This window comes from Cololabis saira, chromosome 12 (assembly GCF_033807715.1).
Source record: "Cololabis saira isolate AMF1-May2022 chromosome 12, fColSai1.1, whole genome shotgun sequence".
NCBI lineage: Eukaryota > Metazoa > Chordata > Actinopteri > Beloniformes > Belonidae > Cololabis > Cololabis saira.
This window is the reverse complement of record NC_084598.1, coordinates 5,247,741-5,391,919: the sequence shown is the minus strand read 5'-3', so window position 1 is coordinate 5,391,919 and position 144,179 is coordinate 5,247,741. Positions and strand designations below refer to the sequence as shown.

At 40.8% G+C, this 144,179-nt stretch overlaps 6 protein-coding genes across 9 annotated transcripts; 4 read left to right on the top strand and 2 right to left on the bottom strand.

The window, feature by feature from the left end:
- Nucleotides 1-42,712: 42,712 nt before the first annotated feature.
- On the top strand, nucleotides 42,713-48,498 carry LOC133456253 (zinc finger protein 48-like). The gene is made up of 4 exons (XM_061734705.1): nucleotides 42,713-42,935; nucleotides 43,462-43,555; nucleotides 45,801-45,960; nucleotides 46,487-48,498. Exons 1-4 carry the CDS (start codon nucleotides 42,737-42,739, stop codon nucleotides 47,483-47,485), a joined length of 1,452 nt encoding a protein of 483 aa, XP_061590689.1. The 5' UTR covers nucleotides 42,713-42,736; the 3' UTR covers nucleotides 47,486-48,498.
- Nucleotides 48,499-51,515: 3,017 nt separating this feature from the next.
- LOC133456695 (protein-serine O-palmitoleoyltransferase porcupine-like) lies at nucleotides 51,516-67,879 on the top strand. Of its 2 annotated transcripts, XM_061735230.1 has the most exons (15): nucleotides 51,516-51,661; nucleotides 53,276-53,418; nucleotides 54,230-54,422; nucleotides 54,935-54,978; nucleotides 55,091-55,272; nucleotides 55,387-55,517; nucleotides 55,608-55,628; nucleotides 56,830-56,844; nucleotides 56,951-57,076; nucleotides 58,176-58,276; nucleotides 58,383-58,459; nucleotides 58,553-58,616; nucleotides 58,821-58,906; nucleotides 61,799-61,909; nucleotides 65,522-67,879. In XM_061735230.1, the coding sequence occupies exons 2-15, from the start codon at nucleotides 53,283-53,285 to the stop codon at nucleotides 65,621-65,623; spliced, it is 1,389 nt and encodes a 462-aa protein (XP_061591214.1). In that variant the 5' UTR covers nucleotides 51,516-51,661; nucleotides 53,276-53,282; the 3' UTR covers nucleotides 65,624-67,879. The 2 variants fall into 2 exon arrangements, with proteins under 2 accessions (XP_061591214.1, XP_061591215.1); XM_061735231.1 differs by lacking the exon at nucleotides 56,830-56,844.
- Nucleotides 67,880-72,003: 4,124 nt separating this feature from the next.
- Nucleotides 72,004-90,254, top strand: wdr13 (WD repeat domain 13). Of its 2 annotated transcripts, none has more exons than XM_061735229.1 (10): nucleotides 72,004-72,074; nucleotides 77,823-77,908; nucleotides 78,043-78,274; nucleotides 79,536-79,645; nucleotides 80,485-80,603; nucleotides 80,685-80,992; nucleotides 85,959-86,139; nucleotides 86,995-87,136; nucleotides 88,142-88,260; nucleotides 89,405-90,254. In XM_061735229.1, exons 2-10 carry the CDS (start codon nucleotides 77,868-77,870, stop codon nucleotides 89,587-89,589), a joined length of 1,437 nt encoding a protein of 478 aa, XP_061591213.1. In that variant the 5' UTR covers nucleotides 72,004-72,074; nucleotides 77,823-77,867; the 3' UTR covers nucleotides 89,590-90,254. The 2 variants fall into 2 exon arrangements, with proteins under 2 accessions (XP_061591213.1, XP_061591212.1); XM_061735228.1 differs by having other exon boundaries at nucleotides 80,473-80,603.
- Nucleotides 90,255-94,942: 4,688 nt separating this feature from the next.
- Nucleotides 94,943-100,094, bottom strand: gpr173 (G protein-coupled receptor 173). Its single transcript, XM_061734704.1, has 2 exons — nucleotides 99,074-100,094; nucleotides 94,943-98,030 (listed from the first exon to the last, which is right to left on the bottom strand). Exon 2 carries the CDS (start codon nucleotides 97,863-97,865, stop codon nucleotides 96,654-96,656), a length of 1,212 nt encoding a protein of 403 aa, XP_061590688.1. The 5' UTR covers nucleotides 97,866-98,030; nucleotides 99,074-100,094; the 3' UTR covers nucleotides 94,943-96,653.
- Nucleotides 100,095-112,633: 12,539 nt separating this feature from the next.
- Nucleotides 112,634-124,383, bottom strand: si:ch211-167b20.8 (protein phosphatase 1 regulatory subunit 3A). Of its 2 annotated transcripts, XM_061735227.1 has the most exons (5): nucleotides 123,322-124,383; nucleotides 118,662-118,711; nucleotides 116,812-116,894; nucleotides 113,523-114,563; nucleotides 112,634-113,387 (listed from the first exon to the last, which is right to left on the bottom strand). In XM_061735227.1, the coding sequence occupies exons 1-5, from the start codon at nucleotides 124,185-124,187 to the stop codon at nucleotides 113,124-113,126; spliced, it is 2,304 nt and encodes a 767-aa protein (XP_061591211.1). In that variant the 5' UTR covers nucleotides 124,188-124,383; the 3' UTR covers nucleotides 112,634-113,123. The 2 variants fall into 2 exon arrangements, with proteins under 2 accessions (XP_061591211.1, XP_061591210.1); XM_061735226.1 differs by having other exon boundaries at nucleotides 112,634-114,563; nucleotides 123,322-124,382.
- Nucleotides 124,384-125,668: 1,285 nt separating this feature from the next.
- tspy (testis specific protein Y-linked) lies at nucleotides 125,669-135,149 on the top strand. Its single transcript, XM_061735225.1, has 8 exons — nucleotides 125,669-127,388; nucleotides 127,811-127,888; nucleotides 127,977-128,088; nucleotides 128,345-128,499; nucleotides 130,658-130,734; nucleotides 130,958-131,148; nucleotides 132,006-132,095; nucleotides 133,307-135,149. The coding sequence occupies exons 1-8, from the start codon at nucleotides 126,099-126,101 to the stop codon at nucleotides 133,351-133,353; spliced, it is 2,040 nt and encodes a 679-aa protein (XP_061591209.1). The 5' UTR covers nucleotides 125,669-126,098; the 3' UTR covers nucleotides 133,354-135,149.
- The last annotated feature ends 9,030 nt before the right edge of the window (nucleotides 135,150-144,179 follow it).

Sequence of the window (144,179 nt, the reverse complement as noted above, 5' to 3'; positions counted from 1 at the left end):
TAGGACCTAATTTTTGTTGAAATTAAATTTTTGCTTTCTATGTGTTGTTGAACTATGTCAAATCCAATGGCCTCACATGAGGACAATGGGTTTATTTTCTCTCTATTTCCCTTTCTTGGTCCTGCCCTGCATCCTTGCACATCCTGGTCAGGTTCTAATAATAAAAATATGATACATTTTATTTGCAATATACTCAGCATTTTGAATGAAATAAAGTCTTACAGAGTAAAAACATGGGTATTAGGTTATATGTCTATATCATTTATATTTATATATCATTTTCAATTGTTTTCTTTCCTATTACAAGGAAATAAAAACTTGCTCCACTGGCAGATTATTCTACTTATTTCTAGTGAAAATGTGCTTTAAACAAATGGAAATCTAAAAACAAGTATTTTAAGTGTAATGAGACTTATTTTGACTAGAAATTGGACATTTGGGCAAGAAATAAAGACAAATGTTCTTGGAAAGAATGTACGTGTTTGCAGTGAAGATAGACCTGATGTTCTCAAACGAGTACTTCATGTTTACAGACGTTGTAGCTTGCTAATATTACTCAAATATATCAAAAACGTATGCCATGTGAAGCTGCAGACGTTATTGTGCATAAATATACTAGTTTCAATCAAAAAATTAGGTTAGGATTTTTACCTTGTCCATATTTCTGTCGGGAGCTGCAATAGAAGACTTTCATTGAGATCCCAGCCATCTTGTTTTTCCCCAAATTAGTGTAATTTCATAATGAGACCACTAGATGGTGCAGGCGGGGGTCCCGGATGAGGACAATGGGTCAATGTTCGTACAAATTAAGTATCATGGTGCAGAACAGCAGAAATGTAATGTCCTCATATGAGAACGCAGGGTCTCAGGACAGTTTTATATATCATTGTTACATGAATCTGCCACAGTGTATGTAGCCTATTGTATACGTGCACAAGAGGTTAGGGGAAACATGGAAATGGAGGGATCCACGATACAACCGGACATAAGCTGGAAAAGAGTCCTGAAAGTGAGGAGGAAACTGCAGCGGCAGATGGAGAACTTGGAGGCAGACAGGAAACAACTAGAATATGAGAAGAGAGCCTTGAAAGTAGAGAAAACTATCATGGGTCAGTCCAAGGTAATCATGCAAGACGCCAAGAAAAAGATCCAAAAAGACAAGAAAAAGTTGCAGCTGGAGTTCACAAATGCAGAAGATGAAAATGGAAGATTTGAGGATCCAATTTCAGAAAGAGATGGTTGAACTGCAGAAGAAGAACGACGGAGAAGAAAAGAGTGAAGAATAACCAAAAACCCGCAGAACAACAACTATTGCTCTCCTCTTTCAACCTTTCTTCTTCTTTTCTGGGCAGCAATGTCTCTATAATAAAGTAATTCTCAACCTCCCTCACGGTATATATATTCCAGCATCTCTGTATCATTGCACTGCTATCTTCAAAGTTAATTGTTTTCTTTTTATGTGATACATTTCAATTTACTGGTTCTGATTTTGATGCTCTGTGTCTTAAGCAGCTGCAGGAGCAGCCGACGGGTCGAAAACAGAGAATCAACGGGTGGTTTGGCTTGAGGAGGACCAGGAAGGGCAGCCTCTCCCAAAAACAAGTCGAACTGGAGAGAACAGGAAACGCGGTTCAACTGGATTGAAACTGAAGCACGATTCAGCCACTGGAGGTGGTTTTTGTTTTGTTTTCATCAGTCAATCCTTTTAATTATTCTTGGAGTAGGTTAAATCATTATAGTAATTATAAAATGGATGTTCACACTCTGCATGTTACCTCCAGAAGCATAGACCCTTTTTAAATATATAAATAGTGATTGTCCTCAAATTGTTGAAACCCAGCTATTGCATTTGAATGTTACAGTTGGCTGATCTGGTGATCATGTCATCCATCATGTACCATTTCCCCCCCACCCCCTTCATGAGACTGTCAGAGCCCTGGAGAGCTCCATCAGCGACCGGCTTCGTCACCCGCGATGCGTCACTGAGAGAAATCGCAGGTCCTTCCTCCCCGCTGCATCAGACTGTAACACCAGGCTGATCACCGTAGTAATGAACTATAACAACAAGATGTGCAATATCTCCCTATACCTCATAAACATTCTACCTGCTTTTTTTGCACTGTTTTTCTTTCTTTCCCGTACTGCACTACTTTTTATTTTTCATTCCAATGTATATACTGTTTATATTTCGTAATTATATATCTTTTATTTTTTTACCTTTTCCCTGCATGTGTGTGTTGAGTGTACTGCTGCTGCACAAAGTGAATTTCCCCATTGAGGGAGAAATAAAGGACAATCTAATCTAATCTAATCTAAAATGTGACGTATGGTGGCAGCTTTAGTCACCACTTGTGCTGGTTAGTCACACACTGTGTGGACATGAGACCACTGTCATTACATCCACTCCTCTGTTGCATTTTTTAAGATATGCTGGGGGGAGAGTTAAAGCAGCACTATGTAACTTTTCCACCTTAAAGAGCAAATTGCAGGTTAGGGTTTTTTCAAAAATTATACCTGACCTTATGTGAAAACGACTATGTGAGAAGTTAATGTAGGATTTAATATGTTTTACAAGACATAAGGCCACGTATTCAGAGGAAAAAGTGGCTGATTTTAGCAAAGCTCTTAAAAACGCTTTTTTTTCTAACACCGCGTCATATGACGCAGCAGGAGGGAGACGTCTCCACAGCTCTGCCCCATCTTAGGCTACGTTCACACTGCAGTTCCCAAGTGACCCAAATCCGATTTTTTGCTCATATGTGACTCAGATCTGATTTGTTTATGACAGTGTGAACAGCACAAGTCACATGGAATCTGATCTTTTCAAATCAGATTCAGGTCGCTTCCATATGTGGTTCTAAATCGGATACAGGTCTGATGTTTTGCAATGCGACCTCAGTGTGAACAGCCAGGTCAGAATGAATGCGACTTTGACGTCACACGCAGAGCCCCGAGCCGCGGGGGAGACACGGGAGACGGCGGGGGTCGCTCCGGGCCGCCTCCGCCGCCTCTCCTCCTCCCCCGCGCTCACCTCTTTTTCGCCTACGACCTCAGATCAGACGAGACAACCCGCTGAATTTAAGCATATTACTAAATAAAGAAGCTAAGGATTCAAATCAGCGAAGCGGTCGTGGTCGCATAACCTGCCCGTTTTATAACGAGCTGGACCGTAGCTCCGTAGCTCGGTAGCTCTGCTCCCCGGAGAGCGGAGCTGACACTCCGGGGTGCGGAGATACCTTTAAGCCTGAATTATGGTTCCGCGTTAAATCGATGCAGAGCCTACGCCGTAGGATACGGCGTAGGGTACACGGCACAGTGCACGTCACCGCGTTCTCTACGCCGTAATCCTGCATTGGTGTAACGCGGAACCATAAATCAGCCTTTAGCCCAACATACGGCGTGCTGCGTGTGACGTCTTTGTTATTGTTCCTCTGCGCATGCGGGTCAGTTCAGGGCCGCGATGCGTTCACACTCGAGTCGGATATAGGACACATTTTAAAAGATAATGTGAACAGCCACACAAAAAAATCGGATATGGGAAAAAATCGGAATTGAGCATTAAGGCCTGCAGTGTGAACGTAGTCTTACTGCGCAGTCGTAGGTAGTAGTAACTAGCTCTGTCTAAAATTGTATTTAATTGTGTTGCTATTCTTTTTAAATTACATTCACAGTGATGTAAACTCAAAAACGAATACACAAAAACGTAAATAAAAAAAAATATATATATATATATAAATCATGAAAAAAGTCAGGTCAGTCTAGTGCGCATGACCAAACACAGCTTTGCTGAGACGAGCTCGTGAGCGCTGCAAAGCAAAGATGAGGAGACGGAAGCGGTTTCTACCGACAAAAACATGGCAGGAAAAAGGAAGAAAACGTATCATTTTCACAGTGAATGGGAGGGAGAGTTCTTTTTTACTAACGTGAAAGAAAACTGTGTGTCTCTCATTTGCGATGCGACTGTGGCGACGGCTAAAGGCTGATTTCAGGTTCCGCGCGACACCAACGCAGAACCTGCGTAGGGTACGCGGCGCTGCGTATCCTACGCAGTAGGCTGTGCGTCCATTTTACGCAGAACCTGAAATCAGGCTTAAGCGGCACAACGTGGAGAGACATTTCAGTAAATATCAAAAGATTTATTTTAAAAGGAGTCAAAAAAAGGAGTCAATTTTATTTTAAAAGGAGTCAAAAAGGAGTCAATTTCTCCTCCACTGTCCTCCACTGGTTCTCCTCGCACCACAACTCAATCTCTCTGCTCTAACTATTATTTCTCCTGACCCTGGTCTGTTCCTGGTCTCTTGTACGCCTAACGGGTTGGTAATTATAAGGCTGTGGCCTGTCATATTGGTGTGAATACACATTCACAACCTCTTCAGTGTCACAACTAACATTAAGATCCATTATTTTTCCTATTGTTGAAATTCACCGCACTCCCTCCCGCTACGTCACTTCCGGTTCAGCTTTTTCAGATGCGGAAGTAAAATACTCTCACAAAAACAACTCCGGAGGTCACTGTAGTATATATTTATGCGTATTTCAATGAAAATTCAGTTCCTACATTATTTTCCTACACATTGATTCACAAGGGTCTCCAACCTGCAATATGCTCTTTAATCTAATATTTCATCATCATCATTGTGATGGAACATCAACTTCCAACAGGTTTAATGAACCTCTGTCATGGTCTGAGGGGTCTGTATCGCCTTCACTGCACTATGTAACTTTGATGAGCATGGTAGGAACCCTTCCACACTAAAAAACTACACATTTTTACGGCTTTGACTGCTTTATGGCATACGTCACTTCCCCCTCCTTCCCGATTCGTAGTCAAGACGATATCGGGGCGGGACGTGGAGCACAGAAAGCGGGAGAGTAACAAGCTAAATGCCTGGACAAGAATAAACATTCGCTGGCGTGAGCTGAAAGACGAAGAGGGATGTCCGACAACAGAGACAGAATTGTTATGATACAAATGTAAATGTAGAGTTCTATGTTCAATAAGATTCAAAATTAGAATGTTTTCACATACAGGGAAACTGGGGTTCTAGTATTTTTCCTGAGAACTGTAAAATTGTGCAGGGCTGATCTGCAACATATAAGAAATGGGCATTCAGTTATTCACAGGTTATAAAGTATGTTTTTATTTTGTCAGTAAGTATGTTGGACTACTAATTTATGATGAAGTCCCTCTAAAAAACGTGACAGGAAAAAGGTGCAGTAGAACAAAACCAGAGCGTTTGTAGTTTGGGGCGCATTATCTCTCTGAAACAGGACAGCTGCTAATAAAACCAAGTTGAACTTAGTGTTTTTCAACATCGTCATATGATATTGTTTAGCCAAAAATAGATACATTACCTCTTCACTATCCATCCTGCAAACGACCTGAAAACAGAAAAGTAGTTTTGAAAGTCCGTCCGTCTTATTTCATTCACTATCAAAACAAATGCAGAGACGTGGACAGGAGTTTTCCGGCAGTACGCGCTGGTGCTCATGGGAAATGTAGTTCTTTCTGGTAAAGCACTACCACTTTTGTCCAAAGGAGCCGCCAAACTCAACAAAAGCTGAAAGTTACATTGTGCTGCTTTAAAGTAACTAGTTAAATTCACACTGCTCACACACCGTTCGCTTGAATATTTATATTACGGCAGAAAGCAGGAGTAGTAGTTGTGAAAAAGTATATACTGTGTGTATATGTTATTATTAAATATATTAACATTAACACACCAGACACTGCTCTTTGACAATTAAAAGTCAGTGCAGTTCTCTGATAGTCTGGCTTCACCAGACAACTCTACAAATGTGAATTAGTCTGGGACCGCACAGTTCATACAGAATTCTCAAGCGACGTTACCAAAGGCCTCAGTCTATTGCAGGGGTCGGCAACCTGCGGCTCTAGAGCCGCATGCGGCTCTTTAGTGCCGCCCTAGTGGCTCCTGGAGATTTTTCAAAAATGTTTGACCTTTTTTTCCTTTTTTTTTCTTCTTTTTTTCTCTTTTTTTCCTTTTTTTCTCTTTTTTTATTATTTTTTCATTTTTTTTCTTCATTTTTTCTCTTTTTTACTTCCTTTTTCCTTTCATTTTTAATCTCGACATTTCGACTTTTTTCTCGCCATTTCGACTTTTATTCGCGAAATTTTGACCTTTTTTTTTTATATATCTTTTTATTTCACAATAATTTTCACAATTCACATTTTCACATTCATGACTTCTATTCTACCCACATTCCTACCCTCCCCATAATTACCCTAGGGAAAAAAAAAAACATACATTAAGGGAGAAAAAAATTAAAAAAATAAATAAATAAATAAAAAAAATATATAATGGCAGCAACAGCGATATCAAACTATATATATATCCACACATACATACAAACATACATACATATAAGGCACAAGTTCGAAAATAGAAATACCGGTACTCATTGGTCCCCTTTGGAAAAATTCTCCAGTTTTGAAAATTATGGAAACCAAAATTCTTGAAAAATATGACCACGGTTGTATTTTTCTCGACATTTTGACTTTTTTCTCGAGATTGTACTTCAACATTAATCTCGACATTTCGATTTTTTTCTCTGCATTTTGACTTTTTTCTCGACATTTTGCCTTTCGCCATTTGCCTTCATTCTAAGGCCGATACAAGACTTTTCTTTTTTTGTGGCTCCAGACATATTTGTTTTTTGTGTTTTTGGGTCCAATATGGCTCTTTCAACATTTTGGGTTGCTGACCCCTGGTCTATTGGATACACCTACAACCAATCAGAGCAACAAATAGTGGGATGTTGCACAGTGAGACCCAAAACTTGTTGCCAAGCTGTGGTCAATATATCAAACCCACCCTACGTTACCCCAAACCTTCCTGATTGGTCCGGACAGCTCCTGACGGGGCTGCGGTTGATAGTCCTTTCTGCTTCCTAACTGAGTGAAATGACCCAGAAGTATTAAGGTGTCAGCCTTGACACTGATGAAGCCACTTGGATAAGAGGCAAAACATCTTCACGGTCAAAACTCAGTGCAGTTGACTGGATTTAATATCCTAGAGATGCCTTTGACCTGGATGAATGAGAATATACACAGACATCCTTTACGAAAGGGAAAAGAGATATTGCCGTCCCCCTTTTCTTTGCGACATTATATTCATAAAGCGATGCACCATCTGGCTGATCACGAAAATAATGATCAACACTGACAGACATCCTGTGGGTCATGTCATCTCATGCTTTGAACTTGTGATCAATAAATAAAACAACATTGGAGCGCAATCAAGTTATTTCAAAGTTTTCACTGAGCTGTGTGATGGTTCTTCAGATATACCGATCGTAATCAATACATAAAACACAAGTCCGACTATACCTTTAATAGGGAAAATAATAATATTCTCTAAAATGAGTTTATTAGATTATCCCGACACGGGACAGGATTGATCAGAATCTCTTGTTCTTCATCCAAAAGATGACAAACACACAGAGTTCAGGTTCATACAGTGAGAATGTTTGCACTGAAGCAGCCGTCCTCCTGATGAGCTTCATCAGAGCTAGTGATTAGGAAAAAACCACAGTCCTGGGCCGTCGTCCAATAGTCATTGTTTGACTATTCCACAACAGCCCAGGACTGAAAGGTTGATGTACTGACTTCAGACCAGTGTTCACAACTAGAGCCTATTAATTCATCTTCAAATATTAGCTGCTTGGGCTGTTTTTAAACCACACTCCTGCTGTAGCTTCAGCCATACATGACACGTGACAGCATAGTCATGTGGATAATAGATCATAGTTGGATAACAGCAACAGCAGACCTGCAACCAGCCTATAACAGGTCATGAATGCATAAAATAATAAATAAATAAAAGTAGCACAATGATGGAGTAAAGTAATTATGTTTCTCTAAAAATCTACTCAACTAAGTAGAAAGTATTCTGCATTAAACTACTCTGTAGTGTATTCAAAAAAGTGACTTGTGCACATGTAATAGAGTTAATGTAACTCATTACAACACACCTCTGCTTCTAAGGTGTTAAATAACTGAGGGTATCTCACCTCACAAATCTTATTACAGGTTAAAAGAGAATCACTAAATTCTGGTAGGCTGAAGTTAATGAGTGAATTAATGGATGAGTGATATTATAGTGATAATATAGAATATATTTATTTACATAAGAATTAATACTGGAAGTATAGCAGTAGCAAAATATTTACATTAATGTTAAAATACAATATTTTCTTTTCTCGTTAAAATTATTCCACATTGGGATAAGATTTTGTAAAAGTTCAGTGCTGACGATGATAATATAAATAAGGGTTAGGATTACATAATACATAATATATATATATATAAATATCAATATTTATTACATTTTTTTTAACCATATTCAAATAAAGGATTCAGAATCAATGAACGAGGAATGAATGAATGAGGAAAGGTAGCCCATATCTTTGTGTAACCATACCAAGTCTTTGCATGAAGACAAAGAGTGTCCGACCAGATAGCCTGTGTGGTGACCCGACGTTTTGAGTCTCTTCTTTACAAGAACAACCACCAGGACAAACATCCTTATTATTATTCTGTGCCTTTTTATTTTTCTTTTTTTTTTGCAGATAGTTGACATGTATAAAAATGTCTGTAAATAAAAGCAAACAAAATATGTTATTAATAATTGATGATAAAATTTTGCAACTAACTAACTAACATGTATGATGTATAACACAATCAATTTAACAAAAGTTCATTTTTATTTTTTGCTCTTTCAGAATGCAGCCCTATGGGGGGAGGAGACCAGGATTACCCAGGGAAGAGGTTAGTAAGGACCGAAAGGCAGAACGTTTGCTTAGTTACATAGAAGTCAAAAAATGTCAGGGAACAAAATGTACAAAGAAACCATTGCTACAATTACAGAAGAGTATTGGGGCCATGCAGGAGAAAAAATATTTGAGTGGGGAAGATTTTTTTTTATTATGCACTTCGAGAAAAAAGGTCGAAATGTCGAGAACTAATCAAATGTCGAGAACTAAGACTGGACCAAAGATCTCCTCCCTGGCGATGGTCAAAAAAGAAACGTCAAGTAGGCTGTTGCATCGCAGTGCATGACTTTCTGTCCAAATGACAACTAACAAAACGTATTAGTCTCACTCATTGTGAGACTAATACGTTTTGTACTGTGGACCAACGTTGCTATTTCACATTTTGATGTGAGACTGGGTTGCGGATTACTAAGACATTCGTGTACAGGCAGGAAAAACCAGCCTTCAATCTGGACTCTTGAGCTCTGGATTAAATAAAATATCTGTAAGATGAATTAATGTTAGACATTGTGTCTGTGTCTCTCCTTTCTCTGTTCTTCATTCTCTCTGTCTGTTCTCTCTTTTCCTGCTCTGTCCAGCTGGTCTTCAGCAGGAGGGTCCCCCTTATGATCCAGGTCCTGGTCCAGGTTTCTTCCCTCCTAAAGGGGAGTTTTTACCTGCCATTGTTTATGTTTATGTAATAATTGCTCGAGGGTTTATGTTCTGGGTCTCTGAAAAGCAACTAGAGACAACTTGTAATAGACACTATATAAATGAAATTGAATTGAAATGAATTGAAAGTTGGACATTATTGTTTACTGCGATGGACCTGGGACCTGTCCAGGTTGTATCCCTGCCAGTAGCCTGAAAAAAGGCGGGACAGGCTCCAGCAATGGCCCTGGACGGGATAAGGCAGGTATGGACGGATTTATCCATCCAAATTTAAATTCTTCTCAATCATCTTTATTCTCATTAATTTTGTAGACTTCGAAAAGGCTTTCGATTCCGTCCATCATGAAAGCCTGTGGATCATAATGAGGAAGTATGGAATCCCGGAGAAGATTGTGAGAATGATCCAATCGTTCTATGAAGACTTCCAGTGTGCAGTGGAAGACCAAGGAGAAATATGCGAGCGGTTCAACCTTAAAACCGGCGTGAAACAGGGATGCAACATGTCCGGTTTCTTGTTCTTAATAGTAATGTATTGGATAATGCGTCGGACAGTTAAAAAAGGAGAAAATGGGATTCGCTGGAAGCTGACATCAAAACTTGACGATCTGGACATCGCGGACGACGTAGCATTGCTCTCCTCCACAAAACGACATATGCAGAGTAAAACAACACAGATGAACGAAGAGGCCAAGCGAGTAGGACTCAGGATCAATACACAAAAAACTAAAACTATGAGGATCAACGCAAAAAATCAAGAGAAAATCCAAATCAATGGGCAAGACATGGAGGAAGTAGACCAGTTCACCTATTTAGGAGCCACAGTTTGTAAAGAGGGAGGCGGAATGAAGGACCTAAAGAATAGACTGTCGAAAGCGAGAGGAGCATTTGTCAGACTTGGGAAGACCTGGAGCTCTAACAGCATCACCAGAAGAACAAAGACACCAGGTACCAGTATTACTATACGGATGTGAGACCTGGAAAATGAACAAAGGCTGTCGACGTATTTCACAATAGATGCCTACGAAGAATACTCCAAATAAGTTGGCAGGATCACATCAGTAATATACAACTGCTGGAAAGAGCTGATATGAGACCACTCAGACATGAGGTGAAGTTGCGAAGATGGAAGATGATTGGGCACATACTGCGGCAGGACCGCAACAACGACTGCAACATAGCAATGACTTGGGCACCAGAAGGGAAGAGAAGAGAGGGAAGACCAAAGACCACCTGGAGGAGTACCGTCGAGAAGGAGAAAGGGAAGGAGGATGGAAATCATGGCTGGAAGTGAGGACTGCAGCATCCGACCGTCACAAGTGGAGGAGCTCTGTTGAGGCCTTATGTGCCACAAGGCAAGAAGTGGATAGCTAACAGGTAACAATCATCTTTATTATCGTATCTGTCATAGACGTGAGCGGAACAGCTGATGAAATAAGATCAAAAAGAGAAGAAAAGGGATAAAATGACTAAACGTGAAAATAGAAAAAAAAATAAGTGCTTAATACGCAATACAATGAAATAAAGGTATGAAATAAAGAAGCAATGTCTATGAGACACACTTCAGCACAGATATCAACACAGTCGGGTGCTTGTTAGGCTGCAACAACTCTTGCCGTGATCTTGTACAAATGTAATTTTGTAAAAAGAGGATCTCAGTGGGACTTGCTGGCAACATTGAAATTCATCTCTGAACAAATGTCTCACATTAGACAATGAAGTTGTTGTAAAACAATAATGGGAATCATGTATTTTTCTGAAGGTGTGAAGAAGTGACAAGCGGACGCACCAGCGAGCGCTGGCGAGAAATGAATCTTGTCAATCACAAGTGCCTGATAATCTTGTGGGTCACATAAGTCCTCTTAAACAAATTAATGGCTTTTCTGGGGGATCAGGGAGATGGGCCTTTATCCCCTGAAGTCAACCCATCAAATCCTCTCATCCCAACTCCATACCTCTATTCCCAGTTCTCACATGCTAGCAGCCATTCCAGACGGAGGGGGAGTGGGGGGGAGAAGGGAATAGATGCAAGTTAATGGTGAGGGAGCCAGGAAAAAGAGAGAGCTCGGCTCTAAAAAACACTTTTTCATCTGCAAAGCATACATTAATGCAAAGCTTACTGAGATTTGGGGCCATGTAATCTGCTTTTGGATCATTTTCTTCTTACTAAAGATCCAGAAGAGGGTTGTTTAGGGAATAAAAAGAGACGAACAAACGGAAACTGTGAGAGTTTGAAACTGCAGGCTATGGTACCAAAGAGAGTGTGATGTCCTCAAACAGCAGTCAGACAAACAGAACTTTGAGCGAAAGAAGTGCAGCGGGATCTTGACTGGCAGGAAACATACCAAATTAAAAAGCAAATTAAAAGGGAAAAGGAAACAAAAAACAACAATAAACCCTTCCTTATATTTCACTTATTAATATGCTCAATACAACAGTTTTTTTGCTTCTGCTCATATACACTTTTTCTGAAGCCTATGTACATTTGTGTGAGATAGTAATTAATTAACGAGACTTTTTCTTCCCAAAGAATCCAGAGCTGACCTGATCAACTCTGTTCAAGTTATTGAATGTTTGAAATAAAGTATTTTAAAATAATTAACCTCCTGACTGAGACCCTGCGTTCTCATATGAGGACATTACATTTCTGCTGTTCTGCGCCATGATACTTCATTTGTACGAACATTGACCCATTGTCCTCATCCGGGACCCCCGCCTGCGCAATCTAGTGGTCTCATAATGAAATTACACTAATTTGGGAAAAAACAAGATGGCTGGGATCTCAATGAAAGATTCTATGGCAGTTCCCGACAGAAATATGGACAAGGTAAAAATCCTAACCTTATTTTATGATTGAAACTAGTATATTTATGCACAATAACGTATGCAGCTTCACATGGCATGCTTTTTTGATATATTCGAGTAATATTAGCAAGCTACAACGTCCGTAAACATGAAGTACTCGTTTGAGGACATCAGGTCTATCTTCACTGCAAACACGTAAATTCTTTCCAAGAACATTTGTCTTTATTTCTTGCCCAAATGTCCAATTTCTAGTCAAAATAAGTCTCATTACACTTAAAATACTTGTTTTTAGATTTCCATTTGTTTAAAGCACATTTTCACTAGAAATAAGTAGAATATTCTGCCAGTGGAGCAAGTTTTTATTTCCTTGTAATAGGAAAGAAAACAATTGAAAATGATGTATAAATATAAATGATATAGAGATATAACCTAATATCCATGTTTTTACTCTGTAAGACTTTATTTCATTCAAAATGCTGAGTATATTGCAAATAAAATGTATCATATTTTTATTATTAGAACCTGACCAGGATGTGCAAGGATGCAGGGCAGGACCAAGAAAGGGAAATTGAGAAAAATAAACCCATTGTCCTCATGTGAGGCCATTGGATTTGGCTGTTGACAGTTCAACAGCACATAGAAAGCAAAAATTTTATTTCAACAAAAATTAGGTCCTACTGATCCCAAATACTAAGGAGACATAAAAAATGCACATCAAACAAAAGCCTGGGTCTCAGGAGGTTAAAAAGAATAAATAAATTTAAAAAAATTCAAAAAGAAAGAAGTGCAGCGGGCTTTGACTTGAATTTGCCAAAAGGAAAGGTGTCTAGGACAGGAGCGCGGGGGGAGGACAGTGCAGTGAGAGTACCTTCATTCATTTGACTTCAGTCTTCATCTCCTATGCCTGGCTGACTCTGTTCCGGTCCCTGCTCAGCCTGTAGCAGAGCATTACACATTATTTCACTTATAATAACATGGGCAGCAATGTGCTATCACATTAACACAACAGGAGGGATGATACTACCAATGCAGCCAAGTAAAATATTGAATAAACACAGTGTTACTATGATCTAAATGAATTTTCTTAATCAATATATTTATCGCCGATCTAAAAATGTTAAATCTTCTGGCTGTGTAACCATTCCAGCTCTGACGTCTAAAGACGTCCCAGTTCTCCAATCACGTTGCTTTACTCCCATCGACTCTCACACTCAATGAAGACGTGTAATTCACCCAGAAATGTATTTAATAATCAACATCCTTCACCTGTTGGCCCAGAGGGACGTGAGTGCACATAGACGCAGGCCGGCCACGATGCATTATGAAGAGAAAACATGCAAAATCCAATTAATTCGCCTTCATCCTTCCATCTCCACCCTTAGCGAGCCTTCTTCCCTTGAGGATCTCATCTAATGTGATCCCCAATGCCGATCCACTGTCTAAATGCTTGCTTTTATCGCCAGAAGCTTTATTATTATTCCAGCTAAGAGCTTCAACTGACAGCTGAGCTTTTGTTTTCCACGGACTAAAACCACTAAAACTCCTTTCAAATTGCTCTTTTAGATGCAAGAGCTTCAACGCGTCTAAATTGTGCTTTACGTAGATACACATGAGCCTCGCTGACATGCCACAAGATATTCATAAATTGCAGTTCTTCTCATTTTTCAGTATGAGCACATAGTAAACAAGACCTGTTCCACCCAGGTGTTTTCAGACATCTGCAAGCTGTGAATCCTCTCCTCCCACACACTCCCACTGATTTGCCCCGGGCCCAGCCAGATCAATATATCATTAGCCAGTCTCTCCACTCAGCCCCGGGTCTTCATCCCACTCCACTCTCACTCTGCTCTCCCTTCCCATTTCACGCTATTTCACACTGTTTTTCTCCCTTTACTTCACCTCTCATCTTCATTCCTTAGGCCGCTGCCTCCCCTCTCACTCTCCACCTCTGTTTCTGGCCTTTTGTGCATTTAGGTGCACCCACTGTGGGTGCTAATGGGGGAAGGGGGTGGTGGTGGTGGGGAGAGGTGTAAAAGAGGAGTAAAAATGCTGGAAGCGGGTTAAAGGTGTAAAAGGATGAGGTTCGACCATCAGGGAGAAGCTCGGAGAGGACGTGAGGGCAGAAAAATGAAAGAAAAGAGCAAGGATGGACGAGGTGGGGAGTGTGAGGGGGGAGGGGAGGCTGGCTGGCTGACGGAGAGGGTGAAATGAATGTGTAATTGCGTTGTAGTGGCTCAACCTCTGAACGAGTGAGTGATGGCAGCAGAGACAGCCCCGACACCTCCTGGTGGAGGTGGCTGAGCCTGGAGACGCCTGCGCCGTACGGCGAACAGAGGAGTCTGTGTACAGCTGTCAGCATCAGCAGGCAGCAACATGCCCTTCCCTCAGCACCGACGAGTGTCAACAACTAATGCTCTCTGCTATCTATTTGTGAACAAACAATAGTCCTGTTTTTGCTACAAAAACCCAAATCCCATTTTCGCAGCCCGCTGCTCTCTGCTTACTAGGGATGGGCGGTGTGGACTAAAAAATGTATCACGATCATTTCTGGCATTTATCCTAATAACTATAAAAATGACGATAAATAAAATACCAATTCAACTCCACCTTTGTAACTATAAATCTATCACCACATTCAGTCTTTGGAGCCAAATCACTGCTGTAAAAGATACTAAATACTACTAAACGTCATCAATGGGAATGTATCTTTCTTTCTTTCTTTCTTTCTTTCTTTCTTTCAGGCTCATTTCTTTCTTTCTTTCTTTCTTTCTTTCTTTCTTTCTTTCTTTCTTTCTTTCTTTCAGGCTCTTTCTTTCTTTCTTTCTTTCTTTCTTTCTTTCTTTCTTTCTTTCAGGCTCATTTCCTTCCTTCCTTCCTTCCTTCCTTCCATCCTTCCTTCCTTCCTTTCTTCCTTCTTTCCTTCCTTCCTTCCTTCCTTCCTTCCTTCCTTCCTTCCTTCCTTCCTTCCTTCCTTCCATCCTTCCTTCCTTCCTTTCTTCCTTCTTTCCTTCCTTCCTTCCTTCCTTCCTTCCTTCCTTCCTTCCTTCCTTCCATCCTTCTTTCCTTCCTTCCTTCCTTCCTTCCTTCCTTCCTTCCTTCCTTCCTTCCTTCCTTCCTTCCTTCTTTCCTTCCTTCCTTCCTTCCTTCCTTCCTTCCTTCCTTCTTTCCTTCCTTCCTTCCTTCCTTCTTTCCTTCCTTCTTTCCTTCCTTCCTTCCTTCCTTCCTTCCTTCCTTCCTTCCTTCCTTCCTTCCTTCCTTCCTTCCTTCCTTCCTTCCTTCCTTCCTTCCTTCCTTCCTTCTTTCCTTCCTTCCTTCCTTCCTTCCTTCCTTCCTTCCTTCTTTCCTTCCTTCCTTCCTTCCTTCTTTCCTTCCTTCTTTCCTTCCTTCCTTCCTTCCTTCCTTCCTTCCTTCCTTCCTTCCTTCCTTCCTTCCTTCCTTCTTTCCTTCCTTCCTTCCTTCCTTCTTTCCTTCCTTCTTTCCTTCCTTCCTTCCTTCCTTCCTTCCTTCCTTCCTTCCTTCCTTCCTTCCTTCCTTCCTTCCTTCCTTCCTTCCTTCCTTCCTTCCTTCCTTCCTTCCTTCCTTCCTTCCTTCCTTCATGTACGTTATCGTTTTTACCGTGAGATACAAATTCTTACCGTGGGGAATTTTTTGGACGGTTTATCGTGAACAGTAAAATATCACCCATTCCTACTGCTTACCTTTGCTTTTTAGATAAACATACACTGGGCATTTCTCCTCAGCCTCCGACTCATTTTCCTTTCTGTTTTTCTCCACGAGGCAACACACAGACGAGTATAGACGAGGATAAATAAAATATGGACACGGTTCTGTGAAACTGAACCAGTTCAAAGACACGGGACGTGAAAATGTAAACACCACGAAAGAAAGTGTAATAACGCATCAGACTACTGAACATGTGCCAACGATATTGTTGTTGTCAAACGCTTCTCAGATGGAGGATAGATCCAGCCACCTTTGATAATCCACGTTCAAACACACGCAGACATGTACACGCATGTCAGAGACGAGCCAGCAGAGCTCTGATTGATGTGCTTGTGTAGCTCCGGGACATGTAATGAAACAGGTGAGACAGCGGCAGCTCCAAACAAACAATCCAGTTACTGTAGCCGGTAGCTGCAGAGAGAGGGTTGGCAGGACCCGGGAGGTGCAGATGGAGGAGTCACCTTGAGAGAGGGAGGGAGGAGGAGGAGGGAAGGGACACGTTGGCAATGCCTTTTTTTAATTTTCAGGTCATAAGCTTGCAGATTATGACTAAACCTATCCAAACAGCAATCCGTGTCTATTTTGGAGTGGACTGTCCAAAAGCGTCCAAAAGCGTTAACAAACTGAGGAAATCTATTTCCTGAATCTTGAAAGCAGGGGTGCAGATCCGATGTCAGGATTGGGGGGGACATTTTAATTTTAATTTTTTAATTTTTTTGCCAATATGCAACTTAATGTTCTGTTAATGTTCCCACTGTTAATGTTCTTTAGCACTTCATATTCTGTGTTGCCATTTGTTCAGCATAATACTCACATTTTCATGATCATGTCTACAGTAATTTTTTTTCTTTTCTTTTTTTTCTTTTATTTTCATTCATGTTCTACATGCAATTTTTATGATATATTATTTATTTGTATTTTTATGATTTTGTATCCTCATAACTATTTTGTTAAATGTTATTAGGTGGGGGTTCCTCATAATCCTACTGGCTTGCTCGCTCCTCCCTGCACAGTTTCTTTTAATTGCACTTATTTGTGTAATGTTATTTGTGCTAAATAAAACTAAACTAAACTAAACTCATAGCATGCCATAAATTGGTAAAGGCTCGCCAAAAAATACTGCACAGGGAATCATTTATTGTGCTTACCTTTCTTGTTTATTTGTCCTAAACAGCCAACAGTGTGTGTCACTGCTTACTTAACTGTTATATTCCTAAATCATAATTTTAAGGGTTTTGGGCATGTAGTGTCTACTCATCTCAAATTCTTCTCACCATCTTCCTTTTATCCTATGGGACTACTTTATGCACAATCAATTGATATATGGATGAAATATGGAGCCCTAAACAAGTTGTTTAAACTAACTGATCTTGTTTTAACACAGTTATGGTGGTAAACAGTTCTAAAAAAAAATGCTGTGCACCTCAAAACGCACCGTGGATGTATTATTTTTTTAGAAATATATTTTTAATAAATATTCTACATATTCAACCTTTAAGTCTAAAAATACATTTGTTAAATTTTGAATAATTTAGGGTATTTTTATTGGGGGGGACAATTCATGTTTTTCAGAAATTGGGGGGTACATGTCCCCCCCGGCCCCCCCGGGATCTGCACCCCTGCTTGACAGGTGTCACGTACTGCTCGTGTTTATGTCTGTGGCACAAAAATGCCTCAAGTGAGTCGACTGGCGATAAAACTCTGGCACAAAGGCACTTGGATCTCCCTCCCTCTCATTGGAGGTGCAAGCGGAAATGAAATCATATTGATTTAACTCTCACTCGCAGTATAATAGATTGATCCCTTTGCCAGAGCGTGAGTGTACCCTGATGTGCTGCTTATGACAGCCACAGACTGAGCTCTGAGATCTGGAGTAAAACATTTTTAGGAGCTCAACAGGAGAGACAACATCAGTGGGAGACGGTAGTCATAGCTGCCCTAAAGTCAATATTAAAGAGTTCGGGCTGATTTAGTCATTCATTTTATAGGAAGATGTCAGGTCTTGCTGCTGTTTTACTGACGCATTTAAACCCTAAAAACTGAAAAGGAGACCTCTCACAGTAGCCACAGTGGCATCTGTTGGTGGCCCACTGCCACTGTCAGATATCATATTCTACGTTTTCCAAACTAATAACAAATCCCATAGAAATAACCATCGCCTACAAACAAGTACTGAGGTGACAGAAGCCACATAAGGGTTTCTCATTTGTAACACAGACATCCTTTATTGTCTAAAAACAATTAAGAATGAATGAGCCCCACTGCTGCGCCGACGTGTTCCTGCTTGGCTTATTGGTACTTCAGCCCACAAACGCTCTCCTGATGTAAATACTCGATAATGCTCCAGATCTGCAGATGAAGAGCTCTGGGTAAAACTTATTCTCATGCCTCGGAACATTTTGGTCAGATTCAGCATTTTAATTTTGTTTCTTTTTTTTGTCTTTCTTTTCTAAGACGAAAGAAGAAAGGAGATGTGCTTATAGAACAATGTTTAAATCAGGTGTGAGTGTCAGGTGTGATTGCAGAAAAATGGCCCTTTTCCACTAGTATCTACTCAGCACTTCTACCCACCACGGCCCCGTCTTGCACCTTTCCACTACGGGCTGAGGCGGGTGGAGCCGTGCCAAGCAGATACTTTTTCTGTAACCATTCTGCCGAAGTTCTAATGGCGCTTTTGCACTAGTAACTAATCGGCCCGACACGGCTCGACACGGCTCCACCCGTTTTGTCCCCGTTTGTTTTTCCACAGCCAGGTGAGAAGTGGGCGGGTTGGGTTGAAGCTGCTGTGACGTACTCGATTGCGCAACACCTTTGTTTGTGTCGGCGCTGATGAGAAATCAGCTGGAGCCGCGAGCGGCTAAGAAAAAAACAGCCCATCTACATCCCTTTTATAATTCTCTCGTCAGCCACCAGGTTTATGAACATCTGCACCTCAGAGTTGGATCGCTTTATAATAAAATCGCCGCGGGTCGCTCTCGCGCTGACTCCCGCTTCCTGATTCAAACGTCTGACAGCCCCCCGACCAATCAGAGGCGAGGAGGGTGATGACGGACCCGCCCCCTCGACCAACCAGCTGCCTGTAATGTGATGACGTCAGAAATAGTCCCGGCTCAGCCCGGTTAGAACCTCGACAGAATGGTTACAGAAAAAGTATCTGCTTGGCACGGCTCCACCCGCCTCGGCCCCTAGTGCAAAAGCGCAAGACGGGGGCGTGGCGGGTAGAACCGAGTTGAGGCTAGTGCGAAAGGGCCATAAGCGGCTGAGCCAGCACTATATCTGATGTCACCACCCTCCACGCCACTGATTGGTCGGGGGGCGGGGCCGTCAGGAATCAGGAAGCGGGATCAGGAAGTCGAGAGCGACTGGCGGCGATTTTATTATACAGCGCAAAACGTCTGTTTGGTGATCCAACTCTGAGTTGCAGATGTTCATAAACCTGGTGCTGAGGAGAGAATTAAAAAAGGGATGTAGACAGGTGATAAGGAACGATCAGATCACAGAACGCTCTGTTTCTTCTGAGCCGCTCGCGGCTCCAGCTGATTTCTCATCAGCGCCGACACAAACAAAGCAGTTGCACAATCAAGTACGTCACAGCAGCTTCACCCCAACCCGCCCACTTCTCACCTGGCCTGTAGCGAAGCCAGAGGGGGTGGAAAGGGGGCGGTCGCCACAGGGCCCACAAGCTCATAGGGCCCAATGATAGGGCCCCGTTTTGTGTGATACGTTCATACATAATCGTAAATTGTAGGCTATAATAACGATAAAATGTGCATTGTGCAGCCAGTGTAGGCTAATTCTTACTTTACAACTGTCCTGAACGCATCAGGGCTGTGAGCCAACGCTGATTGGCTGTAAAGCCTGAATTATGGTTCTGCGTTAAATCGACGCAGAGCCTACGCCGTAGGGTACGCGGCAACGCACACCGTATGTGTGCGTCGCCGCGTACCCTACGGCGTAGCCTCTGCGTTGGTGTAACGCGGAACCATAAATCAGCCTTAACAGTTACAGCCAATTTGCCGGCTCAGCAAGTTTGCTGCCATGAAGGAGACGAGCGCTAAACTTTAAAAGAGGACTAAGCATGTACAAAGTTTTGAATGTGACCCTGTTTTCCACGTTACCAGGATTATTTTGTTCGGGCCAAGGGTTATGGAAGAGTCAACTGCCATTGGTGAGTCAGTGTAACCTTCATACATAATTTCTTTATCAGAATGTTGTGTATTCTTGACCACCTGCCTATTTTAATGAGCTTTGTGTTGTTGTCAACTAGACTAGAGTCTATTCTCTGTTATAGAGCTCAGAAATGATGTTATATCATGAATAAAATCTCAAATGACAATTCACCAAACTGTCCCAGATGTAAAACCAATAAAGGTACTTTTGCACATATGTTCTGGTATTGTGAAAAATTCAATGGATTTTGGAACTCTATCCACTCATTTACAAAAGCTGCATTGACGACACAATTTGATTTATCCCCAGGTGCCTATTTATTAAATGAACTTCCAGAAATACGAATGGACTCAAAGAAATACAGACTGCTAATTACGATAACATATTACGCAAAAAAATGTATTCTTCTACTCTGGAAAGGGGAACAGCTGCCCACCTTTGAAATGTTCAAAGAACAAATTATACAATTCCTCCCATTGGAGAGGCTAACTCTCAAAGGACATGGCCGAGAACAAATGTTCCGTGAACTGTGGTCTCCACTCCTGAATCAATTAGGGGGAGAAAACATGGACTGACATGACTCACTAATTGAGTTGACCATTTGTCAAAAATGTTGCTGCTATCTCATGTATTCACTGTATAGATATTCTCTGTATTTATTAACCAGTGTCGGCGTCTATTTTTTGTCTGTGTTTGGATGTTTTTTTGTTTTTTTTTTCTTTTGTTTTGTTTTGTCAATGCTTGTCGGGGCTCCTATTATAAAATAATAAAAAGATATTTAAAAAAAAAAAAAAAAAAAGGTAGAGAGAGCCAGCCAACTGGTTCTGAGAGCCCTATGTTAAAAATAAATCCAACCTTTTTTGTGTTTTTACATTGGGCTCTGTGGGCACTAATCTCCAGGGTCTCTAATACGGCTGTTTACAGTAAGATGTGGTATATCTTCTGTTGGGGTAGCAATATCAGCAAACATAACTAAGGCTGGTTCTGGTCTGAATACCCTTTGGAGACCACTGTGAAGCATCTAAAGATTATTGTGGGCAAATAAAAGATGCTCTATAAAAAGGGAAAGCTGAGTTTCTGACTGACTTTAATATATGATTTTCTCTTCATGGATTAATAAAGTGTAATTGAATTGAAAAAAAAAAAAAAAGAAAAGAAATGATTTTATAGACCACTGTGTCTATATCTATCTAAATAGTAATTTTAGACCAGTTATGTTTTTTTTTTTTGTATTTAAGCTGTATCAAAGATGGAACTGAGTCAGTCCGTAACTGAGTTTTCAGCGCCCTGTGATTGACAGCTGTCAACTTTACTCCGTTTTCTGCAGCATAGGCCTAAAGGCTTGCTTGGCTCAATAAAAGTGAGAATAAATGTTGTTTGATGGGTAGGATGAGGTGTTGTTGAATGTTAAAATGACTATCATAAGGGCCCATGGAGAATACTCCACCCCCTCTGTACTGAGACCCACGCTCTGCCACTGCACCTGGCTGTGGAAAAACAAACGGGGACAAAGCGGGTGGAGCCGGGACGAGGCGTGACGAGCCGTACCAAGGCGAGTCGGGCTGAGTAGGTACTAGTGGAAAAGGGCCATAAGATGGACATTTAACATGGCAGTCAAAGGAGAGTGACTCACTTTTGGAGCCAGCTCCTAGTGGTCAGTCAATGAACTGCACTTTTTTAACCTCCTGGATGGATGCAACCCAACAGAATATTGGCACTTAGTAAGTAAACTAGGTTAAAAACACAGTAAAAGACCATAAAAAATAGGTTCACAAAAAAAAAACGGAAACCATAAAAATGCAAAGACGACAACAGACAGGCACAGTCCAAAATCATGAATTTACAAATCTTTACTAGAAACCTGCCTATAAAGGGGTGTGCTTTAAGATGTTTTTTAAATATCCACAGTAGCTGAGTCTCCCAGGTCCTGTGGAAGAGCCCGGGCCACTGGGAAGACTCTCTCCTACCAGAAGACCCGCTGGGTACATGGGCATGAAGAAGGTCAGACACGTAACCAGGTGCCTGACCATGGAGCTCTGAGGGTTGAAACTAAATTTTGAAATGAATCCTGTAACTGACAGGAAGGCAGTGCAGCGAGGCCAGGACCACAGTTATATGGGAGCTCCTCCTAGACCTCGTCAGCAGCCGCGCTGCAGCATTTTCTACCAACAGCAGGCGATTAATGACAGGCCCACTGGGACCTGTAAATACAGAATTGCAGTTTTCGAGCCATGATGATACAAATGTATGGATAGTTATCTCAGACCAGCCTGCAACACAATGGTTTTCACTCGGTCTGGCCATATTTGTGAGACAGAGTGTGAACGTGTTTGTGAATGCACATAGCCCGATCAAAAACAACACCCCGGTTCCTCAGGGAGGAGCAAACACTCCAGTTTAAAGAACCGGTGCAATCCTCCACCACAGCAACACCGCCGTCAGGGCAGGGCAATAGTGAGATTTATGTGTGTTCAGCCCAAGCTAGCTGCTGGCCAACCACACCTTTATGGCTCACAAACAATTGTGCAGCACATTTAGAAATTCGGTTTCACCAGGATTAAAAGAATACCGTAACTGAATGTCATCAGCGTACATGTGATAAGAAATGCCTGGGAACTGACTTATGGTTTCACTGAGAGGAAGCAATCACAAGGAAAACAAGATTGCACTTGGCTCCATCTGATAGATGCAAGCTAGTTTAACGGATTTTGTTGCTATGAAGCATAGACGGACCAAAATATACCTTGCTTATGATTATAAGCTGAAATACCAGGACATAACATTGTTATTTCCATATTAACAGTGCTTAGTATGGAGGACCAAAACGGACATAATTACAAATAATGGCAGAAATGTATATATTTTGTTTCTTTTTTCTCATTCATGCATTTCTTATTTTTACATTCCCTCGTCTCCTCTTTGTACTTTACCTTATGCATTTCTGCCTCATTATGCAAATGAGGATGGCTGCCCTTCTTGGTCCAGCTCCTCTAGTATTGGTCAATAAACCTGGAAGGACTAGTGGGAGAAAAACCTCAAGCCTAACAGTGGCAGGAAAAACTCCCCACTAGGAGGGAAGAAACCTGGACCAGGACCTGGATCATAAGGGAGGGAAGAAACCTGGACCAGGACCTGGATCATAAGGAGAAACCTGGACCAGGACCTGGATCATAAGGAGAAACCTGGACCAGGACCTGGATCATAAGGGGGTAGAAACCTGGACCAGGACCTGGATCATAAGGAGAAACCTGGACCAGGACCTGGATCATAAGGGGGTAGAAACCTGGACCAGGACCTGGATCATAAGGGGGGTGGGGGGCCCTCCTGCTGAAGACCAGCTGGGCAGAAGAGGGGAGAGAATGAAAAACAGAGAAAGGAGAGACAGACACAATGGTTAGCTGTTGGTTTCCTTAGCGATAATTATTCATTCAACTCAATTCGTTGGGTCATGTATTCATTTGCTACTACATGATTTTTAGAGTGCAATGTAGCGTGAAGACATGATTCCAAACCCTCACCTCACCTGCTGTGAGACTCGGAACACCGCAGGCGGACTCAAGTGCAGACATCAGATTAAGGAAGTTTTAATTATAGCTGTTGCTGGCTGACACTGTAAGGACCTTACAGAAAGAGTTAGCCAGTGTAATGACATGAACAGGGCAATACTACACAATGAAGTGGTGGGTGTAAGTAGGGAGGCACACAGGTGAGACCATGACGTTAACCAGCAGAGCACAGGTGCAGAGCATGATGAGATCCTGGGAACTGTAGTCTTACTGTAGTCTATACATATGCATATATATACATATATATCCAACACAGTCTCACTCCCGACTCGTCAAAAACCGATGCTTGGTCAGGAGCCTTTAGCGACACCTTCTGACGCAAAAGGTACCCAATACAATTGACTCCAATGTAATCCCGTCTGCGGCTATATGTGACACTCAGAGCAGGTGATCAAATGCATATACTTCAATTTAAAAGTGTGGTTTGATGACATTTCTAGCGAGAAATATACATTTTTTCTCCACAATCTCTCTTCAGTGAGTGTATATCATGCATGGTTTATTAATCGTTTATTAATCCATCCTACATATACTGAACTAAATGCTCTTGTTTGGAAGTCACGCCATATTAAAACAAATTATAAACCACATTAACACTTCATAGAAACAAAATAGATCGAGGGATGAGGTCTGAAAGATCTGTTTTGAAACGTTGCTTAATACGTTACGCCGTTGAACACAACCCTTCCTGTCCGCGAGATATAGCAGCAGGACAAAACGTTAAAATAGCACTAATAAATGCATATATTGATCTTTTTCATCACATACATCTACTCACAATATAAATATACATTTTATGGTCATACTTTGTCTGATATATGATTTCTGAACCCTAATGTCAACATCTTAACCCTAAACCGGTCTGTTCCAACTCCTCCCCTCTGGACGGCGCTACGGAGCACTGTACGCCAAAACCTCCAGACTCAGAGACAGTTTCTTCCCCCAAGCTGTTGCTCTGATGAACTCTCGACACTCATAGAGTCTCAGAGTAATCAATCACTGTGCAATAATAATAATAATAACCACAATCATATGCTGTAACAATGCACCTTTCAATAATCATGTCTACCTCATACTGCTGCACCTTTCACTTTTTTTAAAATTGTATATATGTTAATAAGAGCTGTCATTTGTCTGTCATTTACTGTACAGTGAGCGAAAATAAGGAGGCTCCAGGCTCTCCCTCTGAGTACAGCTGTCTGTCTCCAGAGGATCCTGCAGATCCAGAGGTGAGGCCTCATTCATCGGAGCCGGGTGATAGAAGAGAGGCTCGTCCACCGGAGTCTCAGAGATGTGCTGATGCATCCACACCGTCTGCTGTTCATCCAGGTTAAAAAAAACCTGAATGTGTGTTCGGCAGCTGTGTCAACTTGTGTTCAGGCGTCACCTTGTTTCCATCAGCTCTTACTGTGATCCGCTGAAATCTTCAGTGCCGGCTGCTGTTGCATTCCTCTATACCTTCTTTTTTCCACTTCCTCTTCTTGCCCTAAAGCCAACACATAAGACTTTTGCTATCAGCTGTGTTTTCACTTGGGTCAGCACCGGAGCAGTAATGTGATCATATGTGTAGCCTGTGCGTGTCCATAATTGTCTCTGTGGGACCAGTGGGGATGCTGCCGTCCATGGAGGTGTCGTCCTCTTTCAGGCTCATTGTAGCATTTGGCCTTCTGCTCTACTGACAATGATGTCTGCTCTGGGCAGACACCAAAAACAACACAGTATACACACATGACTATGCCAGCTCACAAACAGCACACATCCACATTCATTAGTATCTCTGCTGCACAAACTCCCTCTGGACTTTTTAGTCAGAAAATGTTCAAACTTATTGTAATTTAGCTTTAAAGGAGCCGTCTGTAAGAAATGGCCAAAACTGGTACTGCAGCCACTTTCAAAATATTGTTGAGCGGCGTGTACCCTCCCCCTCCTCCCCCCGACCAGAGGTTGCCAGGTAGGCTGCAGAATGCAGCAGGAACGTAGGCTGTGTTGTGGAATTTATCAAAAACCAGTTCAGAAGTCCGCTCGTGGTATAGAGAGGTTTTAATCAGTTCAGCCGGCGTTCGACATGACCATCACAGATCAAGTCTGTATTTGGTGTGTCGACCTCGAATGGTTTGTAACAAGCTTTTTTATACAAGAACAAACAACAGAATTAAACAAGTCAGTGTGACAGTCAGAGGCGTGGCCTTGCGGGGGGCTGGAATGACAATGCCTAGGGACATTGAATGAGACAATGCGTTGCCGGCAAGGTGTCGTACCGGCAGGGGTCCTTAGCAACTGGAATTGCATGTCAATGAGCTGAGGGGGATATGATTCAGGAGCCGTCCGCAGGGCGGCGTCGTGTCCCCGCAGGGGGTCTGCAGGGGGCCTCATCAATTCACAATTTTTTTTTTTTTTTTTTTTTTTTTTTTTTTTAAGTACAGTCAATCTCAATTTTGAACAGAAAGTCTGAATTTTCCTCCTCCACTGACGGTAGAGGTGGAATTACAGTGGAGTACATGATTTTAGTAGTAGTTTGAGCCATACATATTTTGCAAGTGAACCTTAGACATGTAATCAGAAGCCAAATAACAATTAGGAGTACAAGCCCCAATAAAGCAAATTCAAATATCAAGTAACCAACGTTTCCTAACTGTTCTTTAAACCAATGAAACAAACTACTTATGACAGGTGTATGTAACATTTTGGCAATATCTTTCAAGTGATGCGTTATTTCTTGGACTGTGGCATTGCGGGTATAAATGTACAACATTCAGTTTTAATGACAGCACAAGTTCCCCTTGAGAAGCTAGTAAGTAGTCCAATGCAGCACGATTCCGCAAGGCCATCATCCCTAGAGCAGCCATCTCCCGTGAGAGCATCGGCATGCCCCCTGTTGCGGTCCTTGCCGAATCCTCAATGGAATCGGGCAGTGGTTTTTGGCTTGTTTTAGGCTTAACAAGCGGTTCTTCAGAAGGAGAGTATGTGGAGTCACATCTCGATGCTACACCATAATTGTCTCGCTTGTGGGGGTCTGCGGGGCCTGTGCTGCTCCTCTGCTCCTCCGCTCCTCCGCTCCTCCGCTCCTCCACCAGTCGTGGAGGTCCTGGGTGTTGGAGCTGGGCCCGCGTTGCCCGCGTTGCTCCCCTCAATGGCTCCGACGGGGTACCACAGAAAGAAGAAGGAATCGGCCGGTCTCCGGTGCATGGTCGAGGAGCTGTGCTCCCGCAGTGGGACGCGTGGAACCAGGCCAGCGCCCCCCACCCTTGAGTGTCGGTGGTGCAGGACGTGCTGAGCCCTGGACCACCGAGGCCCTCTCCGACACAAACCCAGTCTCCGGGTTGTGGCATGGTTTGCCACTAGGAGGAGACTGGACAGCTTTTACTTTTCTGTGGATTGACTGAACAACAGAAGTTTAGAGTACAACAGAATGATATCATGGATTCATCCATGGCATGGAAGTCCATCTTCTTCATATATACAGAACTGAATTGCTTGGTATGGTCATAGGTCTACCCATAATCCTTTCATGAGGCGTGAGTTTTGTGCTTCCTAATGGGTGTTAACAGGTGTCAACATTGTCCATTTAAGTCCAGTTTAAAATTCTCTGCACATACAAAAACATTTTCATACATGAACATTTTCATACAAGAATAATTTCATATCCCTCACATAATGTCTATTTGCAGAGCTTCAAAAAAAATCACGGTGGGGGGAAGTGTTGATAATGTTTGCAATATTTTTATAGGATGCAAATCTTGGAGCTTATCAGTCTTTCAACACTATCTGACACATTCCCCCTTTTGCTCATCTGTGATTGCCAACTGTGATCAGCTATCACGGGTACAAGGATGTGGGTGCAACAACGCGGCCGTCGTTGCTGACCCATGATTATTTACATTTTTACAACCATGGGAATGCTACAATCCGTTTTTTTCTTCACCTCAGTAGTCTTCTTGTAGGAGAGCTACATCATTAGGAGAAACCAGGTCGTTAGCGGGTATAGAAGGGCAAAGTTTTACATAGACAGGTAAGCCAAATTTGGCAGTTTCTTTTGCTGCATGGTCAGCTGAAGCATTGCCTAGTGAAAACAGGGTTGGACTGGGTGTGGGCTTCACATTTAACAAAGCAATAGATGAAGGTAGTTGACAGGCTTGTAACAGTTCACCAATCAATTAACCACATTTATCTCCGAGGATGAGATAAATGCTCGGTTCGCCCACAATATATAAAATCTATAAAATACAATATACACAACCAAAAGCATATCTGGAATCTGTATAGATTGTAACAGTTTTACCTTTTGATCAGTATATAGTTTCATCTACTTGGGTGGAGCTGGAGGAGGAGGGCGCTTTCAACAATTAAGAATTATCACAAATTGTATAACCTGCGTATGGTATTCCATTTTTATAAGCAGAGCCGTCAGTGAGGAAAACAGGAAAGGTCAGGACGAGTGTTAAAGACAGAGGTGTCAAAAGTATTCACATTCATTACTCAGGTAGAAGTATAGATATTAGAGTTCAAAAATACTCCTGTAGAAGTTGAAGTATCAACTCAAAATTTATTTATTTATTTATTTATTTATTTCTCAAGTAAAAGTATAAAGTACTGGTTTCAAAAGTACTTAAAGTACAAAAGTAAAAGTAATATAAGCGGGGAAAAACCATTAAGGCTAAAAGCCATTGAAAATGAATGCATCTTAGTATAATGCAAATATATTAAAGAACCATATATGTGCATTATTGAGCATTAACATGTGTTTCAGAGACCAGACACGTACAAACCAAATATGTTTATACTTCTCATCCAACCACAACCAAATTCACTCTATCCGGATGGCACAATTTAACTGGATAGTTTTTTAAAGGCCGAAATGAAATAGAGTAAGGCTGTTTTTTTTAAAACGTAAGGAGTAAAAAGTAAAGATAATTGCGTGAAAATGTAAGGAGTAAAAGTAAAAACCGTCTGAAAAACAATTACTCCAGTGAAGCATACACAACCAAAAGTTCTACTTAAGTAAGGTAGTGAGGTATTTGTACTTCGTTACTTGACACCTCTAGTTAGAGATTAGTTATACATGCATTCAGAGACGTTATAGTAGGCCACAGACAGATTTCCATGCACTTACATGATGAAGTTACCATAGGCAGGATAAGATTATGTAAATTGGGATGCTCTGATTTGGCTCACCCCAATGGGAGCCGATCATTGGCTGTTTCCTCTGCGCCTCCTCTCAGCGCTCAACCTGTGTAGGAAACACTTTTGAAAAAGACATTAGTATTTTCATACATTTCAGATTCTTTTTTTTTTTTTTTTTGCGTTATCCAGCCCTACCATTTGTTGAGGGCAATTAGCAAATATATATTTTGCATGTACCCTGGAGGAAATCCATCAATCTGATCTTGTGACAGACCACAATTCTCTTTTGCTGTCAACATTACTTTAGCATAAAGCTCCCTGGGATTATCAATTTTCCCTTTGAACTGTTAAGGCAATAAATACTGTGAAAAAAGGTCTGAGCTTGCTCTGGTGTGATTTTGGCAACAGCTGTGGGATTAAAAGGAATTCTACAAGCATCAAGTACTTTGCGCATCAAGTACTTTACTTTTCAAATCGTGTGGCAAAGTTAGTTTAACAGCTGTTTCCTCTAGCCATTTTTGTTTATTCATTTAAAATCTCTTACTATTATTTGGCTCCAAATTTTGTAGGCAACAGATCTTGGATTTTTTGTAAAATCTAGTCGTCATCAGAAGTGTCATCGTCATTTGATTCTTTAATCAGTTTCACCGGATAAAGGTTTTGATTTTATCATTTAACTGGTTCTCTAATTTCATTTTCGTCTGCGTTGTGTTTTTAAATCTTTCCTTAGTAGAGCCATCAGCTTTTATTTAGATCAGTAAGCGAAGCTATTTGGGATTCTGCATTACGGCGTCTACTTTCATCCCTCCAAAAATCTGAGAGAGTTTGAAGTGCTTTTTAGTTATTTTAACAATTTAATACTAACTAAGTAACAAACAAAACTAACAAATAAAACTATCGGTACCGTGATTACTATACATGTATTTAAAAGGACCAGTCAACTCTTTCTCTGACTCTCTACTGAAAAACTTCCCAAAAACTTTAAAAAAAAAATTTCTGTAAGATCCCCCCAAAAAACTTTCAATTACACTTACTTTTACCCACAAATTACTTGCTAATTCTTCCAATCATCAGTCTACTTCAGAGCATACAAATCATTCCTGTTGATGCAAGGAGAGCGAGTCAATTCTTACTGAAATGAAATATACCTCAAGTATTTGGGAGAGCTAGTCATCCCCATTTATAAAATAAAACAGTTCTTCTACATATGTCAGTTTCCCACAAGTATCTCAGTGTTCCAAACACTTCTTTTTGGACCTCAAGTCCTGCATATGCTATAAGTCCCACTGGACTACTCAGACCAACATGGCATTCTGGCCATTATTTCCTTAATGTTACCAGAGATATTAAACCTTTTTAGAAGAGCGAGTCAATTCTAAGGCAGGAGAAGCAGAACATTCTCACAACACAATCAAATTCAAGTGTTATGAAATTGTCAGCATTCCTAAAACATCTCTACAATAACTTTTCACAATAACACAAAATAATAAAAAATAACCCTCACAACCACACAGCGGACTTACCTAAATTTCAGGATGACGTCAACCTTTTTTCTGGTACTCCAGTCCACAGACTTTCGACAACAACTCAGCGACAATAATTTGGGATTTTGGAAGTGGATCCTTTACCTTTTGAAAATTTAGATCGAAGTCACTGATTGTGTCGTTGGTCTGCAAAGAGGAGTTTCCATCAAAGGTCTATTGTCAATCCGGGTCACAGCACCAAATTGTTGTGGAATTTATCAAAAACCAGTTCAGAAGTCCGCTCGTGGTATAGAGAGGTTTTAATCAGTTCAGCCGGCGGTCGACATGACCATCACAGATCAAGTCTGTATTTGGTGTGTCGACCTCGAATGGTTTGTAACAAGCTTTTTTATACAAGAACAAACAACAGAATTAAACAAGTCAGTGTGACAGTCAGAGGCGTGGCCTTGCGGGGGGCTGGAATGACAATGCCTAGGGACATTGAATGAGACAATGCGTTGCCGGCAAGGTGTCGTACCGGCAGGGGTCCTTAGCAACTGGAATTGCATGTCAATGAGCTGAGGGGGATATGATTCAGGAGCCGTCCGCAGGGCGGCGTCGTGTCCCCGCAGGGGGTCTGCAGGGGGCCTCATCAGCTGCCATGGCTGCGATAATTAGAGCAGAGCTGGCAACCCGGATGCAGAAACAATACTGACTTTGTGATTGGGAGATAGGTGGAGGGTGGAGCTTCAGAAACAATACTGACTTGGTGATTGGGAGATAGGTGGAGGGGGGAGCTTCAGAAACAATACTGACTTGGTGATTGGGAGATAGGTGGATGGTGGAGCTTCAGAAACAATACTGACTTGGTGATTGGGAGATAGGTGGAGGGTGGAGCTTCAGAAACAATACTGACTTGGTGATTGGGAGATAGGTGGAGGGTGGAGCTTCAGAAACAATACTGACTTGGTGATTGGGAGATAGGTAGAGGGTGGAGCTTCAGAAACAATACTGACTTGGTGATTGGGAGATAGGTGGAGGGTGGAGCTTCAGGCCAAAACAAAAAATGACAACATAAACATCAGTTGAGGGCTGCAACTCCTCTTTTTAAACTGGAATATCCTGGCTTGAGTGCTGTTGTCAGTGACATAAGTATTTGAAATGAACATGATTTTTAAATGTCTGTTGACATATCGGGGTCATTTTATGATTCGTTTTATTATTGCTCTTACATACGGCTCCTTTAAGACTTACTTAATTACTTATAATGAGGCTTTTACTGATTAATAATGCCTCTATTTTGATGTTTTCCAGTGAAATTTAATGGGATTAGATGTAAAATAAGCAATGGCTGCACGTAAATTGTACAGGAGAAAATAGCTTTAATGAAGGCATAGTCATGCTAATTTGGCTGAAAATGGATGTTGAATTTACCAGTTTTGTACGTAAATTGTATAATGTTATTTTGTAAAGGATTACAGTTTAAAATTGTTACATTTACAGGTTGTTCTGTAATGTGTTTTACTATCCGCTGTATCTTTTACAGTATTATTCTGGCAACCACAGCTGCCAGTTTTTTTTCAGTAAAAACAACATTTTTTTTCTTACAGTGTAGCATCAACATAGAGGAAAAAAAACATGTACTCTCATCCCAGGATGGTGTTCATCTGTGTTAAGCTCAGCCATCATGTTTGACTTCTGCTCCATCAAGAAGAGCGTGAAGGAACCGGGGGGCTTCTTTACATACACGTCATGGTCCTGCTCGTCCCCTCGGCTTCTCTTTCTACACCTTCAGAGCTCATGTGTAGCCCCAGTGGCAAAGAGAGGAAAGGAGTATTTACTGAGTGACACTAGAATCCCCCCTTCAATAAACTGTGAATTAATAATGAATATAATTCCCACAGACACCTGATGAAGTGACACAGACAACGGGGGAAGAAAAAAAAACACATGGACTGAAATGCAGGTTCCTCCACTCCCATCAGTGCAGGAGCAGCAGGGATCATAAAACACCTCCATTCCTGCACATGTAAGTGCAGACATCAACATACACTAGACTATAATAAGACAGCATGAACATACAAACAGCAACAAGCAAATTAAAGGGGACCTATTATGTCATCTAATACCTATTTTAAACAGGCCTTGAATGTCTTAAAAACAAGCTTTTGGTTGTTTTTGCTAAATAAATTAGAAATTCAGCCTCTGAGCCATGTCTTTATCATCCCAGTCTCTAACCTCATTATCTATGCGGGATTCTGAGTGGGCGGGGCTATGATAATGAGGCTCTGTGCTGATTGGCTGCCTGAATGATGCGATACACCGCTACGAATAAATGGAGGAAGCTCCGGCGGGCGGAGTTAGTTGTGGGCGTGGTTTCACACATCGGAGGCCGACCGATTTAAATCACCCTTTGGTTCCGTAATGAAAGGAGAAGAATCTTATTGGCTCGTAGATCCACATCACACTGGACAGCTCATCCGGGCGGCTGTACAGACACTGCAGAATTTGGTTGCTTTCCTCCTTCTCTGAGTTGGCAGACTGAGGGGAGACCACTGTATATATGTTAAAGCAAGAAAAAACGTGTTTTTCATAATAGGTCCCCTTTAAATATAATCATTGTTGGTCATAAATCGCAATGTATCAAATATGATACAAAGAAATGACGAAATCTTTAAAAGTAACACTTCAGATAAAAAAAAAGACCTTTATTTCTATTCCATAGGCTACAGCTTCAGTTTAGTTTAGTTTAGTTTATTTAGCACATAACATAAAAAAATAACATTACACAAATAAGTGCAGTTAAAAGAAACTGTGCAGGGAGGAGCGAGCAAGCCAGTAGACTTATGAGGAGCCCCCACCTAATAACATTTAACAAAATAGTTATGAGGATACAAAATCATAAAATAAAAATAAGTAATACATCATAAAAATTGCATGTAGAACATGAATGGTAACACAGAATATGAAGTGCTAAAGAACATTAACAGTGGGAAAAACAAGAGTTTGCTTGACTACATTGTTGAATTAAATGCTCTCTTGAGCAACTTTTGAAAATGGATAGGGACCTACAATTGTTTGCAATATGGTACCAACTATTCCAGACTTTGACACCTCTAAACCTAAACAAAAATTGGCTTCTAGATTCCAGACATTTAGGCGGATGTAGGGCAAGGGCCTGCCGAGTTGAGTAGGAATGAAATTGAGAGTTTGTGGCAAAGTATGACCTAAAGTGCTCAGGAGCATTTCCTTCTGAGGAAAATATCTTGTAAAGAAAAATGCATATTTGGTAACTGTTGATATCATAAATAGTAAGGATCTGAAGATTTTTAAATAAAGAAGCAGCAGTAGCATCCCAGACAGATCGAGATACAAGTCTTACAAAAGACAGCTGGAATTTACCTTCAAACAAAAAAAAGTTGAACTTCTTGTTGAAAAACCTTTTTTTTAGCAAATATTTATTTTTCCATGATCCGAAAATGTTGGGGAATGGATGTTGCAGTTAACAGCGTAAAGTGATATCTTTTAACCCACAGAAAGACACTGCCAGTGTGCTGTGAGAGTTAAATGTCTCTTTCTTAATCAAAAGGTAAAATATACACACACACACACACACACACACACACACACACACACACACACACACACACACACACACACACACACACACACACACATACATACTTTTTAAAGCTCAATCAGCTGCTCGCGCTTGACCGGTATCCTGTTGTCATGGATACTCATCGTAACAGATAAAGTCCCAGAAGTAAGTGCGGAAATCCTTCAAGCAGAACAGCATCCAAACCAGCATGAGAGGAAAATACATTTTAAAAAGCTGCTTTCAAGGCATAAACTCTGAAAACAAAATCTTTAGAGGATACACAGTATGACTGAAGTTGCTGCTGGCTGCTGCCTCTGGTAGCGCTGGCCTAAAGCGTCTCCCTACTGACCTGCCCTGCTGCCTTCAGGTTCCCCTGCTCCTCTGGAGGTCTCCTGCTCTGTGAGCTGTGGTGCCCCCAAGAAACTCAGTCAAGTCTCTTGCTAAAATGAAGCACTTAAAGAACAACCCGTTATATAAAATAAAGTGTAATTATGACATGATCTCACCTAGAAATGACATGCTATGTTGTCGTAGTAATGTGTGTCCTCCCATCCATGGTCACAGGGGTGCAGATCCGATGTCAGGATTGGGGGGGACACCAACGTGATTTTAATTTTTAATTTTTACCATGCCATAAATTGGTAAAGGCTCGCCAAAAAATACTGCACAGGGAATCATTTATTGTGCTTACCTTTCTTGTTTATTTGTTCTAAACAGTGTGTGTCACTGCTTACTTAACTGTTATATTCCTAAATCATATTTTTAAGGGTTTTGGACATGTAGTGTCTACTCATCTCAAATTCTTCTCACCATCTTCCTTTTATCCTATGGGACTACTTTATGCACGATCAATTGATATATGGATGAAATATGGAGCCCTAAACAAGTTGTTTAAACTAACTGATCATGTTTTAACACAGTTATGGTGGTAAACAGTTCTAAAAAAAAAAGGACCCATTGCTAAGAGCACAATAAACACAGCACAAGTTGACCCAACATCAAATTTATTTACATAAATGTCCATGTTCGTTTTCATCTGTCATTTTCCAGGACTCCCTGGAAGAAGAGATCCTATAGGCTAACTCTTCTTGTCTGTATAAATCTTCTTATCTGTATCTAGACAACTCATGGATAATACAACTTGACAATAAATTCATATTCATTCATTGAAGAGACAACAAAATCATGAAAATTATCAACAAAATCTACCCATGTTGACCTGTTTATCATCAATCTGACCAGTATTTTTTTAGAAATATATTTTTAATAAATATTCTACATATTCAACCTTTAAGTCTGAAAATACATTTGTTCAATTTTGAATAATTTAGGGTATTTTTTTGGGGGGGACAATTCATGTTTTTCAGAAATTGGGGGGGACATGTCCCCCCCGTCCCTCCCGGGATCTGCACCTATCCATGGTCAGATAAACCTCCCCAGGGGCCAAGTTTGCTATTGGCCACAATTTCAGTCCAAAGTGTCATTATTGTTTGTTCTATTCTTTGTTATTTTTAGCCAATAAATACATTTGGTTCATAATCACAGCCCTTTTTTTTAACGCTGTCATTCCAATACGTGTACTTAGTTGAACCCACACAGCACAGTTATTTACAGCCATGTAAATGAGTTAGTTGTCTGCTTAGTGGAATATAACTTTTCGTAAGAGTCTCACCTGGAACAAATGCTTATAGTATATTTTGTCTGAGTTCCAACCTCTACATGGGCATGTTCAGCATGTTTGAGCTCAAGAAAAGCCGAGGATCATCAAGATCTTTATGAAAACTGTTAATAATTAAGGAATATACAGTATAGTATTTCATCTGGCTCTGGAGACAAAGAGTTGCATCTCTCAACCACGGATCAAATCTGCCTGGACCACTAACGTGTGCTCTTACAGCGACTCTGCTGGGACAAGAAGGCTATAAAGGTTTGACATCATTAGTTAACACTTCATCACACACTCACACACTCATCACACATATCATTTCAGCACGATTAACTCTGATGTTTGTGTTGGGATTTCTTTCAAAATGAATGAGAAACAAAGAAAAAAAGGAAGAAAAAGGAAACTTTGTTTGCTAAGATAAATTCAGGAGGAGTACTGTTTCCAGAAACACTGCAGTAAAGGGTACTAAATGTTCTGGAGGTATTTAGCAACAGATGAGCGACTGATGAACTAGTCGTCATATGAGGATGATAAAGCGTTTAACATTGGGAAGTGTTGATCATCAGTAGATTTACCACTGGAGTTGGAGGTTTTGTGCTTCCACCTGGTGGTGATTCCTGTCAACGTCAACAACACAAAACTCAAGTCAGTGATTTCAACAACAACAAAATAATGATTATAATAATTAATACATAAAATAAAATAGCTGAAAAATACGAAAATACAAAATGTCTGTGTGAATGAATATCTTAGGAAGTGATGATATCTCTTCCCCTTCACATGCAAAATAGCAGGTCTTTACAATAACAGTGAAGGAAAATAGAAAATGGTTTATAGCGATACAGATAAAGTTATTTTTCTTTTATCTCACGCTTTACAGAGATTTAATGTCAACATATGCAAATAAAGGCCTATGTAATGAAAATTCTGCCAATTCTCATGTATTTCCACTGTTGACATCTGCACAGAGGAGAATAACAGATTACAAGTTACATTATCAGTATATATATCATCATTATCATTGTTATTATTATTGATGTTGTTATATTTTATTTTATTTTTGTGAATTTTAAGCACTCTCCCCTTCCATTGCTCCTGTAAATGTAAATGACTTTATAAGACATCCTCACATGACACACGTCACTGCAGGTTGGACTTTTCTGTTCAGCACAAGATGAAATGATCACTGCCCTGTTGCCCTCACCCCCGTAATCATGAAGTGTTTGGAGAGGCTGGTTCTCAAGCACATCAAGGTCTGTCTCCCCCTCACACTTGACCCCCATCAGTTTGCTTCAGAGCGAACAGATCCACAGAGGACGCCATCGCCATAGCTCTGCACGCTGTGCTGAAACATCTGGAGCAACAACAGAGCTACGCCAGGATGCTCGTTGTGCATTACAGCTCGGCATTCAACACCATAATCCCTGACATCTTTATTACCAACCTGGGCACGCTGGGCCTCCCCCCTCTCACCTGCACCTGGATCAAAGATTTTTTTGACCATCCGACCCCAGACTGTGAGACTTGGCCTCCACATCTCCTCCACCTGCACACTGGGCACCGGGGTCACCACAGGGCTGTGTGCTGAGCCCCCTCCTGGACCGTCTCTACACACACAAATGCAGCCCAGGCCGCAAAAAGAACATCATCGTCAAATTTTCCTGACGACACCAGCGTGGTTGGACTGATGTCCAAGGCAGACGAGTCGGCCTGTAGAGACGAGGTGCAGAGGCTCCTAACCTGGTTGTGGCAGGGTGGAGGAGCAGCCACTCAGGTGATTGGGCACAGGTGGGGCCCATCAACCTCTCCACCCTGTCTGCCTTCATAAGGCGTGGTTGCACAGCAGAAAGAGGTCTCCCTGTGAAGTTGTTGGTGCACATGTGGCTGCAGTGAAGGAGTAAATAAAACCGGTTCCTGCACAAAACCCTGTGTCCTCTGTCCTGTCGGTGACCCCCATAGCACTTGCCCTGCTACACTGGCGCCCAACGTGGGGCCCGACAGGATGGAGGAGGGGGAGCAGCAGCTCGCAGCGCGGGAGGAGCTGGTGGCGCCGCAGCCGACAGGCCGTGAGGCAGAGGCTGCGGGCCGCCAAGCGACGGCTCCTGAGGCGGCCCCAGCGACGGCGGGACCCGCAGCGCGACCCACCCCAGCGCCGCGCCTGAGGTTCGTCACGGAGGCGGAGACGGAGGCCGAGACGGAGGTCACGGAGACGGAGGTCGCGGAGACGGGGGTCGCGGAGACGGAGGTCGCGGAGACGGGGGTCACCGAGGCGGAGGTCGTGGAGACAGAGGTCGCGGAGACGGGGGTCGCGGAGACGGGGGACGCGGAGACGGGGGTCGCGGAGACGGAGACGGAGGTCGCCGAGGCGGAGACAGACCAGGTGCTGGAGCAGTGCTGCGTCATGGAGGGGGCGGTCCTGGGCGCACCCGGGCCAGGGCAGCGGATGCCGTCTGGCCCGAGGCTACCCTGGGCCCAGTCCCGAGAGCAGCCCTCTCGTCGGTCGGCCCGACGCCGAGGGCGACCTCCCGACCAGTCCCGGTGGTCGGCCGAACCAGGAAGGCCCGGAGGTGCGGATGGCGGCTCCTGGCTTCCCTGACACTGAACACAGCAGAAACAGAGGAGAACATCACCACAGACTTCAGGAGGAACAGAACCGCCCCACACCTTCAGGTTCCTGGGAGTCCTGATCTCTCCTGGACACACAACACAACAGCTGTCATAAAGAAGGCTCAGCAGCGTCTACACGTCCTGAGAGTCCTCAGGAGCAATGATCTGGACTGTGAGCTTCCTTCTCCTGCTGACGTACTGAGTCTCCCCCTGGTACGGGAGCTGCACTGAGGCAGACAGAGTGAGGCTTCAGAGGACAATGGAGACAGCAGAGGACCGTTGGCTGTCCTCTCCCCTCCCTGATGGACATCTACTCCACCCGGTGCCTCAGCAGAGCTGCAACAGCACCAAGGACCGCTTACATCCCAGTTCTCAGCTGGTTGAGCTGTTGCCGTGTGGCAGGCGTTGCAGAAACTTAAAAGCAAGGAAAAACAGACTGAGGAAAAATGTATTTCCAAAAGCAATCAAGATCCTGAAGAAATACAAGATACAAGATGTAAAGTTACCATACAGGACTGTCTCAGAAAATTAGAATATTGTGATTTTCTGTAATGCAATTACAAAAACAAAAATGTCATACATTCTGGATTCATTACAAATCAACTGAAATATTGCAAGCCTTTTATTATTTTAATATTGCTGATCATGGTTTACAGCTTAAGAAAACTCAAATATCCTATCTCAAAAAAATTAGAATATTCTGGGAATCTTAATCTTAAACTGTAAGCCATAATCAGCAATATTAAAATAATAAAAGGCTTGCAATATTTCAGTTGATTTGTAATGAATCCAGAATGTATGACATTTTTGTTTTTTTAATTGCATTACAGAAAATAAAGAACTTTATCACAATATTCAAATTTTCTGAGACAGTCCTGTACATTTTAAATACTTTTTAATCTTATATTATTATTTTACATATCTGCACTTTTTATTGACTTGTTTTTACTTTAACTGTTTTGCACTGAGCAAATTGAGGAGAAGCGCTACAATTACGTTGGACAATGTATAATGACAATAAAATGCATTCAATTATATTCAAAAAAAAGAATCTCTTATAAACACTCAGGAGCAAAGATTGGATCAGCTGCAGGAGCTGAGACCCTAAATACCATAACTTATTTCTAATGTGAGCTAAAAGTAAAACTAGATCAGTTTTGCATTAAAATTCACAATATATGGCTCTTGTCAAAAGCATTGTCTTGTTTTGAGTGTGCAGGAAGTTGATCCCCTTTCACAGTCATTTTATCTTGCTATTTTATCTCACTCTAAAATAAGAACAACTAAACATTTGCTGGTCCTCATTGAAAGTGTTTATTGTAATACCTGCCTGAAGATGTCTGAGTTGAAAAAGCACATGTCTTAGCAATGGCATTAACAATTATTAAGCTCTATCCACATCATTAATTGGATTCGTCACACCGAGGCCTTATTAAAATGTCACGTACAAACGGAACCAAGAGGGAACTAGTACTATTCAATAATTGGATGTCTGAGCAGCAGAGAAGTTGCGGTTAGCACTGAAGCAAGCCTGAATATCCGTTTGGGCCTTTCTGTGCAGAGTTTGCATGGTCTCTTTGTTGCCTTGGTGCTGCAGTTTCTCTCTACAGCCCAAAGGCATGCACATTTTAAAGCAGAATTTTGAAAAATCAATGACTTGGTGCTGTATATCCCCGGGCTTACTACTGTGTGCGTGGTTAAGTGGTAATTCTAATTGACTGTAGAAATGAAAACAAAAAGTATGGCTGTCTGTTAACTTGTCCAGGAGGGATCTCGTCATTTTCCCCATGGCAGCTGGGAAAGGATCCAACCTCCGAAACATCAACCGCCTCACCTCTTCACTCACTCCCAACCAGAGGTGTCAAGTAACGAAGTACAAATACTTCGTTACCTTACTTAAGTAGAAATTTTGGTTATCTATACTTCACTGGAGTAATTATGACTTTTTACTTTTACTCCTTACATTTTCACGCAATTATCTGTACTTTTTACTCCTTACATTTTAAAAACATCCTCGTTACTCTATTTCATTTCGGCCTTTAAAAAAAAACTATCCAGTTAAATTGCTCCATCCGGATAGAGTGAATTTGGTTGTGGTTGTTTCAGATGTTCTTGTCCAGTTTTGTTCTTACATCCGTTCCCTCAGATTCCTGCAACTAAACTTGGATGTACATTCCAATAAAGGTTAGGATAAATGATAACATGCCTCTGAAGTTTGACTTTTTGCACCATTACAATACTTATAGGCAACTAGTCATCATATCTGCTGCTCTCTGAAACACATGTTAATGCTCAATAGTACACATATATGCTTCTTTAATATATTTGCATTATACTAAGATACATTCATTTTCAATGGCTTTTGTCCTTAATGGCTTTTTTCCCCCTTACATTACTTTTACTTTTATACTTGAAGTAGTTTTGAAACCAGTATTTTTATACTTTTACTTGAGTAAAAAACTTGAGTTGATACTTCAACTTCTACAGGAGTATTTTTAAACTCTAGTATCTATACTTCTACCTGAGTAATGAATGTGAATACTTTTGACACCTCTGCTCCCAAAAGCGCAGCAATCCTGGTTCACTCACTGGTCACTTCTGCGCCTGGAAACTTGCAATTCCGTTCTCTTCAGTCTCCCCCAAAAACTCCTCTATAGACACCAACTGGTCCATAACGCTGCTGCCCGGATCATCACCAGAACACCGTCCATCAGTCACATCACTCCCGTTCTACACCAACTCCACTGGTTTCCCATTAAACAACGTGTCAACTATAAAATCCTCCTTATTGGTGTTTAGGCCATCCATAACCTCGCTCCCCCATACCTCTCTCCCTCCTATGCATCAATATCCACACCCGGAGGTGTCTTCAGTATTCACATTCATTACTCAGGTAGAAGTATAGATACTAGAGTTTAAAAATTCTCCTGTAGAAGTTGAAGTATCAACTCAAGTTTTTTACTCAATCAAAAGTATAAACGTACTGGTTTCAAAACTACTTAAAGTATAAAAGTAAAAGTAATGTAAGGGGGAAAAAAACCCATTAAGGTCAAAAGCCATTGAAAATGAATGCATCTTAGTATAATGCAAATATATTAAAGAAGCATATATGTGTACTATTGAGCATTAACATGTGTTTCAGAGAGCAGCAGATATGATGACTAGTTGCCTATAATTATTGTAATGGTGCAAAAAGTCAAACTTCAGAGGCATGTTATCATTTATCCTAACCTTTATTGGAATGTACATCCAAGTTTAGTTGCAGGAATCTGAGGGAACGGATGTAAGAACAAAACTGGACAAGAACATCTGAAACAACCACAACCAAATTCACTCTATCCGGATGGAGCAATTTAACTGGATAGTTTTTTTTTTAAAAGCCAAAATTAAATAACGAGGCTGTTTTTAAAATGTAAAGAGTAAAAAGTACAGATAATTGCGTGAAAATGTAAGGAGTAAAAGTAAAAAGTCGTCTGAAAAATAATTACTCCAGTGAAGTATAGATAACCAAAATTTCTACTTAAGTAAGGTAACAAAGTATTTGTACTTCGTTAATTGACACCTCTGTCCATCAGCCTGACTGTCTCTCCAGCACGTCTGTCCACCATGGGGTCTAGAGCCTTCAGCCACTCTGACATCAGGAATATTGACTCTGTTTCAGTTTTTAAGACTGATCATCAAACCTACTTATTAAGACAAGCATTTGACCTATAATATCTGTCTTTTATGTTCGGCTGAAAACTATGCTATTTTCTGTTGTTTAAATTGTGTTTTTATATTTTGATTATTGTATGGCAGATTGAGTGCCATGAAAAGCCCCTAACAAATAAAATGCATTATTATTATTGTTTATACAATACATTTTTCAATTCAATTCAATTCAATTTTATTTATATAGCATCTATTACAACAGAAGTTGTCTCTAGGCGCTTTCCAGAGACCCAGAATGGTATATTTCATGGTATATCGTGATAATGACTTCACTGCCTTTTTTTTCTTTCATTAAGGTGGCAGCTCTATGCTTCCGTATGTATGTTATAAATTATAACATCAGGCACATATTTAGAAAAAGCAAAAACAATTAATCCTGTCAATACAGACAGATATTTCATTTTATCTGAGCCAGTAACAATTCTACTAAAGCTGTTCTTTATCTATGAAAATTCTAAAAGTCTGGAAATAATATCACTTCACCACTTGCATGACCAGTACCAGTGCTTCACCTATTTTTTCTCATATAAACTGTGATTCAAAAATAACGCACAGACATTTGCGCGACAGCGGCCAGCAGGGGTCCTCAGTGCACCGTGTGGTCATAGAGCCAGTTTTTAACAAACATTAGAGTCAAATGTAACGGATACAGTTTGAATGTCTTTACATTTTCTCAAAGGCATAAAATAAAATGTAAATATAGTAGCGAATGGTTTGCTTTTGACCGGTGATGTTGTTCGTATTCGTTTGTTTTTACTTTGGGCTGCACTCGCATCAATGTGCGCATGCGCCCCCCAGTGACGTCACCAGGGACAACGGAAGTAAAGTTTGCTGAAACTTCCTGAAGTCGTTTTTCAGGACAATGTTGGCTTGTTGCGTTGCTGGTTGTGGTAATCTCTATTCCCCGCGCGGCAGTATACCGTTTTACAGAATACCAACCGGGTTTCGTCCGCATAACCGCCGACGAAGGCGGTTGTGGGTCGAGGCCATAAAAAAGGCGAACGGCAGCAGCGGCGAGGAGCTGCAGGATGGGCGCGTGTGCGGCGCGCATTTCATCTCAGGTGCTGCACCATCTCCCAGCATGCACCATCTCTCCAGCATGCTCTCTCCTCTCCAGCATGTACTGTCCTCTCCAGCATGCACTGTCCTCTCCAGCATGCACTTTTTTCCAGCATGCACTTTTTTCCAGCATGCACTTTTTTCCAGCATGCACTTTTTTCTAGCATGCACTTTTTTCCAGCATGCACTGTCCTCTCCAGCATGCACTTTTTCCAGCATGCACTTTTTCCAGCATGCACTTTTCCAGCATGCACTTTTTCCAGCATGCACTTTTTCCAGCATGCACTTTTTCCAGCATGCACTGTCCTCTCCAGCATGCACTGTCCTCTCCAGCATGCACTGTCCTCTCCGGCATGCACTTTTTCCAGCATGCACTTTTTCCAGCATGCACTGTCTTTTCCAGCATGCACTGTCCTCTCCAGCATGCTGAAGCACCATGCTTTAAGACAGAAACACAAGAGTCGGTGCAAGATGATGTGTAACTTTACGGTTCCCTGAAAACTTTCTTTTTTCCTTGTTTTATTGCAGGACATGCGACCATGGACGCTGACAGTCGCGACTTTGTACCTTCTGTGTTTACATCCACCAAAGAAACGCAAAAACCCAAGAAAAGGGTGAAACGGTAAGAAATGTGCCAGCCTCAGCTTTTACCTTTTATTTGCTGCAGTGAAAGGGTCCAGTAGTGTCACAAGCAAATTAAAAACAAGTCTTTAATCCATCATGCTCTTACACATTTTATTTATATTAAAAGATTACATGTTAGCCAGAAAAATTATTTAAAAAACTGGGATTTGGGTCGTTTTCTTGATTCTGCCTCTTTACATGTTTGCTTGGCATAATTTATTAGTTTTTAAGGTAAAATGTTTTCTTAATGATACATATTCTTAGCAGCGGTTTGTAAGTAGGAGCTGTTTTTGATGAATAACTGAGCTCTTGACAGAAACTGTGTATTGTTGCCTAAGGCAGATCAGAGGAATAACCAGTTTTCTTTCTGTTTTTTCAAACAAACAAAAAAAATGCACAGAAGTATTTCACTGTATTGTTGTTTAAGTTTTGTAAGCAGTTCCCAGATTTTTGCACCTCTTGGCTTTATTTTCAGGTTTTAAAAGTAGCACACAATGAGAAACTTCAGCCAAACAACTCTTCCATTATTTTATTTTTTAATTTTTTGCATTAGTGAAACGTTTTCCTTTCACTAATGCAAGTTGCATGTTGTGAAAGCTGATCCTACAGGCTTTTCTAGTATTGGCAACACATGCATACTGAAAAGTAACCCAAATAAACCAAGAGAAACATGTTTTTTTTTGTGGTAAAAAAAAAAAAGAGAATGTAATCATAACAATTTTAGGGCTGCAGCTATCGAATACACCGTATTAGAGTATTCTATTGATATTCCAATTGATTAATCGGATAAAACTTACTTTTGCTTAATTAAAGCCCAATTACAGATATACAAGCGAAAGCAAGACCAATCACTTAATAAAAACAACCAATGTGTTTCCTTTTATAAAAATAATTGACATTAATTTACATATTATGCAAACTAGTAAACTGTTTTTTAAATGTTCCAATAAAAATAAATAAAATTACTTCAAACTTTCGTGAGACATAAAAATACATAAAATAGTTTTCCACTTATTTTAAGTATCTAAAATAAAAAATATTCTTAAACACTGCCTTTTAAATTGTGAAACTTCACATTCAGAACCAGTATGTTTAATCAGAACCGGGACTTGGAACAAGAGTCTGAAACAATGTGGACCCGGACCTTAATTCTCTCCGACATTGTCTGTCTCTAACGGTGCGTCCGAAATTCCATACAAAAAAGTATACTTAAGTTCGGCACACTTTTGAGAAAATATCAGTAGTGTGCATTCATTCGGACGTACTATTCAGAGCGCACACGTCCATTCCTGCCGTTGGGAGGGGGAGTTGTTACCATGGTAACAATTCCTGTCACAGCAGCAGTAGCAGCTGTTACCATGGTAACAGCAGCAGTAGCAGCACCGCTGCGCTCTTTCCTGTTTATTCTGGCCGAAACAAGATGACCATATATAATATTATTATATACGAATATTATAATATTAATATTATACTAAATATTATACTTATGACATACGTATCACTTAGCAACCAAACACAGCTGCATTGCATTGTGGGAAGTTCCTGCTTAGCTAGTGTCCATCAATCCACACTAATACATTTCTCCAGAATGAGTATGGATAGTACATACTATTGTGTACGTACTAATGTTTCGGGCGCACTAAAAAATCTCACATACTGTTTTTGCTCCTCATTAGGGTGGAAGTATGCAATTTCGGACGCAGCCTCTAACTCTTATTACTTCTGCTTTGCTGCGTTTGCTCATGGTGTCACAGTTTTCGGTCCCGGAGCAACAAAACTATTCACATGTTACGAAAAGCCCGCCGTCTCCTTCCGCTTATAGGGGCAGCACACGTGTAAGCGCCTCGTGTCACACTAAAAATAATCCGGGCGAAACTTGAGCTTTAAATGTATTTTTTAATTAAACGAGGCTTCGGGGCAGAGGAAATTCCCTCGACCATTTTTTGTAATCGAGTTACTCGAGGATGCGTTGCAACCCTAATTAATTTTACATTTAAAGAACTAGCCATTTCAGACAGAGAGCTGAAATGACTAATAAATCACTAAGGGGTCTATTTGGATGTGTCTTAAACAATAGAAAAAAGGCACAGCTCTAGATCCCACAGCTCCCCTTTTCTCTCTCTTCCTGCAGACTGATATTTGGGTCTAAAAGAAGTATTTGAATCATTCATTTTCCATTGTTGTGACTTCACTTTCTGGTATGTAAACAGATCATTTATTTTTCACTTTTTTCTCCTCTAAAGGTTTTATGGTTCTCGAAAAAGGTGGAGCCAAAGAGGCAAAGCAGAGACTTGTGATGAAACCCCTGTAGCTGATTTGCCTGCCGACCTCCCGTCCCCTGTGTTGATGGAAGTGGATGCTCTGCAGGAAATGGAGAAACCCTCAGACCCATCAGAACTAAAGGTAAAACCCACCAATTCTTATTTTTGCCAGTGTGGCAGAGGAAATGCTAAATCTCTAGTTTTCACACTTTATTTAAAGCCAACTTCTCCAACTAGTAGGGCTGGGCGATTTTGGACAAAAATAAAATCACAATTTTTTTTTTTTCTCTGAAAACCCGATTTTCGATTTCGATTTTTTTGTAAAACTACAAAAGACACTGGAATAAATTGTTTCAAATATTTTATCTTTATTTTTAAAGAAAAATAGCAAACAAATTTCCCTATTGGGAATGAAGTGCAATTGAAAGATACTGTAAATCCTCCTTGAGTTTAGTAAAGTGACAACATTTACAGTTTTCTTGACCAAACAAAGACTAGACGAGCTCTGTCTGTAATGCAGCCAGCTGCAAAAAAGGAAAATCAATTTTCCGATTTTCCTTTTTTTAACATCGTCTTGATTAATAAATCCGATTTAGATGTAAAATCGATTAATTGCACAGCCCTACCAACTAGCACATTCATTTTCTATGTTTTTTTGTTTCTTTCAGGAAAGAGAAATATTGTGTGAGGAAGCTTTGACAGAAACAGTTCAATCAGAAACATCAAGCATTCAAAATGTGACACCACCATCAGCGAAAGCACCGACAAGCATTCAAAAAATGAATCCTTTTGTGCTCCTGAAACCTTTAATAACACCTGCGGGTGGGTTTCGGTGCGACGTCTGCACCGAGACCTTGGTCGATGTACCGGCGCTCGTAAAACACAAACGGGTGCATGAAGAACCAGCACCTTTGGTCTCGGGTGAGACCGACGTAGCCGAGCCCCACACTGTCCCCGCAGACCAGCCTTCCTTCCCCTGCAACATGTGTGATCGGTCTTTCACTACAACTCAGAAACTCAAGCGTCACAAACTTCTTCATCTCAAAGACGGCAGGAAGTGCCCCAAGTGCGGAGTGTTGTTCTGTCGACTCCACAACCACATTTTATTCCAGCCACAGCCCGAGGGTACAACTGTGTTTGAGGAGGATTCCTTCACTGATGAGGAGCAAAAGCCAGATAACGATGATGAGAGCCAAGAAAAGAATGTGTCAGATAAGCTGGAACCAACCCGGATCGTGGAAACTGTTAATGAAGCTCAAACAACACAAACTCCCCCAGAAATTACTGCTGTCAAACTGCCACCTTTACCCCCGATGCCACCTTTACCCCCCATCCCAGAGTTATTACCCAGGGCCCCCCCTCTAACGTCATACACAAGAGCATCTTCCCTCGCATATGTGAACTTCTCAAAAGACCCAGGTGTCTCTGACGACGATCTCCCTCAACTGCCACCGTCACTGCAAATCTTTTCACCTCAGTACCTCACCTCTGCACTGCTGGAGGTCAGAAGAAATTATGACTATATTTTAAATAAGACGGAAAGGATTAAGATTAACAGTATTGTGAAGGTGGAACCGGAGGAGCCCGCTTTGACTTCTCCTTGTGGAGAAACCATCAAGCAAGCCAAAAGGGAGAAAATTGCCTATGACCTGGAGGTCATCCTCTGATTTTAGCAGTGGTGATGATGATGCACCTCCACTCATTCCTGTTCTCTAACTGCGAGTTAACACTAATATCAAACTGAACTGATTGCCTACTTTACTAAGACGAGTGCCTTTTATAAAGTTAATCACTTTGTCAAACACATTTGTGTTTTTAATTAATCTTACAGCTGAACTAAACTTGTTTTGGTTCACGCCTGTCTGTTGCCTGTTTGATACGAAGTTTTTGTTATTCTAGTTCATGTACATGCATCCTGAAAATCACGAGTTCACACTTCTTAAGGTTGTTTTATGACACTTGTCTCTAACTTTTCTCAGCACACTAATATGCACACTGATCTAAGTGCCTTCTTTTACCCAGTGATGACTTGGATCTGTCACTTGTGTTTGGTTGGTAATACAGTTACGTATGTCTAATGTATCAGATGTCTTAAAGCATATGTACTGTCCAACAGGCAGAAGGGAGAATGTTATCAACCTCAAATAAGATGGTGCTGAATTGCAGCGTATGTGTTACATACGCTGCAATTAGGTGGTGGTGGAGTTTTATTGTCCTGCCGTATTTCATCATTTAGGTTGTGTGAAGGATTTTTGTTTTTTAAGCTCAAAAGAAAAAGATCCCAAAGTGACAGAAAGCAGGATGACAGATTGGAAGCTCCAACTGTCATTTATAGATTTTCAGTTAACATTAAGAGATGCATCTGTATAAACTGTTGTTACACTAAGTATTTCCAGACTTTTATCTTTGCCTCATGCCACGCTTATATTATTTCACTGGGTCTTGCAGGATATCAGCCGAGTTTAAATAAACTGCCAGTCAAATTAGTAAATGGAACGTTTACTGTGTCTCGTGGTAAACTATATCTCCCAGAGCTTAGGAAAACTAACCCGACTGCAGAGTCATGGTAGAATTAACTGTTGGATTCGAGAGCGAAAGATGAAATAAATGAGTCGTGCCATGTTTTACAAATGAGATATACTTTGTACCTAACTAATCCTGAAATAAAATGATGCTGTTTTGTAAATCAGTTGACTATTTTTAGTGTGGAAACCACACAGTTGTCGTGATGCCACTTGGTTATATAAAAATGTCTATTCCTTGGATGTCTTAGTGCCAGTTTATCAGATTTAATTGAAACTTAGCATGTGTGAACTGCCATACAAGCTGAAAACAAGACCACAATGGATTAACAATAGCACATATTTATGCTCCTTGAGTCTTTGTGGCAGTGGTTTGCAAATTTGTGCTGCCTACTATTTTACAGTGCAACATAAAGCGTTGATTGCTCAGTAGCACTACACGTTTTAAGACAACCTATACTACACAAAGCATTGCAACTGCAACTTCAAATTGAATGGGTTGGTATTAGGAAGTGAGTCTGCAGATCCTCTGCTGAGAACTGGATTCATGTTTCAAGCCTTTGCTCTTCCAGTACGCACACTGATATGGTTCTTAATTTCATGCCCTGCTCTTGAATTATTAAGTGCATTTTCTTTAAACTAGAATAGTGTTCAGTCATCTTACCATTAAAAAATGCTCTTAACAGGCAAAAACTGTATGTAACGTTTAAAAGTGAAGACCTGATTACGTTTGGCTTTTGAAAGATCCTCGTGTTTGTTTGTCCGGTGCACCATAAGAAAACCAGTGAAATAGAATCAAAGTTAATACAAGCTTTTATTATATCATGCACAATGTTTTCCGGCCGGAGGTAAACTTCTCTCAAACCACAAAGGTAGGAGAGAAATGCACCTGGTGGTCATGGATCCAGTAGTATTTATACTAGAAAGGGAGGTGTTTTTTGTACGTGAACCCCATCTGCCAAACATATCAGACCTTCATTGCTTCCTACTTGGGATGTCAACCCAGCAGAGGTGTCAAAAGTATTCACATTCATTACTCAGGTAGAAGTATAGATACTAGAGTTTGAAAATACTCCTGTAGAAGTTGAAGTATCAACTCAAGTTTTTTACTCAAGTACAAGTATAAAAGTACTGGTTTCAAAACTACTTAAAGTATAAAAGTAATAGTAATGTAAGGGGGAAAAAGCCATTAAGGACAAAAGTCATTAAAAATCAATGCATCTTAGTATAATGCAAATATATTAAAGAAGCATATATGTGTACTATTGAGCATTAACATGTGTTTCAGAGAGCAGGAGATATGATGACTAGTTGCCTATAAGTATTGTAATGGTGCAAAAAGTCAAACTTCAGAGGCATGTTATCATTTATCCTAACCTTTATTGGAATGTACATCCAAGTTTAGTTGCAGGAATCTGAGGGAACGGATGTAAGAACAAAACTGGACAAGAACATCTGAAACAACCACAACCAAATTCACTCTATCCGGATGGAGCAATTTAACTGGATAGTTTTTTTTAAAGGCCGAAATGAAATAGAATAACGAGGCTGTTTTTAAAATGTAAGGAGTAAAAAGTACAGATAATTGCGTGAAAATGTAAGGAGTAAAAAGTAAAAAGTTGTCTGAAAAATAATTACTCCGGTGAAGTATAGATAACCAAAATTTCTAGTTAAGTAAGATAACGAAGTATTTGTACTTTGTTACTTGATACCTCTGCAACCCAGATAACTGATAAGACCCATCAGTGTTAAAAAATCTGTTTATCTTCATTGTTTTCACTTAACGAAGAGTAAATATCTGAACTATTTTAACAGCCTAGTCATAAAACAGGGACTGACCCTGCAACAAGAGAAAACAGATGAACTATAGCTAAACTCCTGAACAGGCAAATAGAGAAAAAACACCAATGTAGAATCTTATTGAAAAACCCTTCAAACTATTAAACAATTTCATAAAATCCTAACACTTTTTAAGTGTGCTACGTGTAAATTAGGTCTAGTATGACTTCCATCATAAAGATTACATACAAAACAAAAGGATAACCAGTACTGGAGTTGAAGGGGGATGAGGGGGGATGAGGGGGGATGGCATCCCCCCTCATCCCCCCTGAAATAAAAACGGTCCAAATCATCCCCCCTGTAAAACTGCCATCCCCCCTTTCCATCCCTTATGTCATTTCATCAATGAATGTGGTTTTACTGCTATTTCAACATTTAGAGTCATCGCCAGAAAAATAACTTATTTGACAATTTTCACCTGTTTCAAGTACATTTTCACTTGAAATAAGTAGAAAAATCTGCCAGTGGGACAAGATTTTTTTGCTTGTAATGAGAAGATAAATCTTGTCCCACGATTTATCTTCTCATTACAAGCAAAAAAAAAAAAAAAAACTGGGGAAAATTGTTGTTTTTTCCAGTGATGAGTCTTGTTTTAAGTGTAATGAGATTTTTTTTTGACTAAAATGAGACATTTTAACTAGAAATAAGACAAATATTCTTGTTAAGATTTTGAGTTTTTGCAGTGATCCATGTTACTTATCCTGTGAAGGACAGAGTCATATTGATAAGTTCAGAAAACTGTTTTTTATTGTTGTGTTTTGATGTATTTGATGTAAGCCCAGTGGATATTTAAAGCTTACAGAAGGCTGCATTTAACTGCTGCTATGTCATTCCTGCAGTATTTCTGCAGGTGTTTTGGTCACTGCTATTATTTGTAATGTATTATATTATTTGTAATCAGCACAAATTATCTGTCCCCATATGATAAAATCCACCATCCCCCCTGATTTATTTTTACAATTCGAGTACTGGGGATAACATTTCAGTAATCCACATACATTGGCGTTTTGTGCGTTACTTAATACTTACAACGTGGTTTCTGTTTCGAATTTATAATTTTTACAAACTAGTGGGGGTGGGGGGGGCAATTAAAAACCATGAATCATGTTCAGACATGGAGAGGGGATTCCTCTGCATCCATCTCAGATGTTTGTTTCTGCTCCATCTGAAGGCGCTGGACGCCTCCCATTGGTCAGCAACGGCCAGCGACGATTCTGATTGGTCGCTCCGGTCGCGGCGTCGAGGCGAAGAGAGCCGTGATTGGCTGACGCCCCCTTCCCGACGCGTCTGATTGGCTGACGTGTTTCCTGGCGTTGCCTGCGCGGCTGTGTGAGCTCGTGGTGCTGATGCTGTGACAATGGGAGTCCTCCAGGTCCGCAGCATCTGGACCGAGCTCTGCTAGGAGCTACGTGGCCGCGGACGGACTCACGACCACCGGGACACCGCCGTAGACGGAGCCGCTTGTGGCTGGAGCTCGGAGAGGTAAAGGGGGACGTGCACGGAGCGGCCGGAGGGATGTGAGTGGCGTGCATGGTGGGGGAGATGGGGGGATGCAGGACCACTAGAGCCGCTGGCTCGGTGATGCGATGCTGCAAGACCTGGTCCACTGTCACGAACATCCCAGGTCGCATCTCCGTCCCGGGAGGTCACACTGGAGCTGCAGATGCAGATGTGCAGATGGAGCTGCAGATCAGTCTCATCCCTCCGGTCGACTGCATTGCGGGGGGATGTTTGCTCCAAGAGCAGCACCTATCCCTGAGAGTGCTCTTCACAGGGGCTCCAGATGTCACGAATCCTCCACATTATTCTGCTGTAAATGTCGTGATGTCATCCTGACCAGCAGCTCCATCCATCTTGAGATCAGAGCAGTCATAAGGATAATGATGTGCTTGTGTGTTAGGGGGAAAAAATCCTCTAAGAAACTTAATGCTGACACTTTTGAAGCTACTGCAGCAATTTTCACAGATGGCACTTGAAGTTTGAAGAGTGGTATAAATGTTTATGCAGGATTAGTGTGAATCCAGAATTAGAGATGCACCGATCAGGATTTTGAGGGCTGATCACCGATAATTGATCTCCAAAATCAGTTTCTGCCGATCCTGATGTTGCCAATCCCCGATCACAGTGTGAAATCCATAAATTCTTCAATATTGTTGTCTCATGTACACAACACTGACATTGTATTATAAAAATTAGGAAATGAGAAAGTATCATGAATTGTCTGTTTTATTGCAGGCTGAGGCACAGAGCAATATTTCACCCTCTAGAGACTCTTAGAGACGACTTAGACTCAGCTTACAAAGAGTACGTGTAGCTACTAGTAGGAATGGGCGATATTTTACCGTTCACGATATACCGTCAAAAAAATTCTCCACGGTAAGAATTTGTCATCTCGCGGTAAAAACGATAAATTCCCGTTGGTGACGGAAGGAAGGAAGAAATGAGCAAGAAAGAAAGAAAGAAAGAAAGAAATGAGCCTGAAAGAAAGAAAGAAAGAAATGAGCCAGAAAGAAAGAAATGAGCAAGAAAGAAAGAAAGAAAGAAAGAAAGAAAGAAAGAAAGAAAGAAAGAAAGAAAGAAAGAAAGAAAGAAAGAAGGATAAATTCCTGTTGATACGTTTTTGTGTAACAAACATGGCGGAACGGGGATCTTTTATAAATTAAATTTAATTGGTGTAGTTTAGTATCATTTAGTATTCTTTTATAGCAGTGATTTGGCTCCAAAGACTGAATGTGGTGATAGATTTATAGTTACAAAGGTGGAGTTGAATTGGTATTTTTTTTATCGTCATTTTTATCGTTATCAGGATAAATGCCAGAAATGATCGTGATACATTTTTTAGTCCATACCGCCCATCCCTACTCACTAGCTTAAGCTTTCCTGCGGCGGTTTGTTGTTTTAAACGTCATCTGATCTGCCCGCTTTGAACTATTATTTTCCGATCTCCGATCAAAACCGATAGGGGCATTATCGGGCCGATACCGATCGTTTGCCGATCGATGGGTGCATCTCTATGCAGAACAAGTTGTTCTTATGCAGTATAAGTACAGTGTAATAGTGGTACCAGAGGTATTCAGCGTCTGTTTTCTCTCTAAGTTGAGTGATGGCGGTGTTCAGCCGGCAGAAGTTCTTCCAGGAGCTGGCTCACGGCTGCCTGCTGCCCACGGCCCAGCAGGGCCTGGAGCAGGTCTGGCAGCTGCTGCTCATCTGTCTGCTCTGTCGACTGCTCTGGATGTTGGGTGAGGGGCATTTTTATTGGTTTTTTGGCAGTATTCACTTGTCCTGGGCTTGCAACTAGGGCTGGGGATCGATTCAAATATCAAATATCGATTCGATTCCGATTCTTAAAATTCAGAATCGATTATCAAGATTTGATTCGATCCAATTCGATCCAATATTGATTTGGGTTAGTGTTAATAAAACTGTTTTTTCAGCAGTGGCTTGAATTATATGACTGTCTAGTTATGCAATATATTAATACTGGTATTATATTGAGATTCAACAGCAAGTATTGCAGCTAATGATGCTGTAAGGACCAATCAGCTCCCAGAATGCTGATAGAACTGCTTTCAGAAACATCGTGGGTCAGAATTACCAAACAGATCCAGGGAGGAAACAGAGACGGATGAAATCGCTTTAAGTTTTTCCCATTTATGAGAATTTGGTTTTTAACATTTATGCAAATGTAACCCCAAGACAGTATATAAAGCAAAGAAATATAGACAATTTATGCAATTATAACTGATAACTTTAATGTTTTCATACCTTTAAACATATTTAAAGGCAAAAACATGGCACCAGTTATTCTCGTGTCCAACATAATATTCATTTTTTGGGGATAAACAAAAAAATACCAAAAGTTGTAATGCAATGATGAAAAAAAAAATATATATATATATATATATATATATTTTTTTTTAAATCGATCTTAAGAAATATGAATCGATTTTTAGGAATTAATATGAGAATCGATTTAAAAGCAGAGAATCGATCTTTTCAACACAGGCCTACTTGCAACCTCATGATAACCCATGCTTGATATGTTTCTAGGTCTCCCTTCCTATGTGAAGCACCTCTGCACGGTGGCCGGAGGTTTCTACACCCTCTACCTGTTCTTTGAGCTGCACATGATCTGGGTGGTCCTCCTCAGCCTTCTCTGCTACCTCTTCCTCTTTCTGTGCCGCCATTCAACTATTCGGGGCACCTTCCTCTCCATCACTGTGCTCATCTATCTTCTTCTGGGGTAAGAGTTTCCTGCTCTTACAGCTGACAGCTCTGTGTTTGGAGTGAACTCTTCCAATACAGCGTTACAGAAGTGACACATTGCTGTGACTTAGGGCTGTGTGATTAATCGATTTTAAATCTAAATCGGATTTATTAATTAAGACGATGTTAAAAAAAAGGAAAATCGGAAAATGGATTTTCCTTCTTTGCAGCTGGCTGCATTACAGACAGAGCTCGTCTAGTCATCTTTGTTTGGTCAAGAAAATTGTAAATGTTGTCACTTTACTAAACTCAAGGAGGATTTACAGTATCTTTCAATTGCACTTCATTCCCAATAGGGAAATTTGTTTGCTATTTTTCTTTAAAAATAAAGGTAAAATATTTGAAACAATTTATTCCATTGTCTTTTGTAGTTTTACCAAAGAAATTGAAATCGAAAATCGGGTTTTCAGAGAAAAAAATCGGGATTTTATTTTTGTCCAAAATCGCCCAGCCCTACTGTGACTAACTATTCTTATCTGATTTGATCAGAGAGCTGCATATGATGGATACCAACAACTGGCACAAGATGAGAGGTGGGCCAAGACACTCACTCCTGATGATATCATGTGTATTATTATTCTGGATGCCATTCTGTTTTTGCCGTAGTTATTTCTTTAGTGTTAATCTGGAGTCTCCGTCCTCCAGGATCACAGATGGTGGTCGCCATGAAGGCCATCTCTTTGGCCTTTGATTTGGACCGGGGTGTCGTGGCCAGCGTCCCCTCACCCATTGAGTTCATGGGCTATATTTACTTTGTGGGCACCGTCATCTTCGGCCCCTGGATTAGCTTCAATAGTTACAAAGAAGCTTTGGAAGGGCGTAGGCTGGTAAATGTGACACAACACCTCAGAAGTATGGTAGAAAGTAGGGAGCATTACAGTGATTGATTCCAAGACATGCTGCTAACTGTGTTGTTCTTTGTTTTGTTTCCCTCTCCCCAGAGCTTAGCGTGGGTATTAAAGGTGTCTATTAGCTGGGTGAAGAGTCAGATATGCCTAGTTATTTCCAACTGTGTGGCACCGTACCTCTTCCCCTATTTCATACCTATCTATGGAGACAAGCTTTTACGAAGGTGAGCGCCACACAGGGATACCCTTCATCAGAATTTATCCTCTTCACTCGTCTTTTAAGGTAATACTTCTGGGATTTGCTTTGTTTACAGCAAAAAGAGACGGAAAATCAGGTCAGTAGTCATCCACCTTCGTGACATGACAAATGCTGTCAACATGTCTCCACATCATTTGCACTCATACTGCATGCTTATTTCCTGTTTTACCACAGCTGCTTCTAAAATCCCCCTCTACTCACTGTTCAGCGCCCTATGTAGCAGACAATGCAGTGACCTCATCACAATGAACTCTGGGATGTAACGTTGTTGGTGCTGAGTGTTGCATCTTTGCAAAGATAAAACATTCCAGATTAGTTTTGGACAATGTAATGACCATCAGGGTTCATGCATCGTGGTGTCCACTGCGTGCACTAATAATTCTCAGTATATATCAGGACAGCACTGCAGAAACGTGTGTTCAGGATGTAGTGCGCCGTACAGTGAGTAAGGGACACAGCAAACATGTGCAGAAGCTTTACCTGCATGCATGTGCCCAGTAGGGATGGGCGGTATGGACTAAAAAATGTATCACGATCATTTCTGGCATTTATCCTGATAACGATAAAAATGACGATAAAAAAAATACCAATTCAACTCCACCTTTTTAACTATAAATCTATCACCACATTCAGTCTTTGGAGCCAAAACACTGCTCTAAAAGATACTAAATGCTACTAAATGTCATCAATGGGAATTTTTCTTTCTTTTTTCTTTCTTTCTTTCTTTCTTTCTTTCTTTCTTTCTTTCTTTCTTTCTTTCTTTCTTTCTTTCTTTCTTTCTTTCTTTCAGGCTCATATCTTTCTTTCCTTCTTTCTTTCTTTCTTTCTTTCTTTCTGACTCATATCTTTCTTTCTTTCTTTCTTTCTGACTCATTTCCTTCCTTCCTTCCTTCCTTCCTTCCTTCCTTCCTTCCTTCCTTCCTTCCTTCCTTCCTTCCTTCCACATCGATTTAACACAGAACCATAAATCAGTTTTACACAAAAACGTCATCAATGGGAATTTATCATTTTTACCGCGAGATACAAATTCTTACCGTGGGGAATTTTTTGGACGGTTTATCGTGAACGGTAAAATATCACCCATTCCTAGTGCCCATGTCATTCCCACTCTCTGTGCAGCTACATGTGTACCGGGACACCATACTCACCCTCATTTACCATTTCCCCCCCATGAGAAAGCTGGTGAGACCTAAGTCATCAGAAGGCAAGTCAATAAAGCATTTGTGTGAACGTAATACATCTCTAATGCTGCTCTCTTAACCCCCGCTGCTTCCCAGAGGTACGCTGGCAAAGTATGTCCCTCGAGGTTGTGTCATAATTATCTGATATATTAGATTTCAGCTGAAACTAGATTGCAACACCCATCTGTTTCTCTCTATCCCGACGGCCTTGTATTAGGTGGTTGTTGGCGTATGAGAACACAGCGTCTTTCCACTTCAGTAATTATTTTGTCGGCTATTTGAGTGAGACGACTGCCACTCTTGCTGGGGCAGGCTTCACCGAGGAGAAGGAAAACCTCAAATGGTAAGTGCTGCGTGCTAGGGCTGGGGATCCACTCAAATGTCAAGAATCGATTCGATTCCGATTCTTAAGATTCAGAATCGATTATCAAGATTTGATTCGATCCGATTCGATTTGATTCCGATATTGATTTGGGTTAGTGTTATTAAAACTGTTTTTTGAGCTGTTTCATGAATTATATGACTGTAGTTATGCAAAATATTACTAGTAGTATTATATTGAGATTCAACAGCAAGTATTGCAGCTAATGATGCTGTAAGGACCAATCAGCTCCCAGAATGCTGATAGAACTGCTTTCAGAAACATCGTGGGTCAGAATTACCAAACAGATCCAGGGAGGAAACAGAGACGGATGAAATCACTTTTATTTTTTCCCACATTGCGTTTTTATTTGTTCCATTTTCGGTCTATTTTGGTTTTTAAATTTTGAGCATTTGGTTTTTAGCATTTTTTGCAAATGTAACCCCAAGACAGTATATAAAGTAATTTATGCAATTATAACCTAACACTTTAATGTTTTCATACCTTTAAACATATTTAAAGGCAAAAACATGGCACCAGTTATTCTCGTGTCCAACAAAACATTCCTTTTTTGGGGATAAACAAAAAAATAACCAAAAGTTGTAATGTATGATGAAAAAAAAAATACATAAATAAATAAAATTTAAAAAAAAATTTAAAAAAATCGATCTTTAGACATATGAATCGATTTTTAGGAATTAATATGAGAATCGATTTAGAATTGGGAAATCGATTTTTTTCAACACAGGCCTAGTGCGTGCACGTCGCTGACATACGCCGCCTCCTGGCTCATTCACATTTCTAATAGATGCCCATCCCCTTCGCTTTTTTTTTTTTTTTAAATATTTTATAAATATTATCCGTTTTTTTTGGTGTTTACTATTTTTTTTTCTCTTGTACATACTCTTTTTCTACTTTTTATATTGCTCTTTTTTATTATTTAACTATTTATTGGTTATTTCTATTTTACATTTTTTGTATAAAGCGTGTGTGTGTTTTGGCTGCTGCACGACTGAATTTCTCCTCTGGGAGATCAATAAAGTCTTCTATTCTCTTCTATTCTATTCTTTTTCTTTCGTAGGGACCTGAGCGTGTCCAAGCCTCTCAGCGTGGAGTTTCCCCGGTCCATGGTGGAGGTGGTGACGTCCTGGAACCTGCCCATGTCCCGCTTCCTGCACACCTGTGAGTTCTCCTGTTGAATGACGTTCCCCAGTGGCAGAAGCTGATTCATGATGAGCCGTTTGAGCAGACGCTCATTCTTATGCAAGTTGATGGTTTCGTCTCACAGATGTTTTTAAGAGTGCACTTAAGTTTGGGACGTTCTCTGCCGTCATGGTGACATACACAGCCAGCGCCCTCCTGCATGTGAGCACCACGTGGACGTCTGATACAGTTTATCCTTTGCTTTTATTGTCTTTGTGGTGTTAAGTGGCTCGTGTGAATTCTTGTGGATTGCAGGGCTTGAGTTTTCATCTGGGTGCAGTGCTGATATCTCTGGGCTTCATTACATACATTGAGCATGGTAAGTCTTCCTCATGTTTTCCTCCTTTCCACATTAGAATGTTTCCATTTAGAGAAAGTGCTTAGCTCTGCAGGAATGGTTAATTGCACCCCCTATGACGCGCTGTTTCTGTGCACTGCAGTGCTTGTAATTTTCCTCTTACAGTTGGAAAGGAGCTCTTCCACTGGTTTCGTTCTAATGCTTTGCTCTTGTTTTGTGTTTCAGTACTGCGGAAGAGGCTGGCAGTCATTTTTAATGCGTGTATACTGTCAAAGAGATGCCAGCCAAGCTGTAGTCACCAGAACAAAAAGGTAATGATTTCTAATTACTGGGCAGCAGGCGAGGCATGTTGGCATATGCTGGAAGTCTGAACTTTGTCAGACTTGGTTGCAACTCATGCATAGCTATTTATATTAGCACATTATGTTTTGTTTGTTTAATCAACAAAAGTTAAATCATTTGCAAAAATGGAAAAGTAGAAAATTGCACCTTGGTTTTAATGTGAGGTTATTTACTGCAATATTTCTCAGCTGAGTCATGACTCTGTGGCTGGAAATAGTGAATAGGGCTGGGCGATATATCGAGATTTTAATATATATATCGATATATTTTCAAACGCGATATGGTACGAGACAATATCGTTAATATCGATTTAAAAAAATAAATTAAAAAAAAAATTATGATTTTGATATAGCTTATTTTGTGACAAATTGACTTGAATGTTTTATTTGAGATTTGCACAAATGTTTTGTTATTTGCACAACTGTCAACCTCAGTGGAAAAGTCTGCCTGTTACTGTCTACATTGTATTAATTGCACAGTGTATTTTAATGTAATTGTTATGCAGGAAAGGGATATTTGTTTTATTTTATTCAAGAAGCATTTTTATTCTATATATGCAGGCAGTTTATTTTTATTTCATTTGTTTTATACATGTTGATATTGTGCAGACCTCTGTTAATAAAGGAACCTGTGTGACATTTGGCACGAGGCTTTGTATTAAAACTGACTGTTTTTTTAAGGGTTTGCCTCAGAAAAAAATGAAGCTAACAGAGATGCTATGCTATAATGCTTTGGGGGAAACCCCAATTATGGCACAGAAAAAATATCGATATATATCGAGTATCGCCATTCAGCTAGAAAATATCGAGATATGACTTTTGGTCCATATCGCCCAGCCCTAATAGTGAACGTTGTTTTCTTCTGCTTGCCTCTGATCATTGAGTAAATAATTATAGGACTGGTATCAGTCTTCTTGTCTAACTCCCAGCAAAAAATGTTATTTTTATTTTTTTTGCATTAACTAAAACAAAAGCAAAACACACGTGTGTGTGTGAAAGTTGGTTCTGCTGATGAGCTCATTGCATTGCCCCCTACACACAACTCCCCTGTACAGTGACTAAGGAGCAGTGCATCACATAGGGAGCTGGTAGGGATTTTGGACACAGCTTTAGTGAATGTTTCAGTCTGACTCAGAGAGAAAGTTACAGTTGACCTCACCATGGCAACCTCAGCTGCCACTTGGAGCTCACAGTTGGTGCACATTTGGTACTTAACAGCATTTCCCATCACTCTTCAGCTTTGTATGCACATGAGAGGGCAATCTCGGGAATCCCAGTACAACTTCTGGAGGAATTGCATTGTTCAGTTATATAATAATAAATTCAATTTATAATGCACTTTACATTCGATGAATCTCAAATTGCTAACAGAGATCATTATTAATTCATACACATTCTCACCGGTGGTGGTAGCTACGTTTGTAGCCACAGCTGCCCTGCAGACTGACGGAAGCGTGGCTGCCATATCAAGCCAAACGGCCCCTCTGACCACCACCAACATTCATACACATTCATACACATTCACACGGGGCAAGGTGGGTAAGGTGTCTTGCCCAAGGACACTACGACAGCAAACTGGGACGGATTCGAACCGCCGACCTTCCGATCATTGGACGACCCGCTCTGCCACCTGAGCTACTGCCGCCCAATATTTTTATTGATGCCATTTCAACGTCTGAATGCAAAACACCGGATCCTGCAGTGTGGGAGTGAGAGGGGCAGGGTAACGGCCCGGGCAGGCAGGGGAGAAGGTTCGTCCCTCAAGACTCCTCTCCCTGGCCCTGCCCCTTCTCAACCTTTCCCCGACCCTGCACCCCAACCTGGGACTTGATGATTGGGCCGGAGCTTCGGGAGCTGCGTGCTGGCCTGCGGCCCCCACCCCCGGTTGCCCTCCCTGACCCACCAGTCTGGCCCTTGGCAGGAGGGTCCCCCCTTATGATCCAGGTCCTGCTCAAGGTTTCTTCCCTCCTAAAGGGGAGTTTTTCCTTGCCACTGTTTGGCTTAAGGTTTTTCTCCCACTAGGGGAGTTTTTACCTGCCATTGTTTATGTAATAACTGCTCAGGGGTTTATGTTCATGTTCTGGATCTCTGGAAAGCGTCTAGAGACAACTTTTGTTGTATTAGATGCTATATGAATAAAATTGAATTGAATTGAACTGAATTGAAAATTCAACAAAATCCTGAACAAAAGATTGCTTTTGTTCATGTTTGAGCTACATTTTGGTTTGTTTCCAGCCATTTTATTTGTGAAAATGATGTTTCTCCTCTCATTAGAGGAGTCTGTTAAATAGGTTCTATTTTTGTCATATATAGGACCTAGTTAACTATTGTTACCACCACATGAGCAAAAACATGAGAATCGAATCCCTCATCATTTAGATCTGGCCTTTAACAGGACTAACAATAACACGTCGAGTAGCTCTCACATTGGAAAACAAAAGACCACATAATTAAAATATTTCTAAATACTTGTGGACGTCATGTTTTTATGTGAACTTATCTGCTGCAGTTAAAATACCACAGCCGTCTGCCTTTACACCGTCAGCTGATGTATTTCAGGAGTTTACTGGAACAGGGGCCAGCGAAAATGGTTCCTGTAATAATGGTTACACACACCAGAGCAGCTGGGAGGAGAAGTAATGATTCATTCCAAGAAAGAGCAGCCTGCATGACGCATAATACATTATTGTTCTTATCACAGCTTTTGATAAACTGACACGGCTGAAATATCTTGTTTCTCTTATATATAAGTAGGCTTTGTTGCACAAGGTTAGGATTTATTAGAAGAAGGGCAGCATGTTTCATGAAGACTGGATAAGAAACAGACGCGTCTAACGTTCTGCTCTCTCTCTCTGTGTGCAGGCGCTGTGGGTGTATGTGATAAACATAGCATTCAGCGCTCTGGCAGTACTTCACTTGACATACCTGGGTTCTGTTTTCAACTCCAGCGTGGACTACATGGAGGAGGATGAAGTAAGATAATGAGATCCCTCATCTTCTCGGAGGATATTTACATGTTGCATAAGTAAAATCAAACTCAAAAAGGAGAAAGCAGAGTAAAAGATTTGAAATTGACAAAAGGAGCCAATTCAAGAATCACAAATGACCTTCAAAGACTAGAACCATCATTTAGCTGCGACACTGAGGACATGTACAAAGCCTGTGAATTCTTGAAGGAACCGGAAAAGTATTCATATATTTATAACAGAAATAAAGATTTAAGTGGTGTTTTTTGGAGTAAAATTGTGACTCATTTTATCATTTGAATAAATGAGCTCACAACATGTTAAGTGCTGTTTTTATACTTTAGTGTGTAGCTGGTTTTGCTTCTATTAGTGCACTCTTTACTCCAATAATTATAGTTTAGTGATTTATAGTTTTGTATGATGTAAGAGCATTTCCACTCACACAAACTACAGGCATAAAAAAGCTACGTGGGATTAAAGGAGCAATGTGTAATGTGAAGTCCAAAATTAAATTCATACTCCACACTGCAGTCAAAATGGGGGCAGTATGGCTGCACAAAGCTGCTCCAGCCGAGTAAGAAACGTGAAAACGCAGTCCCTCTTTTTCAGTTCAACAGCATTCATTTAACACCAAATGTACTGAACATCAAAACCCTTAATCTAAGACTCAAAACTCATTGCAGTCAAGAAATGACTGCAATGAGTTTAATTAATTTTCTGTTACACTTTTCTTTGTTCGCCATCATTCGCCGTCACGCTTTTTCTTTTAGCTGTTGCAGTTCTGAAACCAGTCAAATCAGCGCCGCGTCGATCTGCTGCGGTTAGGTGGGACATAGTCCAGATCAATATATTTGGCTTTGAAATGTAACTTAAAGGAGCTTGAGGCAGGATTTATGAAAAAAATTTGTATACGTTTTAAGTTTTCTAGTAATAATGTCAGATGAAGCGTTCCAAACCAAAAAGAATGTTTCCTCTAGTGTATCTCTCCGTTGCCTTGAACAGGCTGTGTGCTGCAAAATGTGCTGCAATTCGGTCCCGAATTTCCCGCGCTGTCCTGAGGATGTGACGTCACATGACGCTGCATGCACGTTCTCCCCGTTCTCCCGTGCCGGCTTCACTGTTGGCTGCAGTACCCCCGACGTCCGTCGTGGCGAAGGGTGGCGCTAGAGAGTCTCATTTCTTAAAAGGAGCCTCATGCTCCTTTAACCTCTTCTACTATCAAAAATGTTTATCGAAACAAAAATTGGCAGCAGTTTTTTTACCATTCTAAAAGAAATGTTGCAAGTTTTGCATTAAAAACTTCATTTCTTTGCGGTCCATGAGCTGTCTCCAGGGGGGGAGGGCACTCCCGACATTACTCTGGTTTCAGTCCTGTTTTTATCTGCTCTTTTTTTCACTTCTGAATGAGGCTTTTTCTTTGTTACGGATCGTTCTCTTCCCGGGAACTTCAGCCATCCTTGCCGTTTCTGTTTACCTATCCTAGAATGATAACTTGGGGGCAGTGCCTGCATGACTGCCAACAAGTTCAAGTACAACCACAAACTTCTTTGTTTCATCATGTTTTACTATGTCGCTCTCTACCGCCACACATGGCAGAAACTGGTATTACGAGACTGGAAGGACCAAAGCTAGTTATTGATTGGTGGATTTCACAGCAGCAAATACATCGTCATCATTTTTGTGACATGACGGCACTTATTTCCTCTAATTTTCTTGCTGTTTTTAGTCTATTTTGGGATATTTTAACAAGGGCTGGGTATGGATTCAAATGTCAAGAATCGATTCGATTCCGATTCTTAAGATTCAGAATCGATTATCAAGATTTGATTCGATCCAATTCGATTCCGATATTGATTTGGGTTAGTGTTAATAAAAATGTTTTTTGAGCTGTTGCATGAATTATATGACTGTAGTTCTGCAACATATTAATACTAGTATTATATTGAGATTCAACAGCAAGTATTGCAGCTAATGATGCTGTAAGGACCAATCAGCTCCCAGAATGCTGATAGAACTGCTTTCAGAAACATCATGTGGGTCAGAATTACCAAACAGATCCAGGGAGGAAACAGAGACGGATGAAATCGCTTTTATTTTTTCCCATTTATGAGAATTTGGTTTTTAGCATTTTATGCAAATGTAACCTCAAGACAGTATAAAAAGTAATGAGATATACACAATTTATACAATTATAACATATGTAAAGGCAAAAACATGGCACGAGTTATTCTTGTGTCCAACAAAACATTACTTTTTTGGGCATAAACAAAAAAAATACCAAAAGTTGTAATATAATGATGAAAAAAGAAAAAGAAAATAAAAAATCGATCTTTAGACATAGGAATCGATTTTCAGAAATTAATATGAGAATCAATTCAGAATCGGAAAATCGATCTTTTCAACACAGGCCTAATTTTAACCTACAATCTTAAACATTGCTCCTTTTAAGAAAACCACTTCTGCTAGTTGAAAACAAAAGGTGGGACTTTGCTAAGGAGTGTAAAAAAATGGACACTGGTCCAGTGGGAAAGGATCTGGTGGTCTGATGAGTCCAGGTTTAATCTGTCCTAGGGTAGGAAAAGAAAAGGAGTAGATGAAGTGATGCAGCCATCATACCCATCATCTCGAGTTGCTTCATATGGTAAGACCCAGAGGTGTCTTCAGTATTCACATTCATTACTCAGGTAGAAGTATAGATACTAGAGTTTAAAAATACTCCTGTAGAAGTTGAAGTATCAACTCAAGTTTTTTACTCAAGTAAAAGTATAAAAGTACTGCTTTCAAAACTATTTAAAGTATAAAAGTTAAAGTAATGTAAGGGGGAAAAAAGCCATTAAGGACAAAAGCCATTGAAAATGAATGTATCTTAGTATAATGTAAATATATTAAAGAAGCATATATGTGTACTATTGAGCATTAACATGTGTTTCAGAGAGCAGCAGATATGATGACTAGTTGCCTATAAGTATTGTAATGGTGCAAAAGTCAAACTTCAGAGGCATGTTATCATTTATCCTAACCTTTATTGGAATGTACATCCAAGTTTAGTTGCAGGAATCTGAGGGAACGGATGTAAGAACAAAACTGGACAAGAACATCTAAAACAACCACAACCAAATTCACTCTATCCGGATGGAGCAATTTAACTGGATAGTTTTTATTAAAGGCCGAAATGAAATAGAGTAACGAGACTGTTTTTAAAATGTAAGGAGTAAAAAGTACAGATAATTGCGTGAAAATGTAAGGAGTAAAAGTAAAAAGTCGTCTGAAAAATAATTACTCCAGTGAAGTATAGATAACCAAAATTTCTACTTAAATAAAGTAAGGAAGTATTTGTACTTTGTTACTTGACACCTCTGGTCAGGCCTTGGTTCAGCAACAACCGTAGTGCTAAAATAACGTCACCTGATGCTGAATGATCAGGTTTTCCATCAGTAATTTAGTTTTTTTCCCATGCTGGTATAGGCTTATTGCAAGAGGACAATGCCAGGATTCATCAGGCTCAGATTAGGAAGCATGACATATTGTTTTCACACATCCAGCACACTGGCCACCGGAGACTAGACTTCTACTCCACTGGGAATCTCTGGACTTACATATTACATTCTGTCCCCTGCAGGACGACATCACCAATCACACCATTCAGAAGTGGTCAGAGCTGAGCTGGACGAGCCACTGGGTCACGTTCGGATGCTGGATATTGTACCGCCTCATTCTCTAACAATAAAGGACAACGAAAGCAATACTGAGAGGTGTAAAGCAGGTTTCCCACTTCTGCACTGTGACTTTATTCTGCGACGGACTGAAGCGTACAGAGTCGACCTGTAGACGACAGCGACCCGACATGCAGCGCTCATGTTGGAGGGGTAATCTCCTGAAAAGTTAGCCCGTGCTGCTCTCCTTTTCTCCGTATCACATCCTTGTTACCCGAGTTGTCGAGCTCCAGTCGTGACAGCAGCTCCAGATATCACACCGTGAGCCACGATCAATAGCTATCAGCACAGAAAAGAACAACTGCTCCTTTCTGCAGACTCACGTGCGCGATGTCCTTCAAATCGTATATCCCCCCTCTTCAGCTGTTTTCCAGTCATACTTTAAGGTTTGAAGGATGAAGCTGGCGACATTCAGTAACCTTCTTACAGCCAGCAAATCCAATTAAATGACCAAAATCAATAATGCAATTGTCTCTCTCAGTGCTTTCTGATTTTCCTGGCCTGTTTGTTGGTGGTACTCAGACCTTAATCTGAGTAACTGAATAGGATCGTTTGTCAATTTTGACAGACAGTTTATGCAAAGCAAAAAAAACGAAACAAAAGTGAAGTTTCATCAACCCTGGTGGACAGATGAAGCACGGGGAAATAAATAACCCTCTGAATTATATTATGAATCTGGATCACTTTCTTTACAATTACAAAAATGTGATACTGGCCTTGGAAGTCGACGCACTTCTTGTTTATTATGCTTTAATTTTTAGAAAAGGCCAAAAAAAATCTACTGTATTTTCTGGACTATAAGCTGCAGCTGCATACAAGCCGCATCCGATCTATTTAAAAAAAAAGATATGCAAGCTGCAGATATTTATGTTGTTAGATTAGATATTTACTACATGCACAGAACAATTTTGAACTGTAAATGATGTACATGTTTGTACCTAAATAGATCCTTTCCTAACAGTGTCTTTTAACACGGCAGCAACTTTGCTGATTAAAACGGGACAGAACCAAGAGAAAATAACCGGTATTTATTTATCTATTTATCTGTTTGAAATCTGTTTCTACCTACTTCTATCTGCTAAAGAAGAAGTAGCGTATTTTTCTTTGCATTTATTTTGTCTTAGTTTTGATTCTAATTCCGGTTAGAGCTCCCCGAGCGGTGGAAGAAAAATCCACAGAATAGAATAACCTTTGTATAAGCTGCATGGTTGAAAACCTATGAAAAAAGTAGCGGCTTATAGTCCAGAAAATACGGTAAACAACCAGAGTCCTCAGAGTATTTCATTCTTGCTAAGTCACAATCCCACCGATTCTGCTGCTAATATACTCGTTTGTACACTCTTTGTAGAGATTGTTAGTTTTGGTCTTTTCATCGGATCTGCTGCGTATTATAACTATATGAAAATCCCAAGACTTGGATCCTACAACGGACCACGAGGAAGACAACAAAGACTTTACTTTTTAATGAAAAGAGCACAGATTATGCTTGTGAGGCAGCATTTCTCATCGTCACCATTATTCATTTTCCATTTAGTGATTTTTAGATTAAGAAAACGAATCAGTAAGTCTATGGATAAGTTTTGTAGTGAAGTATCCTGATGATATTTGAATTTAGTTTTGTGGTTTGTTGATAATTTCCTATGAATAGAATGATTTGCTTCAGGATGTTATTCTTTGTATTTATTACACTTTTACTCTCCAACCCTGAAAAGTAAATTTCAGAATCAGGGCGTTTTGAGACGTATTACTGAACAGCAGAAGTGTTAAAACTGCTTTTTCCATGTTGTATACACCTCCAAACTGAAATCGCACTGTAAACTGTGTCAACTATTTCTCAGAAGTACAGATTTTTACTATGACAGATGCTTTTAATGAATAAATTGTGTGATTATTGATAACCTGATTAAGAAAGAAAAGGCATTTGCATTGGATTGTCATCACTGTCTTCCCATATTTTAAATCTAGATCATCAAAGATTTTGCTTCCTGAGAGACGTGGTGTTAAATGAGAACTAGAATCTTTGCTCAAGTGTGAAAAAAAAGTGCTTAGTCTCTGTAAACATGTGCTAACACCATCCAATCCAACACGTTTCAAAAGTATATTTCTCTGATGTTTGGTTAAAGCCAATGTTTTGTCCCGGTAAATGTTAAAGCACTGATACCCCTGTGATATTTTTATAAAAATTTTACATGAACCCCAGAAATTTCTGTTTTAATTCATTGTGATTAATTGTGAGATGGTAAATAAGAAGGTCACATAGTCATAGGATGCTACAATAAATAGTTTTTTTTATTTGATTTTGTATTTACAAAAAGAGTGAATGATCCACCAGGAATGATGTGTGGTTGGATCATGGATTTATTGACAAAGGTTGACTGTTTGACTGTTCCTCAAAGCAGATGTCTGATCTTCCGGTAAGCGAGAGTGGAGGATGTGAGCTGGATTAAAAAAAGGTGTAGAGGAACAGAGCGTGACAGCAGATGGTGATGGATGGAGATGAGCTTCCCTTTCTGCCTGTGTGGAGGTGAGCAGATGTTGTATTGCAGAACACGAGGCAGCGCGGCCGGCAGGTTCAGGGGGAAGGTGCAAGAGGGGAGGGATGTTCAGCCCTGTCTTCCCCGAGGACCCCCGTGTTTACGGCGGCAGGACCCCAGCAGTGTCTCCAACGCCATCTTTACAAATGCCTGGAAGTTATTGCTTCTCTCCCTTCGGCTGTCCTGCTGGGGAATGACACACAGACAGATACCTTTACTGGGGACACGGCAATCTGAGCACTTTCATTCTCATGCCGAGTTGCACATGCATTTTGTCAAAGTACATGTGGCCAACACAGTTTTAATGCACTTAGTCAAACTGAGACATTTTAGTCGATATATAGATGCTTACCTCCTTGTTTCTTGTTGTCATCTCCTTTCTGATCACCTTTCTTCGGCTGCTCTTTAGGACTCTGAGGTTGCTGTGAAGTTGAATCAAGATTAAATAAGAAAAAACAGGAAAGAATACAACTAACTGGAAAATAAAAATCCGTATTACAACAGTAATATTGTTTCTACCTTGGTGCTTGACTTCTTGTCCGATTTATTACCTAAAAACAATGGAATAGTCAGATGTCGGTCAAACTTTTGGGAGCACGCTCAACTTTATTATTATTATCTTATTAAATGAATATCTAACTTAGGTATTCAGACGAATAAAACAATTTTATTTTTAGAAATTATTTTCCCTGAACATTACTTACCTTTCGTTCCCGGCATTTTGGCTTTGCTCCAGAGTCTGTTACCCTTTTTTTTCTGAGAATGCAGTGTTTAACGTGCTGTTCAACGGTCATTTATGGCCGGTGCTTGTGAATGGTTCTGGCACTGGGGCCCCTTCGAGAAAGAGCGCCATGAACAAGCAAAGAGCCCTGTCAGCTGAGCAACATGCCCCACAGCTCTGCAGGTCTTTGCTGAGCCAGGCGAAACCTCCAAGCTGACCTTGTAATACTGCCATTGTGAACTCACTGGAACTGTGTGCTCACCAATTGTGCGTGACAAGGGAGCAATTTCATCACGGTAGAGGCGAGGTGGTTGTGTGTTTTACTCTTTCTTTAATCTCAACTAGTTCATGAATCACACTTTCCCACACAGATCTGGGTAAAGGAGAACACGTTGTCCTTGAAAATGTGAATTAGAAGTTGTAATAGGAAATATTTAAATGTTTAAAGGGTTGTCTGTACTTTATGAGTAGAGGAGTTTGGCAGTCATCTTTGAGGGGTGATCACATTTGCACTCAAAGGGGTGCTAATTTGCCATCCTTTGCTGTTTTGTCTGACCTATTAAAATATTTCCAATAACCAGCTGATTATGACTCTCCTGGAAGGACCCCTGTGGTCGGGTAGCACATAGCTGAAGGAAGTTGGAACAGCTCACCACAGCAGGCCCAGGTGCAAGTCCCCTGGCACGGTGCCGCACATATCCTCCCTCCTCTCAGTGCCAGCTCTCCTGTATCTGCACACTAAACTCAGCCAAAACACCCTGCTTCTTAAAGACATCTAATGTGCAAATATAAGGAATATTGTTATTTATTTACAGGGTTGGACATTTGCAAATAATAAGGAATTTATAGTCAGATGATAAAGCAAGTAACAATGAAGCTCTACATCTTTGAACTGCATCAATAAAAACTTCAATGAATGAAATAATGGTAGCCGACAGGTTACACCTGTTCATGCTGACATGATGCAGACTTTTTTTTTTATACGTGCTCATTGTTTTGACCAGTAATAAAATTTAATATTGAGGAATTCATTTATATATAATTACAAACAAAATTGTATAATTGAATTCAGAAACAGTCTACATCTCAAAATAATGTGACATAATAGCAGCAGTATCTGAATTTGTACATTTGACAAAAGAGAGTGTATACAGTATGTGTACATATGTGTGTTTGTGTGTAGAAATAAAAAAAAAATAATAATAAAAAAGAATAAATGGATCATTATGATGATTTTGATATTGTTAACAATTAAGATATGGGGATGCTAACACCACGGTAATGATGGTGATAATAGTAGTGGTAATAATAATAATAAAATAGTAATAATAATAATAATAATAATAATACTGATCATACTTTACCATCATTTTGCTATAGTGGATTATGAATAAACTACTTATCTGAGTACTGAGTACTACTCAGACTCCTACTACTTATAATAAACTACTTGTTAATAATCATTAATAGCAATAATATCAGTGATATCAAAACCAATATTACCACTATCAGAAGATTAAGGATAGATAATCATTTAAAAACAGTCATGTAATTCTTAACATTTTCTATACTAGTTTGGTTTGTGGGAATGTGCGTGGTTTCAGATCCAGTAAAAGGTAAAAGGACTGTTCTGTACAGGGCCATGTATGAGTGGAATTCATTTCCCAAACACATCACACAAACAAACAGCATAAGAACATTCAAATTATTAGTTAAGCAACATCTTCTGCATCAGTATAAGTAAAATTATAGAACATTTAAATAGAGATCACTTAAACAATCAGCTGCTGAGACTGATTGTCTGACATGCTGGAAATGGAAACATAGTTGGTTATGACTGTTGTTGAATGTTTTTTTTTTTTTTTTCTGTATTAGATCAGTTGTGAAGTTCTAGACTGCAAATTAAATGAAATTGTGGACTGCTTTTCACACTTTTTGACGACCTCAGATGAACTCTTAACTGAGTTTTTGTTTTGTTTTGTGTTATACTCTCATTTCGATGTCTTCATTTTGTGGAATGTCTCTGCTTTTTTTTGCAGATTATTTTTAATTTGATATTCTTTTTATCTAGTGGAAATGTATTTGGTTTGCTTTTATTATGTTATGTTTGTTATGTTTCAGTACTGTATTATTTTAAAATGTTGGCGGACCCCAGGAAGAATAGCTGCAGTCATACTGTAGCTAATGGGGATCCTAATTAAACAATTAAACAATTAAACCTAGTAAACAGTGACGGTGACTGAGGGATCCTACAGCTCAGAATAGAGGACGGTTCCTGAATGACTGTCCAAACAGAGTGAAGGGGTGAGCAGGTCCACGTGGTGTGAAAGTTGTCGTCAGTGCTGCAATCTCAAAACAGATGTGTTAAAAATAACACATCATGGGTTCATTTTTAACACACCAGCGTGTCTAGTTAAGGACAACACATTTTGTGTTGCTTTCAACACAATCAGTGTGTTAGCACATTTAACACATATTGTGTGTTAAATATATCAACACAAAGTTGTGGTAAAAAACAACACAGATATGTGTTGTTTATACTTTTTTTCTAAAATCATCCTAAAATGGAATTTGTATGCTTACAATCCATAAAAAAATGCTCACAAAATAAACAAATCCCCAAACTGAATTAATTTTTTAACATCTTTTTTTAATTAATTTTAGTAGGAAATGTAAGTACATTCAATGAAATATATATTTTAAATTTTAAATTAAAATAAAAAAATGGAAACATGTAACCCCCCCCCCCCCCCAAAAAAAAAAAAAAAAAAAAAAACATTCCCAGGGTTCATTGTGAGCTTGTGTCTGTGAATCCCATTTCCCCACATTTTCCTTTGGGTGATATGAGACCTGTGAATGATTTTATACTGTATGAGTTGTACATTAGTGTTTCTGGTCATGGAAAAAACATTACTGTCAATTTTAATCCAGAAATCAGGGTTGGGGAAGAAGTTGAGGTCCCTTTCTCATTTTGGTGGGAGGGTTGTTATAGTGTCTGAAATGAGGAAATGAGATTATAAAGTTTGGATATTCGTTTTTTTTTTTAGTGTTTGCCATCTTTATGATTTATTCCATGGATTATAGCTGATATTTACATTTCTGACTGACTTCATATCGGGATTAAAAACTTCATCTGACAGGTTGCCGGTCACGCGGGTCACGTGACTCGACAGGAAGCGCAGCGATGGAGAAAAGCTAAGGAAGGTACGGCGTTTTCAAATACATTTCTACACTTCTCTCCGACGTATCGCCTCGTTGCACGTGTCATACAGTATATGAAATTGTTAAATGAATCAATTTGGGTTGGCAAATGAGTAGAAAACACGTTTTTACCCGAGGGGAATCGCCCAAAAACGTCGTGCTACCGGGTTTATTGTTAGCAGATGCTAGTTAGCTGTGCGACTGTCTGCTGTGGGTGCTGTGGGAGGAAAAACATCAGCCTGGCAACACATTCCTCACTTTAGCTTGCTTTTTTGGGTTCACGTGCAGGATTGATTTGTGACATCAAAACAGAGCCTGCAAAGCGGTAATATTTGAGCACGTCTTTCCCTGCGGGGCGTTAGTGCATCATCACGTGACTCCACACTGACATGAGGAGTCTGATCTCATTCATGTGAACGAGATCCAGCACGACTGGAACCGCAGGGATGGTCAAAGGTGTTCCTTCGTTTTTGTTCGTTCCGAACATGTATAAAAGATAAGAAAAAAAAATCCAGGTGGGCATTCCACCACATAAAAAAAAACAACATCAAAACACATATTTCAAGTTACAATGAATGAATGAATTGTTATTTATTAATGTGTCATACACCTGTAAGGTTCCAGCCTATAAGGGCTTACAAGATACAGATACACTATGCCAGCAAACAAACATCAGCTGCGTACAAACAAAAACACAAAATTATAAATTCCACTTATACATTACAGATCAAATTACTAGGGAAGAGTATTAGGACCAGGCAAGAGAAAAAACAAATTGAGAGTGGAAGATTTTTTTTTTACTGTGCACTTCGAGAAAAAAGTTGAAATTTTGTGAATAAAGTCGAAATTTCGCTTTTTTTCTCAATATTTAGGCTTTTTTCTCGACATTTTGACTTTTTTCTCGAAATTGTACTTCAAAATTAATTTCGACTTTTTTCTCAACATTTCGACTTTTTTTTTCGACATTTCGACTTTTTTCTCAACATTTTGGCTTTTTTCTCGACATTTCAACTTTTCTCTCTACATTTCGACTTTTTTCTCAACATTTCGACTTTATTCACGAAACGTCAACATTAATCTCGACTTTTTGACTTTTTTCTCGACATTTCGACTTTTTTCTCGAAGTGCATAATGAAAAAAAAATCTTCCTCCTCTAAAATATTATTTTTATTTTTCTCCTGCCTGGCCCTAATACTCTTACGTAAATTACAGATCCTTTCTCAGTTTCCATATAATTTGTCCTTTCTCTGTTTCCAGGATCTCTTTATAAAGGTAGCTATAGAGAAAAAAAACATGTAAAACCATTTCAACTTAGCATCATCCTCAGTCCAAAACAACTCAGGTTTCAAATCTTGCATTTTCTGAAATAAAAGCTGCCTGGCTTCATCAGATAATGGACAATAAAACAAAAAATGAAGTTCATCCTCAACAACATTTAAATCACAAACACTACGTCTAGATGGAAAGGGGGGTCCACGCGCACCCCCCGGATTTTTTTATGCCACCTGATTTTTTTTAATCCTTTAAATGTCTAGTTTCAGAATTTGGTCAGTGCCAAGATCAACTAATGTCTGAAAGGCTTCGTTTTCACACTTAATTGCATCTAACTCCAGACCAGAAAATTGAAATTTGAGATTGGCAAAGTAGCATCCTATCATACATACAAGCCACAGAGACTAATAAACACATTTATTTTTGCTGCAACCACCTAGCAATGACCAAAACAACCTAGCAACCACCTATCAACAACTTTTAAGACCCTAACTACCCTAGCAACCACCCTAGCAACCACCCTAGCAACCACACCTAAAAGAACTTAAAACCTCCTTGGTCTAGAAGGAAAATGGGTTTCAAGGGTAACCCCTTTTATTTATGTCATCTACTTTTTGTTATCATCAAAGTGTCTTCTTTCAGAATTTGTCAGGTGCCAACCTGAAATCATCTCCCAAAGGCTTTATTTTTTATCCTTGTACTGCGAACCCCGACCAGAAAACTCTAAACACTGACATAGTATGTGGTGCAACTTTTGTCCTAAACAACTTACAGAGACAAATTAATACATTTTCCAAGCCAACTCTGATAGGCCATCACGTAGCAACCACCTTTAAGACCCTAGCAACCCCCCTAGCAACCCCCCTAGCAACCACCCTAGCAACCGCCTCTGTAAGTTGTTTAGGACAAAAGTTACACCACATTGTAGAGACAAATGAATATATTTACCCAGGCAACTCTGTTAAAATGAACACAATAAAATAATTGTTTATTACATTTGACTACACACTGACTGTTTAAAACAAAAATCGTAAATAAAAAGGCAAAAAATGTGTGTAGGATGCAGTTAACTTGTGACTAATCGTCAAATTCGCCATCACTGAGGAGATCTTCTATCTCTAATTCTTCCATTTCTAAGTCTTCATCATTCTTATACTCGTTGTCCTCTTCATCACCAGATATATACATATGTGTGTGTATATATATATATATATATATATATATATACACACACCAGACAGCAATAGCTCCAAGCTTGATGTAATCAAGAGCACCAGGATGGGTGAGTTGAATATTTGTGAGAAAGGCCTCAAACCAGTTCAGGTACCTATGAAAAATGAATCGTTTAAAGATCAACTTAGTAAGCAATTACAAGTTTGTCACTTATTTTTACATTAAGTAATAAAAGAATAAGTTAAAATAGATTATTAATAGATTACCTGGAGTAATTGTGGCCATCATACGTGAAGAAGAGATCCGCCATGGCGCCATTACAGTGATGGAAGAGCTCGAAGTTGTTGGTTTTCACAGCAACATCCATCATGAAGACCAGCCTCGCATGATCCATCACGGAGAGCCAGAACATTCCTGTTTTACCCAGATGTCCTCTGCGTACCTTGTCTTGGTATTGTTGGCACTGACCGATCAGGTTTAGGAGTGAGGGATCCTTCAGAGTGGTGTCAAGGTTCTCCGAAGAGCAGCAGTGGATGAGGTTGATTAGGGTCTCATGTGGGATGTCTGGCTTCTCGTCATCTAGGAAGACATCGAAGAGCAGCCGTTCAAGTGCTTCTGTGACTGCCTTCAGACTAAAGAGAGCCTTGGCATATGATTTCCCACTTAGGATGTGTTTCAGGCAACCACTGGTTGGTAAATGGAAATCTACTATCGACTTCTACACGCCCATCGACCAGCCCATAACAGACAACGCAGTGGTGTATGAGATCCTCAAGAGGTCTGAGGCAGCAACCGAGGAGGTTGGACAGCCATACACGATCAACACATTTGACCTAGGAGTGGTGATGAAGGCCTGTCCTATAGTATGGAAATATGAGGAGGAATTCAGTAGGCATGTCGTCCTTATTGGCAAGTTCCATACAGCCATGAATTACAAGGGCAGGCTCACTGGCCATAAGTGTCTTGGAGCTGGCTATGCAGAGATCCTCATTGAGGCAGGCCTCGCAACCAGTGGTTGCCTGAAACACATCCTAAGTGGGAAATCATATGCCAAGGCTCTCTTTAGTCTGAAGGCAGTCACAGAAGCACTTGAACGGCTGCTCTTCGATGTCTTCCTAGATGACGAGAAGCCAGACATCCCACATGAGACCCTAATCAACCTCATCCACTGCTGCTCTTCGGAGAACCTTGACACCGCTCTGAAGGATCCCTCACTCCTAAACCTGATCGGTCAGTGCCAACAATACCAAGACAAGGTACGCAGAGGACATCTGGGTAAAACAAGAATGTTTTGGCTCTCCGTGATGGATCATGCAAGGCTGGTCTTCATGATGGATGTTGCTGTGAAAACCAACAACTTCGAGCTCTTCCATCACTGTAATGGCGCCATGGCGGATCTCTTCTTCACGTATGATGGCCACAATTACTCCAGGTAATCTATTAATAATCTATTTTAACTTATTCTTTTATTACTTAATGTAAAAATAATTGACAAACTTGTAATTGCTTACTAAGTTGATCTTTAAACGATTCATTTTTCATAGGTACCTGAACTGGTTTGAGGCCTTTCTCACAAATATTCAACTCACCCATCCTGGTGCTCTTGATTACATCAAGCTTGGAGCTATTGCTGTCTGGTGTGTGTGTATATATATATATATATATATATATATATATACACACACATATGTATATATCTGGTGATGAAGAGGACAACGAGTATAAGAATGATGAAGACTTAGAAATGGAAGAATTAGAGATAGAAGATCTCCTCAGTGATGGCGAATTTGACGATTAGTCACAAGTTAACTGCATCCTACACACATTTTTTGCCTTTTTATTTACGATTTTTGTTTTAAACAGTCAGTGTGTAGTCAAATGTAATAAACAATTATTTTATTGTGTTCATTTTAACAGAGTTGCCTGGGTAAATATATTCATTTGTCTCTACAATGTGGTGTAACTTTTGTCCTAAACAACTTACAGAGGCGGTTGCTAGGGTGGTTGCTAGGGGGGTTGCTAGGGTCTTAAAGGTGATTGCTACGTGATGGCCTATCAGAGTTGGCTTGGAAAATGTATTAATTTGTCTCTGTAAGTTGTTTAGGACAAAAGTTGCACCACATACTATGTCGGTGTTTAGAGTTTTCTGGTCGGGGTTCGCAGTACAAGTATAAAAAAATAAAGCCTTTGGGAGATGATTTCAGGTTGGCACCTGACAAATTCTGAAAGAAGACACTTTGATGATAACAAAAAGTAGATGACATAAATAAAAGGGGTTACCCTTGAAACCCATTTTCCTTCTAGACCAAGGAGGTTTTAAGTTCTTTTAGGTGTGGTTGCTAGGGTGGTTGCTAGGGTGGTTGCTAGGGTAGTTAGGGTCTTAAAAGTTGTTGATAGGTGGTTGCTAGGTTGTTTTGGTCATTGCTAGGTGGTTGCAGCAAAAATAAATGTGTTTATTAGTCTCTGTGGCTTGTATGTATGATAGGATGCTACTTTGCCAATCTCAAATTTCAATTTTCTGGTCTGGAGTTAGATGCAATTAAGTGTAAAAACGAAGCCTTTCAGACATTAGTTGATCTTGGCACTGACCAAATTCTGAAACTAGACATTTAAAGGATTAAAAAAAATCAGGTGGCATAAAAAAATCCGGGGGTGCGCGTGGACCCCCCTTTCCATCTAGACTAATAATCTTTCCTCTTCAGGAACAGAGTTATACCTACCTGTTTCTATAGAGAATCCCAGTTCACAATTGAGCACATAATGATCTTACATGTTCGAAAAGGAGTGGGAGGAAGTATAAACGTATTTAATCCCACCCCCTTTCCACAACTAAACATAAATTATATGTCTGGTTTTACTTTTTATACTATACACTAATTTTTATAAATATATATCATTTTTACAAAAATAACCTGTTTAATACAGGTTATTTTTGTTTTTTTTTGTTATTTTGTAATTTATTATTTTAATATTGCTGATCATGGCTTACAGCTTAAGAAAACTCAAATATCCTATCTCAAAAAATTAGAATATTCTGGGAATCTTAATCTTAAACTGTAAACCATAATCAGCAATATTAAAATAATAAAAGGCTTTCAATATTTCTGTTGATTTGTAATGAATCCAGAATGTATGACATTTTTTTTTTAATTGCATTACAGAAAATAAAGAACTTTATCACAATAATCTAATTTTCTGAGACAGTCCTGTAGGTTTCCCCCCCTAAATTATAACCCCCTTCCCTCCCAATGAATAATTTCTGAATGTGTAGTTTACGTGTTCTAATATGAGCTGTGTGTGTTGCAGGGCCTGCCTGGCACTGGGTTCCTCTTCACTTACAGTGCTTGAGGAATGGCAGCAGTTTGGCAGCAGGTGTTGGCCGTGGACGCAAGGTGAGACTCAACCCTGCAGCCGGCTTTAATAGAGGAAAAAGAATCCTCGAGAAGCTATTCAGACGTGTAATTGTGTATGGATTATTTGTGTGAGTTATATTGTGTGCTTGTGTCCCGTTTATCTCCCTTTCCAGGTACAATGCTTACCGCACGCCTACCTTCCCACAGTTCCGAACTCAGTACATCCGCCGACGCAGCCAGCTGCTCAGGGAGAACGCCAAGTGTGGCTTTGAGCCGGGGCTGCGCAGGCAGTACCTGAGGCTGCGCAGCCAGCTGCTGGCCCTGCGCTACGGGCCCCTGTCTGAGCAGAGCAGCTTCAGGGCCAGCAGTGTGCGCAGCTCCCGCACCACACTGGACCGCATGGAGGTCAGACTCTAAGAAACAGAAAGGCCAGGGAAGGTAGAAGACAAGAGAATAGGCACAGGTGTCTGTACTGGTTTGGAGATGGGAGATTTAAAAATATCCTCACGTTGAAAAGAAAATGTAGGTTACAGCAAGTAAGAGCCAAGCAACACTTTGGTTGCCATTCATATTTACTGAGCAGCTTGGTTGAAATGGCTGGCTTTGCCCTCAGATACGGGCGGTATATAGAGGGTCTGCATTGACGTCACTTCCCCACTGGACCAGCCCCCTTACTCGCACTGAGTGGCAACAATGGCTGCAACTAGTGGAGAAGACGGGATAACAGCCGATTATCGGCTTAAATTAAAGTCAGTTGGACTTGACAGTGACCCGTACAGTTACCTCAAGAACCAGTGGTCCATGGACATTAATATTTGATACAGTTACCAAGAACCAGTGGTCCATGGACATTAATATTTGGTACAGTTACCAAGAACCAGTGGTCCATGGACATTAATATTTGGTACAGTTACCAAGAACCAGTGGTCCATGGACATTAATATTTGGTACAGTTACCAAGAACCAGTGGTCCATGGACATTAATATTTGGCCACGAATTGAGTTTCCTGATATTTATATGTACTTAATTTCTACGCCGGGGAAATACTCGAAGCAAAGCTTGAAGGCTTACAAAAGTCTTGACGCTTGGTCCGACTTCAAGGCAGGATTTGTTGTAGAAATTAAAGTGATGAGGACACTGAACTTTATGATTTGACCGTTTAACGTTAGCTACCCAAAAATCCAACATTACCTGATACAAAATGGGAACCGCAAATCCACGTTTCGGTGTCTGGAATCCAGTTGTTTCTGTGAATTGCAGCGATACATTTGTCTCTCTTAAGCTTATTTTTCGGCAATCTGTAAAACGATAACTCAGATTTCTTGCTAAATCTATGAGTACAGCTCTTTCCCATTTTAGATGTTTTCCAGATGCTCAAACTGAAAGTTTACGCTGACACTCAGTCTTTCTGCCACTCAGTCTTTCTGCCACTCAGTCTTTCCGACACTCAGTCTTTCTGCCACTCAGTGGGCGTAACCCGCTGTGAAGTTGCATCTGTGACGTCATGCGCATTCCCTCTATTAACGTAAACGTTCATGCTAATATTATAACGTTTGAAATGTGTAATAATGACTATATAGTGATTGTTGAGTTCATTTCAGTCCTCACTTGTACTCACTCGTTTGAGGTTCTCTCTCTGGTGTTGATCTTGTCCCCGTGTGGCAGGACTTTGAGGAGGACCCCCGCGCCCAGGGTGCTCGTGGTCATCGCCGTTCTGTCAGCAGAGGCTCCTACCAGCTACAGGCCCAGATGAACAGGGCCGTCTACGATGAGAGGTACTGGGAACACTGCTAAAAAGAGCACCTCAACCCATTTCATTTTCTTTTGTTACTGTTCACAAGTCTGGTATGTAGGGCTGGGCGATATATCGAGATTTTAATATATATCGATATATTTTCAAATGCGATATGGTACGAGACAATATCGTTCATATCGATTATTAAAGAAAAAAAAAGATGTTTTAAATTTTTTTTATGATTTTGATATAGCTTATTTTGTGACAAATTGACTTGAATGTTTTATTTGAGATTTTCACAAATGTTTTGTTATTTGCTATTTGTTATTACTGTCAACCTCAGTGGAAAAGTCTGCCTGTTACTGTCTACATTGTATTAATTGCACGGTGTATTTCAATTTAATTGTTATGCAGGAAAGGGATATTTGTTTTATTTTATTCAAGAAGCATTTTTATTCTATATATGCAGGCAGTTTATTTTTATTTCATTTGTTTTATACATTTTGATATTGTGCAGACCTCTGTTAATAAAAGGTACCTGTGTGACATTTGGCACGAGGCTTTGTATTAAAACTGACTGTTTTTTTAAGGGTTTGCCTCAGAAAAAAATGAAGCTAACAGAGATGCTATGCTATAATGCTTTGGGGGAAACCCCAATTATGGCACAGAAAAAATATCGATATATATCGAGTATGGCCATTCAGCTAAAAAATATCGAGATATAACTTTTGGTCCATATCGCCCAGCCCTACTGGTATGGATGCACTTTGTAATGATCAGGCTTCTTATATTGAGTTGTCATCTATAGAAGAGGGTTGTAAGGTGTAAGTTACTTGTTTGTGTGGTGCACTTAATCTCTGACTACAGGCCTCCGGGCAGTCTGGTTCCCACTTCAGTGGCAGAAGCCAGTCGTGCCATGGCAGGGGACACAACACTTAGTGAAAATTATGCCTTTGCTGGCATGCATCACATATTTGACCAGCATGTTGACTCTGCTGGTATGTATATTTGTCTGTATTTAAAACAGTCACTTGGTGAACTTTCAACATGGTCGTAACTGTCTCCGACTTCCTTTTAAGTTCCACGCTTACAGTTTGCCAATGATGACAAGCACCTCCTCGCCTGCTGCTCATTGGACGGCACCCTCTCCATTATGACGCTGTCCCCACCTCCTCCCAGCGTGAAGGTGACCCTGAAAGGACACGGAGGTCCCGTCACAGACTTTGCATGGTCTTTAAGCAATGACATCATTGTGTCAACATCACTCGATGGCACTCTGCGTATTTGGAACACAGAGGACGGTCGATGCATCCGAGAGGTCAGAGACCCAGAATCCAGCGAGCTGCTCTGCTGCACCTTCCAGCCCATGAATAATAATCTCACTGTGGTGAGTTCCTCTCACACATGCTTGCAGATCTGTGTCTCCTGTAGTGTCATAAAAACGAGGTGAGGTATACTCACTTGGAAAAATATACATTTGCTGGATGACTTTTATTTATTTAATGAAATAATTCCCATAATAATCTTTTAGTTCTTTACTGTGATTCTTGAGTGAGGTTACCAGCTTCCAGTCTGCCTCAAATGACCTCAAACACTATATACAAAAGTTGCATTTGAGTTCAATGTTGGGCTGCCACTAACGATTATTTTCTTGTCGATTAATCTATCGATTTTTTTTTTTTAGATTAATCTTACGATTTCTTTTTTCACTTTTTGATACAACTTTCTGTTAAATGCCAAAAAATAATACATTTTACCACTCTCACAATGTTTTACTTTTAAATTTGAAAAAAATACAATACATTTCATACATAAACCAAAGCAAAAGCGTCTTGGGGCATCATTTGGTTTATTCAGATCAATCTCCATAAATCTAAAATAACTTACCGGTATTCAAAGCCCCAAAAGTGCAAAGATTGTTTAAGACATCACTTTGTTTAAACGTCCATAATTTTAACATAAATTCTGCCTAATGTTGTAAGTCTGAATGGTTTCCATCACAAGCGTTAGCAGCATTCATGTTGATAAAGTTGTTGGTAAAATTAATTGAACAAAAAGAATTGGGGTTGATGATATGCAACAACCTTGAACGTGTCGTCTAGCTGCATGCAGTACTGTCACCATGTCTGTTCACGTTGCTCAAATTTTCTCGATTACAAAACAAAAACTTCTAAATATTCCACAAATGTGTAGTAAGTTCGCCTAAAATTATTTTCCACTTTTTTGTCCATTGATTTAATGTGCAGCGCACCATATTCATGTTTGTTCTGTATGTGTTTGTTTGCTCGAGTGAATTGGGATGTAGGACTTTAGTCAAATGAATGGAAAACACTTTGCTGCCTCCCTGACACACTGGCCACCTGTCCAGGAAGTCCCTCGTGTCTTGCTCAGTGAGAACAGACTCCAGTCCCCATTGTCTCCATGTAAATAAAGGAGTGTAGATCATGTATGGTTGAGTGTATTTCTGTCGTTTCTGATCATGCTTTTCCTGGTGTTGCAGGAGTAATGCAAATAGGCCATTATGCATTTGAAAAGATGGACGCCTGTGGCATCTGAACATTCGGCAGTAATTATCTTGTGTTTTTTGGATTCAGAAATGACCACATTTGGATTTTATTTTGGGGGGGGGGGGTGACACTTGAACCTGATTGGACAAAAATACTTCTCTGAGAACAGTAATGTTTAATTGATCATTGTTTTAATTCAAATTGACCACTATTATACTGTTCCTAGATTGAGTGTAGCTAAGAAAGAAACATAACTTGTGTATAAATTTATTCACTTGTCATGGTGAAAGTTGGAAGCTTCATTGGATGAAGGTTTATTGCAGTAATATTTTCTTATGGCATCCACTGATTAGTCTTTTAAATGTTTTTTATGCATTGTGTTTGCTCTTAGATCCAGTATCTACATGAACTGACACAAATAGTATTTGAGGGTGATTGTGTCAAATAGGGCGAGGATTTTATTAAGGCTGATTTGAGTAGCATGTGAGACAAGGTGCTGGTACAACCTTGATGATTACCTATCCTGTCATGTACCTGGAGACAGCAGGTTGTTTTGCAGTAGCAGCGGCTGCCCATCCATCCATGATCCACCCATGTTTCCTCCTGTTCAGGGTGGTGGTGGGCCTGCTGGAGCCGGCCCCGGCTCTCTGCAGGGGAAAGGCAGGGGAACATCCTGGACAGGTTGCCAGTTCATCGGCAGCACCTTTGTTTTATTTCCTGGCTAAACATCCCCATTCAATTCATGAACATTTTGTCATGAAATGGGTCTGGTACCGCTCCCAGTCACAGCCATTTCCAATCACAAACATAAAAATCAACAAACAAGATAACACAGGTTTTTCCCTGGTCAACATTGTGATTATTTTGAAGGTCTGGGCTTGAAGCATAAAGCTTATCTTGCCCACCTTTTAACAGAATAGAATATACAAAAAGAACAAATGAAGTATCATAAGTCTACACAAAATAATAATAATAGTAATAATAACAATAATGACGATGATGATGATAATAATAATAGTAATATGAATAATAATAGCTGTAAGAGACATACAGAGGATCACAGTGTTTATTTGTGTGTGCGTGTGAGGGGGGCGTTTCCCACGGGAGTAGGCGTGTGTGCGTGCGTAAAGGTGCGCTCTCACCAGGTGGTCTAGATGAGATGAGAGAGAGTCAGGGTTGGCAGCCGTAATTTTTGTTGACCGCTTTTGTCATTTTTATTCACTCATTCATCACCCTTTTTTGTTATCAGTTAAATCCATTGGTTTCTATTCCTATCCTATACCATTTTGTTGCGCTGTAATAGCCTGATGTTTTAAAACAATAAATGCACGCAAAAGGCATCCTGGATCTCAGCTCATGTGTCACCATAACTAGCGCGTCATACAAATCTGAATAAGGATCCAACCTCACACTCTCCGGCGGCTAAGGAAAATGTTTATAGCCGCAACAATAGCAATAATAATGATAATAATAATAATGATAGCTCTGAAAACAGAAAGTGAAAAGATGCTAACGAAACCGACAAAACCAATTTAAGTTGTCATTTTATCTCATGCATGTGTACATTCTTCTTTGTTTGCTTATTGTGCTTCTATATATGTGTCAATTACCTTTGCTTTGAATAATATCTTGTATGCTTTTATTGAGTTTGCTAGTTTAAGGTCGTTATCTAATGAGTTCCACAATTTTACTCCTAAAACAGATATGCATCTGGCCTTTGTGTTTGTTCTTATTGCTGTTGTGTCAAACATTGCTGTTCCCCTGATTACGTACTGAATCAATCGCAAAAGATATTCGAAAGTATCAAGAGCGTTGCAGAATTGTAAATAACATGTTGGATCAGTTTTTACTGCAAAATGGATACCAGTCATTCACCGGTGCTCCTACTCCAGTGTCCAACACTCTGGACGTCCTTTATTGATACTAGTTTGGTTGTCACTGCCGATGTCCCATGCTTTCTTTCTCTGACTGGTTGTATGCCTGACATGTGGCATGTAGATGCAATTTCTGCATCTATTGATACTTACCCCTGGAAATCAGTCAAATCCAGAGGAACCAGACACTGGTGTAGGCTCTCTGTCAGAGGCTCAGAAACAAGAGAAATGGACTTCCTTTTTCTTTGTTCTTGAAGACGTTTTACTTTCGTCCTCAACCACAAAGAAAAAAGAAGCCCAGTTTCCTTGATCCACTCCTTTTGTGTGTCAAGAAGAAAATAACTAAGATGGCTGACCAGACGTATTGTCTTAGTCACACAAAAGCAGCACAAAGGGACTTGTGCAGTTTTGAGCTCAGCAGGTCCCTCTGCAGCGGCGGAGGTTACAAAACCCTTGCTTGGTCCCCGTCTCATTTTCTTTTCCATCTCTTCCATCATCACCTTCTCTTAGTCACTTCCGTCCTGATGTCAGCTGTAGCTCTGAGACTAGTTTCATCGTTGGTGTGACATTGAGCCTTAAAGCGAGCACATAGTTACCGCATGGCAACCAGAACAGGAGTTCAAGGTTACTTTGGCTGGCTTTTGCTGATAATAGGAACAAGGGACTGTGAGAGTTTAGCCGGTTCTACAGACCACGCTCCTTAAAATGTCATCACATTTAAAAAAAAATTTTTTTTACACTTTGTGTCAGACTGTATAGAAGTTTGTCTTTTCCTTGCTTTACCCAGAAACATCCAATGAGATTTTACTTCCTCTTCAAAATTCATAAAATTAATCATAAGGAATTTTTATTTTATTCCAAATGTTTCTTCTTTTTAACAGTGAAATGCATCAACTGAGTACTGCACACAGAGGAAACAAGCTCCAGATGGAACCACTTTAAATAATGCATGAATACATATCTGTGTGTGTGTTCATGTGTATGTGTGTGTATATGTGTGTGTGTGTGTGTGTGTGTGTGTGTGTGTGTGTGTGTGTGTGTATGTGTGTATATACTGTACATCTGTGTGTGTATGTACAGTATATGTATATGTGATACATATATGTATCCATCCAACATGTTCACTGATATTGTTTTGGTTATGAAAAGCAATATTTAATTCTGTGTATGTGTGTGTATGTATATGTATATGTGTGTGTGTGTGTATATATATATATATATATATATATATATATATAATATATACACAGGACTGTCTCAGAAAATTAGAATATTGTGATCAAGTTCTTTATTTTCTGTAATGCAATTAAAAAAAACAAAAATGTCATACATTCTGGATTCATTACAAATCAACTGAAATATTGCAAGCCTTTTATTATTTTAATATTGATGATTAAAGCTTACAGTTTAAGATTAAGATTCCCAGAATATTCTAATTTTTTGAGATAGGATATTTGAGTTTTCTTAAGCTGTAAGCCATGATCAGCAATATTAAAATAATAAAAGGCTTGCAATATTTCAGTTGATTTGTAATGAATCCAGAATGTATGACATTTTTGTTTTTGTACTTGCATTACAGAAAATCACAATATTCTAATTTTCTGAGACAGTCCTGTGTATATACACACACACACAGAAAAACTGTGTAGATGTTGATCAAAATTTCCGAATTAAATATTGTCTTTCATAACCAAAATGATATCAGTGAACATGTTGGATGATTTATATACAACTGTTACCTTTTTGATGATTAATATTTTTCCTGAAGATGATGCTGTCAAAGCTGAGTGGTGTACGTTAGTGCTGACTGACACACACAAGCCTGACTCATTAAGTGAGACGTGAAAGAAATGGATTTGCTTTTCACACGTCTTAGTTTCGGCAGCAAAAACCACAACAACTGATGCATTTCACATTCAGCTTCTCTCTGGAGAAAACGGTAAAGGTCTTCACTCGTAGTTCTGTGTTCCAGGTGGGAAACAGCAAGAACCTCCTGCAGGTGGTAAACATCTCCACTGGGAAGAAGGTGAAGGGGGGTTCCAGTAAGCTGACGGGCCGCGTGCTGTCTCTCTCCTTTGATGCTCCGGGGAAGATCCTCTGGGCTGGAGATGACAGGGGCTGCATCTTCTCCTTCCTCTTTGATATGGCAACAGGTAACAGTCAGGCCATTACCATCCAGACAAAGCTAATGTTGCATATCCTAATCAGAGGTGTCTTCAGTATTCACATTCATTACTCAGGTAGAAGTATAGATACTAGAGTTTAAAAATACTCCTGTAGAAGTTGAAGTATCAACTCAAGTTTTTTACTCAAGTAAAAGTATAAAAGTACTGGTTTCAAAACTACTTAAAGTATAAAAGTAAAAGTAATGTAAGGGGGAAAAAAGCCATTAAGGACAAAAGCCATTGAAAATGAATGTATCTTAGTATAATGTAAATATATTAAAGAAGCATATATGTGTACTATTGAGCATTAACATGTGTTTCAGAGAGCAGCAGATATGATGACTAGTTGCCTATAAGTATTGTAATGGTGCAAAAAGTCAAACTTCAGAGGCATGTTATCATTTATCCTAACCTTTATTGGAATGTACATCCAAGTTTAGTTGCAGGAATCTGAGGGAACGGATGTAAGAACAAAACTGGACAAGAACATCTGAAACAACCACAACCAAATTCACTCTATCCGGATTTTAAAGGCCGAAATGAAATAGAGTAACGAGGCTGTTTTTAAAATGTAAGGAGTAAAAAGTACAGATAATCGCGTGAAAATGTAAGGAGTAAAAGTAAAAAGTCGTCTGAAAAATAATTACTCCAGTGAAGTATAGATAACCAAAATTTCTACTTAAGTAAGGTAACGAAGTATTTGTACTTCGTTACTTGACACCTCTGATCCTAATCTTTTTTTTTGTTTGTTTTTTTAATGAAAAATGAGTGTGAAAGCTGTGAATGTGTCTCTTTGGTGCTCTGGTGGATCTGCTCCTCTCACTTCCACCCCCATCCCCACAGGGAAGCTGACCAAAGCCAAGCGCCTGGTGGTGAGTGAAGGCAGCTCCATCTGCAGCATCTCTGCTCGCTCCTGGATCAGCCGCGAGGCCAGAGACCCCTCCCTGCTGGTCAACGCCTGCGTCAATAAGCTGCTGCTGTACAGGTCAGCTTCTTATAGACAACCCCTGCTTATTACTGGCCACTTCAGTTTTTGTAAAAAAAAAAAAAAAAAAAAAAAAAGGCTTTAAAGCAGCACTATGAAACGTTTCCACCTTAATCTAATATTTCATCATCATCATTGTGATGGTACATCAACTTCCAACAGGTTTAATGAACCTCTGTCATGGTCTGAGGGGTCTGTATCGCCTTCACTGGCACTATGTAACTTTGAGGAGCATGGTAGGAACCCTGCCACACTAAAAAACTACACATTTTTACGGCTTTGACTGCTTTACGGCATACGTCACTTCCCCCTCCTTCCCCATTCGTAGTCCAGACCAAAGCTGGGCGGAGCGTGGAGCGCAGAGCTCAGGAGAACTGGTGGTGAGCTGAACGTGGAGCTGTTATCATGGCCGAAGCAGCGGAAAATCCGAAGAAAATAAAAGTTTTATTGGAGAATTAGAATGTTTTCACATACAGGGAATGGGCATTCAGTTATTCACAGGTTATAAAGTATTTTGTCAGTAAGTATGTTGGACTACTAATTTATGACGAAGTCCCTCTAAAAAACGTGACAGGAAAAAGATGCAGTAGAACAAAACCAGAGCGTTTGTAGTTTGGGTTCATTATCTCACTGAAACAGGACAGCTGCTAATAAAACCAAGTTCCACCAACATCGTCATATTGTTTAGCCAAAAATAGATACATTACCTCTTCACTATCCATCCTGCAAACGACCGCTGAAAACAGAAAAGTAGTTTTGAAAGTCCGTCCCATCTTATTTCATTCACTATCAAAACAAATGCAGCGACGGGGACAGGAGTTTTCCGGCAGTACGCGCTGGTGCTCATGGGAAATGTAGTTATTTCTGGTAAAGCACTACCGGTTTGGTCCAAAGGAGCCGCCAAACTCAACAAAAGCTGAAAGTTACATTGTGCTGCTTTAAGCCAATAACATCTTTACTCTGAGATGTAGATTTTGATCAGTTGTGCCACTTTCACATTTGCAGGGTGGTAGACAACGAAGGCGCACTACAACTGAAGAAAAGCTTCCCCATCCAGCAAGGATCTCAGTACGTTCACAGCATCTTCTGCCCCCTCATGTCCTTCAGACAAGGGGCCTGTGTGGGTAAGAAGTCTTCTGGTTCCGTCCGTGGTTTGTTCCACTCTCTCTGTGGTCTTGTAGTGTGGCTGCTCCTATATCTGAATAGAGAATTAGACCACAGTGTATTACTTGCTGCAGGCTATCCAGTGTGGAAAAAATATAGGCAAAAATAGCATGCTGCAGCTGCTTTTGGGAAGAAAAAAAAAAAAGGAATATCAATCTTTGAGCAAACAAGGAAGCCCGTGTTTTGCTACAATTTTCTAATACGAGTCTGGTAAACAGCTTGCACTACTTTACCGTAAAGCTTTTCTTAATTTCCTCTGAGTCAACAGCTACACACTGCAAAATCTCAAAATCTTAACAAGAATATTTGTCTTATTTCTAGTTAAAATGTCTCATTTTTAGTCAAAGAAAATCTCATTACACTTTAAACAAGACTCATCACTGGAAAAAACAACAATTTTCACCTGTTTTAAGTAGATTTTCACTTAAAATAATAGAAAAATCTTTTTTTTGCTTGTAATCAGAAGATAAATCTTGTCCTACTGGCAGATTTTTCTACTTATTTAAAGTGAAAATGTACTTGAAACAGGTGAAAATTGTCAAATAAGTAATTTTTCTGGTAATGACTCTTGTTTTAAGTGTAATGAGAAATGCACTGAGAAATGCACTGCAAAAACTCAAAATCTTACCAGGAATATTTGTCTTATTTCTAGTTAAAATGTCTCATTTTTAGTCAATAAATCTCATTACACTAAAAACAAGAGTCATTACCAGAAAATTTACTTATTTGACAATTTTCACCTATTTCAAGTAAATTTTCACTTTAAATAAGTAGAAAAATCTGCCAGTGGGACAAGATTTATCTTCTCATTACAAGCAAAAAAATCTTGTTCCTCTGGCAGATTTTTCGACTTATTTTAAGGGAAAATCTACTTGAAACAGGTGAAAATTGTTATTTTTTCCAGTGATGAGTCTTTTTTTAAGTGTAATGAGATTTTTTGACTAAAAATGACACATTTTAACTAGAAATAAGACAAATATTCCTGGTAAGATTTTGAGTTTTTGCAGTGCATTTTGTTTTAACAACTCATCTCATCATGGTTGCTTCTGCTTGTCCTTTTTTCTAATTCTATTCCCCATTTGATGACTTCTTCGTTGGCCTCAGTCACTGGCAGTGAGGATGGCTGCGTCTACTTCTTTGACGTGGAACGCAACACCAAGGCCATCGTGAACAAGTTGCAGGGTCACGGGGGACCAGTCCTGGACGTGAGTTTCAACTGTGACGAGAGTCTGCTGGCGTCTGCCGATTCCACCGGCATGGTTATCGTCTGGAGGCGGGAGCAGAAGTGACTGAGTCACCGGGCGACAGCTTCCATCCGCTGCGTGTGAAAGGCCTGCTGTTCTTTAACCGTCCAAATAACAATCTGTCGATTTTCACTGGAATGAAACAGGCTGCATTTAACGTTTAATGACATTCAAGTGCAATCAAATGGAATGCCATCCTGTGTCGGTGATAGAGTTGTCTTAGAAATATTTTGGGTGGGAGGTGGGTTGTTTCTTTGTACGTGTGTCTGTCAGTACTCCTCCAGCTTCATCTGAGAAATAGCTTTCCAGTAAAGACAGAGTGCTACTACCATGCATGTGTCATGGCTTACCTCCAGCCTGTGTGGATGTGACTGAATGCACACGAAGAGGATGCAACATAATCTTACTGCAAAAGCAACACTTTGTATCACACTGACGTTCCCTCTGGCATAGATCTAGTTCACTATTTATGTAACTGTTATTCAAGCAGTGTAATGAAGTGTAGTAAAACAGCCTTGTTTGCTCTCAGTTGCCTGTTTGCGTTTGAGACCATGTGCATGAAGCTGAAATCAGAATCAGTCAGTAGGTCTAACAAATCAGTCTCCGCTAAAGATAAGTGTGTTTATAACTATGTTTGTACTTGTGTGTGTACTCCATTAATATTGGTTGCAGTCATAATTTATTTAACACACAATAAATTGCTGTAATAATTGGTTGTCTTTCTTTTGTACGTATGGAAACTGCGTCGAAACAATAATTGAATCATATTATATTCACAGGATTCTGTTGCTACCTCATGATTTAAATAACATAATTTGACCGTTGCTGCATTTTCTGAAATGCAGCAAATGAATACCAAAGACGGTACTGATCTCCAGTAGGGCTGGGGATCGATTCAAATGTCAAGAATCGATTCGATTCCGATTATTAAGATTCAGAATCGATTATCAGGATTTGATCTGATTCGGTTCCGATATTGATTTGGGTTAGTGTTATTAAAACAGTTTTTTGAGCTGTTGCATGAATGATATGACTGTAGTTATGCAAAATATTACTACTAGTATTATATTGAGATTAAACAGCAAGTATTGGCAGCTAATGATGCTGTAAGGACCAATCAGCTCCCAGAATGTTGATAGAACTGCTTTCAGAAACATCGTGGGTCAGAATTACCAAACAGATCCAGGGAGGAAACAGAGACGGATGAAATCGGTTTTATTTTTTCCCACATTCCGCTTTTATTTGTTCCATTTTCGGTCTATTTTGGTTTTTAATTTTTGAGCATTTGGTTTTTAGCATTTTTTGCAAATGTAACCCCAAGACAGTTTATAAAGTAATGAAATATAGACAATTTATGCAATTATAACCTAACACTTTAATGTTTTCATACCTTTAAACATATTTAAAGGCAAAAAAATGGCACCAGTTATTCTCGTGTCCAACAAAACATTCATTTTTTGGGGATAAACAAAAAAATAACCAAAAGTTGTAATGTAATGATGAAAAAAAAAATAAATAAAATCGATCTTTAGACATATGAATTGATTTTTAGGAATTAATATGAGAATCGATTTAGAATTGGGAAATCGATTTTTTCAACACAGGCCTAATCTCCAGGGTCTTGGGGCGACCATTTGGAGTTCCTAGTGCTCTGTCTTGACAGATAACTTGCAATGAAAATTTTCTACAAGTTAAGCTCCATATTGGATGGATTTCATGTCCTTGGTGATTTCCCTCAGACTTTTGCCATCATGTCTTCTCCTTTGCAAATATAAATCACTAAACTGTGGCCATCCCCTAACTGAGATGGCGCAATATTCTGGGACATATTTATACACATTCTGGAAAAGATTGCTAATAATGGGAAAATCCCAAATCCTTGAGTCATGTTGGGATTATCCACCCCGTTACAGCCTTTGGATTTTCACGTGAATTCGTTTGCAAGGTTCAAAGGTACAGTATCTTAAAGACCTGGAAGCAGATATGATCTTGTACCCATTTGGTAAATTTGACAAATGTCATCAAAGCTGTTGTCAGATATTGTAATGGGACTCAAAGGTGGATCAAAACAAGCAAAATACAAATTTAAGACCTCAAACTCTGAGGAAACATAGCCAAGACCGGCTCAGGTGTATTCCTTTGAACTTTGATAAAAACAGCTCCAATATAGATTAGAAATGTCTTTCCTTTTTTGGGGGATTCATATAAACATTAATGTATTATAATAATATTTATAAGACACTGAAATGTGTTGCTGAGGCTTCAAGAAAAGCATTTATAATTATTTAACGATCCACGACAACTTATGGGAGGCTTCATGAATATAAATGTGAAATTTAAACATAATTATGATTACTGTGAAAGATATTCTATAAAGCTTGTTAAAAGCTAGGTAATAGTTTTAAAAATCCTCATGTATTTGTTTTTTAAGACCCTAAAGATATGGCTTTGATAAAAAGTGCACCTGAAATGATCACTTTGGTGGGAAATAGCAGGAAAAGACTGGATGAAGTCACTGCAAAGCATTAATAAAAAACTCTGTTTCTACGATTAAAATGCAGCGGCACCTTCTTGTCAAGGCCGGTGAATGTTTTGTGATATGTAAGTGGGGAATAAAAGTACTAAAAATAAGCGCTTAGATGAAGCTTTAATGTCATGACCTGTCAAACCTGGATTACTGAGAGGTTGTGCGCACACACGCTGCTGATAATCAAAACATCTTTTCCCTCTGAAGCTTTTCTGAGAACACTATTAAAGACAATGGAAATCAGCTCTCATTCAAATTCAAAAAATAAGCTGATTGTTTCTGTGAGAAATTGCACAATCACCCAGCCACTGGATTTCAGTCAGGCGCTGATTAAGACAGAAACATATTATTTTCACCCACCCTTTGCCATTTTCTCGGGGCAAAGCATAATCATTCACCGTGGCTGCTTACAGAAATTTTGCAATACACACCGACTATATGTGATACTTTTCCAACATGGGTGAGAAAGGTGTAGAGCATTAACTATCCTTTTGTATTTTATTGAAGTTTTCATGTTTCCCATGTGGTTAAGGCTTAAACGCTCTCTTTAATCAATCTTATTCAAGATTTGCTTGTCTCTTCTTTTGTGTGCAGGGTTGACACGTGAAGATTTGTCCTTTATTCATTCAAAAATGAATGAAGAACACTAAGACAGATTCACTGTGAAATAAACATCGTATCAAAGCAAGAGGCTTGGATCTGCATGTGACTTCTGCACGGAATATTTGGAGAGTTAGTTAGTTTTGTTATGAAACCTCTGATCCTGTCACTTCTCGTTACTTCAAACTCTGTATCTGCAACTTCACAACATATATTTAGTACACAAGTGCAGTGATTTTGATTATGAAGCCTTCATAACGCCATGCACATTCTCAGTTTAAAGAGTAAATATAATCTGGTCTTCTGGGTGGCTTGGATACTGATATAAACCACATACACCAAAACACTTTGTCTTTGACATCAACTATTCATGTTCATTAGAGATTTGAAGCTTCTGCCATGTCATCTTGTTTTTATTCTGTGTCTGTTTTCATGACCCATTTAACTTTCTTTAAATGATTTTACTTTTTACTTAACCCTCCTGTTGTCCAATGGTCATTTTGACCCCAAATACAATCTTGTTTTAACTGAAAAACAGGGTATACTTTTATATAAACGAGGGCTATTGACCCTAAATGTCAAAACAATAGAAAACAATAATGGCAATGGATTGGATTGAAGTATGACTGAATGTGTAACACAAAATTGATTCACAATTTATACTTTACGCTTTAAATATCAGTCAAACGCGCCTGGGGTGATTTTGACTCCCGACTACAAAAGAAGGGGGAGGACATAACGAGGTTTGGACATAACATGGATTTTCTGAACAAGAATCCCTTTTCTGTGCTCGACAGCTGAAATGGAGGCATTTGAAGTGACTAACCTCTCATATGACTCACCCGTCACATTTGTAGAGGTCTAGGTCTGAAAGTAAGTCAGTCAGCGACCACGCAGATCTGGAGGGAACCGTGACGTCCCAGGCCCGTGCGTAAGGTACCAGAGGTGTCAAGTAACAAAGTACAAATACTTCGTTACCTTACTTAAGTAGAAATTTTGGTTATTTATACTTCACTGGAGTAATTATTTTTCAGACGACTTTTTACTTTTACTCCTTACATTTTCACACAATTATCTGTACTTTTTACTCCTTACATTTTAAAAACAGCCTCTTTACTCTATTTCATTTCGGCCTTTAAATAAAAACTATCCAGTTAAATTCATGCTCCATCCGGATAGAGTGAATTTGGTTGTGGTTGTTTCAGATGTTCTTGTCCAGTTTTGTTCTTACATCCGTTCCCTCAGATTCTCTGCAACTAAACTTGGATGTACATTCCAATAAAGGTTAGGATAAATGATAACGTGCCTCTGAAGTTTGACTTTTTGCACCATTACAATACTTATAGGCAACTAGTCATCATATCTGCTGCTCTCTGAAACACATGTTAATGCTCAATAGTACACATATATGCTTCTTTAATATATTTGCATTATACTAAGATGCATTCATTTTCAATGGCTTTTGTCCTTAAAGGCTTTTTTCCCCCTTACATTACTTTTACTTTTATACTTTAAGTAGTTTTGAGAGCAGTAGTTTTATACTTTTACTTGAGTAAAAAACTTGAGTTGATACTTCAACTTCTACAGGAGTATTTTTAAACTCTAGTATCTATACTTCTACCTGAGTAATGGATGTGAATACTGAAGACACCTCTGTAAGGTACAGCCGTACCAGCGAGTTTTAAAGGACTCTGCAGAAGAGAGGGTTGGGTGTAGCGTCCGACTCCACCCGGACACACTGGCCACTATCAACACACATGTACGAAAGAGCTTTTTTTTCTTCTGTGGTGTTTTGACCAAAGGATCTCACGGAGAATTCATTAAGGCAGAAGTTGACATTGTATCAACTTCTGCAGAAAAGAAGACCTAATATGTCTGCTTTAAAGCTCTAAGATTGAAATGCATCACACCGAGTGCTTGCTTAGCTGTAATAAATGTTTGTCATTGAGTCAGTTGACTTTGCGACTCCTCCAAGTATGCTAGTGTGTCACTCCGTGAAGCCACAGACGCTGCCGGAGACCCAAAGTTTGAGAATCTTGGCCCTGGTCATGTGGTGATGTGCACAAAAGAATTGTGTTTCATAAGTTTAGCTCTTTTTGTAAATATTGAAGAATTACAAGCACACAGGAGTTGATTTGTGCAGCACGGCCTGCCAAGTGGTCTTATTCCCGTGAAGTGGTCCCCACCCGTTTCTCCGTCTCAGGCAGGTCATAACTCATGATGCATCAAAAGTAGAGTCTTTTATTGATGAGTGGGCAAAAGAACCACCTCAGTTAAACTGTACAGATACAGAATTCATCTTGCAAATGAATGCCAGATGTAAAAAGTATGGGCCTGTTCACTTTTAACTTCGTCTTTCCATATCATTGTCTGTACAAATTGTAATACCAAGTCTTGAATCTATGAACCGCAGTGGAATGCATGCTCGAGTACAGTATGCTGTGCAAGTGTCCACATTTAAAAAATTGACTGCACATATATATCTATACCTAACATACTGTAGGTCAGACATTTTGCAGGATATGAATCTTAATTTGGAGAAAGAAAATCAGTGTATTCTAAGCCCATTTCCATACACCAGCCGGAAGTTATTGTCATTTTAAAAACATACGGTGATCCAGACATTCAAACAGTAACATTTATATTGAAATATAGGAGGGCTGGTTAACTTTCAAGTTTCCTTCACAGCGAGGAGCACTTCATTTCCTCCTTTTGTTGAGCATACAGCAACAGTACAGTACTTTAAAACATTCCCATGGCCATCATTTTGCAAATAAATGTACATTTGCCTTTTTTTTTTTTTTTTTTTTGCAGATGATGTCATATATGCACATCATCGCTCGAGTCATTTAATCCCATTTTCTGTTTGCAATACACAAGCGTTACAATTAATCAGTCCCCCTTGCCATTATCCATCTGTATTTCACATTTACTTGCACACAGCTTTTCAAAAAAAAAAAATCATTACAAATTGATAAATTTCAGAATGATAATTGCTCAATTTTTGCATGATTTCGAGACAACAAAAAGAGGCTGCTTTCGTATTGATTGGGTGATACTGGAGCCTAGTCTATCATCATTCCTTAGAGTCTCTTTCTGCTGCCCTCCCCTCCCGCCGGCCGCCTCCCCTCACGCACACATACACACCAATGCTATATAAAAACACACAAGCAGGAATGCACATTCCTGTACAGTCTATACAATATGAAATCAAGTCATATTTCAAAATAGTGTCATCTGCTTAACATGTATTGTTTACAAATAAAGCAAAACAGGCAATTTTTCTTTTTATGATACAAAGAAACCTGACACGCCCTAAATCAAGTCAAAGAAAAAGAAAATCCAAGCATGTTCGGGGCTTCTGGGTTCACGACAGCTATTTAAATGTATCCAAAGATACTGTGTCCATCTAATGTTCTGCAGTCTTGTTTGAATTACATGAGAAGGCGTCCGGGGTGGTCTCGTTGCTCCGTTCGGACCCTTTGAGTTCTTTGATGTGATTCAGAGCCGGTAACGCTCTGATCGATGCTTTCTGTCCACAGTCCACAGCATCTCTCCTCAAGCTTCTGTTATCTGTTTAGTGTCTGTCATTGACTCAAACTAGTTCTTAGCTGAAAGCTCTGGGGCGTGTCCGTCTGAAATAAGGCAACATTATTTTAAAATGGCATCCGTCACACTTCGTATGAGTAGTGATTGTTGTGATCGTTCCAATCTATGAATTGTACAGTACAACACCAGAAATACAAACCGTCAAAGCTTCGTCAGGGTTTCTCCATCGCCCTGTTCAGACCTTTGCAACGTACACATTTTTTCATAAATCAGCATTTGTCATACAGGGGCCCTGTGCCTGCATTTGTTAGCAAAGAATTGGATTTTGTTGCGCCAAACAACAAATCACACACTGACATTTTAACGAACAGCATTACATTCCCTTTAAGCCTGAAATGTTCCCCCTGAAACATTCCTTTAAACCTCTTTCCGCTCACATGATGCAGTAGGCCTCATCCTGGGGCAGGTGTTGTTTAGTCCTCCAGTAAGTGGGCAGGTGAGCTCTCAGCACTTTCCTCAGGTCCTCGTTGAGCAGGAGGCAGAAGATGGGGTTGACTCCGGCCTGGGCGAAGCTCATCCACACCGTGATGGAGAGGTACCGGTGAGGGATGGTGCAGGAGCGGACAAACACCCTCCAGAAGCAGGCCACGATGTAGGGAGCCCAGAGGACCAGGAACAGCAGGGTGATGGTGTAGAACATCCTGCCCAGCCTCCGCTCCGACCTCACCTCCTCCATGCCGAGCAGCCGCCGGTGCTGGTTGTGTAAATTCTGCCTGATGCCCAGCAGGGTGGGGGGCATCGGACCACGACCGAACCCCGCGATCCAGTTGGCTGCAGCCTGGCCCGTGGCGCCCGGACCGTGGAAGGTCCAGTTCTGGCTGATGGCTGGCACCAGCTGGACGGGCTTCATCTTGCGGTGCCGGTACTCGAACAGCAGCAGCTTGGCGTAGAAGCCGTGGGTGGCCAGGACCACCACGGCCAGCATGAGCATGAACCCCAGGGTGTCGTTGGTCTTCAGGTAGCGGTGTTCAAAAATGCACTGATCTTCATCCCGGATGAACTTGTAAGTCCCCACGTCGAAGACGGGCGGGAACGCCATGGCGACCGCCAGAGTCCACACCATGCAGATGATGGCGGCACAGGTCCAGATGGTCATGCGTTTGGCGTAGAAACGGTGGTGGGCGATGGCAAGGTAGCGGGTGACGGCCACGCAAAACAGCATGAAGGCAGCGTGGAAACAAAACAGCACGGCCATGAAAGCCACAACTTTACAACTCAAGGCGCTGTAAGTCCAGGCCGAGCTGTTGTGGACGGACACCAGCACGAAGGGGAAGCAGGCGGCCGAGCGGACCGCGTCGGCCAGGCACAGGTCCAGGAGGAAGAAGTACGGAGCCTTGTGAAGTGTCCTGTCTCGCAGCACTAACATGGAGACCAGGAGGTTGCCTACAAGGCTGACACAGATGATCAGGCCCAAGAAGACCAGCTTGAAGTAGGCAGACACATCCGTGGCCGAGATCCCTCCACCGCTGCCGCTGCCGTCACCGCTGCTGCTGCTGCTGCTGCTGCTTCTGGCCAGTCCGCTCTGGGAAGCCAGCACAGCCAGCAAACTGCCAGGGCCATCGATGGCAAAGCTCTGGTTAGTCATTCTACCACCTTCCACAAGAGCCCGCCTGAGTGGGGCCCTTCAGAAACAGTAACAACCCTCCTACAGCCGCCGCCTCCAACGGCTCCCTCGTCTCTACCAGGAGAGGCCGTATGGATCTTTTCTACATGTCAGAATCATGTTCTCATGTGTCCACAGCCTCCCCACCTGCGAACAGAGACACACATTTTTGGAGGGTGAACAAAGAAACGCTGGTCTGATGTGCCTAGCAAAGCTGCACGGAGACAGATCTTACATTACAACAGGCGCAGGAGTGGAGACGCGATGTTGGGCAACAATGTGAACATATCTGTCTCCTTGTTTCTCTAACGGCTGGGATCAGATCAGCGGCTCTACAGCATGCCAGCTCCTTGGCTCTCTCCGTAATTACCTTGCCCGTTGCTAAGATACTACATCTCACATACTTTGTGCAAGTGTGGGTGTTTGAGTGAATGCATGGGGGCGTATGGGGGGATGGAGCAGACACGGCATAACCAACACTGGGCATGTCCAACCAACGGAGAGATGTTGTAAATGAGCGGAGAACATTTTTTTCTGCTTCCCCGCTGGTGTCGGTGTGTGCGTATGTGTTTGCGTGACAGCCAGCTAAAGAGCAGAGGGTGTAAATCTGTACCATTCACAGCCCAGAACAAATATGGGAATATAACAGCAGTAGGCAGAGTAGGCAGCCATTTGGTTTTTACTGTGTCGTCTGTGTGTGAAATATGCTGTTTAATTCAGCAGGAGGATGAACTGACAGGATGATTCTAATCTCCCCTGTCAGGCTTAATGTTAATGCAAGGACCCTTAAATGAGCTTAAACGGAATAATTATGAAAATACAAACCAAATTTGACACCCAAGCCCTGATTAATGGGCGTGAGATGCCAAGCGTCCACAGCGAGGCTGGTTTGGGTGGGCCTCGTCTATGTAGGCCAGCAACACAATATCATTTTCTCTAACTGTAATCTCGTCTTTTTCTCTTCCCCCCCCTGACTTTTTTCAAACATGACATCCCTCTGCCACCTTGACAAATATCATTCCACCTGATTAAATGGCTGCCATGTATAGCTAGGCCTGAAACACAGGGTGGAGTGAAAAAAACAAACAAAAAAAACAAAAAAAAACAGATGAACAGGTGTCAAAATCACCTCTGCTGTGTTTCTGTGCGTGTGTGTGTGTGTGTGCGTGTGAAAGAGAGAGAGAACCTACCTTTCATTCCCTCATCTTTCTTCTCTCACGGCAAAAAAACAACAAAAACAACGGAATAAAAAAAAAAAATAAAAAAAAAATGATGCCCCCCTCAAAAAAATGATCCCTTCGCTTGGATTTCACTGGTCGTGGAATCGAGAGAGAAAGCCAGGGAGAAGCTTCATGTTCATGATGTGCTCTCAGGCTCCAACAACACCTGTTATGCATAAATCCATCTCAAATGGAATCGAATGGAGGAGCATATAATAAACATGAGGCTATCGAGCAATCAACAGCTGATCATCCGGACCGAGGGCTCGGATGTCGAGACACATTTAAGAGATAGGAGGAAGAAAAAAAAAATCCACCGCCACCCTTTTTTAGGGCTTCACAGAGAGGGATGTGTCCATTTGAATATCATCCGAGACAACAGATTTTTATGTTGCATCGCTCCGAGTCTCCAGAGGTCTAAAAAACACGCGACTGGGGAACCAAAAAAAAAACAGATCTTTATATCATATATATCCAAATGATGTCAGGATCTCAGCGCTTACAATAACCCACCCACAATCGTTAGAGGGGAAGGAAAAAAAAAAAAAAAAAGATCGCGCATCCCCCCTAAATGGATGTGTTGGCGAGCGGCACCGGGACAATGAGTCCGCGCAGACGACAGCCTGGCCGGGGCTCTATTCTCCATCCTCCGGTTAACGACGCCGAGCATCGGCCGCCACACTGCGGTGTGTCGGTGCTGCTGTCCGGCCGGGTGGAACTACATGTTAGCGGTCCCCGACACCAGCCTCCATGACGGGACAAATACACGGGGAAATGAAGGGAAATCCAGCAATGATGAAACAAGAGATTTCACCTCGCGGAAGCTGTCGGAATCACGTTGAAATCAAAAAAATAAAAAATAAAAAAAGGAAAAGGAAAGAAAGGAAATGTAATTAAAAAAAAATGGAAGGAAAAACAACGCGGCAGGATCAGGCGAATTATTCCCTGAATAATCCCAATTATGGCTGCTGCTGCTGGCGAGGGGGGCAGCCTCGCACATCGGCGGAGAGCGTCGGTTTTATTCGGAGGGATGGAGGATGCGGGGGGGAGGAGGAGGGGAGAGGATGCGGGGGGGAGTGATGGAGGATGAGAGGGGGGAGGGATGGAGGAGGAGGGGGGATGTGGGGGGGTCAGGGAGAGGCGGACCTGCTGCTGCTGCTGCTGCTGCTGCTGGCTGCAGCATCCACCACATCCAGGCCAGCCACGGCCTCCATCACAGCCCTGGCCGGAGACGAGGAGAGAAAACCCCCTCCCTGGTCCTGGAGAGGCTGGAGAGGCTGGACCGGGACTGGACCGGGACTGGGCCCTCACACACAGACTGGACCGGACCTGAGATGACACGCAGGCCTGGCAGGGTCACAGCAATAATAATAATAATAATAATAATAATAATAATAATAATAATAATAATAATAATAATAATAATAATAATAATAATAATAATAATAATAATACAAATTATAATAATAATTATTATTAATAATAATGATAATAATAATAATAATAATAATAACAATAATAATAATAACAATAATAATAATATGAATATGAATAATAATGGTGATGATAATAATAATAATTATTATTATTATAATAATTAATAATAATAATATAATAATAACAATAATAATGATAATAACGATATAAATAATAATAATATTAATAATAATAATGATGATGATAATAATAATATGAATAATAATAATGATAGTAATAATAATAATAATAATAATAATAATAATAATAATAATAATAATAATAATAATAATAATAATAATAATAATCCAGTAAAAAAACATGCGTAGCTGGTTAATTGGTGATTCTAAATTACCCGTAGGTGTGAGTGTAGGGAGGATAAAGGATAAAGCAGGTATTGATGATGGATGGATAACAATAATGATAATAATATCAATAATAATCAAAATAATAATAATAATGGAAGATGAAGTACAAAATATTAAAATAATAGAAATAATTAGTGGTCAGGGGAAAAAATCGATATTGCAATATATTGTCGCAATAAATAATGGATAAACTGACGGCAAATATCGATATTTTATTACAACACACATAATGGTTTCACGTGGTTGTCACCGCACTATTGTTCATGCACTTCAATGTGTCCAGCTGTACAGTGTTTACATTTACAAGCCTAGGAGGCAGTGAGGAACTATATAAATACACTTTTTTTGTACATTGTATGAAGTTTTGGCATTGAATAAATGCATAAGACGTTTTCCTTTTTATGGGTTTTTTTTTCAGTCACATATATCGTGCTATATCGTTGATGAAATTTCTTACAATATATCGAATATTGTAGATATCGTGTATCGTGATATTATCATTATCGTGGGCCACATATCGCCACAGTATTGAATCATGAGTTACCTGTATCGTCCCACCCCTAGTAATAATCCCACATTTATCTGTAAATGTAGCCGTATCCAGGATTTTTCACTGCACCAGCATAGATTTTCTCCTAGTTATCCAATTTTTTTCTTAGAAGGTTGCTCAGAGCTTGATTTATTTCTATTTCTATTTCTTAACACATATTCAATAAAACAACATGTTATTTATTGATATATTTATTGTTCTGCGAGTGGCCTGACGAAGACGTGCAGGTACCACAAAGTTCAGGACAACACAAAATAACTTTTGGCTCATGCTAATTACAAAATGTTAAATATACTGTATGTACAGAACAATTAATAACTATCTAACCATCTGGATTGAATCTCATACGGAAGTAACAAAGGTTGCACTTCCTCAACTGGCCACTGGAGGCTGCAAATTCCAAATGGAGTCAATCTCCTCTGACTCACGTGTTAAAATGTCAATTTTTACAGCAGAATTAAACATATTGACAGCCTGTTTCAAATAGCCACATTCAATTCAATTCAATGTTATTTATATAGCGTCTATTTCAACAAAAGTTGTCTCTATGATCTTTCCAGAGACCCAGAACATGACCCCCGAGCAATTATTACATAAACATAATATAAAGAATGGCAGGTCAGGATGTCAGCAGCATCTACCAGACATCCACACAGACAGGTGGAAGCAGTAGTGGGATGATCAGAGGGGGGACTGCAGGTCAGCACACAGCTCCTGAAGCTCTGGCCCGCAAACATGATCTCTATTTTTTATCATTTCACATAAATTACAACTCTGAGTTGGGTGAATTTTATTTCGTACCACGTCAGGGGAATTCATTTAAAGCGATGAATGTATTTCTAATGTGAAGCATAGCATTTTGATTCGCTGTCCGCTAGCTGTTATGACTACATCCGCCATCGCATCAGCATCATGCTACAACACTAAGGGCCTGATTTACTAAAGGTTTGCATGCGTAAAAACGTGTGCAAACTTGACATCACCCGCAAACCAATGTGCAAGCTGATCTACTAACAGCGTGCAAAGAGGACTGCGTCTCTCAAATGAGCAAAATAGCACACGCTATTCATTTAGTACTTTTGCCCTGATGAATAATCAATATGGGGCGTACCCGCCAGAAATCGCTAAATACTGGGAGGGGAAGATGCAAATAGGTTCATTTACCACACGCAATGAGATTTACCAAGCCTGAAAGTAATTGCGGGGATTGTGATTGCGTCTGTATTAAATACGTTCGAAAGGAAGGTGCTAATCTGCCCAGCATTACGCACCGATGGCTGCCGTTATTGTGGCAAGGAGGCGACATCGCCAAAATCAAAGAATACGCAGAGAGAGAGTCTTTATTCTGCTGCATGCTATTTTAAAAATGGTTGCACAAGTTTTATTAAAGGCCACTTTTTCTTTAGTTCTTCGCCTTATATCTTGCCACCTTCTTTTAACCTCATCTAGCGTTCTTTTTGTGTTACCAACTGCATTTATTCTATCGCAGATTTTCTCCCATATTGCGTTTCTTTTGGTAATGTTTAAATTTCTTTGCTGTAGTTCATGAATGTGTTTATTTGCCTCTTCCACTAATATCTCTAACTCCAACTCGTCAAATTTCATTTTGCGCTTGCGACTATCCTGCTTTCCATCCAGACTCTCCATGGCGCAAACCTTAAGACACGCAACACCTCATTTAAATACTGCGGTTTGCACCTGTTATCAATTACGCAAGCAATCTTAGTTGATCACCCGCAAAACACACAACAACAGCACGTGCAAACTTTTTCAGTGCACACGCAATTTAGTACTCTTTATTTAGGATCTTAGTAAATCAGGCCCTAAGTAAAGTTATTGGCAGTTTATCCTAACCCTGCGCAGATTGGCTGAAGGCACTGTGGTAACCACAGCTAACTTTGATTGACATGTGCTGGGCGTGTCTATGTCAGCTGGTTCAGCCACCTGACAGGACTGAAGGTTGATCTGCAACTGACTCTAAAATGTCCTTGTATTTGTGCAGTGACCAGCTCTTTGAAACCTCAAATTGAGGTGGTTCTGCAGTTGATTCCCAGCACGTGGTGCATTGTCTCGAAGTGCTCCTTTTCACGATTCACTATGGACTTCAGAGATCCAGAGTCATGGAGTAAAATTTGCCATGGGAGACAACTTTCTTTATTTTTTGAAGCATAACAGTGTGAAAGTGAGATGTTTTTTGCAAGATCAAGAACAGTTCTGCAAATGAAAAATGCCAACAACTGAGTCAATGTGATCTCAAAGCAACCCATTCAGTCTGTTCAACGAACTAGCAACTACAAATAAGGAGTTCAAGGTTCTCGATAACCTCAGTTCTTTCTTGTACAAGTTTTTCTTTGTAAGATTGCAACCTTTTCTACAGATATTAATAGATCCCATATTCTGATGATCCCTTGACATTTCCACGGTGATGTCTTCTGCAGTTCTTAGAGCATGAACAAAAATGCAGTCAAAAGGTATGCTTTGGTGATATGTTTCCATTAGTTAATATGTCAGTGAATAGATTACCATTATTTTAAATTCAATAAATTCAATAAATACACGAAAGAGTGACTTACACAAGAGGTACTTACACATGTTTCAAGGCTGCAGAAACACTTACTCCACTACAAATGTGTCACAAATACAAAGTAATTGTTAGATTAGCTTTGAATGGTTTTAAAATTGTTCTTATGACTGAAAATTACAAACTTTTAAGACTGACAATAATTAACATCAATCTAAGACAGTTTTTTTCATGAAAAGCTTTTCTTATGTCCCACTTTAATGATGTATCTTTCAAAACAATGTTACTGTGCAGGACTGTGTCATATGTTTCACCACATAAAATTGTTAAAAATAAGAATGTCCTGTTTGGAGTTTTGGTTTATTTTTGTTGTTTTGTTGTTGTTTTACCCAAATTACTTCAATCATGTGTCGGTTCTTTTCGTTTGCTAAAAGAAACATCCGCCAGTATCAGAAGCAGATATCCCTGTCCTGGATTACTGGCTGATGAGTCCAGCGGAATCTGCTGTCCAACAGGAAACGTATTTGGCAAACAAACCACATATCTGACAGACAGTTACAGGAAGAAGAAAGTAGATTCTATTTCGGTTCTAGGTGAAGTGTCAGGATATTATAAAAAAGAAAGAAAATCTGTAGCTTACCAATATTCTGTGATGAGGTAATTACAACAACAACACGACGTATCATGTGATTATTTAACAAAAACGAAGCCAGAATGAAGACGCAGTCTGCAAAACAAACTGAATACACCGCATGAGTCAGTAGCTTTAAGAACCACCTCGCAACAAATGCCTTAAAATAATCATTTCTGTGTGATGATGTCAGCCTCTCACACTGTTGTGATGCAATTTCGGTCCACTCTTCTTGACAACATTGTTTACATTCATCGACGTCTGCTGACATTTATTTATGCACAGCTCCTTCGTTGCTCCGCTACACCATTTCATCAGGCTGAGCTCTGGACTTAGATGGGGCCATTGATTCCACATCTTGATTTTTTTTTGTTTTCCGTTATTCTGTTGCTGGTTTACATGTGGGCAGAGGTGTCAAGTAACGAAGTACAAATACTTTGTTACCTTACTTATGTAGAAATGTTGGTTATCTATACTTCACTGGAGTAATTATTTTTCAGACGACTTTTTACTTTTACTCCTTACATTTTCACGCAATTATCTGTACTTTTTACTCCTTACATTTTAAAAACAGCCTCGTTACTCTGTTTCATTTCGGCCTTTAAATAAAAACTATCCAGTTAAATTGCTCCATCTGGATAGAGTGAATTTGGTTGTGGTTGTTTCAGATGTTCTTGTCCAGTTTTGTTCTTACATCCGTTCCCTCAGATTCCTGCAACTAAACTTGGATGTACATTCCAATAAAGGTTAGGAGAAATGATAACATGCCTCTGAAGTTTGACTTTTTGCACCATTACAATACTTATAGGCAACTAGTCATCATATCTCCTGCTCTCTGAAACACATGTTAATGCTCAATAGTACACATATATGCTCCTTTAATATATTTGCATTATACTAAGATACATTCATTTTAAATGGCTTTTGTCCTTAATGACTTTTTTCCCCCTTACATTACTTTTACTTTTATACTTTAAGTAGTTTTGAAACCAGTACTTTTATACTTTTACTTGAGTAAAAAACTTGAGTTGATACTTCAACTTCTACAGGAGTATTTTTAAACTCTAGTATCTATACTTGTACCTGAGTAATGAATGTGAATACTGAAGACACCTCTGCATGTGGGTTTAGCATCAATGTCATATTGGACAACCCGGTTACAGATGTCAGACCGAGGCTTCACATCTGACACTTGAAAACATTTGCATACAGAGGGGCTCAAGGGCAGCTCAGGATTTGTGGAAGCAAAATCAACAAAGAAGACCCCCTTTCATCCACCTCCGTGTTTGATCAATGCCAAGAGGTGGTTTTGTTGATACGGTGTGGAATGTGCGACACGGCCAAACATTTCCACTTCTGTCGCATCCATTCAAACGACATTGTTTCAAAAGTGTTGTAATTTGTTCAGATGCAACCCTGCGAATCTACGCCATGCTGCCATGGTCTTTTAGAGCAGCGGTTCCCAACCTGGGGTCCGGGCCCCCCTGGGGGGGCGCCTGAGATCTCTGGTGGGGCGCGAAACTTTGTCTGCTTTGAGGATATGCAGTTGTAAAAATTATATTTGCGCATGTTAAATAAATAAAAAATAATAACACACCTAATGGAATACAGTAATCCAAGTCTGTATAAACCCACGTAGTATTTTAAAATGACCAAAATATATTTCTAAGTTATTTAGCAGGATAAAAACTTAATAACTTATTATTATATCATTATTCAACATTTAATCATACTACTACTCCGACGGGTTGTTAAAGGAAAAAATATTAAAAATGTTTGCACTGATATTAAAAGAGAGATATTTTTCAGAAATTATTTTATGTCCTTGCAATTATTTTCTGTGCGTATTTTATACATTGGTGACACAAAAGGAAGGTGAGAAAGACAAAGTCATATGTTTACAGGGTAAACCAAAGAGAATTGTATCACAAAAACATAATTAATGTTCATTTTTTCAATTAAAGATTTGTAACGAATCACTTTACTCTTTTGGTGCTAGTACGTACGGGTCGGGGGCCCGGCTGGTCTTAGACACTAGTAGGGGGGGCTCCAAGGAAAAAAGGTTGGGAACCACTGTTTTAGAGAGACAATGGGCTGCAATGCAAATGTTCTTTGATTAATAATTTATTTTGGGGCCAAATGCATAGTGAGGGATACCTAACAGCCAATGATTTGCACAAAAAAATAAGAGTTTATTGCTTGTAATGTACATTCAACTGGAGATAAATTGGTTAGGCATGAAAAAAATGAAGGAAGTCACAGTCTTGGGAGGTCAACAATAAACATTTCTTTGAACTATCGATCCACTATAACGAGAAGTATGTTATATGGTGTAAAGATGTCATCCAGGCAGGTTTACTAAGAATTATCAGTTCATATGCTGATATCAACTTACGCCAATATGTAAGACACCATGACTTCAATGCAATGCGTGACCTTTGGCTTCCTTCTGCAGCTCATGTTGCCTTCTGTGTTTCCACTTCAATCAAAGCTCTACACACACCAGTCACGGAGGCGCTAAAGGCTCTGATCTTATTTAAAAAGTATGTCAGTGACTGATAGGTTTTCTGCTCTGAAATGCACTGGCATTACTGTGTATGGAATTGCAGAGATGCTTTTTTTTGGAGTAGATGAAAAAGAGATAAAAACAAAATTGAATACACAGTGTGAGACTATGTTTAATGGTAAGAGACATGACATTCAGTGTTTACTGTATATCTGTTTCTGAAGTTCACAAAATAGGATTATAAAATGTTGTGCTGTACAACAAGAACAACATGAGTTTAACGGCAAAAATCAACTAGAACAGTCACTCGATGAAAGCAGTGAGGTGGCTGACGATCTTAAACGAGCTAAATCACTTCAACATTCCACACAGAATTATTTAACACTTGTTTTGTCCATTTAACTGTATCCATTTTAATCCCTACATTTACTAAGTATTAAGACAAAATACTTTGAAAGCATTTTGTAAACAAAAATGCATTTGTATTATAAATCCCTTTCATTTTGGTCATGATTTAGGGCCCGATTTACTAAGATCCTAAATAAAGAGTACTAAATTGCGTGTGCACTGAAAAAGTTTGCACGTGCTGTTGTTGTGTGTTTTGCGGGTGATCAACTAAGATTGCGTGCGCAATTGATAACAGGTGCAAACAGCAGTATTTAAATGAGGTGTTGCGCGTCTTACGGTTTGCGGCGCAAACTTTGCGCCATGGAGAGTCTGGATGGAAAGCAGGATAAAGTCGCAAGCGCAAAATGAAATTTGACGAGTTGGAGTTAGAGATATTAGTGGAAGAGGCAAATTGTTGTTCCGTATTCAGCACCCCTGCTGTGAAAAGCACCCCCTCGTATATTCAATGATAAGTAGACCAAGAAAAAAAACAACACACTGACACTTCAATATATTTATATATACACACTCACACAAACACATACTTAGGGGTTTATATTATATATATTTACAAATATTATGGAAGACAACACAGTAAGCAGGCTATTAATTAATGACATCAATAACCATTTACCCGGTTTTTGTTATCTGTGACTGTGATTGTGGGAAAGTATGACTATTGTGGAATCCATGAGCGCATTTAAACATGAATCATTAACACAAAACTGGACGCTAAACAGAACGTGACACGGAATGAGAATATCATTTTTGTCAGACGAGGGGGTGCTTTTCACGGCAGGGGTGCTGAATACGGCACAACACCGGGGTATGACAACTGCAGAACAAGTATAGGCGCACAATAAGAAACACTTTTTTCTCCATGAAAACACGTGATTTATTTATTATCACAAATAAAAAAATGAATGTGCCTCCTGTGGCAACCTTTTGCTGAATAATACTCGATTTAACATTCAAATAAAATATTTGTCCTTTTGCATGTGGAGATTAGCACCGTCCTTTCGAACGTATTAAATACAGACGCAATCACAATCCCCGCAAAAACTTTCAGGCTTGGTAAATCTCATTGCGCGTGGTAAATGGACATATTTGCATTTTCCCCTCCCAGTATTTAGCGCTTTCTGCTATCATATTGATTATTCATCAGGGCAAAAGTACTAAATGAACAGCGTGTGCTATTTTGCTCATTTGAGAGGCGCAGTCCTCTTTGCACGCTGTTAGTAGATCAGCTGGCACTTTGGTTTGCGGGTGATGTCAAGTTTGCACACGTTTTTACACACGCAAACCTTTAGTAAATCAGGCCCTTAGTGCCTTATCAGACATGAAAGATGGAACTCTTGCCAGTGGCATTTGTCCACAGAAAGTAGGTAAAAACTGGACCTCGCCACTTTGATGTGGCCTATTGTTTCAACATTTTGAAGCAAAAAGTGTGAGAGTTAGTTGTTGCCATCTTGATATTCTGGCGTGAAAAATGATTTTATATTTAAACTACTTTATTGATCCTAGAAGGGAAATTAATTGGAATAAGGTTATTTGAGGATAAGAGGGAGAGCGCACACCCGTCAGCTGATGCTGACACTAGGGACTCATCTATTTTGTTATCATCAACAATATTATAATTTACTAAATTGATATCATGTTGTATTAATAAGCCATGCAAGAAAAATAATTAAAGAATTTACTAAAGTCACCCATAATCTATTAAGTTGAAGCATCGCCCTATTGCCTTCAAAATGATATTGCTTTCTTTCCTAATGTATTCCAACCACAGCAGTCACATTACCATGCATTCAGCGTGGTTTGGGATTCATGAAGATGCTCATTCTCTATTGTTGACAAATGACAACTTTTGATAAAAACGTACCGTGTCTGTGGTGCTTAATCCCAAAATTGTATGTGAAGAGCATTGAAAATGGAACCTCTCTCAATCTGATTAAATAATGAACTCAAATCATACTAGGAACTAGGAATGGGTGATATTTTACCGTTCACGATTTACCGTCAAAAAAATTCCCCACGGTAAGAATTTGTCGTCTCACGGTAAAAACGATAAATTCCCGTTGATGACGTTTATGGTTCTGTGTTAAATCGATGCAGAAGGAAGGAAGGCAGGAAGGAAGGAAGGAAGGAAGGAAGGAAGGAAGGAAGGAAGGAAGGAAGGAAGGAAGGAAGGAAGGAAGGAAGGAAGGAAGGAATGACGTTTTTGTGTAACAAACATGGCGGATCTGAGAGCGAGATAGATTTATAGTTACAAAGTTGAAGTGGAGTTGAATTGGTATTTTTTTTATCGTCATGTTTATTGTTATCGGGATAAATGCCAGAAATGATCGTGATACATTTTTTAGTCCATACCGGCCATCTCTACTAGGAACTAATTTACGTCTCCCTTATATAAAAGTTTTATATTCAACTTCTCCACAAAATGTTTTTTTTTTATGTATGTAAAGACAAACATCAATGTTAAAGCTGTGGATTGTTGCTTCGACTCCATTGAACCTCCATCTAAAGTGTGAGAAAAGGGACAGCCTATAATACTGCTTTCAGACACAAAAGCTGTTTATTTAACAGTTTGCAACACATTAGGAGAAAGAACATTCAGACCTTTAAACACCATTAAATTAACACTATCCAACATTCATGCCATTTAAAAACATGTAGCCCCTTCTTCATGCTACCTGCCTCTTCACTCCTGTTTTATATCCAAACAGCTCACAGAGCTACAGGACCGTGATCAGGAGCCGGACAGCAAATCCTGATTGACATGGAACTGCACATTAAAAACATGCTGATCTCTTCCACCCACTGCTGCCCTGCCCGTGAATCGAGAGGCTGAGGGAGAATCCCTTCCCTCTGATGAGAACTATAGAGCTGCCTGTAAGCGTGAGCAGCAGGGACTGACCCACTCCTGTGGTGTACGTTCCTGGTGGCCGTCGTCCCATATGAACCTCTTTTTCTTCACTGCAGCCTCAGCAATGATCACTGACATCATGACTTAAATGTCATTTTCTTTCTCTGTACTACACTGCAAAACTCTTACCAGGAATATTTGTCTTATTTCTAGTTAAAATGTCTAATTTTTAGTCAAAAAATCTCATTACACTTAAAACAAGAGACTACCAGAAAAATAACTTGTTATTTGACAATTTTTCACTTGTTTCAAGTAAATTTTCACTTAAAATAAGTAGAAAAATCTGCCAGTGGGACAAGATTTATCTTCTCATTACAAGCAAAAAAAATCTTGTTCCACTGGCAGATTTTTCTACTTATTTTAAGTGAAAATCTACTTGAAACAGGTGAAAATTGTTGTTTTTTGACTTTTTGAGTCTTGTCTTAAGTGTAATGAGATTTTTTTTACAAAGAATTTGACATTTTAACTAGAAATAAGACAAATATTCTTGTTAGGATTTTGAGTTTTTGCAGTGTAAGTACTTGCACTTTGCTCTATAGACGCCTCTTTTGTTGTTTTTTTTTTTAACAAAAATTATTACAATGCACTGAACCTGTTTGCTTTCTCTGTAAAGTGTCTTGAGATGAATTTTGATGTGACTATACTGTACAGAGACAGAAATTACACCTCTAGTAGTGAAGATAGCAGGCCTCCTTCGTTCTCTGTGAGCTCTGTAAACCTTCATTTCAAAATATGTTAAACTACAACAGCAGTGAATTCAGTTTGTTTGGAGACATCATTGTGTCCTAATACAAAATATATAACATATTTATGACTAAGCTAGTCATAACATCTGTTATTTTCCTAAACATTTATCTGGACGACACCAGGATCCATTAAATCAGTACGTTTTAGTTAATTTTTTTAAATGTTTCTTTTCAGTCCATCTCTTGTGTGCATTTCCTGAACTCAAGTAATGAGTGCAGGCCCCAGTAGTCCCCAGTAGGCCCCAGTAGCCCCCAGTAGGCCCCAGTAGCCCCCAGTAGGCCCCAGTAGCCCCCAGTAGGCCCTAGTAGGCCCCAGTCGCCCCCAGTAGGCCCCAGTAGCCCCCAGTAGGCCCCAGTAGCCTCCAGTAGCCCCCGGTAGGCCCCAGTAGGCCCCAGTAGCCCCCAGTAGGCCCCAGTAAGCTCCAGTAGGCCCCAGTAGACCCCAGTAGGCCCCAGTAGCCCCCAGTAGCCTCCAGTAGCCCCCAACAGGCCGCAGTAGCCCCCAGTAGGCCCCAGTAGCCCCCAGTAGGCCCCAGTAGCCCCCAGTAGGCCCCAGTAGCCCCCAGTAGCTCCCAGTAGGCCCCAGTAGCCCCCAGTAGGCCCCAGTAGCCTCCAGTAGCCCCCGGTAGGCCCCAGTAGGCCCCAGTAGCCCCCAGTAGCCCCCAGTAGGCCCCAGTAGGCCCCAGTAGCCCCCAGTAGCCTCCAGTAGCCCCCAACAGGCCCCAGTAGCCCCCAGTAGCCCCTAGTAGGCCCCAGTAGGCCCCGGTAGCCCCCAGTAGGCCCCAGTAGCCCCCAGTAGGCCTCAGTAGCCCCCAGTAGGCCCCAGTAGTAGCCCCCAGTAGCCCCCAGTAGGCCCTAGTAGGCCCCAGTAGGGCCCAGTAGCCCCCAGTAGGCCCCATTAGCCCCTAGTAGGCCCCAACAGGCCCCAGTAGCCCCCAGTAGTCCCCAGTAGGCCTCAGTAGGCCCCAGTAGGCCCCAGTAAGCCCCAGTAGGCCCCAGTAAGCTCCAGTAGGCCCCAGTAGGCCTCAGTAGGCCCCAGTAAGCCCCAGTAGCCCCCAGTAGGCCTCAGTAGGCCCCAGTAAGCTCCAGTAGGCCCCAGTAGGCCCCAGTAGGCCCCGGCATACATGGGGTCATTTAGGGATGCTACCGGCCTCGTCCGCCAGGCATCAGCTGCTTGTGTCTCACTACAAATGAATTTAGAACAATAAAGTGCTGCTTCTCATGGGAAGAGCCCATGAATCTCACGCTAGATTTGTGCAAAATAGTATTCTTGAGTATGATTTTTAAGATGAGCAAGCAAACATCTCAGAGAGGACAACAATGTTTGGTTAATATTAACATCACACTGTGAGCTTATAATAAGGCTTATATTCTCCAATACTGAGACATTTCTAATAATGTTGAAAGTGAAAGGAAAAAGTGAATAAATCATCATTTTAATAGTTCAACTTACACGTGACATTGCACTCAGGTTCAAATGTGGCTAAATTACCATAATATTTGAAGTAGCCACTGCAGAGATTAACAGACATGGTAGGTTAGTGTCATATTGTTGTTGGATATGTGGGTGAGACCAATTTAACATACTCATTGATCCCATTTACTAAAGAAGAGAAAGTAAAAGAAAAAGTGTAGAAACTGCTGGAGCCTGATCCTACACTTTTTTTCCCATTGGGTTCAATCTTCACCCCTTGTGGCTTTGTCCAGTCGTTATCTTCTCTACGGGTTGGACAACAGCCTTAGCCACACTGACAACAGCAATGAAAAAGTGCACGATATAATACTTGAAAAATGTTGTCTGTCAGCATTTTGTATTTGCATTGGATTTTGCATAAAGGTAGATACAAATAGGAAGGAGGATTGCATATTGTTTCAACTTGGTGGCCTAGTTTGGAATCAAAAAGAAACCTCACAAGCGGCGCAAAACCATGAGCAGTCCAATGAGGAAGAGGGTACTGGGCTCCTGCATCATTATGGAGAGAGAGACCACTCCACTCAGAAAGTAAACGCCCGGCATCAGATTAGCGCTGGCGTCAAGCTCTGACTGAGGCTCGGAAACCTCTGACGGAGTACTTGGTGCGCTCTCTACTGAGGTTCCTGGTGAAATACATGAAGCGTGTTCCCTCTCGTCCAAGGCGGAGACAGATGGAGACGGATCTACGTTGTGGCTCACCTTTGTGGAGTCTGTGTTAACTGAAGTGATATCAGGAGAGGATGGAGCTTCACTTTCTCCTCCCAGGGAGGCCTGAGACTGAGTCTCTGCCACAGGAGACACAGGTGAAGGCGTGCTTCCTCCACAATGTGCCACCTTTGTGGAGTCTGTGTTAACTGAGGTGAGCTCAGGAGAGGATGGAGCTTGACTTTCTCCTCCCAGGGAAGCCTGAGTCTCTGCCACAGGAGACACAGGTGAAGGCGTGCTTCCTCCACAATGTGCCACCATTGTGGAGTCTGTGTTAACTGAGGTGAGCTCAGGAGAGGATGGAGCTTCACTTTCTCCTCCCAGGGAAGCCTGAGTCTCTGCCACAGGAGACACAGGTGAAGGCGTGCTTCCTCCACAATGTGCCACCTTTGTGGAGTCTGTGTTAACTGAGGTGAGCTCAGGAGAGGATGGAGCTTCACTTTCTCCTCCCAGGGAGGCCTGAGTCTCTGCCACAGGAGACACAGGTGAAGGCGTGCTTCCTCCACAATGTGCCACCTTTGTGGAGTCTGTGTTAACTGAAGTGAGCTCAGGAGAGGATGGAGCTTCACTTTCTCCTCCCAGGGAGGCCTGAGTCTCTGCCACAGGAGACACAGGTGAAGGCGTGCTTCCTCCACAATGTTCCGTAGAGCTCGTGGAACCTTCAAGTTCACTCAAACCTCCCGCAGCCGTCTGCTCGAGAGTCCCGGTGGGAGAAGAGGCACATTCAGCAGGCGGCTCCAGGTGGGTTGCTGCATCCTCGGTCGTTGTTGACAATAGATTTATCTCTGAAGCAGGATCCCACGGGCCAGAGCCCTCTGAGGCAACGCTTTGCTCCTCTTCAGCCTGGGAGGCGTCTGATCTTTCTGTGGACTGTGGAGGGGAAGGGCAAGGGGCTGCGGCGGGCGGCGGTGCAGAGGCACTACAGTGTACGGGCTGCTCGGTTACGTGGTTGTGCAAGTCACAGTGGAAACTGGGTGGAGGCTCTGACTTTGTGGGCTGAACTGATTCACTGGCACAGAGAACAGGGCCTGAATTCGTTAGGAGGGTAGTTTCGGAAGACGTACAAGGAAATTGTTCACTTGGGAATACGGTATGAGCGGACAGTGTGCCATCAACAGATGGAGACTCGTGGCTGGGCGTGGCAGGGGAACCAGATGGGTGAACTGCAGTCTGTTGGAATAAAAACAGTGACAGCTCAGAGACCAGTTAAGACAAAGGGGAAATATTTCTACCGTCCATTAATGTTGCACACTGAGATTAAAAAAAGCATTAAACAGCATACTAATGCTTTTCTGTGAAACAGACCTGGTGTGGACCTCCTGGGTGTACCCTAGCTCTTACTCTATGACAGCTCAGAAACACTCAAAGCCCCCGTCACCCTGATCAGGACCAAGCCAATTCTAAAGAAATTTATAATTTAACGAGGTGCTTGTTTTTCTTTTAAACAAAAGACGCAACTCATTTCGATCCCAGACATTCTTACTTTCATTTTTACTTGATTTTAAAATATGGAAAAAGAAGAAAAGAGTTGTCTGTTATGGGACCTCATTTGTACATTCTGTTTATACATTTTATCTGTCCTAAGTCATCCTAAGTCACTTTTTGTACAGACTCATATCCGGCACTTTAAAACCTCATATTGTACATTTCTGTTTATACATTTTATTTTATCTTTTATATATTTGTTTTTCTATTTGTATTGTATTGCACCAATCACCACAACAAATTCCTTGTGTGTGTTAACAAACTTGGCAATAAACCATATCATATCAAGATAATCATCATATGGAAATTCTAATCAGATCAGAAAAACAGCACAAGTAAATGGAGGGGCTAGAGGTGTTAATAAGTTAGGACTTCAGCATCATGGTCCGGAGAGAAGTTAAACAATTATAAAAGTGTTCATTCTCACCACCATGTCTATCATTTTGGATGCTGTAGTTTTAGTTTAGTAAATCTATGCTTCATTAATGAATTCCAACCAGCCTGTTTGACTAAAAATGCTTTCAGTAAAAGTTACAACCACTCTGTAATGAAATGTTCTTTGTTTCAAACTTTTGTGCACAAATGGAATCTCATGAAGTGAACCACTTTAACGGTGGAGAGAGATCATTTTACTGCAGACATTTAACTTGACACTGTTAAAACCCGGAGAAAAGATGTAAACTGATATTTCTACACATGCCTCTTGTTTCACTGTACAGGACTGTCTCAGAAAATTAGAATATTGTGATAAAGTTCTTTATTTTCTGTAATGAAATTAAAAAAACAAAAATGTCATACATTCTGGATTCATTACAAATCAACTGAAATATTGCAAGCCTTTTATTATTTTAATATTGCTGATTATGGCTTACAGTTTAAGATTAAGATTCCCAGAATATTCTAATTTTTTGAGATAGGATATTTGAGCTTTCTTAAGCTGTAAGCCATGGTGAATAAAAGGCTTGCAATATTTCAGTTGATTTGTAATGAATCCAGAATGTATGACATTTTTGTTTTTGTAATTGCATTACAGAAAATCACAATATTCTAATTTCCTGAGACAGTCCTGTATACACTATTTAATGGAACAAGCATGCATGTGAATACTGAGGTGCAACAGACAGTGATGGATGAGTACATGCTTCAAAGATACTTGAATGATATTGGTAAGATATTAATATAAGGTCTTATGTTATAATATTATTCTGTTAGCATGTAAATACAAAGTTTTTAAGACAAACTATAACCTGCCTCCAACTTTTTTCACCTGAATAACAACTTTCTAATTCACCTCTGAACAGCTTGGCGGCTCCCGTTGATGCCTTTTTACTGCGAGGAAAATACCGATTGCTTACTGTGATTATAATCTAACCACTTCTGGAAATTTTACATTGAAAAGGACGGAAAATATTAGTTGTGACTGGTCAAAACTATATTAGTGTTCTCAATTTCTTCTTGAAAACTGAATGAAATGAATTTACATCCAAAAGTGACAAATCAAAAGGTGCAAGAGCTACAACAACATGCATCATGATATGAATACGATGAGCAGAGGACAAGAAAACTGGCATCCAGTGCACGTGCTACAGCGGTGAGAAGCGAAACATTACCTAAGTTGTTGCTGAAGCTTCAATGAGCTGTGAACAATATAAACAACCACGCCAATGATGATAAGATTTTAAGGTTGAACAAAAATGTTGGTTATACCTCATCAAATAAATTATTTTCACAAATGGAAAAATCACTCAACCTGCTTACCTGTTAAATATGAATGTGTTAAGGAGTGCATGCAGACCAAGATAATTTGAACCTAATTCAACAAACAATTAGCTACAAGTGTATCCACTGTTGGCTTCCGTCTTGGGTTACTCACAAAATAACAGCAATTAACCCTCCTGACGGGTTTGAGTCCATCAGTCTCCTTCATTCTTACCTCTACATCAATCTCTTCCTGTACAATGACTGGACACACGGGGATAGGCCTGGCAAGTACAGGATTGGAGGTCCTAGATTCCTCTAGATGTAAAACGGATAAATAAGCTGTAATCAGTTTGAATGGAGAAAAAGCAACAGCCATATTTAATAGAAAACCAATTGTGAGCCATGTGAGCCAAGATGTAAACAAAACAAATAAAAAGCATGTTGGGATGTGAGAAGGGGCGCTGACGGGTTTGTGGTCATTTTAATGATAATGTTTTCACTGAGTTGCACAACAAGTAGTGAAGGTTGAACATTTGCTTGACCACCTTTAACAATTTGGATCTGAATATGTCTGCATAAATTATTCATCATTTTTATGGACAGGATTTCTAGGCGCAGCCAGGGACCGGAGGGGATCCGTTTGGGAACCACAGGATTTCATCTCTGCTTTTGGCCGATGATGTTGTCCTGTTGGCTTCATCAGACCGGGACCTTCAGCATGCGCTGGGGCGGTTTGAGGCCGAGTGCAACGCGGCAGGGATGAGAATCAGCACCTGGTTCTGGCGTGCCTTCTCCGGGTGGGTGGAGAAGTCCTGCCTCAGATGTGTTTCAAAGTTTATTTAGACGGGACAATGCATATTAATGTACACTGTGTAAATACAGTGTACATTACACCGGGTTTAGCAGAAATGCTAGTTTCCACCCGCAGTCCCCACAAATAACCAGACACACTCACATTCACACCTACCTGCAATTTAGAATGATCAATTAACCTAGCATGCATGTTTTTGGACTGTGGGAGGAAACCGGAGTACCCGGAGGAAACCCACGCAAGCACGGGGAGAACATGCAAACTCCACACAGAAAGGTCCTGCTTGGCCTGGGAGTCGAACCGGGAACCTTCTTGCTGTGAGGCAACAGTGCTGACCACTAAGCCACCGTGCTGCCGTGCTGCCTCTCAGGTGGAGGAGTTTAAGTATCTCGGGGTCTTGTTCACGAGTGAGGGAACGATGGAGCGTGAGATTGACAGACGGATCGGCGCAGCGTCCGCAGTTATGCGGTCGATGTACCGGACCGTCGTGGTGAAGAAAGAGATGAGTGGAAAGGCGAAGCTCTCGATTTACCGGTCAATCTACGCACCTACCCTCACCTATGGTCATGAACTTTGGGTAGTGACCGAAAGGACAAGATCGCGGATACAAGCGGCCGAGATGAGTTTCCTCCGCAGGGTGGCTGGACGCTCCCTTAGAGATGAGTTTCCTCCGCAGGGTGGTTGGACGCTCCCTTAGAGATAGGGTGAAGAGTTCGGTCACCCGGGAGGAGCTCGGAGTCGAGCCGCTGCTCCTCCACATTGAGAGGAGTCAGCTGAGGTGGCTTGGGCATCTGTACCGGATCCTCCTGGACGCCTCCCTAGGGAGGTGTTCCAGGCATGTCCCTCCTCCCTAAGGAGGTGTTCCAGGCATGTCCCTCCTCCCTAGGGAGGAGTTCCAGGCATGTCCTGCCGGGAGGAGACCCCGGGGAAGACCCAGGACACGCTGGAGAGACTATGTCTCTCGGCTGGCCTGGGAACGCCTCGGACTCCCCCCGGAAGAGCTGGAGGAAGTGTCTGGGGTGAAGGAAGTCTGGGCATCTCTGCTGAGACTGCTGCCCCCTGGAACCGGTAATGGATGAGCGGAAGAAAATGGATGAACGGATGTGTCTGCATAAAGCCTGTGAGCTCGGTGGAAGTGCTCCACCACATCCCTCAGCTGTGACTCTTACGCAGTAATATACTGCACCTATGAATGAAGTCTTCGGTTTGTCAGGTAGTGACGGGATGTGACAACAGGGATTTTGTAGGGAAAAAAAGATTCTAGTCCTTACCCTCTTCCTTCTCCTGCTCATCATCTGACAATAGATGATCATCATCCATACTGAAAGAAAAGAGAGATTTGAGAGTTAATATAGAGAAGACGAAAACCACCACAGTCTCAAATTACAGTTCTGCCCACAAACCAACTGAAACTGTTTAAACTGTGCGTGTTCAGATACAAGATCACAGAGAAACACAGAAACCTGTTGAAGAAAGATGCCAGAAAGCATGAAGAGGAAGATTTATAGGCACATCGTTGTTTACAAAGACAGTTTTGGATCTTAAAACCATTTATCATCAACGGTTTAGTGATGCATCACCAAAGGTACATCATCTGGAAAATGCAACATTTATGCCAGTCAGAAAAAATAAGATGAGAAAAATAAGTTTATGTGTAAAAAAAACTTTAGCCGAGGGGGGTGGGAATTGATACTTGATCAACTACTATTTTGAATAATATCATACTTTAACATATGCAACATCTCTTTGCACTTTGTATATTTTCTATTTCTGACCTGCTGCGCAGTGGGGCAGCCTATTTTAAAGCCAAGAGCCTCATTGATGACCTCTCGCCGGACTGTTTAGATGGCGAGATGGAAAACTACTGAGTGAGACTTGGCAGGCCGAGAGTTGACAGCAACCACAGCAAAAGCCGACACAAGTCGAGCTGGAAAGTAAAACTTCACGTGGTAAATGTAACTGTAGAGAAGTTCATTGCTGGAAAGAAAAAAGAAGCTAAATAAAGCGTGAGGAATGAAACAGAAATGTTCACAGTGAGGGGGGCTCGTCTTTGGAAATAGAGAGTACATTGCCAAGAGTGCAGCAAAGGACGCCAGAAGGTCAAGAAGTGTGACTAGCATGTGACATGAGTTGCAGAAGCTCCTTCTGCTTGTTGTAAATATGTTTATTCTTTGCGTACTGAGTTTTAACATAGATCCTTGCGCTCCCCTCTGCAGATCCAGTAAACTGACTCAACTTTAGGATCACTTTTAAGCTTTTTCATGGAAAGCCTATACTACCCTCAACAAAAATGGCAATCTCAAGCTTTTATTTCTATAAAAATGACCTCCTTCTATATTAAGGATTGAATGAATGATGTATCAAACGGGTATATTTGGGATTTCAAGTTAGTCCACCCCAGTGAGTTGACCTGAGCTTGACATTGGAGAGAAAATAGTGCGGTGTGTGAGCAGGTGTGCGCAGAGAGGATTTAGACCTTGTTAACATAACTAATTCTGCACAGGCTTCATATTGAGTTCATGTGGGAAAAAGTAAGATACGTCAGCAGGAGGTTGGTGCCAAATACCCCGGATGGTGAGTTTCAGTACCGTCACTGCACGTTACCTAAGACAGAAATCTATAAGCACTGGTAATTAACATACACACACAGTAGGGCTGGGCGATATATCAAGATTGTAATATATATCGATATATTTTCAAACGCGATATGGTACGAGACAATATTGTTTATATCGATATAGCTTTTTTTTATGATTTTGATATAGCTTATTTTGTGACAAATTGGCTTGAATGTTTTATTTGAGATTTGCACAAATGTTTTGTTATTTGCACAACTGTCAACCTCAGTGGAAAAGTCTGCCTGTTACTGTCTACATTGCATTAATTGCACAGTGTATTTTAATTTAATTGTTATGCAGCAAAGAGATATTTGTTTTATTTTATTCAAGAAGCATTTTTATTCTATATATGCACGCAGTTTATTTGTATTTCATTTGTTTTATACATTTTGATATTGTGCAGACCTCTGTTAATAAAGGAACCTGTGTGACATTTGGCACGAGGCTTTGTATTAAAACTGACTGTTTTTTTAAGGGTTTGCCTCAGAAAAAAATGAAGCTAACAGAGATGCTATGCTATAATGATTTGGGGGAAACCCCAATTATGTCACAGAAAAAATATCGATATATATCGAGTATCGCCATTCAGCTAGAAAATATCCAGATATGACTTTTGGTCCATATCACCCAGCCCTAACACACAGTATGACGTGAACGCTGGCGTCTCAGCGTGCTTCATCCCTCTCATTGACAGTCCTTTTGGTATGTTAGATACAGTCATCAGTTAGCTTCAAAGCACTTGATCGATCTGTTTTGGCAGCTTCAGTTTCTGCGTCATGAACTTCTCATTTTCAGTAAGCGATTCATCCAGGATGACCTGAATGACAACTGCACCGCTTTACGCACCGTTCGCTCCCTTTACAGCGCCTCGCCGACTTGGGGACCATTGCTGCTACGTGACAGAGCATTGTAACGTCGATCCTGTACTTTCATGCTGATCTTACAGTAAATACGGGGATTATTTTGGCTTTAGTGGAGTGCAGAAGGAATGGAAGTGGCCTCTGAAGCAGGCACTTAATCATACACCAGAGAGAGACCAATCTCGGCCTCCGAAATTGCTCGGCTCTAATAGAAAAGGTCAGAGGTAAATTTTAGTGCAGGGAAACGCCGGGGCTGAAAATGACACCTGCCCTTTGCCTATTTTGATCACCTCCCATACCACAGGATGATGAGGAGGGTGTGTGCTCTTTTAAAGACTCTTTCATGTTCGACTGCAGATATTAGATCACGAAATAGCAAATTAAGTAACTGAAATTATTTATAAACCAAACTGGACAGCTAGTTTGCAGTCCTTCTGCACTCGATGTGTTACAGATTATGTGACTTTGTTTACCAACACGCGCTGGACCCTGCTAAGAGTGGTTTCCAGGCAGAACTACTGAATGAAACAGAATACTAATTTCAGCCACAAAACCTCAGCAGGCATTAGTAAGCAGGTGCTGCTGTGTAGCTGCTGCTCCTGTGTCTGTGTTACATCTCTCCCTGTTGCTTCATTTAATGGCTAATGTGGAACTTATCGCAAAATAAAGGTATTTCATCATCAAACAGATCAGTGTGTGGATGCAAAAACAATTGTCTCTGGTTAAACTCAGACGAAACCGAAGTCATTTGTCTGTGGTTCTCAGAAATAAAGAGAAAATGTTATCAGTTCACCTTCCAACTCTCTCTAGAACCTAATAATCAGCTTAGCAGTCGAGGGGTAATATTGGACTCAGATCTGAACTTTCACAGTCAGATTAAATCAATAACATCAGCAGCTTTTTACCATCTAAAAACATTGCCAGAATCAAGTAAATAGTGTCTGAGCCAGATTTAGAAGGACTAATCCATGTGTTGTTTCCAGCAGGTTAACGGCCTACTCTGGGCTCTAAATGAGCTGCAGGTCGTCCAGAATGCTGCTGCTCCAGTCCTGACTAGAACCAGGAAACACGACAATATGAGTCCAGTCCTCAGGTCCCTGCACTGACTTCCTGTGAAACAACTTGACTTGTGTACAAGTCTCCTCATGGCTTAGCGCCAAAGTACATCTGTGACATGTACAGAGGTGTCAATTAACGAAGTACAAATACTTTGTTACCTTAGTTACTTAAGTAGAAATCTTGGTTATCTATACTTCACTGGAGTAATTATTTTTCAGACGACTTTTTACTTTTACTCCTTACATTTTCACGCAATTATCTGTACTTTTTACTCCTTACATTTTAAAAACAGCCTTGTTACTCCATTTCATTTCGGCCTTTAAAAAAAAACTATCCAGTTAAATTGCTCCATCCGGATAGAGTGAATTTGGTTGTGGTTGTTTCAGATGTTCTTGTCCAGTTTTGTTCTTACATCCGTTCCCTCAGATTCCTGCAACTAAACTTGGATGTACATTCCAATAAAGGTTAGGATAAATGATAACATGCCTCTGAAGTTTGACTTTTTGCACCATTACAATACTTATAGGCAACTAGTCATCATATCTCCTGCTCTCTGAAACACATGTTAATGCTCAATAGTACACATATATGCTTCTTTAATATATTTGCATTATACTAAGATACATTCATTTTCAATGGCTTTTGTCCTTAATGGCTTTTCCCCCCTTACATTACTTTTACTTTTATACTTTAAGTAGTTTTGAATGCAGTACTTTTATACTTTTACTTGAGTAAAAAACTTGAGTTGATACTTCAACTTCTACAGGAGTATTTTTAAACTCTAGTATCTATACTTGTACCTGAGTAATGAATGTGAATACTTTGGACACCTCTGGACATGTATGAACCAACCGGACTGTGAGGGGCTCGGGGAGTGGTCTCCTGCTGCTGCCCGGACTCACCACTAAACAAGGTGAAGCTAGTTTTATGCTCCTAAAACCTGGAAGTCTTCCAGACAGAGGATGTAAGACAGGCTTCAACTCGGACAATGTCCAAATCCAGGCTGAAAACAGTTCTAGTTAGCTGTTGCACTGAAAGGATTTTGTCTGCACTCTGTCTTTTTATTATTTTTATGTTTTAAAGTACTTTTATTTTGCCTTCTTGTGATTTTATGTAGCTGTAAATCACTTTGAACTGACTTGTGCATGAACTGTGCTCTAGAAATAAACTCTGCCTTGCCTTGCCTTGCTAACCACATGAGTGTGTTTCATTATTTCCCCATCACTGGGACTGTGAGAACCTCCAGTGATTAGAGGGACGCACAGCTTTGAACATGACTGACATGTCATCAAGTCTGTGGAGTACTCTGGTCCCGTGAATTACTAGGCAACAAAACCAGTGAAGTCTTCATGGTTTTGGTTTGTGTGTGGTCAAAAGTGTGACAGGATAGCTACCTGTAAACTTTAGGAGGCTTCAGTATGCTTCTTGCATGAGGCACAAATGCTTTTTTCAGTAATGCTTCATCTTCATAAGACAAAAGCAATGTCACTGCGTAATTCATGGAGGAGTTATTAGCCCAAAAGTCACCGTGACTGGTTTCGTAGCGAATAACAAACTCGATGCGAGAGCCGTGCGTGATGTAAGGGGGGGCGAAAGACAGCTTGAAGGAGAACTGGTCGGTGTCCCCGTCGTTGGAGCCGGGCACATACTCTGCAGGGTAATCGAAGTAGGTGCCCCAGCCGTCCATGGTGGATCTGATATACACAGCTTTGTCGAAGGAGATGTTCAGGACTCGTATGATCCCGCTGAAGGCGAGCGGCTCGCCCTCCACCGGAGACAAGCGCTCCACCTCTACTTTACCGGAGCGCACTGCGCGCAGCAGCGCGCTCCCGTCGGGCGCGCTGAACTCCGGGCGCACCTCGTAGGTCGGCTCCAGCTCGGGTTTTCTGTACTTTGCCTCCTCTTCCTCCCACTTTGCGATCTCGCTTTCGTCGTCCGAGTCGAAGGCGACGAACTCGTGCACGTCGACCAGGTCGCCACCTGTTGTGTCGGCGAACGCCACCCTCTTCCCGGCGGGCAGCGCCCGCTGGATGCGCATGTACTCCGCGGTCTCGTCGAAGATGGACGCGCCTCGCTTCCTCGGCACCGGGGAGCACCTCGGGATGAGCCGGACATCCTCCTCGTCATCCTCTCCCCCCTCTTCGTCCTCTTCTTCCTCTTCATCATCGTTGTTATTACTGTCACCCCCCAAGGCCGTGCGGCCACGGGCCATCTTTCTGATCATGATGCTGTCTTGGTGTGGGATGGTTAAAAAAGACATGTTTGCGGATAAATAGAATTACATTCAGCGTCTCTTATAGAAAGATCTACCAAACCCTCATGGTTTGCGCGGCGGTGGTCAGTCAGTGTGCGCTCCAGCGCCGTGCCTGCGTTATTACGCACGGAGCAACGGAAATGTGGCGTTAAATGTCACCCAGGGGGGTGGGGGGACTGTTTCTACTGCCAGCCCTTGTGATAGTGATCCCCCGGGTTTGACTTTAAGCACCATGGTTTGGCTTGCTCTTGCGAAAGCAGCAGCGTCTAATTTTAGCAATGACCTGACGAGTTTTGCTTGACCCATATTTGTTTTTGAATTGGTATGATCCAGCAACCCCCCCGACCCCCCCACCTCACAGTTTTGTTTGGTTCGGGCTGGCTAAACGCCCATTACTGGTGATATCAAAATAAATATGAACAAATTAAGGCATTTTTACTTATTAAAATACAAATTCCGCAAAATATTCATTTATCATAGATTTTAAGTGACCAGTTTGCTGCTGGAATCTCTGCGGATATTGATGGAAATGTGCATGCACTGAAGCTACAATGCATTCTTCATCACAAGCTTTGTCTATGATACATTATATTTATTTAGCGTTTCTGCCACTTGATTAAACTGTCCTGATGAAATGTTTGTAATCTTGTACTCTGTTGGCTGTTTGATTAATGCAATTCCAACTGTGTCATAATTATGGACGAGCGCTTCCAATCTAAAAGGCAGCCTCGCATAAACGGTAAATAACTTGTGGCCTACCTGTAATTTGCAAGTGAGAGGGGGGGTGGGGGCATGTTTTCAATAAAGTCATCTGCATTTATTCTGAGAAAGCTCATGCTAAATTTGACGCAATGGTAACCATTGTACAGACGCTCCGTGCGTAGTTTGCGCGTCCTATTGGTTGCATCAGTGATACGTCAAATGAAGGGCATGTGATACATTGTAGAGGTGGATATTTCTGCATTTTCCCGTTTAAACAGACGTCTGCTGTTCTTTTGCTCCCTAACTCCTTTGTCGTTCATGTTTTCCCTGCATGAGTGATGGGGCTCCACCTGCGCGCTCAGGTTCTGCACACATTTTGGGACAATCTTTGAACAGTCTCAGAGTAAAGGGACCCAAACTGCTCTCGTGGACTGGTTCAGGTTATAAAATGACACACAGGCCTCGTCCATCCTGCACACGAAAACATAAATAATACATTATCTTTAAGTCAAATTCATAATTACATATGGATTTGCTTTGAGGTGCTTAATCCGAGTTTCCTACATTTAAACGTTGTCCTATCAATTATAATATTAAAATACCGGTACAACACCCTAGAGGGTAGTTTAAGATTAATTATATTTATACGCTCCGCTTTTCACGCAGGAAACCCGGTGTTCTGTCGATCCTTGCGCCCCGTCGATAAATGCTACTCTGTAGTTCTGCGCACGCGCACAGTCGATTTTCAAAGTTAGCTTTTTTAATAGGGTAGCAAAAATCAGCAGGACACCGGGGAGTACGCTATGCTATGACGCGCCACACGCCCCGGTCGGTGATTGGTGGAGCCGTTTAAGCGCGGCGCGCCGCAGCCAATCAGAGTCGTGTTGTTTCTGTGGCGTCGCTGCGCGGGTAGCGCGCTAACGGAGGATACAACATAAAACTAGTGTAAACAACGCGCCTTCCCGTTCACGGCCGCTTTGCTTGGCTGCTTTTGGTGACCCGGACCGAGCCCCTTCACCTGCGGGGATATATCTGTGCTGAGGTCGTATCTGCGGGGGTTTGTGTGAGGACGCAGCAGCAGCCGAGCCCCGCCAGCTAACGTTAGCCGCAGCTCGAGTCGCAGCTTCCTGCTGCGAGCAGCATGTAGCTGCTCCGCCCGAGCACACACACCCGCGGAGAGTTCATCCATCCACACGCATCCACCAGCCCGCCAGCATGAGCGAGGTGACGGGCTGCCCGCGGCCCGCCGACCCCTCCGCGCCCAGGAAGCGGGCTCCGTCCCCCGGCCAGGGCCGCGCCGGCGCCGGGGCCCCCAAGTTCACCAAAGTGGGGGACTCCGGGGCCACCGACACCGGGGAGACTCTGGACTCTAGTAGGAACTGTGAGGGGGAGAGTAGAGAGGAGATCGGGGGGGGATCTGCAGGCAGCGGGGACCTGAAGACTCACCGGGAAGCAGATGGCGCGCTGCCCGCCGACAGCGCTGCCCCCGCCGGCCACGATGCAGCCACCGCCGGCCACAAGCTGCAGGTACCCGGGGGTACCAAGCTGCAGGGATCCGGGGACCACAAGGTGCAGGGATCCGGGGACCACAAGGTGCAGAAATCCGGGGATCACAAGGTGCAGGGTTCTGGGGATCACAAGCTCCAGGGAACTGGGGGCAAGAAGCTCCAGGGATCCGGGGATCATATGGTGCAGAAATCCGGGGATCACAAGGTGCAGGGATCCGGGGATCACAAGGTGCAGGGATCCGGGGATCACAAGGTGCAGGGATCCGGAGATCACAAGGTGCAGGGATCTGGGGATCCCAAGGTGCAGGGATCCGGGGATCACAAGGTGCAGGGATCCGGGGATCACAAGGTGCAGGGTTCTGGGGATCACAAGCTCCAGGGCTCCAAGCCCACCCCGACTCCCGCGGACAAATGTGACTCCGCAGCCGCCATCGCAGCCGCCGAAGCGCTGGCCAGCCTCACCGGAGGAGACGGGGAGGACAGTCGAGAGACTCCGTGCTCCTCCGAGAAAAAGGAGAAACCCGTCAAACACGGCAGCAAGTACAGACAGCAGCGCGGAGCAGGAGGAGGAGGTCACCAGTCCTCCTCCAAAGTGAGCTCCAAGACCCAGGCGGCCGCAGCAGACAGCTCCACATCAGTCCACAGCACCGACAAAAAAGAAGAAGGAGAAGTTGGAGCAGATGCGCCCCAGGTGCCGGATGAGGGGGATGAGTCCGTGTCTGGATCGGGATCTTCCTCCACTCCGAGCTCATCCTTCCCGTCAGAAAACGAGGACAACGACGATGGGGAGTGTGCCATCGTCTCGGTGAAGATGGCCCCGGAGATCAGGCAGTCCGTCGCCCTGCTGGCACAAGTGCAGATGAGGCTGGAGGCTCTGGAGAAGAGGAGCGCCAGGCTGCACCAGCGTCTGGAGCAGAAGATCGGTCGCCAGAGGCGCCCGCAGCTGGATCAGAGGAGCTCCATCACCAAAACCATCCCCGGCTTCTGGGTCACTGCTGTATCCTTCACGTGAAAACTGTCCCACACACATCCTTCCTGCTGTGGTTATGAGTATTTGACAGAGGTGTATAATCCATAAAGTAAAAATCCTGTCCAGCAGTTGTTCCAACCCTCTGAAGAAGCATGTGAAGACAATACTACAGCAATTTCTGCTGTTTGCAACATGGGAATTGGTTGTTTTTTGCAGAGGTGTTTAATCCAGATGCCATAAAGTAAAAACCCTGCTGTGTTTCTGGATCAGCCTGTACATTTAGAACAGGTGTTTTCACTAACAATCTACCATTTACCTGCAGAGGAGCCAGTATTTGGTTGGAACAACTGCTGGACTGGATTTTTACTTCATGGCACCTGGATTATCCACCTCTGGTATTTGAAATGAATGTGTTTAGGGTTTTTTCTGTCTTAACTCTGATGCCACAGCTGTTGAATCATCCCCATCTCTCAGCTCACATTGATGAAACTGATGAAGATGCTCTTAGTTACATGACTGATCTTGAGGTAAGACCCCCGGTGTCCAGTTCTTCCATATTTAACTACTGCACTTGCCGAGCAGTAAACTTCAGTCTTTTGCTGGTACATTTCTCAGATTGAATCTTTCAAGAACAACAAACTGGGATACAGGATTCGCTTTCACTTCAGACGAAACCCATATTTCCAGAATAACATCATCATGAAGGAGCTGCATCTTGGGATGGGAGGTAAACATGAGTGTGATGATGTCAAAGAATAGATGTCATGTATATTTACATAATTACAAAAAGTCAGACTTTTTACCACGGCATTTTAAATAATGTGCATTTGGATGATATCATGTCTATGCCAAATTTTGGATGTTCAGCAAATGCAGCTAAAGTAGTAAATTCATGTACAATTTGTAGAGGAGAAATATATTTAAAACAAAAAAAAAACTTAATACTGAATCAAGTCCTGATCGTTTGTCTATCATGATTTCAGGGTCTCCCATGTCCTTCTCCAACCCCATCCTGTGGCATCGTGGACACAACTTGACAGCTCACAGCGAGCCCAGGAAGTCATCGCGTGGGGTTTACGAGACCTTCTTCAGCTGGTTCAGTGACCACAGTAACCCTGGACAAGATGATGTCGCTCAGGTACAGATGACCTCTCTCTCATTCTGATGTTGTTGTTTAACAATATATGGACATTTGAAACATTTTGTCTCTTCTAATATCTTGTATTAACTGTAGGCAGGTCACATCTGGCCATAGAATATGTCTCCATATTCGTCTTTACGAACTTCTGATGATCAGTCCTCAATTAGCCGATTTTATAAGCAAATCAACATTTAAATTACTGTTTGCAAAGACAAACTGGCAGAAAAGGCTGCGACCCAGAAGACACTTGGCGGCCATCCGTTTTTTGTTTTGAAATCACAAAATAAAAATAGAGAAATAATCCAAAATAATCAGTTTCCCATCTTTTGTTTTGATAATAAAAAACGGAAAACGGATCGTTATCCATTATCCGTTATCCGATTTCATTGATGTTTGAAAATCAAAATTGGGAATTAAAACAGCGAGTGGAAAACTCTATTCTATTTCCTATTCGTTTCCAATGGGGGGGGGCAGTATGTTAGAGTTCAGTACATGTTATTGATTGGACGCTGCTTTTTTTTGACGCAGCTGAACAGACTGTCACAACATCACTGCAGTTTCATGACGGAGTGAAGACAGATTACAGATTAAACTCATGATTCACTCCCAGGTTTCATATTTGATTTATTTTCTGTTTCAAAATGTAAAAAATCTAAAACTATTAATTTTCAATCTGATCAACAAAAGCCTCTCACCTGAAATGAGCTGGGATAGGCTCCAGCAGACCCCCGTGACCCCGCAAGGGATAAAGCGGGTATAGATTACGGATGGATGGATGATCAACAAAAGAACCAGAAACAACTTTCTTCATTTATTACTGCGCATGTGCAATCCCCCCATTTGTCCAATCCTTGTTTTCAGTATCCTTGGAAACAAATATGAAATAGAGAAAAGAGTTTTCCACTCGCTGTTTTAATTCCAAATTTCGATTTTCAAACACATCAATGAAATCTGATAACGGATAACAATCCATTTTCCGTTTTCCGTTTTTTTATTATCAAAACAAAAGATGGGAAACGGATTATTTTGGATTATTTCTCTATTTTTATTTTGTCATTTAAAAACAAAAAACGGATGGCTGCGAAGTACACGGACCGGGGGAACTATTATTTCTAAAATTATGCTGCTGTGCTCTGAAATATGTTGAGACCATCTCAACCTTCTTTTTTCTTTTTCTTTTTTTATCCCCCAGAGAGGGTTTTGTTGTATAAGAAATACAAACTTTTGTTTGTCTCGACACACTTTTGAGAATCAGGTTTTAATGACTAGTTTTGTCTTAACACGAGACAAGAGGTCATCTTCGTCAGATATATATTCATACTAACTTGCAAGCAGCAGAAATGGCAGTGTTTTGTTTACACCATACTGACTTGGCAAGTCCAAGGCTGGGTGTGCCGTGTGTAATTTTCTCACTCATGACGCAGGTTTGACCCCGCCTTCCCCTCTGTTCTCGACTGCAACGAGGGGTTACAGAATTTTTCTTATCGTTTTCATCTCGGCTGCATTTTCTGGTTTTTATCTTCTTTTTTTTTTGTTGTTTTTTTTCCCAAGCAGCTAGACTTTAAATTCAGCAACACTTCACCGTGTGTATTAACACATTTTTACTCCTTTCTGTCTAGCAGAGGAGCAGTCTATCACCTGCAAAAAAGTTAATACAATGTTTTATTAGAATTCAGTTGTATTAAAATACAGTTTGTGGGCAGCAAAGAAATATTGAATTTTGACACAAATTGAAAGTATATGAAATAAAAAGTAATCTACTACTGCTAGACAAAATTGGTGATGTTAATTTTATTTAGTAATAAACACTTAGAAATAGAATTTTCAGTATATTACTTCACATGTCAGGCATTAATGGTTTATGTGAATTTACAGATGAAACGTATTTATGTATATAACACATCAGCTGTCTTTCTGTGTCATGCAAGCAGTGTATTTTCATTGGAGACTGAGCAGGCATAAAGTGCGCAATGATTTAAAAGGCGGAAAAAAAGATTTCCTGTTTCTTGTATTTGTTTTAAATTAAATTTGTGAGTCATTTTTGGACACATGGTGCCCAAACCCGTCTCCTGTTGGCATGCTTTGTTGAAACCCATGAGAAAACACCCACTCAACATGCAGAGATGTTCAAGATATGGTTTGTGTGATTGCACAGATCCTTAAGGACGACCTGTACAGAGACCCGCTGAGATACTACCTCACACCTCTCTGGGAACCAAGGGAGAACGGCAGGTAAAACATCCATTCCTTATCCAGAAACCATTTATTACGTTGTAATTTCTAGAAATATCCTCTGTTGCAATGTAGTTTGTGTGCTAACTAACAGTTTTCACATATTGTGAGCTGCAGATAACAGCAGGTGATATCCAAAGAATGCGCATGTGTGCCGCGCACGTATGCTTGTGAACAACTTTTAGTTAAACATTTTTTTTCTTCCTCTTTTCATTTCCATTAGCGGCACTGAGGCGCGAGCAGCTGACAACAGTAACGGAGACGAGTGTGTGGTGATCTCTGACTCGGATGACGAGCCGGGGGAAGAGCCTGTTGTGGCTAAACACGGCCCCAGTAGGGAGCCGAGGGAGGAAGAGGAGGAGGAGGAAGACGAGGAGGGGGAGGAGGACGATGACGACAGGGGGGCAAGTGCAGGTAAAAGCACAAGTGCTAAAAACGGTTCACCACCTCCAATTTTACCCACATACATTTTAAGATTATTTTTGTTTATTTGGAAAAGGTGTACAGTAATCCCTGGCTATAACCCCGTTCACCTTTCACGTCTCGCTGCTTCACGGATTTGCATTGTGCATCGTGTTCTGCATTCTGATTGGCTAAACAGTCTCCCCGCTTCTTCACTTCCTGTGTCAATAACGTTGGTTGCTTAGCAACAAGCTGAGAAAGCCCAATGAGCTTCAGCAGCAGCTCAAGAACGGGACCTTTGATGAATCGTTCATTACAGTCTCAGATATAATCCATGGTGGCATGTCTGTTTAGAAGAAGAAAAAAGAGCGACAACAACGACCATAACTATGTTCTTCTCTGGAAAAAACACCCCTGCACCGCGGCTTTAGGAGAAAAAGACGCCACAGAGAGAGTCAGGATGCAGCAGCATCAGAACAACAGCGAGTCACAATCTGTCCTACTGTACTTATTGTATTTTTTTTTCATAACCATTTTTCATTTTCTCCTGTTCAAATCCAATGAATCAGGTCGTGGTGGGGCTCATCTCCCTAATTTAAAGCCTTGTATAATAATTGTGTAAAAAAATAAAAAAAAGGTTGCTACTTCGCGGATTTCACTTATCACGGGTTCTTTTTTGAAACGTACCCCCCGCGAAAAACCAGGGATTACTGTAAAACTATTTTAGATATCACATCCAATGTTGCTGTCACTTATGTTGCGAATGAGAAGCTGGGGCTTCTTAGAGTTAATTGTGTTGTGTTGCATGCACACAAAATGTTTGAGTAGTTTGGGCAAAACTGAGTGAATAACAAAAGTCTCCTCCTCAGATGAGAGCCAGGAAGAGGAAGAAGAGGAAGAGGAGGATGGTGATGATGGTGGTGGCGGCGGCGGTGGTGGTGAAGAAATTGTGATTGATGGTAAGACATCACTTTCAGCAGCGTTACAAATTGACTGATATCGATGACCAGTGGGAGGCAGGGGGACCTGTGGGGGAATCATTTTATTTTTTATTCAGTGCGTTTACATGGGAAATTTAATTCCTCTTTAATTCAGAATTAAAATGAAATCCGATTTAAAATGAGTAAAAATTACCATGTAAACACCTAATTCCGAATGAAAATGGTAATTCCGAAGTAAGTGGCTGGTTTATTCCGATTTTAAATCCGAATAGAATAATTCCACGATCATGTATTCACTTATTCCTCTATAAATTAATTCCGGTCTTTCTTTCTGCTCGTTCTCTCGCCCGTCTGTCTCCATGACGCTTATATTCCGCGCTGGGCTGGTTTTCCAAACAAAGTTTCAAGATTGCAGCACGCAGTAAACGCTGGTCAAGAGCAGAGACCATTTATTTAATAAATAGCTTGGAGGACCTGGAAATAATTAAAAGAACAGATGGAAACAGGAAACATCAAAATTGTGAGCTTTTCAAAGTTGTAGCTAAGTAGCTAAGTTTGTTTTTCTTCCGGTAGACGTACAGTAACTTCCGGTCCCCCCCCCTATCCAATCAGAACCTTCCCAACCCCAGACCTTAAGAGGAATTGGATAAAGCCGATCAAACGTGTTTTCCATGTAAACCTCAATTCGGAATTACTATTTCCATGTAAACTCGAAGGAAAATAGTTTAATTCGGAATTATTTAATTCGGAATTAAAAAACATCAACATGTAACCGTGGCCATTTCTTCCTTCCTTATTTCCTTTTTTGAAATTTTTATTAAAGGAGCTTGAGGCAGGATTTATGAAAAAAATTTGTATACGTTTTAAGTTTTCTAGTAATAATGTCAGATGAAGCGTTCCAAACCAAAAAGAATGAGTCCTCTAGTGTATCTCTCCGTTGCCTTGAACAGGCTGTGTGCTGCAAAATGTGCTGCAATTGTGACCGGAATTTCCCGCGCTGTCCTGCGGATGTGACGTCACATGACGCTGCATGCACGTTCTCCCCGTTCTCCCGTGCCGGCTTCACTGTTGGCTGCAGTACCCCCGACGGCCGTCGTGGCGAAGGGTGGCGCTAGAGAGTCTCATTTCTTAAAAGGAGCCTCATGCTCATTTTTAAAGGAAGAAAAAAAAAAGTTTTAAAATTGAACCGTCGACCTCTTCAGATGATGGGTGTTATTTCTGCTCCGTAGGCTCTGATGACAGTGACCAAGAGGAGGACGAAGAGGACGAGGCCTAAGAAAGTGATGACGAAGAGGAATTGAACACTAATCGGCAACAACATTAAAACCACCGTAACATCGTTTAAACCCCCACATCTAGATCCACTCTGAGCCGTCAGCTTGCGGGCGCAGGATCTCTGCAACGGTCCTGTGGTTCCCGGCACTGGGACGGCTCTGGTGGGCTGGAAACCTGGAGACCTGGAGACCTGTCATCACCTGAAGCTGCTCTTCGTGTGCCGGGAGTCTCTCTCCAGCTGTTTTTGTGGGGGGCGCTCGGTCTGTAGCAATGAAAAGGTGGTGGCATGTGTGGAAATAAACATCTACTTAAATGCCGGGACCCACGATTTCCCACCAGAACATTTTTAGGAAAGATATTGCCTGCTTCAGCTCCCTGTGGTTTTAATATTGTGACTGAGCGGTGTCTGTTGAAGCGGCAGAGCCACCATCGGGACCAGAGACTCGGAAGAAGAAGAGGAGGCTCAGTCTAGGATGGCCAACAGTGGATTGGGGGGAAAAAAATCCCTCTTTTATGCACAAAATATCAGTTTTATACCTAAAATATACAGAAGCTTTTTAAATCAGGGTTAAGAATAACAATAAAGCCAAGGCAGCATGTCTCCCTCTGTTTTTTTTTTACAGACAGTACTATGTATTCTAAAGTACTCTCATTCACTTTTTACTTTTTGGGGTTTTTTTTTCCTGAACACGCCTATCTTTTGCCCAACAGCTCAAACAAATGATGTTATTTTTGTTCAGTGAGGAAGCGTACGTGCAGTCAGATGGGAATGCTTGTTCATTTTTGTGTAGCAGATCCTTCCCAGGACTAACGCTTGGTTTCATCAGAGGCATTATTACTGGTCATTTCAGTCTGACGTTTAGGATTTTTATTTAAAACCGACGCGTGTCGAAACAAATGTCACAAGCTCAACATGATACAATGACAGTACTTTCAGACGCTCTGAGTACTGAGCCAAACTGTGACCTCAGGGATGATCATGGTGGTAGTTGTACCGAACGAATCCTAATAAGTTTCAGTCGCTTGTACACACATTATTGTTGGTTGGTTGTAAATAAATGTCTGCTGTAGTAAATAGGAATGATGATTATTTTAATAGACTACCAGTGTTTTTTTTTCCCCCTCTTTATTCTACATGTTCTGCCATGTTACAGAACAACCTCCACATTTTAAAAACCATCTTTGATGTCTTGTGATTATTGCATAGTTTGACCAATGGTTCCGTGGATTCCTGCATTTTTGTAATATGTCCCTTAAATCATTAATTTTAAAATTTCTCTGCATTTTGAATTAATTTGAATTTTCATACTTAAACATCTTTTTTATGTGTAATGTGTATTAAATTTTGTTTCCTTAAAACTGGTATTTATTAATTTTTTTTCTACACATTCACGTTCTGGCATGCCTGAACTGTAAGACAGGCTAGTGATAGCACTTGCGAGGCTGTATAGAGGAAGTCTACTGTGCACGTGTAAATGTTTAATTCACGGCAACATCATGTGGTGCACTGTAACAAAACGGCATTTGTATTTGCATACTTTTCTTAGTTATAAACTTGTAAATAATACTTTGTTCTCTTTTGGATAATACAGACCGTGTTTAATCCATGAATGGATTTATTAGCAAATTTGGAGTTTTTCACTGACCTGTTCAGAAAGTTATATTTTGTGTGCCGTGTTTTATAGAATGCTGTAGTTATAAATACCTACATGTGCGTTGCTTTGGTTGATTTTCATTTGCTTTAAAGATAAATGTTCACCTTTTGGTTCAGACTTAATAAAGTAGACAATTGTCTAACCTGGCTGTCTTTGTGCTTTGCATTCACAGTTGCCATGCACAACTAATATACACACACACACACACACACATATATATATATATATATATATATATATATATTAGTGGTGGGGGAAAAAAATCGATATTGCAATATATTGTTGCGCTAAATATATTGTGCGATAAATAATCGATAAACTGACGGCAAATATCGATATTTTATTACAACACATAATGTTGTCACCGCACTATTGTTCATGCACTTTAATTTGTCCAACTGTACAGTGTTTACATTTACAAGACTAGGGGCCTGTACTACGAAGCGGGATTTGGGGTTAGCGAGGTAACTTCAGGTTTAACCCTGGGTTTTCAGGACTACGACGGTGGTTCACTTCTTAGCGGGGCACATCGCCATGGTAACTTATGCTGAACCGCTAACCTGCTCCGGAGCAGGTTATGTTCGAGATACAGATCGCCGGGTGTAAAAGCACCGCCCACTGACCAATCAGCTCTCTTGGAAAATGGCATGCCCTTTCGAAGAGAATCCAGTGGAGCTCGCTGCGCGGATCGTGAGAGGATCCCTCCGAAGAGAACGCGTATTCAGGGACCACCAAAACCCCTTTGCTTTCCCTGATGAGTACCTATGAACGATCCAAAAAAAAAGGAAAAAAAGAAAAAAGAGGTGGAGGAGAAAATAAAAAATAAATCAATCAATGAATAAATAAAACAAATCATCACCCAAAATCCGATGTACAGTCAATCCAAAACTAATACCAATTAAATAAATAAATCAAGAAGAAATGAAAAAGAAGATGCATTTGTAAGGGGATAGCAAAAAAGGGATTTTCAATTTCGTCCCTCGAACATTCTGAGAAGTCACTTTAAAATACTAAATACCCCCCTCCTGAAAAAATAAAAAATTAAATAAAATAAATAAAAAAACCCAATTCTTTGGTACAGCATCAGCACAAGTTATCGGTCAACAACAATAGTTATAGAACCAATATATACAGACTGTCTCAGAAAATTAGAATATTGTGATTTTCTGTAATGCAAACACAAAAACAAAAAAAATGTCATACATTCTGGATTCATTACAAATCAACTGAAATATTGCAAGCCTTTTATTATTTTAATATTGCTGATCATGGTTTACAGTTTAAGATTAAGATTCCCAGAATATTCTAATATATGTTTATATCCCTATGAATTTACGCATTTATACAGTCAGCGATCTTTTGCCAGCTGTCTTTCCTGCATTTTGCAGCTGCAACTGTGTTGCTTTTTGCCTGTATTATATGCCTATACTCATCATATTTCCGTAAAATTATTGTTTGCTCTTCGCTACTGAAATAAGCGGCTCTGACAGCGGACTTCTCCATGCTTGCGATTGGTCATGCGCTGAAAACACCGCCCCTTTTATGTGCACGCGCTCATATCCAGATTGGAGAAACCTGGGTTGATATACCGAGTTGATAACCGCCGTCGTGTGACCGCTTAGCGTGATTGCAATTGTCCCGCTTAGTGAATCTGGATAAGGAAAAGATATCCTGGATATGTTGAACTTGCTTCGTAGTACAGGCCCCAGGAGGCAGTGAGCTATTATGCAAAGTTAAGTTGCTTACTGACTTTTCAATATTAGAAACAAAGCAGTGCACTGTCCTGGTTTATATAAGATAGGAGATAACATAAAATAGTCCTTTATTACTCCCTCAATGGGGAAACTCACAATATATATATAGATATATAAAACATGTTATTAATCTTCATGCACTTTAATAGTCCAGCTGTTCAGTGTTTACATTTACAAGCCTAGCTATTACTATGCCAAGCATTGAATAAATGCATAACTACAGACCTTTTCCTTTTTATGGGTATTTTTTCTTTTTCAGTCAGTTACCCGTATCGTTCCACCCCTAATATATATATATATATATATATATATATTTTTTTTTTTTATTATTTTAAAATTGACCCATATATATATATATATATATATATATATATATATATATATATATATATATATATATATATATATATATATATATATATATATATATATATATATACACAGTATATATATATATATATATATATATATATATATTTATATTGTATATAGTATATATATATATATATATACACAGTATATATATATATATATATATATATATATATATATATATATATATATATATATATATATATATATATATGGGTCAATTTTAAAATAATAAAAAAAACAATATCTATTGCAGTAGTTCAAACATTAAGAATGTTGTATACACATAAATTCATATAAAAATGTTAAATTAAGTGATTTCAGAGTTTTTTGTCAAGATGAATTGGCACTAGCCTTGAAAAAGGTCAAGTGGTGCAACCGTGATTCATATTAAAATAAATTAATTTCCTTAACATCTTGACATCTTTTTTTTTACAAGTCTTCAGTATTATACAAAAATGGTTGTTTTTTTTAATGGTCGCGCCACATGATATTTCATAAAATGGACATCAGTCAAACTTTGTTTGTATATTATGATGGAAATATAAATACAAATGTGTTGCAATCTTACACACTACAAGACAGTTCTGAAATCATGCCAGATAGAAGAAGATTGATTTAAAAACATTTAGAGTGATTTAAAAAAAAGTTTTAAAAACAAGAGTCGTGGTCGGACGGTCGCACCACATGACATTTTGACGCTTAAAAACAACAACAAAATATTTTTTTTGTAAAATTCAAGTGAGTCCATATGTGGGACAGGTAGTTCATATATATGGTATTTTTTTATCCATTTAAACCTTTTCTGAATTGAAAAACAATCTGTTTCTCAGAAAATATAGGCGTCACGTCATTGACCCATATATATATATATATATATATATATATATATATATATATATATATATATATATATATATATATATATATATATATATATATATATATATATATATATATATATATATATATATATATATACATATTTATATTTGTTTTTTGACTATTTTTATTTTTTTATTATTAGTATAATAATTATATTATTATTATTATTATTATTATTATTATTATTATTATTATTATTATTATTATTATTATTATTATTATTATTATATAATTATATTATTATACTTATTTTATTTTATTTTTCTTTCTTTCTGAGTCCTCTGCACCGCGCTGCCACCAGATGTCGCTGTTGCTAAGTTTGCCGGTGACTCAGGTGAACACGGAATGTCATGCAAGTCCCACGCAAGTGTTAAAAGATCTCAGGTGTGCTTTAATGATATACGCTACAGTCAAATATCGCCTAAAGTCTCTGAAACACAAAGGGAGTGGTGTTAAAGTGCCCATGAGAGACTTCTTAGAGCGCTCCCTCGACATGTTTGGCTGCAACGCAATTTGCTTTGAAGGTAAAAAAAAATAAAAAAATCAAGCGATAAAGCTGCTCTTTAATGTGCTTTATCTTTGATATGACGGCAGCGGTGTGATATCACCGGCGGTTTGAATGCAGAAATGCAAATAGCCCCAGGAAAGACATTTTTGGACAGGCCCAGACAAAGGAAGAGCAGCTCTGTTGCAATGGAACACTTAAACCCCTTGATTCCGCTTTTAATGCACAGCTATAAATATTCCACTTGCAAAAACCTGTCCTGTAGCAGCACCCAGAGTATGTCGTCCAGAATGGGCATCTACTATTAATACTGATGACGAAACGCGTCATGCCCCATGAGGTGATCCTGTGTTAACCACAGCATGTGCCTCGGCCTGGAAGAAGCTCCATTCAGCTTCACCCCAGAGCTCTGCCTGTTTCTGTGTTCATGAATTAATAATGAGCCTGGTTCCTACAATATTGATTATGACAAACTAAGTACAGATTGTTGGGAAGGCAAAACCGTCTTCAGGCTGCTTTGTGGTCGGGGGTTTGTCTGGGAAGCTTTTGTTATGTGCAAGGTGGTAAAAACCCTAAATGGGTTCTCTCGTGTACTTTACACTCCCCTGAGCTAAGCTCATGTTGTTACCGTACACAAATCATCTTGTCATGCTGCTTCATGCTCCCATGTTTTCTGTAGTTCTTCAAGTCTCAGGCCATGTAACAGCAAAATGGAAAAAAGAAGAAGGAAAGGATAAGACACAGCAGCTAATTATTCAGCGGTGTGTTGGGTGTTAGCAGGGATATTCTCTCCTGGAAAGTGTACCAAGTAAAGTCTTGTGCTGCTCTCTGAAGCTCGACTATCGGAGATAATCTGAGAGGCGGAGGTGGGGCCTCTGAACACCGACTACCTGTGTGTGTGTGTGTGTGTGTGTGTGTGTGTGTGTGTGTGTGTGTGTGTGTGTGTGCGTGTGTGTGTTTCAGTCTTGTTTGTAAAGGCTTGCATTCTTTCATGCATGCATGCCTGTTTGCAGGAGCCCTAAGCCACATACAAATTAGCATGTCTTTAACGCCGCGCTGCACATACGCGAGGCTGTCTGCTCGTCAGCGGATCAAGATGAAGCCCTGAATTTCAACTGCACAGAAAAAAAAGGGGGAAAAACAGCCGAGACTGAGACGGACGAGCGGCGTGAGCGTGATTGAGGGAAATGGATGAGCGCGGTGATAGCAGGGGCGGCCCGGGCCCTGACAGATACACACAGCAGATGGATGACTCCTATCTGGGAGATCACAGAGTGCACGCTCACACCCAGGCCCGCTAACAGGGAACCATGATCACACCAGACAGATGAATGGGCCTAGCACCCCCCCCCCCCAACCTCGGCAATCACACCGCACGCACCGCAGACGCCTGCACACAAGCGCCCGTGCACGCTAACGAATACACACACCTGCCTGACAGATGGAACAGATTGCAGCACTTTCGTTACCTTTGTGTCTTTGACATTGAAATTCACCTGGAGTCTGGTGTCTCAAGGATACGTGCGAAGAGAGCAGAGAGCAGAGAGCAGGGGCGTGAGCGCTAGATAAGAGATTTCAATTTAAATTCAGGCAGCGGAGTGTTTGTTTGTGCTCCTGCGCCGGCATGTGGACACATTTACACGTCCATGTTGGCGCTCGCAAACACCAGCGCTCCATTCTCACTTTTGTTTCATTTCTTCTCCACAAAGAACACAAACATAGTCTGTTTCCAGGGTTGAGATGGAGCAGCCGTCCTACATCCTGACAATAAATACCCCTTTGGACTGGTGCAGCGCCAAACACTTAACCATTAACCGGCTATTACCAAAGTCTCCTCAAAGAATGTTGACAGATTTACTTGAGAAAATACAAGGACGTTTCTCTCATGCATGTACTGTAAGGCCACCCCAGCCCCCCCCTCCCTCCAGCACACACCCCCTTGTTATTTTGCAAGAGCACTTCTCCAACAGCTGTTGATTCTCCCCGCTGCATTTTATAACAAGGGAGAGTGCCAGCCTCGTCTTCAAGGCAGATGGCGGCTGGCTGGGCCCTGAGGACACGTGGCGTGCTGGCCGACTGCAGACGGGCGGCTGCCGTCGCCGCGGTGACCCGGTCCTGTACACGGGCCTGTACACGGGCCTCTCCGCTCAGCGCGGGAGTCACCTCCCTTGCGTTCCAGTCGCGAGGTGAACAGGCCGTGACTGGAATGTGTGCCACGTATGCGCCCTTCATGTCAAAAATGTTCTCCATAGTTGCTCTCCTTTGATAATCAGTGGTGTGTGAAGTGCGTGTGTGTGTGTGTGGGGGGGGCGGGGGTCACACGGCACCTGTTCCCTTTATTAAAGTTTAATGTTTACATATTTTCTTACCTGTAGGGTGATAATTAGAAGACTAAAGGCTGCGTGAGATGGGTTCTGGTTGTTTTCTTTGTCCCTAGAGCTTCCTGAGAGGGTCATCGTCAGTCAGGAGCGATGCCCTGGAACTGTCTCCACGTCCTGGGCGTGTTCAGACACTCTTCACTTACTCAATATACCCCGTAACAGACCATCAGTGGGTCGAATAATAGGTTGTTGTTCCTCAAGAGGACGACACTCTGCTCGTAGGGTTGTCATGACTGATGTGTCTTCAGGGGCACCGTTTATCTGGAGGGGTTTGCTGCGCCTGCAGGGATAAATGTCCACCTCACACTTCACATTACCTAACAGAGGTGTCAAGTAACGAAGTACAAATACTTTGTTACCTTACTTAAAGGAGCTTGAGGCAGGATTTATGAAAAAAATCTGTATACATTTTATGTTTTCTAGTAATAATGTCAGATGAAGCGTTCTAAACCAAAAAGAATGAGCCCTCTAGTGTATCTCTCCTTTGCCTTGAACAGGCTGTGTGCTGCAAAATGTGCTGCAATTCCGGGCCGGAATTTCCCGCGCTGTCCTGCGGATGTGACGTCACATGACGCTGCATGCACGTTCTCCCCGTTCTCCTGTGCCGGCTTCACTGTTGGCTGCAGTACCCCCGACGGCCGTCGTGGTGAAGGGTGGCGCTAGAGAGTCTCATTTCTTAAAAGGAGCCTCATGCTCTTTTAAGTAGAAATTTTGGTTATCTATACTTCACTGGAGTAATTATTTTTCAGACGACTTTTTACTTTTACTCCTTACATTTTCACGCAATTATCTGTACTTTTTACTCCTTACCTTTTAAAAACAGCCTTGTTACTCTATTTCATTTCGGCCTTTAAAAAAAACTATCCAGTTAAATTTCGCCATCTGGATAGAGTGAATTTGGTTGCAGTTGTGGCACAGATGTTCTTGTCCAGTTTTGTTCTTACATCCGTTCCCTCAGATTCCTGCAACTAAACTTGGATGTACATTCCAATAAAGGTTAGGATAAATGATAACATGCCTCTGAAGTTTGACTTTTTGCACCATTACAATACTTATAGGCAACTAGTCATCATATCTGCTGCTCTCTGAAACACATGTTAATGCTCAATAGTACACATATATGGTTCTTTAATATATTTACATTATACTAAGATGCATTCATTTTCAATGGCTTTTGTCCTTAATGGCTTTTTTTCCCCCTTACATTACTTTTACTTTTATACTTTAAGTAGTTTTGAAACCAGTACTTTTATACTTTTACTTGAGTAAAAAACTTGAGTTGATACTTCAACTTCTACAGGAGTATTTTTAAACTCTAGTATCTATACTTCTACCTGAGTAATGAATGTGAATACTTTGGACACCTATGTTACCTAACTACCTCCATTATGGAGGAAGATCCCCTTGAAGGAGCTTTTCGTGGGCCAGAAAAAGTGTTGTTTTTCTAATCCTGGCTGTACAGAACTCATCCGTCACGCTGGCCCTCCTCATGCCGTTTCCTTCCCCTCACACCCGTACAGAGCAAAAATACCTGTTCCGGTGGAGAATCATTTCCTGTTGCTCTGTTAGAGGTGCGGCGTGCACGTGCTCGGTGAGATAAGGGCGGATGATGAAGTCGTGAAAGATACAGATGACGTTGGGCGGCGGATGGGCGGGTGGGACCGGGTCACTTTCCTGGTGCCCAAGTTTTCAACCACACGGAAACCTGAACTGAGCACACACTTATTAGTCACTTCCTCTGCTGGAAACAGAGGGATGCCTCCTGTGGGGCGAGAAACAAAGACCCCCTCCTGGTTACACTTTGACACACATGCTGCCGGGACGTCGTCACCTCTGGCTGACACCCAACGTTAGATATGCGAGTGTGAAAAAAGCCAAACCTATTAATGATCGCGTGCATTCAGAAAGTGCAGATTAAAGCCTTGAGGTTTTGTCAGCGAAAGCCCTCTGTGAACTTTTACACACTCACACAGCAACCTCACCTCCTGTGTTTATTTTATTTGACTGTCATGCAGGACTGTTACTCAGAATACACTCAGCCTCGGCTTTTGTGCCCTCTGTGCACCGAACTGCGTCACAGCTCCCTCTCAGAGCCGGTAATGATGAGAGGCGCTCAAAAAGCCCTTTGGACTTCAGGCTGGAAGCTGTGTTAACAGGATGGATGTCCTTTGCATCCAGCTGCCCGCCCCCCCTTTCGGCTGCTTTGTCACTGTCGCCATGAGCGCCGGAGCCAGCCAGGGAGGAATCCCAGGAATCTTTTTTTGGCTGACCGGGCTCTCATGTAGAGCCGAAGAGGGGATGGTGACATAGTCCCCATACGGCAGACCCTCTCCTCTGTCTATCATAGTGGATTTCAGCCCATGCTGGTGTATAAGAATAGTCTGTGACCCTCCCAGTGCCCTAAAAAAAACACCAAAATGGATCCAAAATAAAGGCTGAATGCCCAATACAGTTCAGCTGAATTATTCAGCTCAGGGGAACAGTGGCGTCAATTCAGTCCAAGCTAAGGTACGGCAAGGTTACGAGTCACAGAACTTAACTAGAGTATCAATCAACACGTCCAGCAAATACTCATCACACAAGTCTGCTATGGAGCTTATCTGTGTGGTCAAGAAAACTGGAACTTTTTCAAATGCAGTCTCGCTCACTGCAAAAACTCAAAATCTTACCAGCCGAGAATATTTGTCTTATTTCTAGTTAAAATGTCTAATTTTTTGTCAGAAAATCTCATTACACTTAAAACAAGAGTCATCACCAGAAAAATAACTTGTTATTTGACCATTTTCACCTGTTTCAAGTAAATTTTCACTTGAAATAAGTAGAAAAATCTGCCAGTGGGACAAGATTTATCTTTATCATTACAAGCAAAAAAATCTTGTTCCATTGGCAGATTTTTCCACTTATTTTAAGTGAAAATCTACTTGAAACAGGTGAAAATTGTTGTTTTTGAGTCTTGTCTTAAAGCAGCACAATGTTACTTTTCCACCTTAATATCATATTTCCAGAGTCATTGTGATGGAACATCAACTTCCAACAGGTTTAATGAACCTCTGTCATGGTCTGAGGGGTCTGTATCACCTTCACTGGCACTATGGAATTTTGAGGTGCATGGTAGGAACCCTGCCACACTACTGGTAAAGCACTACCACTTTTGTCCAAAGGAGCCGCCAAACTCAACAAAAGCTGAAAGTTACATTGTGCTGCTATAAATGTAATGAGATTTTTTTGACTAAAAATTAGACATTTTAACTAGAAATAAGACAAATATTCTTGTT

Bases quoted from the DNA above. Each gene is read 5' to 3' on its own strand.
- LOC133456253 (XM_061734705.1), top strand. From the start codon at position 42,737: ATGTTGGCTTGTTGCGTTGCTGGTTGTGGTAATCTCTATTCCCCGCGC. The intron at 42,936-43,461 runs GTGCTGCACCAT...GTTTTATTGCAG, and splicing joins CGGCGCGCATTTCATCTCAG to GACATGCGACCATGGACGCT. The intron at 43,556-45,800 runs GTAAGAAATGTG...TCTCCTCTAAAG, and splicing joins CCCAAGAAAAGGGTGAAACG to GTTTTATGGTTCTCGAAAAA.
- LOC133456695 (XM_061735230.1), top strand. From the start codon at position 53,283: ATGGCGGTGTTCAGCCGGCAGAAGTTCTTCCAGGAGCTGGCTCACGGC. The intron at 53,419-54,229 runs GTGAGGGGCATT...ATATGTTTCTAG, and splicing joins TCGACTGCTCTGGATGTTGG to GTCTCCCTTCCTATGTGAAG. The intron at 57,077-58,175 runs GTAAGTGCTGCG...TTTCTTTCGTAG, and splicing joins GAGAAGGAAAACCTCAAATG to GGACCTGAGCGTGTCCAAGC.
- wdr13 (XM_061735228.1), top strand. From the start codon at position 77,868: ATGGCAGCAGTTTGGCAGCAGGTGTTGGCCGTGGACGCAAG. The intron at 78,275-79,535 runs GTCAGACTCTAA...CCCGTGTGGCAG, and splicing joins CCACACTGGACCGCATGGAG to GACTTTGAGGAGGACCCCCG. The intron at 80,604-80,684 runs GTATGTATATTT...CTTCCTTTTAAG, and splicing joins CCAGCATGTTGACTCTGCTG to TTCCACGCTTACAGTTTGCC.
- gpr173 (XM_061734704.1), bottom strand. From the start codon at position 97,865: ATGACTAACCAGAGCTTTGCCATCGATGGCCCTGGCAGTTTGCTGGCT.
- si:ch211-167b20.8 (XM_061735226.1), bottom strand. From the start codon at position 124,187: ATGTCTTTTTTAACCATCCCACACCAAGACAGCATCATGATCAGAAAG. The intron at 118,712-123,321 runs GTAGCTATCCTG...CTTTTCTTTCAG, and splicing joins AAGCCTCCTAAAGTTTACAG to TATGGATGATGATCATCTAT. The intron at 116,895-118,661 runs GTAAGGACTAGA...TTTTACATCTAG, and splicing joins TGAGCAGGAGAAGGAAGAGG to AGGAATCTAGGACCTCCAAT.
- tspy (XM_061735225.1), top strand. From the start codon at position 126,099: ATGAGCGAGGTGACGGGCTGCCCGCGGCCCGCCGACCCCTCCGCGCCC. The intron at 127,389-127,810 runs GTATCCTTCACG...CTGATGCCACAG, and splicing joins CCGGCTTCTGGGTCACTGCT to CTGTTGAATCATCCCCATCT. The intron at 128,500-130,657 runs GTACAGATGACC...GTGATTGCACAG, and splicing joins GACAAGATGATGTCGCTCAG to ATCCTTAAGGACGACCTGTA.